Source organism: Dysidea avara, chromosome 8, assembly GCF_963678975.1.
Source record: "Dysidea avara chromosome 8, odDysAvar1.4, whole genome shotgun sequence".
In the NCBI taxonomy this organism is placed as follows: Eukaryota; Metazoa; Porifera; class Demospongiae; order Dictyoceratida; family Dysideidae; genus Dysidea; species Dysidea avara.
Window position 1 is genome coordinate 29,833,679 of NC_089279.1, and position 126,051 is coordinate 29,959,729.

The 126,051-nt window shown below is 37.9% G+C and overlaps 6 protein-coding genes and 3 long non-coding RNA genes across 14 annotated transcripts; 2 read left to right on the top strand and 7 right to left on the bottom strand.

Annotated features, from left to right (window-relative positions):
- Window positions 1–3,557: 3,557 nt before the first annotated feature.
- Window positions 3,558–4,497, bottom strand: LOC136265175 (uncharacterized). The gene is made up of 3 exons (XR_010705418.1): window positions 4,464–4,497; window positions 4,361–4,414; window positions 3,558–3,720 (listed from the first exon to the last, which is right to left on the bottom strand). It is a non-coding gene; the product is annotated as an uncharacterized lncRNA (long non-coding RNA).
- Window positions 4,498–12,021: 7,524 nt separating this feature from the next.
- On the bottom strand, window positions 12,022–28,519 carry LOC136264086 (PDZ domain-containing protein 8-like). Of its 2 annotated transcripts, XM_066058777.1 has the most exons (29): window positions 28,310–28,519; window positions 28,087–28,211; window positions 19,643–19,724; window positions 19,500–19,592; window positions 19,423–19,454; window positions 19,064–19,097; window positions 18,906–19,016; window positions 18,256–18,336; window positions 18,157–18,206; window positions 18,058–18,106; window positions 17,884–17,998; window positions 17,617–17,729; window positions 17,472–17,567; window positions 16,895–16,980; window positions 16,421–16,683; window positions 15,748–16,004; window positions 15,418–15,528; window positions 15,254–15,363; window positions 15,050–15,201; window positions 14,966–14,991; window positions 14,868–14,911; window positions 13,964–14,081; window positions 13,823–13,917; window positions 13,161–13,338; window positions 13,048–13,086; window positions 12,945–12,998; window positions 12,844–12,897; window positions 12,311–12,418; window positions 12,022–12,258 (listed from the first exon to the last, which is right to left on the bottom strand). In XM_066058777.1, exons 1-29 carry the CDS (start codon window positions 28,454–28,456, stop codon window positions 12,154–12,156), a joined length of 2,928 nt encoding a protein of 975 aa, XP_065914849.1. In that variant the 5' UTR covers window positions 28,457–28,519; the 3' UTR covers window positions 12,022–12,153. The 2 variants fall into 2 exon arrangements, 1 of the variants encoding a protein (XP_065914849.1); XR_010704949.1 differs by lacking the exons at window positions 12,022–12,258; window positions 12,311–12,418; window positions 12,844–12,897 and having other exon boundaries at window positions 13,161–13,255.
- A 3,343-nt stretch (window positions 28,520–31,862) lies between these two features.
- LOC136263674 (uncharacterized) lies at window positions 31,863–37,940 on the bottom strand. Of its 2 annotated transcripts, none has more exons than XM_066058310.1 (6): window positions 37,818–37,940; window positions 34,336–35,466; window positions 34,203–34,274; window positions 32,689–32,937; window positions 32,572–32,636; window positions 31,863–32,522 (listed from the first exon to the last, which is right to left on the bottom strand). In XM_066058310.1, exons 2-6 carry the CDS (start codon window positions 34,979–34,981, stop codon window positions 31,929–31,931), a joined length of 1,626 nt encoding a protein of 541 aa, XP_065914382.1. In that variant the 5' UTR covers window positions 34,982–35,466; window positions 37,818–37,940; the 3' UTR covers window positions 31,863–31,928. The 2 variants fall into 2 exon arrangements, with proteins under 2 accessions (XP_065914382.1, XP_065914381.1); XM_066058309.1 differs by having other exon boundaries at window positions 34,336–36,808; window positions 37,818–37,921.
- A 713-nt stretch (window positions 37,941–38,653) lies between these two features.
- Window positions 38,654–41,559, bottom strand: LOC136263673 (uncharacterized). Its single transcript, XM_066058308.1, has 3 exons — window positions 39,609–41,559; window positions 38,988–39,134; window positions 38,654–38,935 (listed from the first exon to the last, which is right to left on the bottom strand). Exons 1-3 carry the CDS (start codon window positions 41,362–41,364, stop codon window positions 38,760–38,762), a joined length of 2,079 nt encoding a protein of 692 aa, XP_065914380.1. The 5' UTR covers window positions 41,365–41,559; the 3' UTR covers window positions 38,654–38,759.
- LOC136263677 (uncharacterized) lies at window positions 41,538–83,229 on the top strand. The gene is made up of 3 exons (XR_010704742.1): window positions 41,538–41,807; window positions 41,868–43,318; window positions 83,199–83,229. It is a non-coding gene; the product is annotated as an uncharacterized lncRNA (long non-coding RNA).
- Window positions 42,741–85,210, bottom strand: LOC136263676 (uncharacterized). 4 transcript variants are annotated; one of them, XR_010704740.1, is made up of 3 exons: window positions 85,192–85,210; window positions 42,923–43,020; window positions 42,741–42,870 (listed from the first exon to the last, which is right to left on the bottom strand). It is a non-coding gene; the product is annotated as an uncharacterized lncRNA (long non-coding RNA). The 4 variants fall into 4 exon arrangements; XR_010704738.1 differs by lacking the exon at window positions 85,192–85,210 and adding an exon at window positions 44,576–44,594; XR_010704737.1 differs by lacking the exon at window positions 85,192–85,210 and adding an exon at window positions 43,500–43,581.
- LOC136263675 (uncharacterized) lies at window positions 51,182–74,316 on the bottom strand. The gene is made up of 4 exons (XM_066058311.1): window positions 74,175–74,316; window positions 64,253–64,480; window positions 55,938–56,096; window positions 51,182–51,418 (listed from the first exon to the last, which is right to left on the bottom strand). The coding sequence occupies exons 1-4, from the start codon at window positions 74,253–74,255 to the stop codon at window positions 51,275–51,277; spliced, it is 612 nt and encodes a 203-aa protein (XP_065914383.1). The 5' UTR covers window positions 74,256–74,316; the 3' UTR covers window positions 51,182–51,274.
- Window positions 85,211–88,571: 3,361 nt separating the features above from the next.
- Window positions 88,572–97,460, top strand: LOC136263775 (uncharacterized). The gene is made up of 13 exons (XM_066058404.1): window positions 88,572–88,619; window positions 88,835–88,881; window positions 88,927–88,991; window positions 89,050–89,086; window positions 89,145–89,178; window positions 89,595–89,664; window positions 90,968–91,037; window positions 91,094–91,156; window positions 91,292–91,416; window positions 92,744–92,805; window positions 93,366–93,394; window positions 94,035–94,093; window positions 97,241–97,460. The coding sequence occupies exons 1-13, from the start codon at window positions 88,614–88,616 to the stop codon at window positions 97,297–97,299; spliced, it is 726 nt and encodes a 241-aa protein (XP_065914476.1). The 5' UTR covers window positions 88,572–88,613; the 3' UTR covers window positions 97,300–97,460.
- Window positions 97,461–116,404: 18,944 nt separating this feature from the next.
- On the bottom strand, window positions 116,405–121,407 carry LOC136263970 (uncharacterized). Its single transcript, XM_066058642.1, has 13 exons — window positions 120,858–121,407; window positions 120,765–120,807; window positions 120,277–120,715; window positions 120,071–120,226; window positions 119,931–120,017; window positions 119,611–119,878; window positions 119,129–119,563; window positions 118,938–119,081; window positions 118,381–118,548; window positions 118,151–118,332; window positions 117,735–118,102; window positions 117,480–117,681; window positions 116,405–117,418 (listed from the first exon to the last, which is right to left on the bottom strand). Exons 1-11 carry the CDS (start codon window positions 121,273–121,275, stop codon window positions 117,854–117,856), a joined length of 2,589 nt encoding a protein of 862 aa, XP_065914714.1. The 5' UTR covers window positions 121,276–121,407; the 3' UTR covers window positions 116,405–117,418; window positions 117,480–117,681; window positions 117,735–117,853.
- Between the last annotated feature and the right edge of the window lie 4,644 nt (window positions 121,408–126,051).

The window sequence follows — 126,051 nt, forward strand, 5'->3', positions numbered from 1 at the left end:
GATCTCAGAAATATATAGTTTGTTGGGTTGGAATTAGCTACTTTGGCATGCACAGTGCTTAAAAATTGAAAAAAGGTAAAAATTTTCTCCAGGGCTCCCCATACATTTTAAAGGGAAAATGGCACAATTGAATCAGGAAGCCATCTAGTAATCTGGACTATCTTGAAACTGCAGTTGCTTCTAGCTACAAGTTTGTACATGTAATGAGAGTAACTTCAGATCTTATTGGATCTCAGCAACCATTGTATGCTTTGTGGTGAGCAATTATGTTTCACCTACTGCACACTTGTCAGTACAATGGTGTATACCCATAGGCAAGTGGCTATCTCAAGTAAGTAAAAACATCAAGTTAACAACTTATAAAAGCAAACAACTAAAGTGGAGGTGCCACAATGATGCAACAATACCTAAGGTGGAGTTGTGGTTTCAATTATGGCATTGTTGTGCCTACTTTGAAGTGGTTTATACTTTTGAGCTGATGACACAGCCACCAGAAAAATGCTCTGGAGCTGAAAATCGCTAACCCGAGCGAAGTAACTACGCACTTTAAAGTAAGCACCAGTGACTACCTTCCACCCGACAGTACGTTTTTAAAAGTTTTAAAGTATTCTACATACATTACAAGGCTTGAAAAGATTACAAAACAACACAAAACTTACTTATATGTAACGCGCACGATAAAACTAAGATTTTCATGATGATCAGCATGTGGACAAACCCCACAGCGATTTTCATACTCATTGGAGCTCGGACGACGGAGCAATTCCAAGTTAAACACGAGTTGTTATTTTGTGCCAGGGTTCTATTGGGGAATATACGGAGAATTTTTTTATTAAAAAATCTCGGATACTGGAATGCCTACTATAGGTAGTGATTACCCCTTGTAGCTAGCTAGCTACCGACTGCGTGAATTTTCACGTCGTTGACTGTAGCTGTAGAATTCATGAAGAAATTTAATGCAGTAGCCTAAGTGAGTTAATTTTTAAAAGGATTAGACAAAGGGGTTTAATTTGCTTAACACACACACAACAAAACATATGAGCCTCGACATGAGCTAGTAAACCAACAAACATCAAAGTTAATCTTTAATTAAACAAAAGAAAAGGAAAGTCTTTGCCTTGCTCAAACAGTGGGCAGAGAAGCAACAAATCCTGTAATGATGAATTGTTGCTATTGCAATTTAATTCTAGAGTCACTAGTCAGCATATCTCACTTGAATTGTGCAGTATGCATGGGGTATGTCTTTAACACAACTGAATATTGATTATAGAATATTCAAAGTTTACAGATTTGTGCAGTCCGTTTCTTAGCTCAACAAACATGACCACGTAACTATAGCTGCTTACTATAATCGATTAAAATGGCTCTTTAAGTTTGAACAATTGGTAAAGTTTTGTAGTACTTACATAAATGTGTAGCTATATAATGTATCATTACTTTTATGTATCCAATTGAGTTTGGTAGCCAATCATTTTATTTCAAAACCACACCCTGCCAATCGTTTTACACAGAAATTTCTTTTGCCTGTGAAATTCATTTAGCTACCTGACAGTATTAAGGAGTAAACTTCATTCGCCAACTTTTATAATGACTCAAGACTTCACTCCATAAATTTTAACTGACATGATTTACTGTGTTTATTTTATTGTTATTTTTGTGTTGTGTCACTCTTGTATGCTGGTGTGTAGTTTTTTTTGCTGTACTGGTGTTGTCCTTTTTATTGCCTTTTGTACTCCAAGGAGGAATGGCTTTGGCTGATCAGTTGTTGTTAGTTTAAAATTAATTATAAATCTATCAATCAGCATTACCACATTGAACATAAATAGCAACCTTTTGAATCAAACATAATTGGGTGGCTCTATTATCTTTGGACTGCTCCATTACATGGGAACTCATCCGCCGCACCAAGGAACATGCACATGATCCCCAAGCATCAATGGACTCGCTATCAGTGCAGCTGTACAAAGACTGTTGCATGCATGGTAGCTATTTCAAGGATATACTGTTGTAATGTATTGATAGTCTTTTTTGTGTTTTGTTTTGTATACATCCTTGGCATGTGGCTTTGACTTTGGTCTGACTGAGGAATTGTATGTATTAATTAACATTTCATCTCATTAAGGGGGGATGGTTTCAAAAAAATGTGTATATGGAATGATGTAATAAGTTTGTAGCTATGTTGCGTTGCCATGATTAAAGAATATGCTATTGCTGGTTACATTACTGACTTTTATCTTGCTGTGCACGACCAAGATTATTAATCTATCCTGGGATACTGTTCCCAAATGTGACAATTAGATACTGGCAACAAAGATGACTGTAGCTATACTATTGGCCTAAGTTTGATTCTGCAAACACTGAAATGGATCACAACAGGCTGTTATATACTGTTTTAGTACATTTTATATGCAACACCTAGTGTATTGCCAATAATATCCATGCTTCTTTTCATATGTATTTGGTGTAGTTTCATTGTATGTACTTCAAAGACCAAATATGACTCATCATGTTGAATCAGATGTTGTAACTATGCTATTGTTCATTTATGTACACAAATCCTAATATAGAAGGTATCAGTTTAAAGGGATATTTCCTGTTATGATATCAGGTGCAAACAGTACATCACTTATTTGGAAATATTCAAACATGATCATTTTGCAGTTTCCACCAACTCATGATCATGTAATACCATATAATTGTGGTACATAGATTATATTATGTGCCATCCTAGAATTGGAGTTTAAATTGTGAGCACTATATAGCCCTATATATAATTATATAGATGCCTATTAGTGTCATAATAACATTATAATGTACTATAAGCCTTGCTACATACAGTATAATATGGCCACCATATAATGCACATAATATTAGCTATCATGCTATAGCTAGCTACCAAATGCACATCAGTTACTGCTTTTTAAAACTACGGATTCTGAATCAACAGTTGTAAGTAACTTCACAGTTCCCATCCAAGACATAAAAGTTGAGGTGATTATCTGTCGTAATCAGTGTACCCATGATATAGGAGGATCTATATAACATTCCTCAGCCTGGAAAGACACTTTCTGCATCATTACAAACTGAACACATTGATAAAATTATTATATGCAACATTTTAAAGTGTCATCGCCCAGCTTATTTAGCTCTTCAATGAGTTGCAGGTCAGTGTGACATTGTGATAACTGTGATTTCAATTCCGACAGTTTAACAGAGAGGTTCTCCTAAAATAATATACAAGGCAGTCATGTCATTCTGTATGCCCTACATCTCACTTGAGTGGCTTTAATGGATTCCTCTTCTTGGTCTGTAGTGACCATATCAAGTAGGTCCCAAGATATAGTTAAGGGACTTCATTTAAGGGGGGAAGGGATGCTTGTCACCCCCTCAACAAACTCCCTAATTTTAGGATGTATACAGTAGCTGAGAAATGTATCCGAGAATGTATAACAGAAACAGTGAGTATAGGTACGTACCTGAGAATAAACCAGAAGGTGCATTCCCCTATATGGAGGTCTAAATATTTCAAGGATAAAATTTTCACTGCTAACCCCCAACACATCGAAATCAGCAAAAATTTAACCCTCAAAATATTTAGGCTATATGGTATACTCTTCATGACCTCAATAATAAGACCACCTCATTATAGTGATCGTGATAATTTACCTCATGTCTCAGTTGTTCCTCGGTCTTGTGAGGCTCATCAAATGAATACACAAGCTAAGATGGTCGGGGTTGGGGTTGTTACTCTAAAAATATAACTAGTTACATACTTTTACGGGATGTATCGTTCTACATTACTTACTGAAAAAAGTAACGAATTACATATTAATCGCTACTCTGAGGGCTGTAACTATAGTAATAATATTACGTATTTAATACATTTGTTCGTTACAAACTATAAAGTAAGTCCATGCAACCTTCTAAATACAAGCTACCAGCCTACAACTCGATACAACTAACTATATACAAGTGACACGAGCAAGACACGTGTTTCTCTGGTGTAGTTTAGCCACAAATACATACTTTGTTGTTGTATCTTGGCCTCAAGGACACTTCCCATACACTATCATTCTTTGTCCATGCCTATAACGCTATCTCCAGCCTTGTCTGGACCAAAAAACAATCAATCACGTGCCTGGATACAATGCGCCTTGCAAGGAAGTAACGCTTTATATTCGTTACAATTTCCGGATGTAATATCCATTACATATTACTCACTACTTTGTCATGTAACGCGTTATATTACTCGTTACTGTAAAAGTAATATTATTACATAATGCATTACATTTGTAACGCGTTACCCTCATCTCTGAATGTGGTATATAAGACCACCTCAATATAGTGACCATGTTACTACCTCATATTTCAGTTGCTTGTCAGCCTCATGGGGCTCATCAAATGAATTCACAGACTACAGAATAAGATGATTATAGTGGACATAATCAGACAATGGTACTCACTTCACTCCTCACTGGTCCATGTGGACACTCATATCATAATTATTCAGACTGCAGTGATATGTTAATAACAAAATGGCTGCCTGCATGTGCGTAGTGTGTGTAATGTGTATAGTGTGTGTAGTGTAGTGGTGTAGCGTGTGTGATTTGTGCATATTTCTTGCATTGTATAGTTGCCACTGATTCAAGGAAGAAGGTTCATGTAAGTGGTTAACCATGTGTATTATGTTTATATGGTGCTTCACAATGGCAACTGCTGATAAATATAATGCATGCACCTTAGTATTGCCTCAGTTACCTGAACTCCAATTGTCTGAGGCAAGGTGAATCGAAGACTAACTGAAGACTAGTAATTTAACAGAGAGCTTCTGATCATTCAAGTACTCTAGATGTACACTATCGATTAAACTACTCTATATATTAAACAGTCTTCTAATGGGTGCAGATAATGAAGGTCAGACAACTGAAAGCCTACTAGTACTTGAGAATACTCATATGATTTTTCAGTACGTATTAACTTGTCATGTCTTGTACTACCACACAGATCAGTACCAAATCATGTTAGTGCTAATGTGACACCTGTACCTGCCACTGGGTGGCGACAAGATTTATTCCATAAACCAGGTTGGGTTGAACAAAATGTAACCTAAAGTTTTAACCCTGATGTATGTGTATTACCTCAAAAGTGTATTAAGAGTTTCTTTATTGTTGTTCACACATTATTGTTGTACTTCTGGTGAAGAAATGTAATTTGTTGAAGAATCCATAAACTTGAAAGACACAAATTTATTTGAACTCCCATACAAGTTTTGATACTTTTTAAAGTTTTGGTGGCATCAGTGTGTATGGTCTACAAGAAGAGCAGTGTTGGGAGTAACGCGTTACATAAGTAACGCGTTACGTAATATTATTACTTTTGTGGTAACTAAGTAACATAACGAAATACGCTATAAAAACGGGTAATATAACTCAAGTTACTTTACTTACAAATGTAACGCGTTACCTAAGTAATATAGTTACTGCAACGAGTCTAATACTACGTAATATTATTACTACAAGTAACGAAGTTACTAATCTCGTTAGTTATCCTCTGAGTAACGCCTAGCCAAAACGAAGTAACGAAGCCTACTGAATGAAGCTTATATTCACCAGCTTCTTACTTATAACCAAGATTTGCACATTGTCCAACAATGCAATCTTGTCACGTAATAAAATGGTAGTTTCACACGTGACAGCTTAAGGCTGTGGACACAAAGTAATATAATATGTAATATTATTATTATAGTTACTTTATTTTATGGGTAATATGTAACTGTAACTAAATAGTTCAGTTTGCAAGTAATATGTAATATGTAACTAGTTACTTTTACAAAGTAACTTGCCCAACACTGAAGAAGAGCAGCTATTTTGTTTACACAGGATATATTATTAACTTGTCATTATATTACTAGGTGCACCAAATAGTGTTCCTCCCAGGATCATCATAATTATTGTCTCGTCAAAAGACAACATGAAAGAAGAGCCCTACTGTTTATAATTGTATGTACATAGCTGGAGACTGCTCTATATATACATGATAATGTATACATTATTGTGATTTGAGGACAAATTAATTTATCAAAAAATGTAAGAGACTCTGAAAGAAGTACTAAGCAAATAATAATGGAGATTAGATGTACAGTGTATATAGACACAGGCTGGTGCCATGGGATGTTATTCTGTAGTTATAAATATTATATAGAGAAAACATTCTTTGTGTCAAAAAGGTATGACCAGCTCATATACGTTACTACTGCAAAATGTGTACACATGTATGTTGTATGCTTGGATGCATATTATCACAACATTGTTAAATTTGTGTAGCAAATTATGTTATCATTTCATAAGATACATATTAATTTTGCATTGAGGATTTTCTATTGGCCCTTGAACAGGTTGCATCATCATCATTAGTATAATGCATGGCAATGCTTATTACAATATAATATAGCAGATATTTGCTATGCTTGAAAGCTATGCATGTAATGCTTCAATTGTTGGGGATATTAGACACACTTTCAGTCGCGCCATTGGACTTGTTTGCTTCTTAGCTTTTGCCCTACTGGTAGCATGGAAGAATGTGTGTACGCACGTGCGTGTGTGTGTGCATGCGTGCGTGTATGTCAACATTATGGGTGAATTTGCATTAAGTTTGAGTGCCTATGTATACACCTTCACCTGTGAGATATGGTACAGTCTCCTGCAGGTTACTAGTCCTGCCCCAGGAGATTTGTATTTGTTGACTCATGGCACCTGAGTAGTGCACAGTGTCCCAGTGCTGGTTCACTGGGTAGGTGTATGTGACTGTATCTGCAAGGTAGCAACTTTGCTAGTGTGATGTGTTAGATCCAAGCTCATAAATTACCTCTTATTGTCATGAGCTTGAAGTGATCATGATAAGCACCTCTAAAAATAATTTTAGGTTTTTGTGACTTCAATTTTATGGTTGTATATATATATACTAGTAACACTGAAGTAATTAGCGGTACGTACTTCTTAGAGATTACATTTTACAAACTAATTCTTGCATGCCACGACTATAAAATCAGTAGCTTACAAATAACAATAGTACAGAACAATAACAACAACTTCATGGTTGGACTTATTGTTAACAATTTATAACTATAACTAATTTAATTTTTGGAACCCTACAATAACTTTAACTAAAGTGAAAATGCCTACAGTAGTTAATGACAAAAATTTTTAAAATGACAATTTTGGTGAATTTGGAGAAGGTAACACAAATTCACCTGAATCGTCATTATTAATTTTTTTGCCATTAATTTACCATCACAGACATTTCTTGGCACCTTTGATTTCACATATGTGACCGAATTTTGGAAAATCACCCATATGGCGTGCGTGAAATAATTAGAATTTTCATGTTTGGTGGGTTGCTATTATGAGCAGAGGAGAGCTATAAAAATATTTCTAAAATTTTCTAGTAATTTAAGGTATTGAGAATGGCTTAAAACCATCAACAAGTACATTTGCACTATAAAGCTTGTTATTTGGTCATTAAATATTTTAAGTGTCAAATGCACCCATATGGGTGATTTTCCAAAATTCGGTCACATATTTTTTTCACCCTGGCTTTTTGGGGGCTGCACCCTTTTTTCACAGCTTGGCTGTTTTGGTATAGATACGTATATGTAGTTGTAACAGGGAATGAGTGATTTGCCTGAAATATATACGCATGAGTACGAGGGGCACGCTCCGAATTCAAGTACATATATTTCAGGCATAATCACAAGTACCAATGTATATTCTACTAATTGGGTGACTCACCTGCAAGTGTGGGAAACTACAAATGCTTCACAAGTATATTTATATGGGACCATGTGAATTTCAATTGTGGATAACATCGTAAGAGTAATGGCAAGGTATTGCATACTGAGAGGCCAAACATAAGTGTATCAACATGAGCATACAGATCACTTCAATTGTGGGTACACAATTAAATGCAATAAGTTAAATGCAAGCTGAGCAGCTCTAAAGTACTTAATGTATAGCTATGCATAAACTAAAGCCGTAAATGTGTTTACAGCACTAATGGCCTAGTCAATGAAGCGTCCTGATCAGTCACTATAAAAAATTATGTGTGATGTACAACTACCATTTTTCATTGCTATTACATATAAATAAGAAACTACTGAACTATATATAGTAATTAAGAATGCAGTTAAACTTTGTTTAAAAGCTATACACTATGAGCATGCACTTTGTTTGGCACAAAAACTGCTTTAATGCATGCAGCAACTGATGAGAAAGCAGCATGAAATCAAATGGAACGTAGATGGATGGACAGACAGCTTTATATATGACAAATTAAACAGTTTCAGCACTTTGATCCTCCTAAAGCATACCATTTAAAATTTAAAACTATACACAAATATTATGTCATAATTAAATTGTGATAGCATCATATCAACAAGTGCTATATATTAAATGACTATATGTGTATGTCTTATATGCATGTGCTTATATATGTATACAGTATAGCTATATATGACTATACAGTTTGTGGATCTTGAGGCCACTTTAATGTGAGTTTACATTTACAGTCCCTTTTGATTGTCAATGTACCGATTTCTACAAAAGGATAAAATCCTTCATTGATCAACTTGTTTTTAACAGTTTCAAATGAACGATGTACCATTATGACTCGCACTCCTTCATCATTTGACAATTGCAAATTTTGATTTTGGGCTAGCATTTTCAACTTTTCATCCAACTTTTGTTCTAACCCTTTCCAGTTATTCAGTAACTGTTGCAAATTATTTTTGGCTAACTCTGCTTTTAAGTATTGTACTCATCTGACTCTTTCAAAACAATAGGCATAGCTTTTAAATTATGGCTTATTCGTTTAGTTTCATTCAAATTCAAAAGTGATTTCAACTGGGATGGTTTATTAAGTAACATTTGCAGATTATTGCCTAACTCTTTATTCAACCTATTCACTAACTCTTTGTGCAAGTCTTCAAGTAAATATTCCTGCAAGTTGTACTTATAACTCCTTAGCTTAGTAGCCTTTTCAAACAGTTCGAAATAATCCATAGCTAGAAGATTATTTTTTAACTTTCTAATAAGTTTTTGCATGGTGACATGTGTGCTGTTTGACATTATTTTATTTAGAAGCTCTTCAAACTTTTGTAAACAGTGATTCACAGCATCCATGCTTTCATTTTGAGGATCATTCAATAGTTTTAATATATTTATCAGTTCATACTGGTCATTTTTAAGTATTTTAGCAAATTTCTGAATAAAATCTTCTAGAATTTGGCAGCATACCTTTTTTAAAAGTGTCTTTCGAGGTATTTTGTCCTCTCCATAATGGGAGTCAGTGAAATACAATGTCCCCTGCTTTTCTTCATCACTGACATCACTGTACTCAAAGACAAATCTGCATCGTGATACCATCTCCCAATATTTTGCATGTTTTTTCATCAATTTGTTCTTTTTAACTTTAAACAATTTTTTAGGCTCCTGGATAACCCTCATTTCATGATATTTTGCATGTTTAGAAAAGCATTTCATGTATCCGCCATCTTCATCATCTCATTTTCAAACTTTTTGATAGAATAAAAGTAGCTCATTTTCTTTAAGTGTGCAACCTTCTGAATCAGATGATGGAAAAAATTTGTCTTTCAATGCATCCAGCGCCTTTAATAAGTCATCATGATCATAAGTATACTCACATGTTTTCTTCCTTTTTTCTTTATTAGTATCTTCACTGGCTTTACATGCACTGCAATGATCTTTGCGGTAGCTGTGCATAGGGTGATACGTTTTCTCTTTCTTGAATAGTTTGACAAAATTGTAATCCTTCCCACACAAACTAAAAATATCAACCCAAGGAAGTTCGTCCTCATTTGTAGGTAGTGCAGTGAGTTGGGTAAGATATGGGAGAACTACAACCCGATGATCAAGTACAAATTGAAGTCCTTTATCAGTGATGATACCTGCACCCCAGTAACTATGATAGTCTTCATCTACATGAAAAAGCACTGATTTTTCCACAGATAAAAGCCAATATTTCTACTGTACTGATTATCTTCATCAAATATAATGGAAATTTCTGGAGAGAACAAGCAGTAGCCAACACAACAAAGCTGATATTTTTTTAAACAAGAGGGATTTTTGTGTACTGATTTCATCATCTCCATAATAAGATTGGTCGCATGTTCCCTCAAATCATAGTACTGATTTTTTCCCCAGTATCCATCCATGTAACAGTGCCACAAAGAATTGCAAATGATTAACTTCTTTCCATTTGTTGTCTTTCAGCAATGCAAGTGTTTCACCAGTCACCTTTAAATCTTGTATTTCATCTACAAGTTTTATTATATCACATAGCTTTCGTCGTTTCAGTTCAACTTTGCATTTTTCATCTATCTTAGCAACCAACTGGTCAATGCAATCAGTAAATTCTGCTTTAATTTCATCAATAAAATTTTTAATGCATGAAGTGTAGCCTTGTCCATTTTTTTCAGCAACAAATTTATGGTACATAGCCAGGTGCCAGCATGATGGTGGAATTTCATTGAATGATAAGCTTATATCTGGGGCTGACTTTTTGACCATATCAAGAAGGATCTGATCAGCTGTTTGCTCTTCACCACAGTTCAAAAGGAATGCCTTATCATATTTATTAGTACATCGACTGTCAATTTCAGCACGTATGAAAGCTTTGTTGATGTTTCTTTTTCTCTTACTCACACTATTTTCTCGCTGTAGATGCACATAATGTTGTATGGCTAGAACAGGTAATGAATTACATAGTTCATCTATATAAACTCTTCTTTGAAAAAAACTAAACACTGTGCCTTGCCACTCTGGAAGCAGAGACAACTTCTTAAGTGGACCATAACGAGGGTTTCCACCACAACAACCCAAAAAGATAAAAAGGGACGGTGGTTTGGGTTGTACAAAGGCTGTAAAAATATCTTGAATACGTAGTGACTCGACGTGAGTAACAGTAGAATGGCCAAGGATAACAACCACATCTGAGTATGGTAGCGGAAGATTCTTTCTATCGGACTCGATATTGAGCTCTACCAGTGTAGTCAAGTATTTGAATGTCAGTAACTGAACTCGAGGAATGATCACATGCATCGAGTACGCGCACGAAGAGTCTGTGATGGGTGTTTGTTCCTCAATCAGACGCCCGATTTCGTACGCTTTTTGTTCCAATTCTTCAGTAAGATAAAACAATCTGACAGTGTGTGGCATTTGACCTTTCCTGAGATATTTCCAAATACGTTCTATTTGTGGCCAAATTGTGGTAAATGCTATAATACTATTTGATAATATAATAGCCACTCTTGCTCTCATTCTATGTATTTGATTACTATATTTGTATGAACATCACATGCATGCACTGCGTAAAATTTGCGTTACTGCATGAACTCACTTATTTAGTCTAGGTCTGTTATACCACCTTAGCCTGTGTCAGAGAACACTAGGACACTTAGCTACCATGCATGATCAGATACAGTTAGCAAACTTAGCATAACATAATTAATCCATTTTGTAGGTACCAAACAACATGTAGTACATAGCTAGACTGTGTAGCTTAACTGGCATTGACACGACATTAATTTTTCCTTAGAACTACATATTATTGACTAGAGAGTGTAGTCCAATGTATAGCCAATTAGCTTTCATTATATCAGTTTACTGATATAGAGGAATGGAATCCATTAAATTTTATTCAAGACATGGGCTGGTACATCTAATGCAGGGATGGATTCACGAGCTGGCAAGGGTAGCCACTATAGCCATTGAAGATCCAAGGAAAAAGTTCTCTAGCTAGTGTTAAATTTACACTCATTGAGATGCTCAAAATTATTACCAAGAGTTGTCAGTGTACACTGGGAATGCAAATCAGGTATATTATCACTGTGTACATTAGAGAAAAATGTACTATTATTTTAAAATGGTATGCATAAAATCCTTTGACCTTTGGGAGATAATAGTGAGGTCTTTATGAGACTTGTGGTGTTAATATTCAGCCTTCAATAGTAGGTGGTTAGTATTCTTCTTTATGCAAGGGACAGACAATCCACCCCTCAATACACACACTAGTACACAAATTATTGAGCACATTGTTAAAAAAAATTACATCATTACAAACTAATAATATACATGATTATTAGGTGTCATCATCCAGCTTATTTAGCTCTTCAATTAGTTGCAGGTCAGTGTGACATTGGGATAATTGTGATTTCAATTCTTCCAGTTTAACAGAGAGATTCTCCTAAAATGATATATAAGGCAAATCATGTCATTCTGTAAGCCCTACACCTCACCTGAGTGGCCTTAATGGATTCCTCTTCTTGTTCTGTAGTAGGACTGGTCCTGCCTATTGCATTGTAGGCCGTGTTGATGGAGTCTATCTCTTGTAGTATAGTTTTCATCTGTGTGATAAGACCACTTTATTATAGTACCATATCAGGTAGGTCCCAAGGTAGTTAAGGGACTTCATTTAAGGGGGGTGGTGGTGGTGGCACCCCCTTGACAAACTCCCTAAGGGTACATACAGTAGCTGAGAAATGTACCCGAGAATTTGTAACAGAAACAGTGAATATAGGTACGTACCTGAGAATAAACCATAACAAGTTTAAAAAACAAATTCCTAGAGAAGCATGCCCCCAGGCCCCTCTAAATGCTAAAAATTTTCCCATATGGAGGTCTAAGTATTTCAAAGATAAAATTTTCACTGCTAACCCCCAACACATCGAAATCAGCAAAAATTTTCCCCTCAAAATATTTATGCTATATGGTATACTCTTCATGACCTCAATAATAAGACCACCTCATTATAGTGATTGTGATAATTTACCTCATGTCTCAGTTGCTCCTCGGTCTTGTGAGGCTCATCAAATGAATACACAAGCTAAGATGGTATATAAGACCACCTCAATATAGTGACCATGTTACTACCTCATATTTCAGTTGCTTGTCAGCCTCATGGGGCTCATCAAATGAATTCACAGACTACACAATAAGATGATTATAGTGGACATAATCAGATAATGGTACTCACTTCACTCCTCACTGGTCCATGTGGATACTCATATTCAGACTGCAGTGATATGTAATAATAAAATGGCTGCCTCTGTGTGTGTGTGTGTGTAGTGTGTGCATGTGCTAACTTACAAGATCCGTTTCACTCCCGTCTGACAGTAAATCTGCTGACGTAATACTTTGTTCGAAATCATGATCATCCATCTTGTCCACCACCACTGCTGCTGCTACATGATCATCAGTCACATGATCATCAGTCACATGATCATCGGTCACATGATCCTTCTCAATACTATACCCACTAGTAACCCTACAGGATTAAATACTGAGTGACCCACACATGTCTAGTTAAAGTTGGACTGGACCTAGTATGCTTTTGAAAAATTTATAGTGCTTTTGGGAAACGCTGCAAATATTTCGGTTATGTCCCAGTGACACACAGTTGAGCTTCCATTTTTACTTGACTGCTCTATTAGAGCATCCAATGCACCCAAGAATGTTCTATTAGGGGTACTCAATATGTGGTGACTGTTCTATTAGAGTGTTTGATATTTTTGCTTGTGGTCAATTTCATTCAATACATGCAAATTTGATACCCTGTGCCTATTGTGCTGGCATCAAGCTTGATGCTTTTGCCTACCTATTATGCCCCCAATCATGCTGGTATAACCTAGTGAAAGTTGCATGGCACTTGCTACAATATCACAAGCAGTATAAATACTTGTAAGAAAAGTTTGCAATAAGCAACTGATAAGGCCCTGCACACACACACAGCACACAAGTTCACTGCATACCTGCGACAAGGCACTTGTCTCAAGCAGTATGCTGAACATCTCTTGTGACACATCAAGTGGCAGTGCAGACACTTCAACACTTTGTGACTCCAGAACTATAACAATGTTTAGAAGATTAGCAGTACGGCTATTACCCCTGACCTTCTTGCTACAGATGACACAATAAGCTGGTCCATGTTTTATCTCAGTTGGTTTAAAATCGTGATCTGTCATCAGCTTTTCAGCTGGTTCATTTTGCAGCAACTTATGTTCTCCATTGCTACATGAAACATGGTTTATGTTGAGTGCATGTATGTGTGTATACCAGACATGGGGCAGGGTGGAAAGATTTTAGGTGCTACTTCAAAATATTACACAATTGTTTGGAATATAATGTGAACCTCAACAGTCTCAATACAAAACCAGCTAATGGTGGGGATCACTTAGGATTGTTAGCTCTTTCAGATGTGCTTCGTGTCAGGATTAAGATGCTGTACATACCTTTGTAGAATCACTAGGCATATTTGGTCAAACAGTATTTTGCATGTAGTGATTCTAGCACTAGCCGAGTATGCTTATTGTAAACAAAACAGTATTACATCATCCCCACACATTAGTTTATCTCGAAGGCCAAGGGTTTGCATAATATATTTTAATGGTGCTTAACTTCCTCTGGGGTTAAGGAAAGTACCAACAGAACCAGGAGCCCATAAAAGGAATACTTTGCTTTTGAGCTAATCTGATGGGTATAACACACCAGAAGGCCAGAGCGTTCCCAGTGTTTCACACTGAGTGCCTTCAGGTACTTGCCATGTGATCATAGTGTGTGAAATAACAAAACAATCCTCTACATGGGACCAGTGGACAGTCTAGACAATACATGTATTTTGATGACATACATGATGACTGAACAATGATATCTTTCTCTCGATTATTTGAATGTTTGAATGTTTTGTTATATTTCACAACATTCACGTGGCAAGTAGGTACCTGAAGGCAAGTATATAACTGTGAATATGCTTAAATGCTCATGTACATGTCCCCATGTTTGCCTTACATCACTTACAAGGCCACTGGCATGTCTTCATTGTCACTACAGTCACTAATAGCCTGAGGGCAGTACATCAGTGGTTACCACAGCAACAGAACAATAACAACACACACCTGATGGTCTGACAGTTGGTCCAACTCTGTAACAGAAACATCAACACCATACATAGCTACCTAGTGTCCACATTAGCAGCTTACCTGGTGTAGTTGTGTTATTAGGTTGTGGGTCAGCCATCTCTGGTGGCTGATGGTGCTCTGTGGTGTGTGTGAGTCGTAGCAACACATCACCACCGTATACGCCCTCATAAACTATGTTACCGCGACTACCACTAACCCTGATAACTGACCGACTAACAGTAACAAACTAATACCCACACTTACACTAAAATAAACAGTATTTACCTAGAGCCAAACTTGACAGGTTCCACTGGTAGCAGGACATAACGCTGGCTGTGTGTACACAATGAGGTAGACAAACATTGCAGTGCTACATCAGTTAGACTAATGGATGCCTAGCAACACAAACACACACATAGCAACAGTAGTTATGACAACACAAAACACACCTGAGATAGAGCTAACTCCTTGCTGTCCTCCATATGGCACCACACCATCACATTAAGGTATTGGTGCTCTGGGGTCACATTGAATGTGAATTTCTCATCCCAACGAGGATTCTATATAATGACACAGTGTATCAATACAGACAATTTATGGGGATCAGTTTGAGCCTCTATACACAAGTACTAGCAGTCTCAACTATCAGGAATAGTGCATAAGTTGGCACTGCTGCAACCTGGTTTGCAGATTTAAGCCAGTAGTACAATTACATACACTGACCCGACTAGTAGGTTTAAACTGGTACCTCACTAGCAAGTTTCAGCTGGTACACTGACCTGACTAGCAGGATTCAAACTGGTAGTACACAGGTCAGGGTTACTACTTGGCTGGTCCATCAAGTCAGTTTGATCCATTCCAGGGGAACTGGCCCTGACTATGTCCAGTTCGGCAGAATCTGGTAATCTAACAGCAGGGAAGAGACTTGCTGAACGGGTTAGCATCACATCGGTCTGCCCACTACTCTTTGGGTCTGTAGTACGATCATTGAGGTCACTAACTGAACAATAGTGTCTCCTCAGATCAAGCTTGGCATCTACAGTGGAGTAGTAATAATTAAAGCAGGACCTCAATTATCTGAACAGCATAAGTGATATTTTATTAGAGTATCCCATCAACAGATGTATGTTCTATTAACAAGTATATATATAATCAACTGGTAAAACAGATATACTTAACACATACACGTCACACGACATGGAATTACACAGCCAATCATGGCACCAGGTGTTAAGCTTTATTTATTAGCTGAGAAAACACTGGGTTGTGCTGTGAAGGTTGGTAATAAGGGTCCTGGGACACATATGGTATGGACAAACATCTCGTACTTTAGAATATTTTTTATCGATCTGAGGTGTCAATACTGAATTAGTTAACATTTGTTTAGATGAATGATGATGAGCAACCACTTCTGTTCTACCAGCATTGTAAAAATAACAATAACCTACTCACCATTCTTTACCCCCTTCCCATCATAATTATCAACATAACACTCTGGTGGCAGGTTGGGATCAAAGTCTCCACTTATCGGCAGGTGACGTAGTTTTTCTTCATGTTTAGAGTGGCTCTTGAATGGCTTCCTTTGCCCATGTGATGCACTCAGTGTAGCGTTGGTGTCACGGTGATGGTGTTTGCGTCGCTTTTTCTGTTCTCTAGCATTACCTAGCAACTCAGACTGTGCATAAGATGGTGGCCTCATCAGAGTAAACAAGAACCTACAACAACAACAACAACAACAATCACAATTGATTGAATGTTTTTAACCGCTCTGAAATTGCTATGAAGCATGTACAGGTTGTACTAGGTGGGAGCTATGGTAGTTAAACAGTCATTCTGTGCAAACTTGAATGTTCAAATGTTACACTATTCAAGAACACATTCACTCATGCCCTACGTTACTCAAGTACTAGGTAACATAGTACTCACTTTTCAGTGCTAATCTTATGAAGTAGTTTAACAACCGACTTTGCTGAGGTCACCTTCATGTGGTTAATAGAGCACAGCACGTCTCCCTATAGTGTATACAGGTAATTGAGGTAGTGTGTGTGTGTGTGTGTGTGTGTATGTGTGTGTGTGTGTGTGTGTGTGTGTGTGTGTGTGTGTGCGTGTGCGTGCGTGTGTGTGTGTCCTGCAGGTTACTAGTTCTGCTCCAGGAGGATTTGCTTGCGCTGACTCCTAGAATGTGAGTAGCACACAGGTGCCCAGTGGTGGTTCACTGGGTAGGCATGACCAGGCTAACATGGCAGCTGAAGATTTTTCCTTGTGTGTGCATGTGTATGTGTGTAGCAGAATTTTAGTGTGACACTAGAAGTTGTGAGAATTTTATCTGTAAAAAATTTGTATAATAATTAACTCTTATGAACTTTTGGTTTATAGTACAGTGTATGTTACTGTCCACTTGAACACAGTACACCTTCTGTCAATTTTGGCACACTTTACAATAATCATGACACCCACACACAATCCCCACTGCTACATACACACTGGACATTACTGGTCCAACCTTGCATATTCCAGCAATGGCAGCTGAGGTATGTGGTGATAGTGTTACAGCTACTACTAGTTCATGTCTCTCATCTTCTCTCTCCTTCCAACTGGTCTGTATTGACAGGGAGTAATGAAGGAGTAGTCTAATTAATGCAACTCACATCAGCAAAGTTCACTCCTATAGCTTCTCCATCCAGGGGGCGTGCCACTTTGCACTCCACTACCGGCCATAACATACGCCACATACCAGGTAATGGTTGAAATGGCTGGCCAGCTGGATCGATACACAAACCATACCAACTGATTAAAAATACTATTTGTGACTAAAACTGCTGTAAAATTGTCTACAAAAAAATTATAGTATCAAGTCAGCTAGGGCACACACACACACGCACGCACACACCACATACACACGCAGAGTTACATACCAAGCTGTAGAGAGCAGAACAACTGACTGGGGTGGTAGACTGGTGGCAGACGACTACAATTGACCACCTCTACTGTCAATTGACCCACTGTGAGGTCACTGTCATGTACAAACAACTACAGTACAAACACAACACCATAGTAACAGATAGCACATTATGTTGCCATGTACACACCTCAACCCTTTGATCCTGGGGGGCTGGTTGTGTGAAGAATGGCTGAAATCTGAGAAGAAATGGCTTGTACATTAATACACAGTACATGGTAGTACACACCGTATCTTGTAATGAGGTAGGGTGTGCTTCTTCTTGACCCATTTGTGTATCTAATAGTAGTCACAGGTGACATACAGACATGTCACTATTAATCCCAACCTGGTTCTCTATAAAACTGGACAATTGGTTGAACTGTTTCCCATCCAAATGACACTCGACTTCTACCTGCAGCTCTGGTGTCTGTGTTGACAAAAATAGCTCATGTGATCTCACATGCAATAGCTCACATGACTTATGTACACTATACAAGCCACAGGAGGTTGCAGGTCATCATACATCTTGAGATGTCAGCCCTGACACCTCAGTATCAACGGTATTCTGTTGTACTGTGTGCATCCCAGAACCCTTACAAATCTTCTTTCAGCTAGCCCAATACAATACTAGCTAAGTAACCAGTGCCATATTATCCTAACTTCCTGACAAATCCATAAAAGTATTTTCAATATCAATACCAGGCACCATGTTTGGTTGCACAATAACATATAGCATTACATCAAAGGCAAAGGCTATTTGATAAGTATTCAACTTTGAGTTAAACCTAGACATCTACTGCTCCACCAGTAGAATACCACTGGACCAATCAATTCAGGTTGAAGTGTATTAGCCACAAAACTAAACTACTGTAGCACTGAGAAAAATGGAGTAGAAGCCACGGGGTGTACACATTCACGTTGCACCAATGGAGTATCACATTGCCTTATCAACTACCTTGATGATATGAGTTGTGGCCAAGCTCCTCAGTTACTCACCTCATAGAAGGAGAAAGACCAACTGGTACAACCATCGCGTGTAAACCGTAGCCTTCCTTGTCCCTTGACATAACACACCTTCACTGACACAAATGCACATCTCCCCAAAACCTGTACATAACTCATGTCACCATGATTACCAGCCACAATAGGCTCACCAGATCAGCATCAATCCTCATTTGTGCTCCGCCCCTATAGTAATGTCATGGTAACTATGACACACCTTCAGGGTCAGCCATGGGGAGCCGGGACAAGTATTTGTGCATGTGTATAAGTGTTTGTTTGTACTTGTGGTTCACCTTAGAAATTTTTACAGTTTACAGTACGTATTTATTTAGAAAAGCAAATTGAGCTTGCTACATTTGAGGACAGAAGTGTTTTGTAAATATTAAAACAACAAAGAAGTTTTGTTCTTTGGTTACTCCCCAGTCAAGTGGTACGGTACCTCTAAAATCCAATGTACTAGTATCTTAGTAAACACTTGGGAATATTTACATGTCAGTTACAAATCACTCACTTGTACTCCACATCAAGGCTGATATCCATAGTCTAAATGAAGATACATCAATAACCAGTGATAATGTTAGTGCTCACCTTAATCACACTGCTTCCTTGGTCATATTTGACATCAGTCAGTTTAACACTATGGAATACTGGTAGTTGTTCCCCCAGGCTGTAGTCTCTCACCTGCAGCCACCACCATATGGTACTGCCCCATTATTCCATCTATCACTCACCAGTAGCTGCTCCACCAGTTTCCCTTGTGTCCTGGTCATCATGAAATCTTCAAACTCTTTCTGAACACGACGCATAACAAACCTACATCAGGATATAGTTTATCATGTGTACTCAACACAGTAATAATACTACCATATTGTATTGGTAAATAGCTGTGGCTCTTATGCAGTATACATGTATACAGTGTAATAGCCACCCCCAGATAGTAGTCACATCGCAACCCTGATGTATTGTCATAACAGCTGTGGTTTGTATCTGAATATGACGATGAGTGCTGACAGGGAACGTTTGATGATGAGGAGTTGTTTTTAAGTCTCCTCAAAATATCACTTTTAAGGAGCCAAGTATTGAAGGATGTTAAATAAGGTCAGCCACTATAAAATGAGTATACACACTGTGGGCTTACTGTCACACAAGTATTATTGAGTAGCTGCTCTCAGATAAAAGGCATCATCACGTGCTTTTGCTAACTGAAAAGTATAGCAGTGACAACTATTGAACAGTAAAATATGGTATATCATCTGGGTACATCACCTCTTAATATTCAGGTAGGTCCAGGTATGTTGTAAAGTTCTATGCCTTCTCATACCAATCCTACAAGATTATCTCATGCCTCCTACAACTGGGACCTCAAAATCCCATAGTTTTGCAGTTCTATAGCTTAGCTATAGGATTATCTTACCTAGGACCCTGCAGAAGGTACAACAGAATGTTATACAAGGTGTAGAACTGTAGCTGAATTAAGCTAATTACAAATCTGGACAATTATGTCACAGAATACGTTGATTATGTGACATAAAATGGACCATTTAATTAGAATAATTTGTTGCCAGTGTATGTTCTATTAGAGTAATCGAACAAACCAAACAAACGTCTTCACACGACTGAATGGGCTCCAACAAATTCAATTCAGTACGTGTCTGCACCTGGGTGTTCGAAGATCCCAGTACAATACAGTGGTTTGTGTGAACCTTGCAAAATATTGTGCCAGTCAAATAGCACATGCACTACCAGCTTTGAATGTCAAAAGTAGCTGCAAGTGATTTAGTAGTACCTGATGGTAATAGTTAAGCACAGGAATCACTTCTTCTCATAGCTGGGTGTCATTTCAGTGTGGTACAAAGTCTACAATTCACTACTGTATGAATACATGTGTCTAATTCGAATAATTTCCTTTCCCCAGTGTCATATTTTGTTGTAGTATGCTTTGTGTTCTTCAATGTAGTTGTAGTTCATTTTGTGTTCTTTGTCATAATTTTGAAATTCTTAAAAGAATACTAGGCAAATTTGAAAGCATAATAGGCTCTGGCCTAAGGTGTCTACTCAGGCCTACCAGAAACCCATCCATCTTTGCCACCAGTATGAGGCACTCTCCCTTACTGTACCTGATGGCTCGCTGTGTATGAGTGAAGTCAAATAGCAGAATTTTGATAATTTTTAGTCACCTGTAGACTCATATAGCATAGCTTCTGTATATCATAATTGCAAAAAAGTCTAATTTTTTTTGCAATGTTCACACAAAGCACTGTACTTTCTGTGAGGGGGGAGGCAGTGCCAGACTAGTGGGCATGCACGTGAAACCTATATGCGCATTATTGTTCTTACATTTACCTCAAGATCTATTGCCATCCACTACTCATATCTACTGGTAGGTATTCAAACAGGATATGGTACAATATTTCATGTACTGTAGACACGGTTTCACGTACCTCGTAATTCAAACTTTTGCAAATGTGCATACAATGCAATTCAAATTCCTAGGCACAAAAGTGGATAAGGCTATGCCTACATGCACTACGTATAATATTCGAACACTATCATTATGTACAGTTGCAGCAGATGACATACATCTAAGAACAACAACACACATGTGCGAATGTTTGACATACGGAATGTACAAGAATTTTGCAAACCCTTGTATCACATATAAAATTAAAAGAGGTATTCTCTATTCAACAGTTAGGCACAACTATATTTGATATAAAGCCATGCCCAAACTGTATGATATTGATATTTTGATTTTGGCACATATAGAAAACAGTATGTATAAAATGCTTTGATCTATGGGAGACTATGAGGTCTCACTAAAATATCTGCTTGCAGGTTCTAAAACCTGGTAACAGAAAATACCTCGGGCAGCAAATCTCACTTTTGATCTTTGATTTGTTATGCTATCCCGAGCATATTACAGGCTAATAGTCTGCAGTAAGTCATCCAAGCCAACACGAGTTTAGCTACTCCATTCCTTTTATAAGCGATTTGGTTATGGAAAGAACTGTTTAATATTGTAGCTACGTCTGTCAGGATTAACAGAGAAGTCCAGTAATATCAGAGAAAGCTCTGTTTAATGTCCATCTGTTTTCTAGAGTGTTTTAAGCATGTTTCATCTTCAACTAAACTGTCTTTTCAGAATGGTTATTTAGCATCATTTGTAATGTGCTGTATGCGAAATTGACCCTGGTGTTGTTGCGCCATAAATATAACAACTTGTGACCACTTATAATCGTAATCACTCAAGCCAACTGTTACAGTAATGCACCTGCTCTTCACACTGCTGTGATGCCATGACACGTGCACTTGGCAGTCCTTGATCAGTTTCCTTGTCAAGATAATTATCCTGAATAGAATACATCTTCATGAAGCAGCGATAGGTGTGAGCTTTGACCTCTCTTTATTTCTCAATGAAACATGTTCAGTCTTCCACACTCATGTTAAGACCGCATGAAAATTTTAAAACGACATCAAACTCAATCTCACAATGACTCCACCTATATGTCTATATAAAATGCTCCCATTTTAAAAGTCAGTTAGAGATCACGCCCTTGGATCTTCGTGTTTTTAAATCTTTGCTTTCATCTTGGTTTTAAAATCCATGATGATCTTTGTGCTAGGTATCTAACATATACAAAATATTGAAATATTACTTCAATATCTATTTTGTAATGCATTCACTTCATAATTCAACTATGTGGGAGGTATATATATACACTGTAGATCGTTGATTGAAAGATCAATTTTTGCATTGGTTATCAGTATATCATGACCTTATTGTGCAATCATGATAAAAGGAAAGTCTACAATGAAGCTAAAATATAAACCTTTATACCTGTTCCCTTACTCTGCTACATATAAATTTTTTTAATGTAAACACGTCAATGTCTTGCATTTTGTATTAACCTTAAAGTTGATCACATTATTGCAATGTTAATATTTTATCAGTATGTTGCACATCATATAGTATGAACTGTACATATTCAGCTGAGATCCGAGAAAAAAAAATTGGATTTTTCTCAAGAGAAATAGCAACCAGATAATTAAGGCCACTCCAATATTTCCCATCCACCATCTGCATATGGTTACTGTTAGCTCTAAATATTCCATTATTTTGCATTCTTCCATTATTTTTCAGTTATTCTTTCATATCGTACAGGTTCAGTAAAAATGATCTTGTAAAGGAGTTAGCTCACGAGCCAACGTGCTATCAAGTCAGCACAAATCCATGCGTTCGTTAATTCTTGCAAATTAAAGGCTTGAGCGTGCTTTTATGCAGCTTTATATGGTTGTGCCAGACAAATAATGGCTTGAAAAACTGCCAATCTTAATGAAAATTATTGCCTGCCCGCATGCAAATGTGCCTGGGTGCAGGACGGGAAACAGACAATTTATTTGGAGTGGCCTAAAGGTGTCAAGAATGGACATGTGTGTCTTACAAGTTTGGGAAAAGGATCATAAAAGACTATGAACGTTTCCATAGAAAATGTATATGGTAAAAAAAAATTGTGATTGGCCATAATCAGTGCTATTCACTTTCACAGAATAACCAATTAATCGATCAAAGATTTCTAAAACTTCAATAATTGGTGATAAATATTAAATAAGCAATAATTGGCTCTCAATTATTTCACTCAAATAAACACTAACATTTGAGTGCTGAACATATCAATCACTGTAATTCAATGACTGGGTCTTGGCATAATGCATATTGTTATGTATCAATAGTTACCCAATAAGAATTTAATGTCAGTCACACAAGTACATGTGCTTCATTAAGAGGTATGTACTGTTATAAAACCATGCCTAAATAGTGGAATTTAATTGTACCAATTAACTGATTATCGACAATTCTTGGTGACCAATAAACCTATAGGTGCACAGCTCTAATAACAATGCCTCAGAAATTTTGAATGATAAGATTTTGAAAATACTTTTAGCAGGTCAAAAGTACTACAAATGATCATTAGTCAAATTTCAAAAACTCCATCCATGAGTTATCGAGGACTCAGCTCAATGTGTACATATGCTATATGTGACCGGATTTGGGGAAAAGGTACCTTTTCCACACATTTTACATACCAGCAAACAAAATGATATAACACTTGACTCCTTATATTGATTAACTTGTTCTTAGTATCAAAATGCAACCTGACACTGTAGCTACACTCAAAGAAAATTTCAGGCAATTAAGTTATGAAAGCTTCAAAGTTCAAAAAATAGGTCAAAATTTGTGTGTAAAAAAGGTACCTTTTGCAAATCTGGTCACACACACACACACACACACACACATACATTGTATAGTTATACAACGGCCACGAGTACTCTGCCTGATATAAACGCACTTGCCTTCGGGCTGTTATAAACGCATGAGCCTGAGGGCCGTTAGGCCTGAAGGCAAGTGCGTTTATACAGGCAGAGCACGAGTGCACATTGTACTAGATGAATTAAAAATTGGAAATTTTAAAATGGGAATAGGGATCGCTGAAAAAAGCCACAAAACAAGAAGGGATCGCTGGGGTGGTAATGTAAACCACAAATCCCTATTTTGACTCTCTGTCATAGAGTTTTCGTATTTACATACTCTGTCATTTTGAAGTGAGAAGTGTGTGGTTTACATTACCACCAACAGAGAGTCAAAATAGGGATTTGTGGTTTACATTACCACCCAGCGATCCCTTCTTGTTTTGTGGCTTTTTTCAGCGATCCCTATTCCCATTTTAAAATTTCCAATTTTTAATTCATCTAGTTTGTGTACTTTTTAATTAATCCAGTAATGGATTATGAGATTTCTTTTATTGATAAGAAAGACTGTTGTAAATAGTGTAATTTTGCATTCTGCATAGTAACACTGTCAACATTTCAGTACACACATGAAACTGATCAAATTACAATGTGCATACAGACTGAGAGTCTCCTAATATGAACTACAATTTACATTACTGGTGCCTTTAATAGCTGTCAAATTCAGTGCAAGGATTGTAGTTATACACTTGACTGCATTATTAGAGTATTTAAGTGACTGCTCTATTAGAGTATTTAATCTGGATAACCTGCCCACGTACAATAATCACTGAGCGAAAAAAAACCACCTTGCAACAAAGTCATCAGCCCAGATTAAGCTTCCTGGCCTATACTGAGTTTAATAAAGACGGATTCTATTAGCCACAAGTAGCACACACCAAAAAACTTAACCCTGAGCGTGGTCTTGTATGGCTTCTCGAGCGTAATGGCGTTTTGGTCAGAAGAAATGGCCCGGTTTGGGCTGTTTCCATCCGAAAACGGAATCAAAAATAGGTCATGGACATGCACAATGATCCATTCAGCAAGCCTTGCTACTTTTTATCCCAGGATTCTCCTTGTAAACTTTGCTATGCCTGTGAAAGAATAATAATAATAATATTATGAATAATAATAATATGAACAGGCAAATTTCAGTGTTGTCTGAAATACACATACTGTTTCCTTTTCACTTGATACTTACTAGTGGGCCTATACTCATTGCAAAGAACCACCAGAGGGTTGTTTTGAGTTGAAGGATGCTTTTCAAGGTGGTTTTTAGGTGTGTGTTCTATTAGGGTTTTTGCAAAAAACATGGGCGATCCCAATTATGAACCCACTATCGTGGTTCATGATAACTGTTATGTACCACTCACCTAATAGGTGGGGAGAGTCTCGCAAGACAGCTGTAACACTTATAAAGGTCAGGTTTCTAACATCGATTGTGGGTAACCAAGCCGGACGTTGCGATGACGTTCCCCCTGCAGTACTGCAGCCACCTGAGATATTGAAAGCTAGTACGCTATGGGTTATATCACTAACCTGCATTCGCTGTTCGACTCTCATCATGTAGTGCTCAGCATGCCAGCGTGTCATATAGACTAAGCACCAGACTAATTGCCATAGTGATTCTCTCGAGCGAAAAAAAAAGCAGCTAAATAGATGGTTTAAGTAAACAAAACCTAACTACTAAACGATACTAGTCTAATTCTTACTATTCACACTGGCTAAACTCGAATCTGGTGGCATGACAAAACTGGTTACCACAATCGAACGTAAAGGTTAGTATTATTTAGAATATATTTGTTTTATTGAGTCATTGTCAAAGTGGACTACAATTTAATCTGGGCTAAGATGGCACCAGATTAGTAAGGTGTATAATTATGTTTATATATATGTAGACTAGAGTTGTGGCCACCCGCTTTGGCTATTTCGATCGCCATTGGCTGCTTGTCAACATTATACGTATTGGTGACATTATGGCCCACAATCGACCTTTACATGTCAGGCTATAAAAGAATTCGAGTGATCTGTGAAGTGTTTTTCCACCTATTAGGTGAGGTGTCATAGTGGTCTTCGCCACCGGCACTTGTGCTCTTCGCCACTGGCACTTGTGCTATGCTGCATAAAACCGCAGCCAGTGCAATATCTGTATATTGCACTGTGGTCGGTGCATTATAACTTATAATGCACTCTTTGTGGTCTACAAAACCACAACCAGTGCGTTATTAGTTATAATGCACTCGCTGTGGTCTGCAGCAGTGCAATATACAAATTATGGCACTGGCGGTGCCTTTGAACTGCCCATGCAGAGTGGTAAATATATGTATATATATAATGTATGGGATATACAGACTCACAATTCAGTTGTTCTCGCTCATATCAAAGCACTTTTTGATAAAAGTTCCAGTGCTTAAAGGGCTGTTTGGGTAGATGTAGCACATGCAACTGAAGTCAATAAGGAACATGGTGTACTACTGTAGGTGAAGGAGAACAGACTATAGTTGTTAGTACAATGGCAGATTAAGGTGTGTGAGTAGTCTCACGTGGCCAGACCACTTGTTTCTCTTTGTCATTGGGTAGGGAGAAAAAAGGGTCCGGTCCAGTTCGAATCCCACACTTGCCTTGACACTAGCTGGATAATTAGGTAATGTTAACCAAAGAAACGTGATGTGTTTTCAAATAGTAGTCACTCACATCTATGAATCACAAGCACATATTTACAAACCAATCAATGTCTAAAGCTGCTTTGGCATCTACCAATGATTGAATCAGTTATAAGTGTTTTATTGATTCACAGGTAAGCAAAGTTTAACTTTTGGTTATTGTTGTAGTTTTATTACAGTGGAGTTTAAGCGTATGGGGTCATAAATAACTGCTACTTGTGACATAACCACCTGGCACATCAAGACGACCGTGGGATTCCAGACCAGACCCGTTTTTCTCCCTACCCAATGATAAAGAGAGAAAGTGTTCTGGCCATGTGAGACTAGTGTGTGATAGGGTTGGGAGGTATTTAGGTATTAGTAGTTAAAAAGGTATTTTTCAGATACCGAAGCAGTTTTCTAAAAATACCGAATACCGAATTTTATGTAGTAATTAATTTTTGGTGGTTTAGTGGTGACCATACGTACATGAAGTCAAGCCTCAAACAACCATAATTACGCTGTGGACAAGCACAGAGCTGTGAGTGCATGTTGAAGTATTCAAAATGGTTTTTACTTTTTGGGATACTTCAAAACTTACTTTGTGGCACAATATTATTGTTTTCATTTTTAAAAAATGTGGGTATAACTAGTATAAGCGCAAATCATAAGTTTAAAAGATATTTAGTGATACCGAGGTATTTTTCCTAATACCGTACCGTTCTTCAAAAATGCAATACTGCCCATCCCTAGTTTGTGAGTATTTCGCCATGCATCTTTGTACTAAATAGTGATTACTAAGCAAGGGTAAACTTCTCAATTATTTCTGGGAATGTGTGGGATGCTAAATGAATACAGTGCAGTATTAACAGATGTTACACAAATACAGATTAAAAGATCGAACTTCGAAATTGATCGACACTGTAGCAACTTGCATAGTCGCTGCATTTTAAAATATGTCAATGGCCATGGTTGACTTTCAACCATGGTCATTCACATTGTGCACTCTGGTATTCATCCATGGTTGAAGTCAAAGGGTAAGTATTGTTTGTAAAGTGTACATCATATTAATACAAATATAAATTTCACTAGAATAAACGAGATTATAGGTGAAGTCAAGCAGCAAGGCTTGTTTTTTGAAACTGTGGGCAGAAATTGAAGTACAGAGTGCCATTATATTACCTGCCATTTAGTAACACTACCAGGTGTTAAGACAATGACAGGATGAATGTTTACAGTGCACTGACCTCTTTACAACGGCTGAGTCCCTCATTTCCTGGAACCAAAAGCTCAAGGCGATGTTGAGAAATTGGCAACTTTCCTCCGGTCCAGACCCCTTCTCTGCAATATGCTGTATCAGTTCTTCAACCACCTGTAATAATAATCGTACGTATTATATTCCGCTGTTTCCCCTTGGGGAAACCAAGAGCACATTAGATGAAAAAATTGATACACGACAATAGCACTAACCTGTGGAGGCTTGGTCTTTACTTCGGGAAGATTCTGATGTTTGATAACTCGTTTCGACGCGAACCAAATATAAAAGATAGCGGCTTCAACAAGCAGAACAAAGAAGGCTCCGAGCCAAAAGGTCATCACAGCTATCGCAACAGCCATCACTGTTTTTTTTAGAAGTTAGTTGGTACGCTTGTAACGAAACTGTTAGAATATGATGTGCGAGATGATGTGCTACAGGTGGGTGGTTGCCCAGCCGGGCCCGCGCTATTGACCGGCTGGTTATAATAGACTAGCTGCACATCTCTCCTTAACATACCATTTTAATATTGTGCCCTTTTCTATGATAAGTGATTACATCATAACTTATTTTCTAAGCAGTGTCTGCTGTATACTTGCAAATTCTGGTAGGGATGGTAGCTAAGAATCCCAGCAATGCCGGCATGTCTTATAGTTATTAGAGCTGTGGACTTTTTTCTATTAAAGAATAGCTAGAAGAAACTGGCCCTATTAAATGCTGGCACACCCATCCACCACACTGTAACTCTAAGGTTTTGCTTGGGTTCTTGAGATTGCATTGGTTTGAAAAAATTGTCATGATACTGTGTGTCTGCAATGACTCATGTGAGCAACACATTTTATATGTGTCATGGTTTCAGACTGTAATCATAAGCACCCGAGGAAGATAGCAGGCTTTGTAAAGTGTATCCACGACCTGGGTAGACACTCGCCAATCAAGTTAGTAAATTTTGAGCATAGCTATAGCTGCCTATGCTGCACCTCATGGTCAGTCGTGCACATGGACCAGTGACTTTTTCAGCCCTTCAAAGTTGTTTCAGTATCCACTGAAGAATGCCATATAGCTAGCATTGCTTGTCATGTCTGCTGGTTAGCTAGTGTAATCTTTAATTCAGCAAACATTAGATTAATATACGAAATTGCATTTAACTCATTCATGATCAGGTTCACCAGGTAGTATGCGTACAGTGCTCTTACCACCAAAAATCAACATTTAAGGAACTCTGTTGATATTCATCTTAGATATAGAATTGTACTTTTTTAAACCTTATAGCTTAAAACAATTAAACACCATAAGCACAGTAATGTGTGTACAGTACATACAACATAAATGTTATTAATAGCAGCAGCATTGGAGACATTTCAACATGGAGTGCCATCCTGTGGCATGGCACTTGGTAAATATAGCTCATGCAGTGGAACACTACATAACAGCATGCTATGGTACTTACGTAGACAAATGATTTGATAACAAGCTAATTACTTTGTCAATTAATGTAAAGGGACTGTATGTCATGATTAATGCATGCAGATACATTCACAAATCATCAGAAAAAAGCTGAGTGGTTTATAATGTAAGTAACCAAGAAAAATGGCAAATTTAAATGTACTAGATGAATAAAAATTGGAAATTTTAAAATAGGAATAGGGATCGCTGAAAAAAGCCACAAAACAAGAAGGGATCGCTGGGGTGGTAATGTAAACCACAAATCCCTATTTTGACTCTCTGTCGGTGGTAATGCAAACCACAAATCCCTATTTTGACTCATCTCAAAATGACAGAACATGTAAGTAAAGATTTATGACAGAGTCAAAATAGGGATTTGTGGTTTACATTACCACCGACAGAGAGTCAAAATAGGGATTTGTGGTTTACATTACCACCCCAGCGATCCCTTCTTGTTTTGTGGCTTTTTTCAGCGATCCCTATTCCCATTTTAAAATTTCCAATTTTTTATTCATCTAGTTTGTGTACTTTTTATTAATTCAGTAATGGATTATGAAGAAGACTGCTGTGAATTGTGTAATTTTGCATTCTGCATAGTAACACCGTCAACATTTCAGTACACACATGAAACTGATCAAATTGCAATGTGCATAGCTACAGACTGAGAGTCTCCTACAATGTACATTACTGGTACTGGTGTCTTTAATAGCTGTCAAATTCACTGCAAGGATTGTTGTTATACACTTGACTGCATTATACATCAGGGTGAACTCCCTTCAGACTAGAATAGGGCATATGTAACACCAGTATACAAGAAAGGCCCGCGTACTAATCCATCGAACTATAGACCTATATCATTGACTAGTATTTGCTGCAAGTTGTTGAAACACATCATCTCCTCAGCAATATCTTCTCACGCTATTGACTACAATATCATGTGTACAAATTAACATGGATTTCTTTGATTGATAATGAAGACTGTGGTGAATAGTGTAATTTTGCATCCTGCATAGTAATGCTGTCAACATTTCAGTGCAAACATGAAACTGATCAAATTGCAATGTGCATACATACTGAGAGTGTCCCAATTGAGCTACAATTTACATTACTGGTACCTTTAATAGCTGTCAAATTCAGTGCAAGGATTGCTGTTATACACTTGACTGCATTATTAGAGTATTTACATGACTGCTCTAATAGAGTATTTAATCTGGATAACCCGCCCACGTACAATAATCACTGAGCGAAAAAACCACCTTGCAACAAAGTCATCAGCCCAGATTAAGCTTCCTGCCCTATACTGAGTTTAATAAAGACAGATTCTATTAGCCACAAGTAGCGCACACCAAAAAACTAAAGGAAGGCGTAAAGTACAGGGTAAACTCCGCAAGCTTCTTATTATTTGGAATGATCACGTGGGTATCGATTAGCGAAATGTGATATCGGGAGCGTAGTTGAAGCATAGAGTTTTGTGACTTCCTTTACAGGTGACAATGTTTATTGTGCTGTTGTATAGACGTTTTAGTCGTATTTAACTGCTACGTGGGTTATAGTCTACGGTTTCCGTGACTTTTTGCCGGTTTGTACACATGCTTTTATGCTTTTACCTTTATGAAAGCCCATGCCAGGCAGTGGAAGGTGATAAAGTTGGGAGAGGGGGTTAGCTCAAAATTATTTGAGAGTTGTAAGGAAGCTGGAGGCTTGTTCATGGTTGCAGTGATTACAGAAGTGGCTGTAAGCATAGCTACTCAGCATGCTCCTTTGTCTTCAGCCTGCATGCCAGACCCTAGGGTGTTATTACAGTATATCTATAATCCCATGCTATTCACTATACATGCAGTTAAGTAGCTACAAGTCTTATTCCCTTTCTCTATAAGGAGGTGATCATGAAGATGTAGTGGTTTTGGGACACTGTATTAGTTGTTTTACTGGAAAATGGGGGAGGGGGGGGGGGGGTACTGAATTGTTGAGGGACATGTAGGTGATATAGAGCCTCAGTTTGTGCAGAGTTGTCAAAGTAAAGATGCTGCTGTTATCCACTGTCAACAGGAACTGTCTCAAAGGAAAAGTAATGTTGCAAAGCTATACAGAAGTGTGTGCTTTGCTAATGCTGCCATGTTCCATTTAAAATGATAAGCAGAAAGTTTGTCATGTACATGCAGCTATCAGCCTATCTGTCCTTACACAGAAATTCCCATCCAGAGTCACCTACATTTTGTACTATAAAATGACTCAGTCGATGAATTTGTGTGTGTGTGTGTGTGCGTGCGTGCCCAGCTGACCCATGCATGCCATGCATTGTAGCTATATACAAACACGGTATTTATCATGACACATCAATCATAACTATATATATTGATACTTTTGATAGCAAGCTACATTGTATACTTATAGTATGTCAACATGTTGGTACACTTTTCCTTGCAGCACAGGTCGTACCGTAGGCACTTCTTTACTTTTTAACTCCATTATCACGTCAAAATGAACAGAAGAGCTATGAGCCAATTGCATATGGGTAAAATTTTTTTCTGAATAATTTTCTTTGGTAGATGTTGCATAACATATCCAGTGATAATCTATCTTGCTGGGTTTTTCTGTCAAAACATACAAATCAGTCCCATAAAAATCAGCAGCAGCTTGTAGTTCAACTTGAGTTGCCCAAGTGCCAGGTTTGGCCATATGTTTCAAGTGGCGAGCCATGGAATTATTGAACAAAAGGGTGCTGTACACATCTTGATTTGCAGTGATATGAGAGCATAATTTTTTTCGTACATTCATATGATAATCTTCATCTCCATGTACATACACTGCTACACTTCTAAAAAAGCAGTTTCCATCTGGCAACACATTTTTTATCATCTTTCCTTCTGTTAGCAATTTTCTGGTAATATTAGATATGTTTGCTGATGACAAATATCTGGGTGGAATCGGATCGTCAGGAAAGTTTCCACATTTTGTGAACATCGAACCAGTATAAACAGCCTATAAATTTAGTAAATCAAAACAATGTTGAAACTTTATAGTAAAACACCTTCATGATCTCATCTTTAGATAGTGAAAACTTCTCCTGCTTTGTTTCCAGGAATGCTTTATTCCCTACAGAAAAATAATTTAAATACAGTATGCACATATAGACCTTACAACTTACGAAGATTTTCTATCTTATTTTCAATAGATGCAAGTGCTTCAATAGCATGTGGTTTACTCTTTTGAATCACGTTCTGTTTTTCATCACTATTGTAAGGGCTTCTGGAGGTAATAAATTTACACCGTCTCTGAACACAACACTTTTTAAGACGTTCTGGTCCCCCAAATTTCCTTTTGTCCAGGCAAAAACGGCACTTTCCACAATCAGCTGCTTTACAATTCTGACATTCACCACACCGTTTTCTCTTTCCTGTGAATTTGTATATTGATACAATTATTATCAAAACAACAATAACAAAATCAATACAGGATAACCTGAGGTATTTTTTGGAAATAAACAGGTGACCTTCATGTAATTCGTGCAAATCGGCTATGCTATAGCAAAAATCTTAACTGTTATATTGATTGAAGTAGGGTACCAGTGAAATCCCTACTTTGGTATTATGAACCAATGGTGGTTGCATGCCAATGTGGGACTGGCACTGAAGGACAAAACAACTGAGGAAGGCCAGCTATTTAAAGTGATGGACAATCTTCACAGTTATTTTTTGTGAATATCAAGCAGTCAACTGGAACATCAAATGTCATTGGTGTGAACAATTTAAGACATGATTGTACGATATACAAAAGGGACCCTGGGGGTTTACACATTATCACAAAATGGCAACAGCCTCACAATACCTTCATAGCACCTCGGTGGTATTGGTGAGGTAAACCTAATAGTGTATATGTAGCTACAGATGCAATATAATTTTTAAAAATTTATGTGTTAAGGCTTTACGGCACAAGTGCTGAAGGTCTGTAGGACACCTGGTCCTACAGCCTGGTTACAGTTGGTACATAAAGTGTGTTTGAAAAGGTAGAGAAAGGAGAAAAAATCCATCACTGGACCTGGGCAGCCTCGAACCTGCAGCCATCTGTAATAATTTGTAAGCAGAAGGGGTGACTACATTATAATTTTAATGTACTGTATATCAGACAACCTCATTGTTTCACTATTTTTATGTCCTGATTGAATTCAAAATTTCCTAATTTTAATTTGCATTTACTTGTTTATTAACTTTTTTGGTATGACTGTGATCCCATGCATTCTACATCAAAGAAAGAATGGCACTATAAACATGCCACAAAATTAATTTTGCATCTGAATGCATGCCCTAATATTCAATTACTGAGAAATGAAGTGGCCTTTATGCTTCTATATTATCCCTAGCATTACAAGTGAAGAACAATACGAGCAGCGCTTCTGCAGTCAATCCAGTTACTACAGAAAATATGGTTGATAAATGTGGAGATAGTGTGCACAGCCTAACGGGAAGCCATAACATGCTACCATAACCTAAGTTAGTTAGTCAGTCAGTAGAATAGTCACTGAAGCCACTACACCTTTTAAACAACTGAGACCATGTACAAGGTTAAAAAATCTATATTAAAAGATAGAAGCTTTAGGGATTCTATCACAAGAGGTGGTAATGGAGGAAAATTTCAATACTAGTATGCCCTATTATAACTAACCAAATTTACTGCTCCCATTTGTTTCCTTCTTGACATTACAGATCATATCCAGATCATTGTCAACATCAGTGCCTATAATACGTACATATGTAGACACGTACATAAAATGTGAAGATGTAACCTACAGGCTTACCTAAACTGTTCTTTATCTTTTTTCCTTTTGGTCTTCCTACTGATCTTCTGCTTGCCTTATTTAATGGGTCTTCTTTTACTTTAAGTTGCTTTAAGGGTAAAGGGCATGTAGAGACATTAGATTTTCTTTTCACACGCATTGTCCTATATTTCTTTGTCAGTTGATTAGCTCGTGAAATTAAGTGAATTCTTTGCTTGTATTCATTGCTTTCATCAGCCATTAGGCACTTCATGACTGGGATTTGTTCTGAACTCAGATTAGTAGATGCAGTTTGCAACAGCTCAGTGTGAATATGGTTTACCTTGTCGTCAATGTCTTTCAATACACTGATATCGTCAATCATGAATACGGCAGCACTACACTTTGCTAAATTGTCTCTGATTTTTTTCTGCATGCTTAGTAGCATTTTTCCAGATGGATGATATGAGGGTATTGTACTATGAACTGCATCAGGATCAGCATGGTTACCATCATAGTCAACTTCTTGGTTAATATTATGATCTCCTGTGTCAGTATGGTCGTCCACTTTACCAGCACAGACAGTTACATCAATTACACTGTTTGGCTCAGACTGGTTGACCTTTAAAAAGGTTTCTTCTAATATCATATGAGGACTTCTGTTAGGGATATTGGTAGATTTTTCCATGACCAGTTCGTGTGCTCAAAAATGCTAAAAATGTGTTTGCACGGGAGGTTTTGTTTAAGAAAATACGGACATGAACAAGTACCATCAGTGATGTTGACATCATACACTGAGCTCCCACTTGAAGATTTAACTTCGTATATGCCGTCTTTTGCATGTATTGCTGATATAGAGTCAGCTGGCACTTTTTTGGATCTCTCCATGTTGGCAATGCATGAAGTCTGTACATTAAAAGGACGATTCTTCAGAAACTCTGGGATATCATTTCTTGGTACTCTGTGCAGGGATGATTGCTTGGCTGTAAGAACAGCATACTCTCTTTCTTGGTCAGGAAAAATGCAATGCAGCAAAATTTTAGTTAGTGAAAAAATTGATTTGTCATGCCGTAAAGTCGAGTAATGGTTTTTAAGAACATTGTTAAATGATTCCACAAAATTATCAGTATTGATATTTGCATGGTACACCTGCCTATAAACATGACTCCACAGCTACAGTATAAAATATAGCAATGATGGCACAAATCAAATAAAACAATTACAGTAGCTATAAACAAAACCCAACCAGTTTACATTTTTCTACTATGAATATACTGGCCTGTTAAAGTTGTAGTAAAAAAAAAAAGGCAAGTAAAGCTGGACATAGCAACCTTAATTGCCAATTGTAAAAAGAAGTGATATTATACAGTACGATAGTACTGACCACAGAAGATTGGGTGTGGCCCATGATAAGACATCACCCAAAAACCAGCCTCGCTTTTCCCTGATGACGATGAAGCAGGTTAGGTTAAAACTTAGCCTTCCAAAAACAAGCCTTTAGATTGACCCAAAACACTTTCAACAGTTGCTATGAAATTGTTTAAACAGAATTTTCTAGTGACTTGCTGACTTATGTAGTAACTGACTGATGCCTTCAGACAAGCGTAACTCGATAGCAGTGCTTGATTTTTTCACTGTTTGACAACGCTTTAGTCGGACACATGCCTTTTGGTATATCGTAATTCGTACTAGTGATGTGCGATATAGGATATCCACGTTTTCAAAGCCATTCTAAGAGCCCTTTGATTCAAAAGTGAGTCTTGCACCAATTCAGATACTTTAGCCTCTATCTGTTGCAAAGGTTTGAGACAAATTTGATCTGCTATAGATGAAACATCATGAGAATGAGCAGAGTTCATTGGTATTTTAATTTCAAGGATTTCAGTTCCATTCGACATTTTTAGTAACCGCAAACAAATGGCTGCTTCACAGCCAAGCCTTCTTGTTCCAATAGCTCGTCTGTTTTTCTTAGACAGTTTCAAAGATTTGAGCCTGCCTTTGCCTCCCCTCAAACACACATATGTATGTGTCCAAACTGACTTATAGGAATGGACTGATTGCTGGAATTTGATGACACCACTTTCTCTGGATGTGTTCTGGTTCTCTTGCACACCAGTACAAATTGTGAACTGACACTCGGTTTGAAGAGTAAACTGTTTCATCCAACTCTTCCATAATTCTTCTGTGTATGGTGCCATGTAGCCAATCACTGAATTGGTAGTTGGTTTCCCTTTATTATCACCTGAGGAGTAATACTCAACCTTAGGACTTAGCAATTCCATGCAACAAGGTGGAATGTCATCTGTTGGAATGCATCGGCAAAGATTTGCAACATTACTTTCTTTGTGAGACAGTTCCTGTCGACAGCGGGTAACAGTAGCACCTTTACTTTGACACTCTGCACAAACTGAGGCTCTATCATCTGTATGTCCCTTAACAATTCTGCAATATTCGGCCCCTCTTTTGCCAGTAAAACAGCTAATACAGCGTCCCAAAATCACTACATTCTCCTCACCTACATATACAGTTACAATATAAGACAATCTTTTGAAAGCTAAGTATATACAACCAATCCATGGAGTTAATGGTGTTCTAAATGAAAGTATAACATCCCACAAAGATCTTGAGATTATATTTGACGATCACCTAAAGTTTGGCAACCATACTAATGCCAAGGCTATTATCACCTTCTGGGAGTTAAGAAATCTTTTGATTACTTGGAGCCTGACATTCTGGTGAAGCTATTCACTACATTAGTATATACCAAACATACCTCCTACACTTGAGTATGGCAACTCTGTTTGGGGACCAGCATTTATTTTGGATCAAAAGAAACGCTGATAAAAGTGCGACATAGAGCCACTCACTGTTTACCAGATAACTCTTATATGATGAAAGATTATGTACATTGCAGTTACCATCATTATACATCAACGACTTAGAGGGGATCTAATTCTATTGTACAAAATGTGAACAATTATTTTTAGCTCAGACTTTGATACTATGCAAACACCAATAAGAGTACATGAATTTATAAACGATATAAACCTTTTTCAAAAATGAAATGTAGGGCTGATTATTTCTTCAACAGAATTCTTAATGACTGGAAGTTTACTTGACTATGTTGTGAATCCAGATTCAGTAAATAGTTTTAAATCTCACTTAAGATTTAATTTCGTATAGCTATGTTTTGTGTTGATCCATATAAAGGTATTACCTTTACAAGTTGTAAAAAAAAAGAAACTGCCTTTACAGGGTGCTAATGAAAAATGAACAAAACATAATTGTAGCTACTTGACTGCATGTATAGTGAATAGCATAAATAACAATACCAGTTGGGATAACTAGGTGTACTGTAATACCCACCCTAGGGTCTGGCATCATTTGTAGCATGGAATGATGGGCAGGGCAGGGCAGTAGACTTAGTACAAAAAGATTGGTTACTCACGGAAACCATATAACCCACGTAGCAGTTAGGATACCACACAAAAAGGTCTATACAACAGAACAATAAACATTGTCACCTGTAAGGGAAGTCATAAAGCTCTATTCTTCAACCATGCTTCCGATATCACATTTCGCGGTGAATTAATCGATACGCAGGTGATCGTCCCAAATAATAAGAAGCTTGCGGAGTTTACCCTGTACTTTACGGCCTCCAAAACGGAACTCTGAGCGCGATCTTGTATGGCTTCTCGAGCGTAAGGTCAGAAGAAACGGCCCGGTTTGGGCTGTTTTCATCCGAAAACGAAATCAAAAATAGGTCATGGACATGAAGAAGGACCGCTCGGTAAGCATGGCTATATAGTTTTTAGCACGAAAAAGTGGATAACTTTTGCTGTACATGAGTGAAATAAAATAATATTATGAATAATAATAAGGCCAGGCCAAATTAATTCACAGTTTATCGTCACCGCCCGCATGGGTTTTTAGGAATAGAGTAAGCTATCTATTCTCGGACAACCTCTATTCTCGGACGCTCGTTCTCTTAAACTACCCACCCAATTTCGATCCCTTTTGTGTTACACACTTATTGGGCCAAGTCCCTACAGACCTTGAAAATTTATCCTTATTTGTTTCATTATCACGGAATGAGAGCCATCTAAAGTGACCATCCGAAATTATCTATCATCGGACGATTTGACCTATTCTCGGACAATCATCCACAATCCTGCTAATGGAATAGCAGACTTCTGCTGTTAGTGCCATGTTATAGTCTTGCCCTCCAGCTAAACTTATATTAAAACCAAAATAATTTTGTAGTAATGTAACGGAAATGACAACGAAGTACACGGAGGGTATATTATCGGACACTTGAAAAGTAACTGCATAAAGCTTGAAAATAGGTTTGATAGGTAGTTATAAGTAATAAAGTGATAATAAAAAGTGTTTTAAAGTAAAAAGTGTCTATAAAACCAAGATAGATAGTTACTGATATACATAAAGCTCAGTAGCTACACAGATAGCTAGTTACAACCAGTACAGATGTATGAAAACTTGAGCTTTTTAGCTAGAGTATGCTTTACTCCAGCACAGATGCAGTGTTTCCACTCTTTGCACCTCTCACATTGTACCCAAGTGGTTGATCGTGGATGATCACACTTTGATAGCTTACAAGATTTTTCAACCTTCTTACTTCCACCTACATGATGTAAAATGTCACAACATTATTAAAATCATACTGGTGCACTAACCTGCTACAACTCCAACTGTGCTTGAACTAAGGAAATGCTTCAACCAAAGGTTGTAGCGTTCATCATGTTGTAGGTCAAAACCATTTTCGTATCTTCTTTTAAACTTCTTAAGTTCTTCACTGGAGAAGGATGGTGATTGACCAGCTTCTGAGAATTAATTAAAGTGCAAAATAACCATCATGTAGCTATGCAAGCAACAACATTGTACAGTATACAGAAAATATGCACAGTACAGTATATATAGCAACTATGTAACTACAGTGAAACCTCAGTTATCTGGACCCCACTTATCCAGATTCTCGGTTAACCGAAGTGTGGAAATGACTGCTCTATTAGAGTAGCGACTGTTCTATTAGGGTAGTTGATAATACTGACATTTTAAAAATGTCCTTTAAGGTTATTTATATACAGTTTCAAAGATATGGACTTTTCAGACTTATGGACCACCCCTGGTCCCAAGGGGTTCGGATATCTGAGGTTCACTGTATGTATATATAATTATAAACTTATATCATTAATTGGGCCGCAAGCACATGCATCACAGCATAATTACACAGGCAAGCTAATTAGTCGTCATGTATGAACTACTGTATAATAACATTAATTATGCATATTTCATACCTAGCAAATTTGGTGTCTTGCTGCTAGCTGTACATGTGTCCATTGCGATGTCTTCATTAGGTGATTTCTTTCCTTTCTGCTTTTGATTCTTTTTCAACTCTTTCTCCTTTTGCTGTTCTTCAATAATCTTTAGATTTTCAGCACTGGTCAGGACTCGGCCATATGCAGCAGCTTTAATTTTAGGCCTTGTTTTTGGTAAAGATGTAGAAGCTGCTTCTGATAACTGCTTTTGTAAAACACTGGTTGAAGCTGGAATGGAGAATGAAACAAGTGAGGGTGCAGTATTGGACTCTATAGGTGGCTTTCTGCTGGTTTGTGGGTGATATAAATCCATCCATCGCTTGTACTCCTCATCTGGCTCACTCTCAGCTTCAAATCTCTTCTCGAATCTTTGCAATTGTTCTTGAGTGAATGCAGGTAGCTTAGTGGAAACCTCTAAACCCTTTGCCTGAGGTAATGGGCTACACAAAGGAATGAAGGGCAAACCAGTTTTTGAAATATCAGTAGCTGCAATAGGCTTTCTAACTTTAACAGCAACAGCATTTCTGTCAAGGGGATATATCCCTGTGGTTCTAAAGCCAGCCTTAATATTCAAGGATGTCATAGCACCTGTCCAGGCTTCATGAAGTAATTGACAAAAGACAAATCGATTTACAACTTTTCCTGGGTTTTTGGCCATATAACCATGACACACTTCTGACCATTTTGCTTTCAATGGTCCAAAACATCCTTTGTCTAGAGGTTGTGTGAGGTGAGTTGTGTTAGGAGGCAATACAAAAAGAACAACTTTGTTTTCAGCTGCTTTACGTATTGTTCCAGGGTGGTAATGGGAAGAATGGCCATCCATGAGTAAGAGAATAGGTCTTGCAGCGGGTGCATAATGCAAAAAATGGTTGTCAAACCATTTGTCAAATAAATCTTGGTCAATCCATCCACTCTGAGAAAATCCATAGATTGTACCAGGAATTTCTCCAGTGGCTAGCTCAATAGGAAATGTTTGTCGATCAAATATTACCATTGGTGGTAGGCTATTCCCTATAGCATTCACACAAGCTAATACAGTGATCTGTGCTTTGTCTCCAGTGCAATATGCAGTCGGATTTTTTATCCCCTTATCAAACACACCCTTTGGTGGTTTTGGATTCAAAGGAAACCCACTTTCATCTAAATTAAAAATTTGTCCTGGTTTTCCCAGCAAATTATACTGTTGGAATGTGGCTTCCAGTAGATCAAAGTAATGATCCATTACTTCTTCATCAGTAGCCCTTGCTCTTGCTTGGGACAAAGGCACTGGAGCTCTGAGTGTAACATCAGGATGCCTCTTAATAAAGGAATTCCACCATCCTTCAGTTACCAAGTGCTGAGTTCCTTTTTGTTCTGCAATTGCTTGAACAAGTGCCAAAAGCTCTTTCCGAGATTTGGAGAAACCAACAGAGGCACAGCGACGTAGAAAAATGACTAACTCCTCTTCTTCTTCATCATTGAGTATACGACTTGGTCCACTAGTGGAACCTGGCAGCACTCTTCCACTAATCCTGTCTCCCAAAGTTGACTTTGGAACTCCATAATGCTCAGCTGCACGTCTTATGCTCATACCTTCATTGAGTACAGCATTGATGGCTTTGTCCATAGACTCAGTACACCACTGTTTAAATTTTAAAGGTCTTTGTAATGTTCCTTGGTGTAGCAACTTGTTTGAACTGTGACCAGAACGAAACACCCGTTGATTAAGAGGAGGGATTGTGCACTGCGACATTATAAATCAATTGGCAACCACCCTAAGTAAGAGACGCATGTTTAACATATCCATATGATAGCGTAAGCGACCGAATGTCGACCGGTATCTTATGTCGACCACAGGTGTTTACAAAGTCGACCACAGAAATGACTTGAAGTTATCCGTAAATTTACTGCTCTTGAATTGGCGCGTATTGAAAAGGCTATGGCGCGTAAGAGGAAGAAGCGAAGAGAAAGACGCCTGAATAATGTACAAAAACCGGCCAGTAAAAGGCCATCGAAGCTACGACAATGGACTGATGATGGTATGGTACGCGCATTGAATGCCGTACAGTCTGGCATTCTTGGCGTTAATGAGGCAGCACGAGATTACAAAAATACCACCGACAACATTGAAAGGCAGGTTGTCTGGGCGAGTTATTCATGGTAACAAGATATATCATCCTGACCATCTCCCTCCTGGTTAGTACAACTTTGCATTCTGTGTGATTATGTATGTACATGTTTACTTTGGTGCTGTAGAGATTTTGGATGCTGATGTTGTGACCGTGGGTACTGCTACTGGCTCTACAAGCACCATGGGTATCGCTACTGGCTCTACAAGCACTGTGGGTACTGCTACTGGCTCTACAAGCACTGTGGGTACTGCTACTGGCTCTACAAGCACCGTGGGTACTGCTACTGGCTCTACAAGCACCGTGGGTATGGCTACTGGCTCTACAAGCACCGTGAGTATGTCTACTGGCTCTACAAGCACCGTGGGTACTGCTACTGGCTCTACAAGCACCGTGGGTACTGCTACTAGCTCTACAACTGCAAGATCTCCTTTTTCAGAGCTCCTCGTATATCCAACTCCTACACAAAGGAAATCGAAACCAAAGAGCTGTGCCCGGGTTTTGACTAGTGCAAAATCTATTGCTATGCTGGAAGAGAAAGCCCGTAAGAAGCAAGAAGAAATAGACTTAAAAGACAAAAAGAAAAAGAGGCAAAGAAAGTTCTTCGAGATGAAGAAAAGAAGCGCAAAGTGCAGGAAAGAGAGCAGAAGAAGGCTGAAAAGCAAAGAAGGTTGGACCAAAGAAACAATTCTGGATCAAAAAGGCAAAACGCATCATCACACAGTCAGAGAGCAGCGAAACGGCAACGAGAAGACAATTGTCCTGAAAGTGGTATTCAGCATCGTGAGATTTCAGAGGATGAATGTGCTGTTTGCTTTGGGCTGCACGAAGAGGACCCAGAACAAGTCGAGTGGCTGAGGTGTACCAATGAAGATTGCAATGTGTGGAGCCACACCGATTGTCTTGAAAATTGTGATGGTGTGTACGTTTGTTATGCCTGTGGAACCCTACTCATGTAGTATTGCTTACCCTACACTCTTGTGTTAGAATACTCCATTGATACATGTTGTACATATTGTTTATAACATTATAATAAAAACACACTGCTTAATTAATGTCAACATGTGCTGCGGTTGTGACAATCTGAATAGAAATGGGATACAGGAAGCTTAACAAGGCCGGGAATCACGCTGTGGGGAGCCTCAAATTAAAGGAAGTGGTTATAGCGACTATTACACTTACTTAATTCATAGTAGCTGCGTTAATCTGGCGATGAAAGATCATCTGAACGAAGGCGAAGGTCTCCTTCGCGTTCACACAACAGCTGACTCCCGAAAACTCTAGAATACAATATTAACACAACACTATTTTTAGTAACACTATATATGGACTTACACCTTACTATTTATAGAACACCATAGTATGAATAATAGTGAAACTCCGTACATGTAATTACTATGGCAAAGGGGAAAACCAGGGTGGTCGACATTGAGATATTGGAAAATGTATAGCGGTCGACTTAATATATCCATGGTCGAAAATGGAAACAAATGGAGAGAAAGGAAATCGCTTGTCACTACTTTTTGTCACGTAGAAACTGTTGTTTAAGTACAGGCAGAGACTATGCTTGTACTAAAGGTATTGTAAAACTAATAAATCGTAGTGCGCCTGGTATAGTACGGGCACCGCCGAAGGTAAGCGGACGCTGGTCGACAATCGATCGCTTACGCTATTATAGATCACATTCAGGCCACCAAAACAGTCTGGTAAGTGTACACACTTGCACGTAACGTATACAAATATCTCGCATAAGGCTCACCTTACGCCTCCTAGTCTGTCAGTAATCACAAAAATAGATAACAAAGAAGATAAATTGTATCTATTGTAACAAATAACTTCCCGCGCTAAAGAATTTAAAAATAACGCATGCGCATCAAGGTGAATTCATGTCCGAGAATACACGGTCACGTATTACGTTGATAACTTTCCGTGCATTGTGCGAAAATAAATCGATTGTGGTATAGTAGTAACCCAAGGATAGATGAACCAAGGGGAAGTAGTAGTAAGTTTATAATGTTAATTGTAAAGGGGTAGTACTCCCCATCCGAGAATATATCGAATTTTCCGAGTATAGATATTTTCGGACAGCCAATCAGTTTTGTTGTAGTTCAGTGATGCTTATATCCAGTATCCTTATATTACAGCATAGATAATAGAGTAAAGGGATAGGAAACGCAATAACGTGACGTCACAAAATACGTACATTTCTATTGGAATTCCATGTAGTACGTCACGAACATACTCGTTACGCTTGCTGCGCTTGTATCAAAGAGAAACAAATTGTTGTAACGACAGAATTTTGTAACCAACGACTGTGAAACTTCGCTACAGTGAACTCAAGTAAGTAATCGAGGGAAATAGGATGGTACCGACCCTCAAGGAAGTTATACGCAAAATTAAAGGAGATTGAAAGTGAAAAAAAAGGCCCAAAAATTACTTTAAACCACTTTACTTTCTTCGTAAATATATTCTATCCTTTTAACTGTGATAAACCTATTCCTTACCATTTAACAGAGGGAACCAGAGGAAATATCGGAGCAAAACAGGAACTGTTGCTTGAAGAAACGACTAAGTATCTTCCATTTTTAACCAAAAGTTTTAACCACCTTGCAGTACAACGCAACGCTAAAAGACTGTGTTGGTGACACGCCTAGCTTACCACAAGATTCGAAAGTGGAACCGGCTATAAAAGAAGCGGTATGGACGAGGCATGTAGGTACGATGAGCGAAAGTGTGACAGCGTGTAACAATCACGGTTAATGCGATAGAACGGAACGGAATGATGGACTAAACCACGGAACGGAACGCTTTCTCAAATTGAAGCTTGCAACTTACCATTGCTGAAACTTCCCTTATAAATTAGCAGTGGCATCTCCAGTGGGTGATTAAACATAAGATAAAAAGAATTAACGGATCGATTGTGGGTTTTTGTTGGTTGTCATTAGTAACGAAGTATTATTGTGGGATGAGCTGTATCAGTGATGTTCATCCATACGGAAGGGAACTTTATGTGAGCTGTTTTTCTTATTTAGACTTTAGAAAACAGTCTGGGCCGGTCTTTCAAGTCATAAGTCAGTGTATAAATAAAGCAAGCAGGAAGATACTGGTAACAGGAAAGAGCCAGCTGAATTAAAACTTGAAGAATTTTGTGCAGTGTGTGAGGAGCAAATATTTTGGCAGACCGCAAGGAGGGTATATTCTGCAAACATCACTGAAGTGTATGCATGGAGTTATTTATATATTAACAGCTGGTGCAATGGACTAATGCCGTATTCAATAGTGAGCTGATTTTATCTGTTGCACAATTCAAGGATGTGTCTGACTGCTAGCTTTGAATCAGGCTAAATGCCAAAACTCGATCAGCTAAATCTCTATTATAAGCCGCATGTGAAACCATGCCCGTAGCCACCAGGCAAACGTGATTTGGACCAGGATGTGTGTGTAATTTCAATGTATCTAGTCAGACCTGAAATGGAACACTCACATTAATTACATGCCACCTAAGAATCCTAGGATTTCTTAAGTGTAACATTTCACATGCTTCACTTCAAACAAAACAGGTTAAATTTGTTCGTCTATTTTCAAGTGATTTCCAGTCCAGCTGGTCCATTTAATTACAATGGGACCACATGTATTTGTTACAGTGCAGGCTGTCCTGTGTTGGATCTACTCTAGAGTTGAGATTTCAAGGTAGACTCACTGCCAATGTACTGACACTAGTACTGTTGTAGCATGTTTAAGTGGAGGACAAATGAAATAGTAATGCTAGATTATTTATGTATACAAATTTTTCATAATGAAATTGATATCCCATTTTGATTTGTACTTCCACTTTGCAACTTATTCAAGAACAAGAAGCTACCACACTTAATCTTCAACCACTGTCATTACCAAGATCTCACTAGTCTGTAATTCACCTTACTGTAGTGATTTTATTGATTCATCTGTATGGTTTCTTCATTTTCCTTTGAAGTTGTACCAAGAGTTCATAATAAGGTGGAGAGTGTCTAACTTGAACGCATTCACCAAACACCCTGCTTAAAGTAACACCTCGGCCTTATTTCAGAACAAAGGCTTTACCTTCTTCAGCAGCACTAATCAACAGTTTTCTATCCCCCAGTAAAGGTGTTGATTTGATGAAAGGTGAACTTTACGCAGGGTGTTTGTACAGGCCATACTGAGAGTTAGACACTCTCCCCCATACAAATCAGTATTACGAGCTCTTGGTTGTACAGTATAGGTAAACAAAGATAAGTTTCTCTCCCATCTTATTCTAGGATTTCTATTGACAAGGAAAATTCAATTATTTGCATACAGGCTCAAAATTGAGAAAATATAAAGAAAGTGAATTAATATTAATATTATACAGTCAGTTTGCTTTTGGATATTTAATGCCTCCAACCACAACAAAAATTTGATGAATCCATGCATCTCATCACTGGTTGTCTGAACATTCTGAAAGTGATACCTCACTCAATCAACCATATAATCTGTTTATTAGACTGAATAAAGTCATGATTACCTAAACAATCACTTAATTAATGTTTTATAATTATCCTATTCCATTTTCCTGGAGGTTCCACTGATAAAATGCAATTTCAGCAATGATAGCAGCTAGCCAAGCTGCAAGTTGATTCAGAAAGCATTTCATTCTGTAAAATAGACCCCATCCAGAATTCAACTCAGTACTCAGGCTGAGATATCTGACAATAGTCCACTACTCTGTTAATGAATCATTGATGTTCACACAATATAGCCTCCTTGAGGTATCTGAATGTTTGCTTCTCACACACTGCACAAAATTCCTTTAGATTCTGCTTAGACTGAGTTGATTCAGCTTGTCACCATACTTGTTTCCTTTGTAGTGTAGCTATACACATACTGATTTATGACGATTAGAAAGGCTGGGCCTCAGACTGTACATTCTAAAGTCAAGTAAGTAAAAATAACTCACATACTAGTAAAAACAAGTCATGCATTAAGTTCCCTACTTGATATATCCGAAGATGAACACACTGAGTCAGCTATTCCCACAATTAGTACTTCGTTACTAATGACAACCAACAAGAACCCACAATCGATCCTTAAATTCGTTTTATCTTTCTTGGGGTACGCTTAATTACCTGCTGGAAGTGCCACTGATAACTTGTACAGCAATGGTAAGCTGCAAGCTTCAATCTGAGAAAGCATTCCGTTCCGCAGTTTAGTTCATCATTCCGTTCCGTTCCGTTCCGTTCCGTTCCGTAGAATAGTCCCCACCTTATTTCTCACGTGATAATCATTGCTTACGCTTCCGAACTCGTTTAAACATGGTGTGTGCAACAAATGTGACGATTATCCCCAGCCTGGACTCGTTAGAACCTTCAATAAATGGATTTCTAAAGAGAGATTGCATAAACGAATAGCTAAGTAGTAACAGTGACGTAATCAAATAAGCTTGCAATCATTGTTAAAGTAGCTAGCAACTGTGTGAAGCTACTTTTTGAATGTTTTTCCGTGTTAAAAAAATTATGAAAAATGACCTCCCACCCGCATGACTTTTTCAAATATCCCGGACGATAAACTGTCAATCAACTTGGCCTGGCCTAATATGAACAAAATGGCAAATTTCAGTTTTGTCTGAAATACACGAAGCTACTGCATGTTTCCTTTTCACCTGATACTTACTAGTGGACCAATACTCATTGCAAATAACCACCAGAGGGTGGTTTTGAGTTGGAGGGTGCTTTCCAAGGTAGTTTTTAAACCAGGCGCACGCCCACAGCCGGCCGAAGGCCGGCTGTGGGCGTGCGCCTGGTTTACTGTAATTGTTTTCGTAAAAGTGTGTGTGTGTACCTATCTATCTACCTATGTACCTATCTACCTATGTTTGTCCGTACGCACCCACGTGAGCAAAATCGTTTAATAACGGTGAAAGCAGCTTTTACGTAAGAAGTAAAAGTGAAATGAAGTCTGTATTGCACAGGTGAACTTTGCTCTGAGGTGGTTTCTTTTCGGCGGACTGAAATATGGGTGTGGTGACTTTCCTCAGACTACCTTCCCCTTGAGGTTTTCAGGCATTTAGCAACTGAAAAACAACGGTGCAGTCCTCGCAGGGGCGGATCCAGAGTTTGGAAAGAGGGGGGGCACTTTGCTGAAAAACAGTTGAAGACCAAAAAAAAAAAAAAGAAAAAAAAAAAAAAAAAAAAAAAAAAAGGTCACAACAATAATAGCTAGTGATCCTTTACCAAATATATCACGTCTGTTATGTAAAATAAAATCCTATTTATAGCTTCATAGGTAAGCTACACTGCCTCATGAACATTGTGACTGCTTGATTAGAGTAACTGACTGCTCTATTAGAGTATCTCGATCTTGTATGCAATTTCTTGAAGGGGGGGGGGGGCATTTGCCCCAAATGCCCCATCCTGGATCCGCCATTGCCTCGTACACTGCCAGGAATAGCCTATCGCTTCGAGTTGAAAGGGGGCGTATCCCTTACGTACGCGAACGAAAATGAAGAGCAGCTTTGAGGCTTTGTCGAGAGAATTTGTGGGAAAAAACACGTTAGTCACACTATAAAACAGTTTAGAAGATAGTTTTGTGCGTAATATGTTGGTAAAAGCGGTTTATTTAACAAACGCTTCCTTAGCAGTGCATAGCAACGTAATTGAATGAATTACGAATATTTCATGAATTACGAGAAATAGCTAATTATATTATTGCACAACCCAAACTACCATATTGTAAAGTAGTAATACATAGTTGGTTAATTCATAGTAGTATATACTGTCTATAGTTATTCCAGATGAGTTAGCTAGCTGCATGGCGCCTGGTTTTTAGAAGTAGCACAACATCAACTTGTTAGGCGTGCGTTCTATTCAGAGTTTTTGCAAAAAACATGCATGGGCGATCCCTATTATGAACCCACTATCGTGGTTCATGATAAGCATGTTACATAGCATTTTGAAATGCATATATCTGGTGTAATATCAATATTTTAATGAATAATCACGATAGCTACATCAAATGTATAAGAAAACCCTGAGTGTCACTGATGTTTCCAGATGATATGTCTCCCAAGAATGTGGGTAACAGTACACTCTTAACACAATTGCTTATTGAACAGTCTCAGCAGCTTCAAAGGGTTTGTAAGTGAAGTTGGAATGGATCCCAATGCTCCTAGAATAATGGGTGTGACAGTTACTGGTTGCTGCCACGTCTTCCTAATTTCAAATTTCAAGTCTGTGTACTTTTGCATCTTCTCCTGAAACTTAGTAGCTGTACATCCGTCATCAGGAACAGCAGCATGTATAAAATAACCATGACTTCTACTGCTGACATAAACAATGTTAGGCTTGTCGTGTGCAACTGCAGCTGGTAGCTATAAACTGTCCAACTTGAATCTAACCTAGTTCTGAGAGTAGAAGAGCTCTGCGAAGTAGCTATTGCAGCAGTTCCAGTTTTTTGAAGAATGTAGGGATTAGGCTTTTGCAGTTGGAGGTCCCTACGAAATCTGCAAAACCTTTTGGATATAGTTCCAAGTATACCAATAACTAATGGTATAACTCCATCCTCTTATTCCACAATCGCTCAATCTCAATCCTTAAGTCCTGGTATTTTTCAATCTTTTCATTCTTATCAGATACTCTCCTGTCAGCTGGAACAACTACATACATCAACAAAGGTTACCAAATTTTCAAGTTTTGTCAATGGTAGTGAACTAGTGATGTTAGGTCTTCTGGCAGGAATAACCTTGTCAGTTTAAATATTGAAGTCCCATTTTATCATGTGATTTTCCTGAACTGAAAGAGGTGAGTGTCTCCATAAAATTGTATCATATTCCATTTCATACTTCCCACATAACAACCAATGCAAATACTTGACTACTTCATCATGTTAGTGCTTGTATTGATGACCAGCCAGATAATTGCAGCCACAAACCAGATGTTCAACAGTCTCAGGATGTTCTGAACATATTGACAAAGTTTCTGTGTGATATATATGACACATAGCTGATAGCTCTGGTAGAAATTGACTGCTCCCGAAGTGAGGCATTGCTGGAAGTCAGTGATGGCACCAATTAATTAGCTGGGTTTCACAGGATCATCATGCACAAAAACCACGTTGACTATCATATAATACTTTATGGTTTTCTAAATGTGATAACACAGAGGAATATATTTGTTCAAGAGTCTTGCAGCAGACATACGCTAGTCAGGGAAATTGGTCTATAGTTTAAGGGGTCTGTTCTTTTACCTTTCTGTGTATGTGGTTACATTAGCTGAGAACTGTTCTACTATAGGGTATATCTTAGCCCTGTGATTTTATTTTACACACATGAAAATTTCTGCACAAAAATAAAACGAATTACATTGTCAGTACTCTATAGGAGTATCATGACCTTTACAGGTGCAGGAGCATAGATATTCTGAAATATGTGAGGTGAAGCCACTTTCCTTCCTTAGCTTTATTTATTTATTTATTTAATACTGTGCAGACCTCCATTAGGGAGTATAAAGCACAGATACATGCAAGAAAACAAAATGTACAACATTTTAGACTATATAGCTGGATTAATACAAAAATAGTCTACAATCCTTTTCTGAAAGTCATCTACATTGGTTGCTTCAATTGCAGTAGCTGGGAGGCTGTTCCATATTTTGATAGTGGCAGGGAAAAAAGAGTGCAAATAAATGTTTAAGTGGGCTGATACCTGTCTGAATCTGTAAGAGTGCCCTCTTGTACATTTGGTTATTGGCATAGCTTTGTTTGGGTATTGATTATAACTTCAACAATCAGCCATGGCCATTACTCACATATAGCTAGCTAGCTTGCTACAAGGAACCAATTATTATGTTCACAGAGAGTATATAAACTTGGCATGCTTGCACAATAATCTACAACCATATAATATAGCAGGCTTTTTGAGGGTTATTGACCCACCACATCTATGAAGTGAAACACAAGATTGGCCTAATTAACTGGTCTTGCAATATAACCAATATTTGTCAAAATTACAATAATATACATCACAATTCCAAGACTCCTGAAGCATAATTATAATTCATTAAACTGAATAATTGACTTTGGAGCAGAAACATAGCATAGACAGCATCACAGTTTTGGATAGCTATGACTGACATGATTTAATATTCAAGCTGACAATGGTGCACCAGTTTGGTAGCTTAGTGCAATTAGCCATCCTTTGATATTGTGTATATTATATCCATGGACTTCTGTCTGATAACATGATTTGGCAGCAGCAGAACTACAAACTGAGAAATGATGTACATGTAGCCAGGCTTAACTTTAAGACAATGAATGGTTTTGGAATTTAAAAAAGTCCATAGCAACACTTCCCTTGTAGATCAGATATTACACATCATTTTAGTAACCACATTTGTCAAATATAATTCTAGCCATAAAACCATTTGTGATCCCAAAGCTGCAGTACATAAATACACTGCATAAAAAATCTTTGCAAACAAAAAATATCCTAGTATATGCAGTAACTTTATAGCAAACAAAAATAGCATGTTCCATTTCTAAGCACTACTGAGTAGTATCATCCTTGTAATCAGATGGATCACTGGCATCTCCACTGGCAGTTCCACTGCCTTTCCTAGTGAGCAGTATCGTATGAATTACAATTCCTGCCAATACTCCAAATGCTATCATAGCAAAGAAGGAGAATGCCTAAAAATACACACCCATGGTATAATATCAGTTGCTATGTTTGTGATGCCACTATATATAGTGTGTATGTGTACGTGTATGTGTATTATGTACATGTATAATATGTACATGCATACATACATACACACATACAGTAGTAATATACATACATCATACAGTATGGTTCTACTCAGGGCCGCCCACAGGGGGGGGGGGGGGGGGAACTGGGGAATTTTTCCCCGGGCCCCAGCCTGAAAGGGGCCCCAGGAGGTCCCACAAAGGGCCCCTTGAATACCTGTTTAAAAGATCGATATACTCTAGTAGAGCAGTCAGATCTAAATACTCTAATAGAGTAGTCACAGTATTCTTCAGAGGAGCAGTGTAGCAAGCTTATAGATAAGGAGATATGGTTGGTGAGGGGTAGCTATTGTCGTTGTCAGCAGGTCATGACATTTTTTTTTTTTTTGTCTTCAACTTACAGCTTGGGTGAAGTTGTGATTCAGAATGGAAACCTCCTTGCCTCTGGGGCCCCACTTTAACTCTTTGCCCTGGGCCCCTTAATTTCTCTGGGCGGCCCTGGTTCTACTGTATATCACAGGTGAGGGCTTTTCTGGTAAAAATATCAAATATCATGAAATGAGCCACTTTAATAAATTCATGTGAAGATTCTAGCTCTACTAGGAGCATCATTTCCAAGCATCATGTCTACAGTGATACCAGGGTTGTATGAACTATGTAGTTGTCACCGATGGCTGTGAAGTTTCAAACATTTACAGTTAAGCCTGACATGGGTAATAACTGAATTGGTGAAAAAAAATCCTTAGCACCTTTCATGTAAAAAGGATTTGCACAGTGACACACTAATTCATCATAATTACTAAGCAACTCTATAGCTGTTGGCCATGTTTCAGTACAATGTTGTGACTATTCTCATCATTTATGATAGTCCATAGTGAAGCAAGATGATACCCATCTCATGATGCAACAGCAAAGAAGTTTGTGAATATTCATCGAAATTTACGGCCATTTATTCACAGAGCCAATGTTGAAGAATTCCATTTCAAACCTAGCCCTGCTTCCCAGTGTCACTATACCCAGTGCTAAGTGAATTAAAGTTACTACCTTTGTCCTGACTCAATGTGCGCCATAGAAGTTCTGTTATCTCAAAACATGGCCACTCTGTCAGCCCATGTTGTCGCACATTGCCATGCACTTGAATATTGGCAGTTGTGTGACACTTATTAGTCATGATGATTTCATAAGAACTATGTGCTATTATGTAGGAATGCACCAATACCATTTTTCCTACCAATCTGATACCAATATGTGTTAAGTGGAAATTGGCTGATACCTGACCGATACCGATACTTTGCCAAAGAGGTATTGTTTTCAAGAAACAGCCAGTATCTCCACTGTTTAATTACTTAAACTGCACTTGCTAACGTCTTTATAGCACTGCTTGAGGGTTTTGTGCCCATCACCAATAATGCATGGCATTAAATCACCATGTATGGCTTCAATAAATCTTGTTTCATGGCTTACTGCATGCACATTCAACTGTACTAACAATCATATTCACTGAGTAATTCATGGCTCTTAATAGTCCCATTACACACGATAGGAGACCCGATACTGTTATTGACAAGACTGTGTGTATAGTGTCTTGATATTTCAATTCCAGCAGATCCAAGAGAGTTGTCATCAAGGAGAATGAAAAGTCATTGACAAGATCTCTGAATTTAACTGGAACATGAGGACATTAATTCCGATTTTGATAGGTTCTCTTGGTTGTGTGCAAAGCAAAGCAATTCCAGCAATTCTGCAGGTCTATCGGTGCGACATCCTTGAACACATAATGTATTGCAGAAGTCAGTGCTGCTTCAACTCTCTGATTCAGGCTGAACATAGGTTGTCAAATCATGTTTACCAGCATTTGTTTTATTTTTTTTGCCGTGTTTTTTTTGCATATAACACTAGTAATAACAGGATGTGGGCACAGGTTACCCAAGACTAATAGATCAGTCATATAAATACTCTGATAACGCAGTCAAGTGTATCTGATAACAAATAGGGACCCACCGATTATGCTCATTATTTTACCTATTTAATATGCTATGCTGCACTGCTCAAAATTTTGCCTATTATGCTTAAATTAATGCTCAATATTTACCTATTATGCTCAAATTATGCTCAATATTTATACCTCAGTTCTCATGTTTTTCTAGTAAATTTGCACTTTATGGGAAAACAGTAAGTTGCTGAAGCATAGACTCTAAATCGCTACTTGTCAAAATCCATGTCACGGAAAAGATCAATATACTCTAATAGAACAGTCAGCTGTCTAATATTTTCTGACTGTTCTATTAGAGTATATCGATCTTTTTCTGTGATATGTATTCTGATAAGCAAGAAGAATTTATGGTAATGCACAAGTGTTCTGCCTATTATGCTAGCATTATGCTCAATGCTTTCAGGTACCTATTATGCTCATTATTATGCCAGCATAATCGGCGGGTCCCTAATAACAAAACTTACACTGAATTTGACAACATGCACGTACACTGGTAAAGTAAATTCTAGTTCATATTAGGAGACTCTGTATCCACATTGTTATTTGATCAGTTTTATGTGTGTATAGAAACAGAGCTCGAACTGTAAAATAACATGAAGGTACGTATACTGTAGAGCATAGAGGAGGGGGGTTGGCTAATTAGCTAGCACTTCAAGGACTATAAATCTCACCATCAGAGTTTAAAGTCAAGCACCAGTTTGATGTCTTGGATGCAAGTTGATATCTTAGTTTGCAACTAGCTATTATTATAGTATTATGCTGTCTCAAGGCTTTGAACAGCATTTGACCACAATTAGTCTTACTTCCATGCTGCAAACACATATATGATAGCTATGGGTCATTTTTACACATGCAGGAGGTTTCCAGACAATCTGTTGAAAACTATGATTAGCGTACACTAGAGCTGGGCAATGTTTCAATATATTGGCAATATCGCGATATTGAACTATATACACAATATATTGTATTGAAGTAAATTATAGAGCCATAATAACATCGTCTAAACAATATAATCATCAATATCGCCTATATCGCCTAATTACATCTGGCTAGTGGTTGTGTTTCCTGCATTTGCTATATACCTACAAGGAAAGGCAATTCGATTATGGGCAAATTCCAGCTGTCGTCTGGCACCATTTCACATTCTATGATATAATATGATACAATAATGTGTTATGTAATGTTACTAGTCTCACTGCTTGACAAATGTAATTATGCTCAATATTTAATCACATTATGAATATAAGCTTGTCAATATATCGAATAGCATTATTTTCAGTATTGCCCAGGACTAGAGTACACTTTATTTGACTGCTCTATTAGAGTAAATCAACCTGAAGGGAGGTCCTGCACTCCTACATATTACACTGGTGGGAGAGTATGAGATAGTTCTCCCTTATTCATTCTGTAGTTATTCAAGGTGATAACAACTACTGAAAACTCTATTTCATGAAGTTTACATTATACTTTATTGCTGTAACTTGGTAAGGCAAGCAACTAACAAGGTATAACTATTTCTAATAAAATTTTAATAGGGTATAAATATACCCTGAATTTGAGCTCGGTACTGAAACATTGACTGTACATATTTAGAATGCTCTATCTACAACAATCTTCATTATCACTGAAACAAATTCATTACTGGATTAATGTGCACAAATAGGTGAATAAAATATTGCAAATTTCAACAGGGGAATGGGGATTGCTGAAAAACCATTAAACAAGAAAAGATTGCTGGGCAGTAATGTAATCCACAAATCCCTATTTTAATGACTGGATCTGGGAAAATCGGCCTCATCAGCAGGTTAGATTTTTCACCATGAACACAAAGCTACATGAATATGCTATCAAATTTCACAATAAAATTAGCCAGCTTTGAGCGGTCTGCTTTTCCCAAGCCAAGCGGCGAGCTGTATGAGCAAACTTAGGCCTTGATGGAGACCTGGGGATGGCTGTATGTGACTATGCAGACCTGTGCTGTAAATTTCCTTTGATTTTTAGCCAGTTTAAATACCTGAATGACCCATAATCGGACCTAATTCATCCTTATACATTCCTGTTTAATTTGTAAACAACCTTTTGCCCTCCCCAAAATTCTTATCGGAGCTCAGAGATACATGAGTTAAGAACTATCTAAAATGGCAGGAAACTTAGTTGTTGGCTACTTGTACAGTGGATGCTCTGGAAGGTAGTGAATTGGTGTATAATGTGTGAAAAATTGGTATACACAGCTTTAACTATTGTTGAGCTACAACACACTAAATACTTAAACAGCATTTCTTGACAAAAAACAAGAAAACTTTCCCACAAATGATGAATGACTAAAATCTATGACAGAGAATCAAAATAGGGATTTGTGGTTTACATTACCACCTTTATTGTTTCATTGCTTTTTCAGCCACCCATATTTCACTTTTAGAATTTTCAATTTTTTATTCATCTGCCAGCTTTTACATCTGCTTAACTTACCGCAGATGCTCCTTCTGAATCTCTCACTCTCCTTGCATCACTACATACGTCAGTGTCACAGTCATCCAGGGCTTCATTGTCATTATCACTGGAATACACTGCACTAGCAACCCCTCCAGAAAAGAAGGATATTGCAAATACAACACTGATACCAGCATCCTGTAAATGCAGCATTTAGTGAATACATAATATACGTGTAGTTTAACATGCAGCATTTATGTATGTGGTGTAAATGTAACAGAAAATACTGCACTATACAGTACACGTAAAATCCATAAATAAATTTGACTCTTCTACTGCTTCCTACATACTTTGCATACAGGGACAGTTAGGGTCAGAATATTTCCTAGTTGTCTTTCAGCTTCTCTTCAATGCAAAAGTTGAATGCACAGTGCAGCCACTGTAAGTGACTGTGCCTCTTCTGATTATAGCAGCATGCTGTGCTGCCAAGAAAGCTGGTGTATCACACTGTGCATAATTGACAAATAGAGAGAAAGTACGGCTTCCACATGCATGCATAGCTCCATGGTCCCTTCTTGAAAGTACACAGATTAATTTTTTTTAGCTGCCCGACACATTCAACACCCCAAAATCATGTAGTATGATAGTACTGTATATTAGAGATCATGAAGGTTTGGGCTTTTCTGGCAAAAAATATAACCCTAAGACACAGCTTCACTCTAAAACCAACTTCACAATACCTTCATAGTGCTATGGCAGTATCAGTTAGGTATAACCAAGCCCAAAAGTACCTTCAGTGTGACTTGAAATACTTTCAATAGGTTGCTTTAAAATTAAAAATAATGATTAGTGGAATTTCCTGCCTGCCTGCCTGAATGATTGACTGATGCCTTCAGACAAGCATAACTTGATTGTTCAAAGTCGCTTCAGCCTGACAGGTGCCTTTTGGCATGTACAATGTACTCTTCGTACACTTACCTCTGTCCTCCTTTGTGTTCCATTTATTTTTACTGACAATGCAAATTTCAATTCATGGTGGTGGTGCATGATGGCTTCCCTATCTTTGTACAGCAGGTTTCTGTTGTAACTGGATTCAGTGGCAGATCTAGAGGGGTTTCTGGAGTTTCAACAGAAACCCCCTTTTAAAATTAATTTACCTCAGTGGCAGTCTAAATACATAAACATTGTTGCACTGACAATTTGTCATAGCAAACAACTATATACCACTATATTTCAGTAGCATGCATGCAGTTGCACTTAACTAACACCATTTATAGCTATTAAACCCTCAGCAACACTTCACGTTTCATCTCTCACTACATTAAAAACGATCGAGATACTCTAATAGAGCAGTCAAGTAACTACTCTAATAGAGCAGTCATGTAACTACTCTAATAGAGCAATCAAAGCTACAGCTTATAGTCACCATCTTTGCCCTATAGTTAGCTATATAACATCTATTTAAAGCATTGGATTTATTGCAATTGGTAACTAAAAAATAGCCTAAAATCTAATCTCAGAACTTCTAAAGTCTCAAAATTTTCCAGAGAAATGTCATCAGATGCCTTATTCAGCTATACCAACTTTCAGAAACCTCCTTTTAAAAATCCTAGATCCGCCACTGGGATTTATTACTTACACAACCTCCCTTGTTTCATTACTTTATTTCTTTGATTCCTAATCAAACTTAAATTCATAATCTTTCCTTGAACTTGTTTACACTAAGTTTAAATAAAATCATCTTGTGCATTCCTAAAATATGAACCCTCAAAGTGAGGCTTGATCTCTTCACTTTTTTCTATTCAAATTTTTTTGCATTTTTTCATACCAAATCTGGTGCAATCTGATAAACAGTAACGAATGAGACCGATTTCTTTTGTCGTGCCTGCAGGGTTTATAAAGCGCTTGTGGGAACAACAATGTGCATAGGTTAGCCATCATAGTTCAAACCTTTTGTGGTTAAAAGAGAAAATCAACTTGATGTGAAATCCCTGATGCAATTTCTGGACAACCTTTTTGACAATTTTTTTGTGCATCTTTTTGCTACTAACTGTTAAAGTATTTTGACCTTTGCAATTGGACCTTCATATCAAACTCTTAAACTGGACTCTGTTGTCAGCTAATTATCTTACTTTATTTCTATTCTGTAAATGAAAATTCTAGCTTAAACCTATGTATTTATAATTTCATACCTGTAGATCTACTAATGATGGAAAATTTAGAACATTCTATGTTCATTCCTTTAGAAATCTTTTTTTAGAAAATGTGCACTCTATTAGAGTATAAATATAGAACAAATTAGTCAATCATCATTGTGGCTGTACATAAGAACTGTATAAAAACAAGCTTCACAACCAGTTTATGGATGGCTTTCAGGTATTCAAAACACAAAATATGAAATTTATGAAAAACAGCTAATTTGTAAATAGGGCATGGCCTTCAAAAGTTTCAGCTGTGAAATAAAAGGTGGCGGCCAAGAAATGATATCATTGATTTTAATGCCAATTAGTTTTTAATAGTGCACAACCATTATCAAACGGTACGGTCGTACCATTAAGTAGGAATCCAGGTGAAATTTCGCGCCCTGCCCAAAATTCCGCTTTTAAAAATCATCCTAGAGATATCTTATGAGACGAAAATCACCTTTACGGAATACTACTAGTCTATGATATAATACGTAAAACAGCATTAAATACAACAAAATGCTTACCGGATACAGAATTTTAAAAAATTGCCAAAACATGGAATTTAGACTGACTGCCTGACTGACCACAGTCGCAAGCCTAGAGGCCAAATGAAGCAGTGCACGGCCACCATTTTATGCTACAATAACAATCTCACCAGTGGGATGTTCCTTTTGGGGTTCCAACGAGTGTGTACCCTCTGTGCCTTGTCTTTTCTTTTATCTTCAATCAGGCTACTTGTCTTCTTCTTCATCCAACAAAACCATATTGAGGTGTTAATTTTCCGTATCAACACTTTCTTTAAGCAGCATAATAGATGCTACAAGGTTATTTAAGGTGCTTAGACTATGCTACTGTACAGAGGAATAGATTATTATTTGTTTTTACTGTGCAGAAATCACAAATGATTATAACGCACAGATATAATTACTTAAGTTGTTACAAAAATTATCCAGGGAAGGGGAATTAACTATATATGGGGGGAGGGGGTTCCAAAGTTTAATCACAGAGGGGAAAAAGGAAAATTTATACAAGTCAATGTTTGTCGTCAGTTGCCTATAGTATCCTTTTCTTAATCGTGAATCATTAGGGGTGAAGTAACCTTTGGGGATATCAATAAGATCATTAATAATTTTATACATCATTATAAGTTTAGCTCTCTCTCTTCTTTGTTGTAAAGGAAGTAAGTTAAGTGTGCTTAGCATGCTAGTAACACTAGTGAGTTGAAAACTCATTTAGGCAAAATCTGGCCGCTCTTCTCTGTACTGCTTCAATTCTATTAATATTATTTAAGGTATGGGGATCCCATACAGATGATGCATATTCAAGCACTGGCCTGACCATACTTCAGCAGTTACAACATTTCACAGTGCTTGGACAGTGACGCAGGTTTCTGTAAATAAAGGCATTGATTTGGTTAGCTTTATTGGTGATTGTTTGGATATGGTCATTGAAGGTAAGCTTGTTGTTGATGGTGACCCCTAGATATTTGGCAGATGGAACTTCCTTAATGGGAGAATTTTCAATATAGAATGTGTGCAAGATAGGAATGTGTTGGTTTGTTACTCTCAGGAACTCACATTTCAGGATATTGAATGTCATCTTCCATTTGTTGGTCCATTGAGTAAGTAGCTAGGTCTAGGTCTAAACTAGGTCTAAGTTTGATCTTATTGTGGATGTAAAAAGGTAGGTCATTAATATAAATCAAAACAATAGAGGGGCAAGAACCATGCCCTGAGGTATACCAGAAAGAACCTGGGTGGTATCACTTTTGTGGTTATCTAGAATAATGCATTGTGATCTGTGACTCAGAAATGATTTTAGCCAAGATAGTAGATTATATTCCTACTGATATAATCTATGATGGAGGGTACTGTATGGGGGTACTGGTACTAGATAGCTTCACAATAGGTCACAAGATCACGCCCATTCTTCATTCTATGCATTATCGATCTATCGATTGAAACCACGATGACACACACCTTTGCACTAGCTATATTTCAGTGACCACACACCTTCAATTTGGAAGGCTGACTCGAGATACTCTAACACAGCAGTCACCCCAATAGAACAGTCACATGTTTATAGCTAGCTGTATGCCTTAACAAAAAACTAAACAAACTAGCACATTAAAAATTATAAATTAAAAGTAGGAATCCAAACAATAAAAAGTAGTGAAACAAGAGTAGAACGATGGTAGCTATTACAGCATAGCTTGGTGGGAAATTCCTACTTTGGCATTGAACTCAAAATAATGGCTGTATCATGCCAAAGTAGGGATTCCCACTGAGCTATGCTGTAATAGCTACCATCGTTCTTCTCTTGTTTCACTACTTTTTATCGCTTGGATTCATACTTTATTTTTAAGTTTATAATTTTTAAAATTGATTGGCATTAACAGCCATTTCTTAGCCACTGCCTTTTATTTCACAACTTTTTAAAGCTTAGATGTTTTGCATGAGTCATAATAAAGTAAAACATTAAAAAATTCAGCTAGTTAATTTGCTGACTGTTTCCCAACTCCAATAAGGGCAGCTGCTTTACCCAAGCTAAGTCATAGTCATTATCAACCCCAGTGGTAGGAGATCCAGACATTGGCAAATTCTATGATAACTACAACACAGCAGCATATAATCTAGCTAGCTAATTGCATATAAATCTATTCATAGAAATTGATAACCCTCAACAATTTTACTGAACTCACAAGAACATTTTTATTAATGTCTGTACTGAGTGCGCATTACCCTGACCACACCAGCTAAACTGTCTGGTCAATAATCATGAAATGAATAAATTTCACAAGTGAATCTGTCCTTTAGAAGCCTTCTGTCCTTTAGAAGCCTAAAAGTTCCAACATTTATAAAAAGTGAAAATTGCTTAAACAACTAAGACAAATAGCAGTGTGGTGTGCAGTGTGGCAGAGTAGCACTACACTGTGGGGATATGCATGAAAAAAGAAAATGTGATTTTCACTCATATTATGTAACCATGCTCCCTTCTTGCATTTGAATCATTTTTGCACTACAAACACATACCAAATTTACACAAGATTGCCTATGCAATAGTGAAACACGAGACATAAAAGTTTGGGTTAATTTCTTGTAATAATTTTTTCTTCATTTAGGGACTTAAATTATTCTTTTTGCACACTTAACAAATAATGAAAATCATAGCTCTATTTTCTTGAAAACTTTGGTGCACTTCAAGAAAGCATCACATACTTTAGTGCAAACATGATTAATAGTCATAGAGTTACGAACAAGCATTTGCATTAATGAAAAGGCTGACATAGGGTAAACTATACACATAGCCCAAGACATCCGAGAAGCCATGGACTCAGTTATCCCCAGACAGTATTTTCCTAATAACACAACAGCCAGTCAACCTCACCAACTCTATGTGTTTGTTGATGCTATTCCTCTAACTTGTGGAGCAGTGGCTTTCCTTTGTAGGGAAAGTGACATATCCTTTGTGATGGCAAAATCCAGAGTTGTATCTCTAAAACAGCTCACATCACCCAGGTTGGAGCTCATGGGTGCTCTCACAGCTGCCAAATTGTATAAGGAATAATGTATTTGTTGCTTATTGTGTTAGACAGATTCTTGCTGTCACTGGAGCACATTCTTGGAGATTTTGCCCAACAGAAGACAACCGAGCCAATTTGTTAACAAGAGCATCACTTCCTCACAGCTCAAGTACAGTCATCTACATTGTGGAACAATGCCATCTCACACCAGTAGGCTTACCTGGAAGTTTTCTCCTACCATTGAACTACAAGCACTGGCCATTGCTGCAATGGCTTCCTAGCCAGTGTCACCAGATTCTACAGGTATACAATGTGTCATCGATATGTCACACTATAGCATACTCTCAAAGCTGTTGTCAGTTACAGTCTGCACATTCCGGTTTAGTATCAATCGTTGGAAACAACGCCAGGACAGACTCACAGGCCCCTTAGCACCAGTAGAATTACTTAGTGCTGAAGTCAAGCAGTATCAGCTTGAAGTCTACAATAGTGAACTCTCCAATTTTACTTCCAAATCACCATCCCAGAAGTAAACAACCCTAATCTGACAGTTGTGTCCTTTTTGTCTGATTGCTCTTCTGAGTTCAGCTACCAAGTTTCCCCTACTACTATACTACCGAAACATATGTTTACTTAACTGGTGATCCTGAAGGCACACATACAATTATTTTATGCTGAGACTAATGCCATATTGACTGTGATACGATAGAAGTTCTGTATTCCAACCAGTAGACAATGTGTGAAGTCACTTCTCTGCATTTCGTAGACATATGGAAAAACCCTATACCATTGCTGATCTTCCACCTTATCTGATACCAGAACACGTGACTGTGAACCATTCTCTGTTACAGGCATTGATATCATGGGAGCAATGTATGTGCATTAGTCCCACACTGAAATAAGATATACATTTGCCTGTTCACGTGTGCCACTACTCAGGCAATCCATCTAGAAATTGTAACAGACCTATATATCAGTGGAGACCTTTCTGCTAGCTTTCAGGCACTTTGTCAACGATAGATCCTTGCCACAAGTACTAGTCTCAGACAATGCTTCAACATAACAAATTTCTGATGAGCTACAACATCTTCTACAGTCTGATCTCCTCACAGAGATGCTATATAGGACAGTGTGGTGTTCAGTAACTTCAGAGACAGTTTATACCCAAGCATGTGCCTTGGTATGGCGAGTGGTGGGAATGTCTCATTGGACTCACGAAGATGGCACTGAAGATGGCATTGAAGATGACACTGAAGATGGTACTGATGAAGGTCCACAGGAAATCTAGAGTAACACTAACAATTTTAAGGACACTAGTGATGGAAGTGGAAGTTTTCCTGATGATAGGCCTCTCAAGACATTGATGATCTGGAAACACTAACTCCAGCATGGCCGTTGTATAATATTACTGCCACTTGAAGCAATCAAGAAACAAGAACTGAATAACCGTAACTTGACTGATGTGACTTGAAAGGCACAGTTACAAGCTTTTCTCCTCAGCCATTTAAATCTGGTTGAAGACATGAATATCTCAGGGAATACAGAACCTCAGGAAACAACATCCAAAAGATCAAGTCGGGTGACGTAGTCTTGTTGCATGACAACACTCCAGGGATCACATGGAAACTGGCAGTCATCAAGGAACTGGTAAAGGAAAAGGATGGTCTAGTGCATGCTGCCAACATCCGCACAGCAATACAAACATCCCATTGCTAGACTAATCCCATTGGGAATGTCTTCAGAAGTAATGTAAATTGATCACAAGATAGCTTTACCAGACCAAAGGAATAGTACCCTGTACAAGGCAGCAGAAGATTCTAAAGGGACAGGCCAACCAAAACATACAGCAGCACAGAAAGCAAGTGTCATGATCACTGAGCTTGGTGTCCCCCAGGAAGATGTTATGTTATGCAATGTAAACTTAGGCCTATTTTATATTTTAGTATTTGATATCATTACAGATATCACCCATTAGAGTATCACGAGTTAAGGAGGGTGTGTGTTATTATTGCATATTTTCATTGTGCTATACACTACATACAGCTAGACCAATAATAAGGGGTGTGTCATCGTGATCAAGTAAATAGATTGTTGATCATTATTAATCAATCAATAGGCGTGGTATTGAACCTACTGTGTATCTACCAAGCAATAACACTTAAATACGTTTGCAGCATCTAAATATGTTGTCAAGAAAAGTGTTGATAGAGACAATTAACAGTTTCATTGCATGAAGAAGAACGAGAGCAACCTAAAAGAAAAGACAAGGTTCAGTAGGCACACACTTGTCAAAATCCCAAAAGGCACATTTCACTGGTGTGTTTGTTATTGTGGTGTAAACTGGTGGCCATGCGCTGCTTCCCTTGGCCTCTAGCCTTGCAACTGTGGTCACGCAGGCAGGCGGGCAGGCTGGCGGGCGGGCGGGCAGGCAGGCAGTAGAAAACTGGTTTTTGGGTGATTTTTTTGGCCTAAAAGACCCAAACCTCTGTGATCCAGTACTACCACACTAGAGACTATGACAGATTTGTGAATATGTTTGTAACATGTGTCATCCTGTATTGTTGCATCATACAACATAGCTATTGCAGCAGTAATACAGTAGTAAGCATTAATTACTACAAACATTACTACATTATAGAACTTACAACACAGCCAGCGATAACAAACAACGTAGATTGATTGAAAATCTCCAAATTAAGGAAACGAAGAGTTGCTACAACTGGCTCATAGATCATTCCCATTACTGACACAAATACTAGCCAGCCAGCAGCAGATTTATATTTGTTGTCGACTTCTGCCCTAGGTGCATCCTCAATATCTGCAATAGCTGACAGTGTAACTGCAGCACATATCATTACTATGAAGCACAACACCTGCAGGAATATCAACATAGTTAAGCTCATGCATACATACATGATATATAATATAAATCTAATCCAAAACAGCCAAGCTGTACACAAAAGAGTGCGTCCCTCAGAAAGGCTATGGTGAAAAAAGATGTGAAATCCAAGGTGGCGGCCAAGAAATGGCTGTGATGGTAGGTTAATAGTAAAAATTTTAATAACTACAATTCAGGTGAATTTGGTGCCACTTGGTCTTGGCACAAAATTCACCTGGATTGTCATTATTAAAATTTTTACCATTAACCTACCATCACAGCCATTTCTTGGCCGCCACCTTGGATTTCACATCTTTTTTCACCATAGCCTTTCTGAGGACCGCACTCTTTTTTTACAACTTGGCTGTTTTGGATTAGATTTCACTTCTTTTTGTATTTGTATACCCCAAAGCTGGCCTATGGCCTGCTTTAGGGCTTTTTAACCTATCATTCTTTTCTTTACTACAGGCCTAGGAAGAAGAAAAGATGAAGCAGGGTGATTTCTTTGTAGCTGAACTCTCTACAAGGTAATCCTTCTAGCTGATCTCTCTACCAGATGACTTGTTTGTAGCTGAACTCTCTACAAGGTAACTTCTTCTAGCTGATCTTTCTACAGGGTGATTTGTTTGTAGTTGAATTCCCTACAGGGAAATTTGTTTGCAGCTGAACTCTCTATATGGTAGTTTCTTTGTAGCTGAACTCTCTACAATGTAATTCTTCTAGCTAAACTCTCTACAGGGTGACTTGTTTCTAGCCGATCTCTCTACAGGGTGACTTCTTTCTAGCTGAACTCTTTACAGGTGATTTGTTTGCAGCTGAATTCTCTTACATGGTGGTTTCTTTGTAGCTGAACTCTCTACAAGGTGACTTCTTCTAGCTGATCTCTCTACAGGATGACTTGTTTCTAACTGAACTCTCTACAGGGTGATCTGTTCATAGTGGAACTTTCTACTGGGGGATTTGTTTGCAGCTGAACTCTCTACACGATGGTTTCTTTGTAACTGAACTCTCTACAAGGTAACTTCTTCTAGCTGATCTCTCTACAGGGCAATTTGTTTGTAGCTGAATTCTCTACAGGATGATTTGTTTGCAGCTGAACTCTCTACATGATGGTTTCTTTGTAGCTGAATTCTCTATCAGGTACCTTCTTCTAGCTGATCTGACTACAGGATGACTTGTTTGTAGCTGAACTCCCTACAAAATAACTTGCAATGTAATATAATTCTATAATGGAGTAAATTATGAACGTAGCTGAATGCTCTATTAGGGTGACTGTTCTATTAGAGTATCTCGATCTCGCATGTGCTACACGTAGTTGGCTTTGGAATCGTAACTCAGTGGTTTGTAATCCGATTCTTTTGTACTTCTGCAAGGACTTTCTATGTTAATTATTCCAGCTACACACCGATTTTCAGCTCACTGCTCTAAGCGGTTTGCCTAGTAGGCGTGAAAACTTATAGTTTTTTATTCATAAAAATCGATTGCATAATTTTGACACAGGTTGGGTTTTGTGTCATATCTCGATGGCCTTTAACTGGATTCCTTTCAAACCACAATAAGGCACTCCTACGATAGTTACTCCATCTACATAGCAATTTTCAGCTCATTCCTTCGAGCGGTTTACCCTGTAGACATGACAGACCTTCGACCTAATTTTACGCAAATAATCGGTCATAACTCCATGAATGTTCATCAGATTCCTACCAATCTTGGTACTGAGATTCACCTTAATGAACCCTTTAAGTGTGCTAAATTTCAGCCCGATTGGAGTACGCATTCGCGTTTTATGGCGGATTTTGCAAAGTGTGCGAAAAGAAGTAGAAGAAAAAAAAACGAAGAAAAAAACCCCAAACTTTGGCTGCTCGTATCTCGGAAATGGCTGGAGCGATTTTCTTCAAATGTGGAATGTGGACTCCCCTACCTAGCCGGCACTTCGGTAGCAACATTGGCTTCAATCGGATAAGGAATCACGGAGCTACAAAGGTGTGAAAATTGCATTTACTTTCTTCCTGTAAATATACTCACGGTGCGGCGCGCCGGCTTCTTGGGCCGCACGACACACTACCATGTGTCTTGATACAGTTTTGCTGGTATGACATTGATAACCCTTTTAAAGTATGGCCTATTCTCAAATCTGGCCTATGTGATAGCGCCAGCTTTGGGGCTTAGAAAGAAAAAGTGTGCTATTGTATTGTCAATGTGTGAACAACTTTCCCAAAAGAAAACTCTTGTTTTGAGTATGAACTATTGAGCACTCATCAGGGGTGGATTAGAATTTCAGAAAGGGGGTGCTAACCGCAGATTGGCTGGCTAAGAAAAGCAACGGCCAGTTGATACAACTAGCTATGCAACATAGTACAGTGTGCAGAGCACACTCAGCATGCAAAGGCTCTATCTAGGGATCTGGGGGCATGCTCCCACAGGAAAAATTTGCAAATTTAGCCTAAATTTGGTAATACTTTTGACTGAAAGATGATGTCATATTGTGAGTCACCTAAGTGTAATAATGATGAAATGACACCAACAGTTGTAATACTAGTTGTCACATAATGGACACAGCCAGTAACTAAAAATCTATCTTAAAGAACAGGAAGGGAAAAGATATGGATATCAGCTACACATGATCAATACTAAACAAAGTTGCTATTAATTTGTGTTTGAAATGCTTTAGCTGACTTAATTTAGCAGTACATGCACTAAATTTTGCAATTTTGGAGTTTTTGCTCAATTTAATACCCGTATGATTAATTGATTACACCAATTCATGAGTTAATAAATTTTGCATGTGATAAATTCATAAATATATAAATTTTTGCTACAATAAATAGGCTGAAGGTATACATGTAGTATGCTTTACAGTCTCGTGTCTTAAACTATAATGTTCAAACAGTTACAATGCATGAAAGAGAGGGCTTGAGAGGGCAAGCATACACTTACCAGTGTGTAGAATACATATGCATAAATGTTTCCAACTAAGGGGGTCTGGGGTCTGGGGTCATGCTCCGTGTGGAAAATGGCTATCACAAGATCGAATCTGGAATATATTTCAATTGTACTGAATGATTGTGGATACAAGATGGATGATTTAGTTGTACACAATTTTCGTTGAAAAAGAGAACTACATACACTTTTAAATCTTTTGAGCTTATAAAGTTGAACTTCAAGGAGTTTGGGAGCGCAAACTCCAGAAGCGGTATGATATTTATAGTTTGCTAGCTTAAATTGATGCTAAAATAGGTCAATGCAGCATGGAACTTTGGTGCTGTTTAACTGATAAAGCATATAAAAATAAAAAGAAACAACTTTCAGATGCTGCAGCATTGTTAACTTTATATATGCTAAGAAATTCACTATAATTACTGTTCTACTTACAAGAGGAAGCAAGTATCAAGTTTGTAGCAACAACTAAAATGCCCATGCACTATATATTAAACTGTTTGACAGAAGTTGTTTTCAGAAAGTGATCAGTATTTATTTTAGGGCTGTACCGATTTCTAGTATCAGTATCGGGTTGATACTGCTGTTTTCGTGAAGTATCGAAATCAGCCATTATATTGTTGCAGATACCAATTCTTATCATGTGCGAGAATAAAATAACGTTAGTTTGTACTTGCTCATTTTAGTAGCATAGTGGACCCTAAAACCATCAAGTATAACACTAATAGCTAACTACCAGCAAAATTACTGATCTATGCTGAAATCTACATGTGAAAACACTTTACTGAGTAAAAGATCAATATACTCTAATAGAACAGTCAATAACTCTAATAGAGCAATCAGGTAGAAATTACTGTTTTAGTATTAGAATATTTAGTGTTTTTGTAAGCACCATTATTATATTATCTACACTTTTCAAGAAGAATACTGGAATATCCACTGGTTTGCATTTCAGTGACTTCCTTCTTTGTGAATCTTGATCGGCTATATAAACACGAACCATACTGAAAATGTGTACAAGAATACCATGAAGTGCACTATATAATAAATGTGTACAATATGAAGTAGCTACTTTAAGGTACTTGGTATTGGTACTTGTACTTGCAGATACTTCCCAGCTGAGTACTTGGTATTTGAAGTATCGGTAAAAAGTGGAATCGGTGCAGCCCTAACCCTAACTATATTTATTTAACACTTTACAGCACAAGTGCTGTAGAACTCCTGGTCCTATAGCCTGCTTAAAGTTGTTACAGTATTATGGCAGGATGTTTGGAGCAATAGTAAGATAGCAGTGCACAGGTCAAGAAGACACACTGATAACTTCTTGAAATTATAGATGTTTTATTAGAGTAGTTGACTGTTCTATTAGAGTATTTCAATTTTTAGCAGCTTTTAGGTTAAATCTTACACCAAAAGTATAATATTGAACCTCTCTTAGTACTTCTAAGAGATTAGCCATTCTCTTTCTCTTTCCATCCTTTTATTTCCCATGCATACATATAAGATATGTGACCAGGTTTTACAGAACCAATCCAAATCACACATCAGGCAAAATCAAACTAACACCACCAGTGGATAGCTACACTATCGTACTACAAGTTTTGACCCTCAGCACTACTCAAACTACACGAGGCTGGTTTTTACACACGTCTTGTCTGGGTGGTGTGGAGTGCTCAAATGGCGGTTTCAGGCCTTGTGAAGGACCTGGCTTGGCAAGAATCAGTGGTTTACTGGTGGACAGCCTTATAATGTTGGCCAGACGTGTTCCCTGTTGATTTTGCTACATATCAGCCACTAAGGAGTCAGCACAGCCCTGTAATCTCGTGTTTGGACTCCAATCATGGTCTGCCTCCATTTTGAGGTCTATCTCTTGCCCTCCCCGCCACCCCCCAGCCTACACCTCTTTGTGAGCACTCGTGATACTACTTCGCTCGTCCAACTGCTCATCTTATTTGGTGGGAAACTGTACAAGCAGCTACAAGTACTGGAAGTGGCTTGAAAGGTAACAGATTGATGCATCTTTTGTGTAATTTCATATACCGTGCTTGCTATCCTTGGAGAGTTATGCTGGCTTCAATTCTTTAAAACCGTTTATCTCGAAACTTCTAATGTGCGATTTGGATCGTTTTTCCAATATCCAGTCACATATATGCAACTGCTTTTGTACTGCAACTTCTAGAAGCTTCCTAGATTGCACATAGTAAACTTTTGGAGGGGGGTGCTCTGAATTGTCAAACATTTTTTTCCAAGGCAGTTGCCTCAATGGTAGCTATGCCACTGAATACTAAACATAGAGTTGTGAGTTATAAGCTGAAATTTGTTTAATGTGGTTTCCAGTGTAAAATGAAGGACTAGTTTCGATTTAAGTAGTTTGTAAGGAATTTCACGTGGTTATAAAATGGTATAGGGTAGCAGAATTCTGTTTGGTGGTTTGTGATGAAGAAAAAGGGAAGCACTTTGAATATAAGTAGCATATGGATTCAATTTACATATTGTGTGGGTATAAGAAACAGTACCAAAATTGCATGTTGTGTATGGCTTCAAATAGCCACGAGCACCCTTAACATGAGTTCATGGGAACAGTGACTGGGACTGGGTCTGGGAAAACCAATCTTATCACCTGTGACAGCAGACTCAATTTTTCACTAAGAACACAGAGCTACATGAATAAGCTATAATTATGAACTATCATCCCTATGCCTTCCTCTTTAATTTTTAAAAACAGCTTCTTACCCTCCTCCCACACCATTTGGAGCTCACCTGGCACAGTCAACATTGAGTTATATAAAAACTATACATAAATTTTAAAATGGTGGTAAACTTAACTACTTGTACAGTGGATGTTCTTGAAGGTAAAGAATTGGTGTAAAACGCACAAAAATTTGGTACACTTAGCTTCAAGCTACAACACACTGAATACTTAAAACTGGTATTTCTTGATACTTTTAAATAGACAATTAGACTGGTTTTCTCAGACTTATTCACTGTAGAGTAACTCACCTAATATCGGACGGGCTCCAAAATCGGACATGATTACTCGAGCTACAACAGGAATTTTTTTGCACAACTTATATATCTTTAGATAGTTCAAGGCTGTGGGACTACTTTGGACACCAAGTATCAGCTTTCTTGGCTTCTTTGTCTGGTAGCAGCAGCCCTAGATCATTTCCGATTAATACATATATTCCAGAAAAGAAGTCGATTCACGGACATCCAGTTTACAAATCACACTTGCATTCAATCAACAGTTTTATATGTTCACCTTGTAGATCAACTCATCTATTTTCTAAATGTCCTCAGTTTATTTAATCAAATCCTTTAAATCATGAATTACAAATCAAATAAAATGAGACATCACTGGAGTAATAATCGAAGAATAAATTTAAGTATACGGAGAAATTTGATTAAGTACAGGTACATATTGTTTGAGGTAAGTTTATGGAAAATATGTACCATATACTTTTACAAACACCGTATACTTCCATACACCATGAATTTTTAAACCAGGCGTGCCTGGTTTACTGAAATTGTTTTTGGGAAAGTGTGTGTGTGTACCTACCTATCTACCTATGCTTGTCCGACCTACGTGAGCAAAATCATGAAATGGTAAACGCAGCTTGCATGTAAGAAGTAAAAGCGAAATGAAGTCTGTATTACACTTCCGCACAGGTAAACTTTGCTCTGGGGTGGTTTCTTCTCAGTGGTCTAAAAAACAGGCATGGCAGCGTCAAGGCTTTCTCTAAATAATTTACGTTAGAAAACACAATAGACACACTATGCAACAGTTGAGAAGATACTTCTGTGAGTAATTTGCTGTTTAAAGCGGTGTTTTATAATTACGCTTCCTTAGCAATGCATAGCAATATAATTACTGAATTATAAAATAATTCATGAATTATGAAATACACTAAATTACAGTATTTACAAATCTAATTATCTAGCTGAATTAATAATAACAATAGCAACTACAATTATATACATGGTTGATTATTTGCTTATTTAGCTAGAATGGGATAGTATTAACTGCATGGGCACCTGGTTTTTAGAAGTAGCATTATATACATCAACTCGTTACTCCAGTGAAATCTCATTTTATTTGATTTGTAATTCGTGATTTAAAGAATTTGATTAAAAAAATGGGGATATTTAGAAAGTATTGAGTTGATCTACAAGGTGAACATATAAAACTATTCATTGAATGTAAGTGTGATTTGTAAACTGTGGGTGTCCGTGAATCAACTTTCCTTCCGGAATATATGTATTAATCAGAAATTACTTTGCAGGGCTGCTGCCACTAGGCTAAGAAGCTGAGAAAGCTGATACTTGGTGTTCAAAGTCCTACAACCTTGAACTACCTGAAGACACACAAGTTGTTCAAAAATTCCTGTTGTAGCTCGAGTAATCGTGTCCGATTTGGAGCCTGTCCGATATTAGGTGAGTTACTCTATATAGATCATTTGAAAATGACAAATAAACCTTTGCAAGGCCGAGCTTCATTTTGCGGCCGGTGGGTGGTTGTTATTTAAACATTACAGCTACATTACAGCTGGTAACCTAGCTGGTAGCAAAAAGTACTAAAACAAACCCATTAGCTAATACAATATTTGCAAACCCATGAGGAGGAATAGCTACCCATAAAAATGTAACAGCTATCCGTATCCATAGCTATTCATGAGCTATCAATATAGATGGATTTAACGAGAAGTTGTGCCACTATATTACATCATTTTTACATAATGCAATCTGAATTTATGTAGGGTAAAAAAATTGGTAAAATCCATGTAGGCAAACATTTCAAAGTATTTCTGCACTCTGTATCAATTAATCACTACCTAAAATATAAACCATGTAGCTGTACTTTATCAATCCTCAGGCTTTGCTGAAAACAAATAATGGGATGATTTTTTCGTACAGGTGACTTATGAAGCCAAAATTTAAACCACTTCCCAAAACTTACTTGAAAAGGTAACCGATCATTCCATGCCCCTACAGGTTTATTGATGGTTTTAGTCCTCAATCTACCAACTTTTATTGCAGTTTGATGGTAGACATTGCATTAATTTTGCCCTACACGCATGTCACACATTTTATGACCACACCTCTTTGTTAAACCATGCGGGTGGAAATTTAGTATATATTGAATGACTATACCAGCAACTATAAATCTCGATTACTTGAGCTCAAAGTTTTGCCTTTAATGTATGTTTTGGACATCTGTGACATGATGTTTTAAATCAAAAGCCTAAAAGCCCCTACCAATGCATTTAATATCACTAAATATGTTAAATTTACTACAGGAAACACACGATTAGGTTCTAGCTATAAACTACAACATGTAAGAAGTACCAATGTTTCCAACTTCTATTTCAGCAGACTCCCTTGTATATGGAATGTTTTATCGATAATAAATTACAATCTTAACCTACCTATCAAGTACAAACTTTCTTTGGAATCATTTTGAACAGAATTTTGATCCTGACAACATACGCACCTTTTCTTTTGTTTGTCCGTGGTAATTGTAACAAGCCCCCCAAATCCCCAACTTCGATCCCCAGTAACCCCTGCTTTACTGAGCTTTATATGACTGAGATAAGTAACAATAACTAATCTCTCACTCCTGGCCGCACTGGCACTGGATGCCAGTCAGTGGCGTAACTAGACTTGCACTGACACCAGGGCTCAGTGCAATGTTGCATTCACAAGTAACCACTCTGCATTATCGAAACGATAATTATTTCTAGAGGCGCTTATGCAGCTAACCTGTCAGTTTGAAGTGATTTCACAATAACAAAGGGTAGTCACTTCAATACCGTCTGTTGAAACACTTACGACCGGGATCAAGATTTAATCAAGCGATCAAGGGGCTTCTGTAAATGAATCAAGCGATCAATACGTCCGCAAAAGTGACGATCAAGACCCTTCAAAGCTAACTTTAGCAACACGATAATTTACTAGTATTTTACGGTAGACTATCAAGAATCAAGGCACTTTTACAAGTGTAATCAAGCGATCAAGGCGAAATTTCGATGATCAAAATTCTTGATCCCGGTCGCAAGTGTATTAGCTAACTGGCGGTATGGAAGTGACTACCCCTTGTGAAAGGTAATATAGCTGTTTCGCTGCCAAAAATGTGCGCTGTTGTCAAGGTCTCGATCGATTATTTGGTGAAGTTGTCTTTTCTACTACTCTATTGCTAATTCCCCCCAGGCCCCGGTTAGTTACGCCACTGATGCCAGTGGACCTTCAGCATACACTAGATATTAACAACTACTAGTAATTATACTTGTTGTATTTATGCTGTAAAACAAATAATAAATAAACAACTTTTTGCCATAGATATCGTAGAGACAAGTACCCGGGGATTGGATTCATCCGGTTTTTCGTGCCGGGTAATTTTTACTGGAAGTATCATAGTTTACGCAGAAGACTAGTTCTACTCTTGCGACTACATTAATACATTGGGCTTCCGTGCTTAAGTTTGTTTTCTCCAATAATGGTGCCTACGATTCAGGCAGTCCTGCGCATCGAGAGAGACACACCCACAAACCAATTAAGCTCTGCGCCTAAATGATCACCCCCTTTCGCGTGGAAGGCTTACCAAAAAAGTAGATGCTCTCGTATATCATGTATTGTGAGCGGAATATGTTACTATCCCGCCTTTCTAGAAGGGGGTAACGGCGAAGTCAATTGGCTCACGTGCCCATTCCGGGCACTTGTCTGTATATCTATGGTTTGACTGTATTTTAACATACCGTGCACCCTACGCGCAATGCTATTTCCACTATTCCATACCAGGTCTTCAGGACAGCGATACTAGGGTTAATAAACGCCATTTTTTTCTCCACTCTATTTCTCACAACTGAGCTCACACACAGCACATGATTAACCGGAAAACGAAACAACGCCCCTTTAGCGCAACCACGGGAACGCCCAATAACCACACCAGCTACTCAGTTACGTAAAAGCAAACTCTGTTGCTATGAAACAATAGGAACCAATAGCTACCATAGATAATATCTATGTTTATACTGACTTTCGCAGCTCTGGCAGAGGTCACGTTGTTCATCAACTCATCTACTTTCTAGTTTTATTCATTAAATCGCATACACATCGAAAATAGAGGAGATAAAAGAGCAAAGGGGTTCACTCCACAACCCAGTAAGACTAACGCATGACTAAATTGTAATTCTAAACTCAAAATTTATATGATTTTAACGCACGTAGTATTTGTAACAAGCCTAAGGAACTACAAGCAATAGTTCATGGATCATCAGTCATAGGCGGTGGAGACGGGGGGGCCATGGCCCCCCACTTTTATAGGACACTGTTTGCAAGAAAAGATCGAGATACTGTCAGGATCTGGATACTCCAATAGAGCAGTCACAGTATTCAGAGAAGCAGTGTAGCAATTACTTAGCTACGTATGTGTAGTTATAAATAAGGAGATATAATAATAATTATTGGTGGAGAGCAGCTATTGTCAGTAGGCTGTGACCTTTTTTTTTTTTTTTTTTTGGTCTTCAACATACAGCTGGCCTGGCCCCCTCACTCTTTGGCCTGTTCCACCGCCCCTGGATCATCTACTGACATTATAGGTATTACAGTCTGATACAGAGACTTGGCTAGCTATCATCTGACTACTGGGATAATGAAATTTTACCAGTGGGCTATACCATCTATCAAAGGGATAGAAATTCTCGTGGAGGTGGTGTTTTGTTAGCTGTTAAGAATGACATATCTAGTAAAATGCTTGATACATTATCTGACATTGAAGGAATAACTGTACAAATAAACCACACGAATCCGATTATTATTAGTGTTATATGCCACTCCTCAATCATCTATATGCTATTTCAACAGCTGCTGCAAACATTTATCCAACTTATCTGACACCTGTCTTCTCACTATTGTTGTGGGTGACTTCAATCTCCCTGACATTAACTGGGAAACACTATCAGGAGGTACCACTATTTCCAGTCAATTTTGTGAGCAAGTTTTGATTTAAACATGAACCAGTTAATTGATTAACCAACACATATACAGGGAAATATACTTGACCTGGTACTAACCAATGCAGAACATTTAGTACATTCTCTTTTCAGTTGACACTTCTAAACCATTAATACATAATGACCATTATGCAATCACATTTGAGGTGTGTACCTCTTCGAAGCCTGGGGAGAATAGAGTAGGCTTACAATACACATACACTTTGCCAAAGGAAACTACATCTAGATGTGTGCTTACTTATTAGATACTAACTTTTCCTACCTTAACTCTCTAGATGTAGAACAGAACTGTCATGGCTCGCAATTAAGAGCACTATTTTAGGTGCCATTGATTATTTGTTCCCAAAACCAAAACAGCTATGCATAACACCCAACCTGTCTGGTTTAATAATACTATAAGACATCAAATAAAATGTCTAAGAACTTTGAGAAGAAAAACTAAGCAGCGGTTCAACCTGGATAAATTGAAGCACTTACAAGAGGCTGAAGACAAGCTCCAGAGTTCCATTATGACGGCTTGAGTTAACTATGAAAATGAGCTGATAAATGATTTTTCAAAGTGGAAAAACTGCTTGATATATCGATACATTTGTAACACCACAAAAAACAAGATCCATACCTGAATTGCTGTATTTCAACATTCAATGTGGGAGTTGTGATTCTTTTATTCAGTCTTTACTCGAAGTTCCATTGATCCAAATAATATTGACAACCTACACTTCTGATGTGTTACACCACTTATAGAACTGGATTTTACCCAGTACGAAGTTTATAGCATCCTTGCCAGTTTAGATGTCACAAAGGCCATGGGGATAGACGGAATAGGGCCACAAATACTCAAGAATTGTGCTTTGTCACTATTTTTTCCTGTCCACCTGTTGTTCTGAAGCAATGTGCAATACCAACTGAATGGGCAACCTACATAATCATCCCAGTATTCAAGTCTGGAGAAAAGAGTATAGTAAACAACTATATAGCTAGGCCCACATCACTTTTATGCACAATGTATCAAAACTACTTGAAAAACTTGTATATGATAAAATTATCAATTTCATATCTTAATCTATTTCTTTAGTACAATTTGGTGCCTTTAAGGGCAGGTCAATTCTCCAGCAATTGCTATTATTTTTAAAATTTGTGCACAACAACCATGACAAGCAAATTGACATTATCTACTTGGATGTAAAGAAAGCTTTTGACAGTATTCCACATGATAAGTTACTTTGTAAGCTACCTGTATACAGTTTTGGCATTCAGGGAAAATTGTGGAAGTGGTTCAGGAGCTACCTGTCTGGTAGAATTCAACATGTTCGTATTAACCAGTCATTATCTGCCCCCTTGCTGGTTCTATCTGGAGTTCCCCAAGAGAGTATTTTGGGACCCTTACTTTTCATTATTTACACGAATGATTTACCATCTTGTGTTACCATCAGTAAAACTTTACTATTCATTGATGACACCAAAATTTATAACACTGTTTGTAGTCCCGGAAATATTTTAGTCTTTCAGAATGATTTAGACTCATCAACTTTGTGGAGTAAGAGATATAATATGTGCTTTAATCCAAAAAAGAGTGTCCATCTTAGTATTAATACAAAAGCCATCACTACTTACAAAATAGCTGACACACAGGTTATAGCAAACAGTTCACATAAAGATCTCGGTATTACAATATTATTAGACCTATCTTGGGATCAACACTACAATAACATGAATCCTAAGGCCTACAGAATGTTGGGACTATTCCATTGCAGCTTCAGCAGGCATCAAACAGTGACAGCCAAGAGAACTTTGTATATTTCTTTAGTGAGATTGCAAGTTACATACTGTTCGGTGATTTGGAGACCTAACCTTATCAAGGACATCACACTTATTGAACAGATCTAGAGGAGAGCAACAAAGTTTATTTTAAACAACTACAACTCTGATTACTTTGATAGACTCAAACATGCAATTCAACCTACTACCTTTAATGTACACCTTTGAACTTAACAAAAGAGTGTTTATGCTAAAGTCACTCAAGTATCCCTCTCCTTCTTTCAATATCACAGACTACATAACTTTTGCTGATGGTAATACCAGGTCCTCCTCAAGTGGCAAAATAATCCATGTTAGAAACAATAATAATGCAGGTAGACATTTTTTCTTCAATAGAATTCCTCAATTGTGGAATGCCCTACCCCCTATTGATTTATCTTTATCTATTAAAACTAACAAGACAAGAATATATTAGTTTCTACGGTTGCATTTTTTATCAACTTTAGACATGACAACCCTTGTACATTTCATCTTTTATGCCCATGTAGTAGATGTTCCAACACATCCCGCCCCCCTTTAATGTAACTCTTTAAGTATAAGTAATGTAATTTTTATAAGCAATTAAGTATATAGTAAATTTTTGGTTTTTAATGGCCGGTAGCCCTGAACTAGTGGACCATCAGTACTGTACCCTAAAGATTTCATTGATTGTACATCTGTTATTCTATACCTACATGCAGTATTGTAAAGTTATAATCAAATTAAAAAAAAAAAAAATCAGACATCACTGGAGTAATAATTGCACCATAAATAAAGTATATGGAAACTTGATTAGGTATACGTTGCTTGTGATAAGTTTATGGAAAATGTGTACCGTATACTTTTACAAACACTGTATACTTCCGTACACTTAAATTCATGGTGCGATTATTACTCCAGTGATGTCTCATTTTATTTGGTTTGTAATTCGTGATTTAAAATATTTGAATCAATAAACTGAGGATATTTAGAAAATAGATGAGTTGATGAACAACGTGAACATACAAAACTGTTGATTGGATCAGTGGCAAGGGGGGGGACTGTTCTAATAAGGCAGTCACAGTACTAGTGTTCATGAGGCAGTGTAGCTTAACACGAATAAGGATGTTATGATAATCAGGGCCGTAGCCAGACTTTTATCTGCATGGGTAGGTTCTTTTAGAAGAAAAGTAGACCTTTTCATATGACATTATTCAGATTATATTTATGGTGTGCGGCATGCTGAAACTAGGGGGTCTGGAAGCATGCCCCCCCCTCCAGGAAATTTTTTGAAAATATATACTAAAAGGTTGAATGTAATAGCATTTCAGTCAATAAAAATAACTTTTTTTAAAGGTAAGCTGAAGACCAGCTGTATGGATGATATCTGATTTAAGATTTAAGATTTTAAGATTAGGTACTGGGCAGTCAGCTCAGCTGGTTTGCCCAGGGGGTGAAAACCCCAAATGGTACAATCAAATACATACATACATCTGGAAAAAGATCTCTACTGCTACTGTAATTATACCATCTGCACATACATGTGTCTACATATAATATATTGGAATGTCACAGTGAATAAGAATGAGAAAGATCGAGCACTCTCCCATGATCAACAGGGGCAGTGGAGCAGAACAAAGGGTGTCTTAAACAATGAAATTTACGTATTACATGAAGTTGAAGCACGGATGCTATTTGTGGGCTCTGCATGGAGGGGCTTGTCCACCAAAGTCTTATATTTTCAGTAATGAAAACTCAGCTTTAATCTACATGTAAATTAAGTAGCGTTTAAAAGAAAATATAATTGTGACTGCTCTATTAGAGTGGTAGACTGCTCTATTAGAGTATATTGATCGTGCATTACATTTGATCATAGATAATATACCCCCCTGGATTGGAAACTAGTAAGCGCCACTGGTTACAGGCTGGTTTCGCGCCCTCTTCAATAACAAGACAAGTTTCTCTGGGTGAAACAAGACTCACCACTGGTAAAGGGTTCTTTCTCAAGAAACAGCGAGTTTCGAGGCAAATTGGCTCTCTATTGTGCGAATGGTAGAAGCGAAACTGAACACGTGAAGTTAGATGGTTTGGACACATTCAAGGAAAGCACCGAAACCCTGTACGCTACGCCCTTCACACCCAGACCATACCATGGAGCATTATTTGATGACTTCGTAGTATAAATTGTGTAGCGGTACTGTCCAGAATCACAGAGAGAATGTGCTTCCAGTTTGGCCAAAAAATACCATCCCAAAAACCTGCCAAAGAAGTTATGGGAAGGCATATTACTTAGCCGAGGCAATTCTTTATAGCATAGTTAACCTTGTGGTACTTTCTTTTTCTACTTACAGCACTTAGTTTAGCCAAAGAATGTGCTTCCAAAAAAGCATGTAGTCCGCCATTGTAAGCCTTCAGACCAAAAGTGAAGCGGAGTGGTCCAACTAACCAAAATAATTATCATAACACCACAAGTCATCCTCGTAACAAAGTAAAGTCGTTAATGCCACCGTTCTGCTGCTTGTACAAAGTCTGTGCGCGCGGCGCAGTTTCCAATCCAGGGGGGTATATTATCTATGATTTAATACAAGCACTGAATGAGTTATTAATTTAGCTTCTTATTAGCTAGTGGTATCTCGTAAACTGTAGCTAATGGACTTTTGCTCCTGAAAATTTGGACTTTTATACTAAAATTGTGGACCTTTTTGGTTAAATTATGGAGCTTTTTGCTAAAATTTTGGACCTTTTTTCCAAGAGGGCGGTTCTTCAGAACCCCCCCGGCTACGGGCCTGATAATATATACATTAGGTAAAGGGAATTAGCCATTATTGCTGTGACCCTTTTTCGTTGTTTTTTTGCTCTTCAACTTTTCAGCAAAGTGCACCCCCCCCCCCTTTCCTAACTCTGGATCCGCCCCTGTGGATGTAGCTAAGTCTGATTTGTAAACTGTGGGTGTCCGTGAATCGCCTTTTTCGGGACTATAATATACGTATTAATCGGAAATTACTTTGCAGGGCTGCTGCCATCAGGCAAAGAAGCCGAGAAAGCTGATACTTGGTGTCGGGCCAAAGTCCCACAGCCTTGAACCTCTAATCGATAAGCGCCGTAACGGAGATAAAGCGGTCTGGCCACGTGAGACTACTTTGAACTATCTGAAGACATATAACCGCATGTTCATACTGCAGATCGCTCTGGATGAGATCGCTTCAGTGCGATCCAGATCGATTTGTGAGCCCCGTTTATACTATGAAGGTGAGCCCGCTCCTATCTGTAAAAAACGTAAACCCACAATCATAATCCAGAACTATTCCCCATTGGAACGATCTATGTATCCCAAATCTATCTACCATTGATCTTGAAACATTTAAACAATCAACTACTCCTACTTTATAACTGTAACTTAGCACTTATTGTATTTATTGTAACTTAGCACTCACTGTAATGTAGTACTCATTGTAATTCTAGCACTTATTGTAACTTACCACTTACTGTAATTTAGCACTAGTTGTAACCTAGCACCTATTGTAACTTAGCACTTATTGTAACTTAGTACTAATCATTATTGTAACCTAAATTATAGGCACTTATGTTATTGTAACTTAAACTAGGCACTTATGTGTACGTACCTTGTACATTAGCGTAAAAACCCTGTTGGGTGTTTGCTAATCAATAAATAAATAAAAAATAAAATAAAAAATTGCGTCGGAGTAAAGTTGTTGATAGAGTTAAAAAGGATTTGTGTTCTCTGAATCGCCTGGTTAGTAGGCATGATTATTATTATTATTAATGGACAAAAATTGCTTGGCAGTACAAGACTGTCAAGCTAGGCCACAGGCCTTTGAGAGTGCCCATATCTTGTTGTTCTCCATAAATCATCAAGATTCTTCTTAAACAATGCCACGGTTGGTGCAGAAATAATATCTGCTGGAAGAGAATTCCACAAATTAACTACTCTTTTGGTGAAAAAATTATGCCTCACTAGCAGCCGAGATCGAAATTTAAAGAGTTTACGGTGATAAAGTCTACTTCGATGTTGGCGACTACTCTCAACTCCGTGTAGTTAGTTAACTATTGATTCGCACGCTTACATGTTTGCTTTGAGCCCTTGTGTTGTTCTTGAAGCTGTGTTTCCTTATCGTCGCCTAAATACTTCGCTGTTGCTTCATTTCATTATTACAGTCGCCATTTTAGCTGTAACTGTCCGTACTTTTATTCCGTTTATTAGAGTTAAATCGAACTACAAGGTCACAACTGTTTACACGCAGATGTGAGTCGAATTGAATCGAACTGGACCACCTCAGGTAGGTAGCCCCATTCGAATTTGCATGGCTTGATTCGACATGTGTTTAATAACCCACTAACTAGAAAAAAAGCAAAGTAAGTCACTCTCTAGTGCAAAACAAGTGCTTTCCTTGGATTGCAAGCCCAAAGAAAGAGAACCACAATTAGATTCTGGACTACTCCACAAGAACACCAATTGTGGTTTGTTGGCTTCAGCCGGTATATGCAAACACTGCAAAACACCGCCCAGGGTTCACCACGAGGAGGCGCCAACAAAAATAGTCTTGATAAAGACTGACCCCCATCACTATAAAATCAATCATATGACACACACACACACACACACACACACACACACACACACACACACACACACACACACACACACTACACACACACTACACACACACGCTGCACAATATTCACACATACACTGCACAATACACACACACACAGTGCACACTACACATACACACACACACACACACACACACACACACACACACATACACACACACACTCACACACACACATACATACACACACACATACTACACACATACACACTATGCCACATTATGCACACTACGTCACATTAAGCACACTACACACACGCACACTACACTACTCACATGTTTGCACTACACTACACTACACACATACCCACTACACTACACTACACACACTACACTACACACATACCCACTACACTACACTACACACACTACACTACATTACACCACACTACACACACATGCACTATAGTACAATACACACACACACACACACACACACAATGAAAACTGCACTATACTACGCACGTACACCAGATTACAATACACACACGTACTACACTACATACACATACACAATCCTTGTTAATATGCTCAGACAAACACGAATTTTGGCCGGAAATGTCAGATGTCCTACAAGCATTGCATACATACTACACACATACACACACACACACACACACACATGCACGCACACACATACACACACTACACGTACACCACACACACACACACACACACACACACACACACACACACACACACACACACACACACACACACACACACACACACACACACACACACACACCTACACAGTGCTGGTTCACTAGGTAGGCTCGAATATCTCAGTAGCTATGTACTAGTACTAGTAACCCGCAGGAGGTTGCACCATGTCACACAGATGAAGGTGTGGGCACCTAAAGAGTCCCACCTGGACTATCACCTGCTGTGGGAGATAAGGACAGACACAGACATACAACTTTACACACTCACACATACACATGCTCATCACACACACGCACGTACGCACTGCATGCACATGCTACACACGCATGCATTACACATGCATGGATCTATTGTATGGAAGTGACTTGCTCTTTAACTACATACACTACAATATGCATTCACTAGTACTAGCATTCACATGCCTGTGTTTTTTCACACCTATAATTAATAATTACTGTACAAGCAAGTAAGAAAATTATAGTGCAGTGTGAATGTTGAAATAAACTTAGAATGCATCACATAAATTATAATCACCGACTAGTATATTTTTAATTGATGGCTTGTGACAAAATTATGTTCACACATCAGTATTTATAGTGCTTATTATGTTAGCAGCATGAGATATTGGTTGAAAATCAAGTGTAGCAACCCGCAGTATCTTTGGTAGATTGTAATTGTAATTCTTTAACAGGGGATCCACTCAGTAACTGAATACTGATTTTCAGTGCAGCCCTGTAAAGATTAAAAGATTACTGTAGCATAGTTGAAAATGTTTGAGAAAGTGAAACGTCATCACAAAGGATTAAAGCATGAAGATAGATTCACCAAAGCTGCACAAAAAATAACAAAAAACAGCGCAAAGTAAAAGTACTAAGCCATAGGCAGGAGGATAGTTCAATCATGGTTCCTACGTTAGGACAGCTTTGGACTTAACAGGCCTGTGTGGGGGGTAGGGGTGAGTGGTAGGGGGCTGAACATTTATTGGTGCAAATTAAAGCATCTAGAAATGCTCCATGCTGGTGGGAAATAATACCAAATAAATACATAAATGGCACAGTGTAGTCCCAGCTTGATACTAGTCAGTGACTGGAGGGACAGAAGGCAGAGTCTGTACTACATTTTAAGAACTTCACTTATAAAAGCAGAAATAAGCACAAAGTAGCTATATAAAACTTAAAACACGTACCTACACAAGCATCACTCAAATCCAACTGGTCCAGGTCAATCGACTCCGAGATGGACTCGCTCGCTGAGTATTCAGCACAGAACGCTGTGGCACGATTGATTGTGGGAAGCCTAAAGCAGCGTAGCTAGTATACTGCTAATCTAGGGTCCGCAATGAAAAGAATCGATAATCACGGAATTACTCCCCTAGCTACTATTTCAACCTGTAGGGCATATCAAAGTATTTTTCTACGTACCAACGGGGGGTCCTTCACATACAAAATCCATCTACGAAATTTCGAAATATGGAAATTTGCCAACCAAATTTCTAATTTCTGGATAAATTTCTACCAAATTTCCAAATTTCCGGCTTGGAAATTCTTGGGTGCTACGAAGTTGTAGCTTGAGTTGTAGTATATTCCGTGCCTTAGGCTACTGTACTATGGTTTCAGTATGGGTTCAAGCCTAGCCGAACGGTTCACTAGCGGTCTGGTAAGCTGTCGTGACTCTATCATGGTTGGGGTGAGGTAGGAATCTGAATAAAACACTTACCAGTAATCCACGGACACACCAAAACGACTTACACTGTGGCCTTTGCACTGTGGGAATCGAATCAGCTCGAAAGTATACAACAAATTTACGAAGCAGATTACGGACAAATGTTAGTACGTATAATCTAGATGGCGCTACACGTCTTCTATTGATAGTGACCCCTCTTCCTTGCATCTGGCTTCGTGTACGTATATACACATATAAATCCATGCAATATAACTTACACTAATGAAATAATCAAAATTCAATGCCAAACATTATAAAAATTTTAATCGTATGGATTTAGAGGAGCTCACCTAATATCGGACGAGCTCCAATATCGGACGCCATTTCTCCTAAACTACAGTGAACATTCAAACATTCTGCACATCTCCAAGTAGGCCAATGCTTCATCAACTTGTGTACCAAGTTTCAGATCTCTCGGGTTCTTGGTCTCGGTACAGCAGTCTCTTGAAGACAAGTCCGAATTGTACGTAAAATCGGAAAAAAATGCTCAATTCAAGGACAGCCATTGTTTGCAGATCACACTTGCATTAAATCAAAAATTGCATACCTTCAGATTGTAGGGCTACTCATTTACTTTCTAAATATGTATGGTTTATTCATTTAAAGTATTGTACTGATGAGTTATAGACCAAAGAAAAGAGGCTGTCACTGGAGCAATAATCGCCCTAACTCAAAATTGTAATCAATGCTTTGAAAATATTTTAAAGTGGATAATTGCATACAATTAATCATTTACAAGTTGTCAAGCAACTTTTCCAATAAACGCACTGTCCTCCAGACTTAAAATATTACAGGAATGCCAAAATCCTCTAATAGAGCAGTCAAATACCCTAATATAACAGTCGCCAATTTTTTGCAAAAAGGTGGGTGGGGACTATTCTACGGAACGGAACGGAACGGAACGGAATGATGGACTAAACTGCGGAACGGAATGCTTTCTCAGATTGAAGCTTGCAGCTTACCATTGCTGTACAAGTTATCAGTGGCACTTCCAGCAGGTAATCAAACGTACCCCAAGAAAGATAAAACGAATTTAAGGATCGATTGTGGGTTCTTGTTGGTTGTCATTAGTAACGAAGTACTAATTGTGGGAATAGCTGACTCAGTGTGTTCATCTTCGGATATATCAAGTAGGGAACTTAATGCATGACTTGTTTTTACTAGTATGTGAGTTATTTTTACTTACTTGACTTTAGAATGTACAGTCTGAGGCCCAGCCTTTCTAATCGGCATAAATCAGTATGTGCATAGCTACACTACAAAGGAAACAAGTATGGTGACAAGCTGAATCAACTCAGTCTAAGCAGAATCTAAAGGAATTTTGTGCAGTGTGTGAGGAGCAAACATTCAGATATATACCTCAAGGAGGCTATATTGTGTGAACATCAATGATTCATTAACAGAGTAGTGGACTATTGTCAGATATCTCAGCCTGAGTACTGAGTTGAATTCTGGATGGGGTCTATTTTACAGAATGGAATGTTTTCTGAATCAACTTGCAGCTTGGCTAGCTGCTATCATTGCTGAAATTGCATTTATCGGTGGAACCTCCAGGAAAATGGAATAGGATAATTATAAAACATTAATTAAGTGATTGTTTAGGTAATCATGACTTTATTCAGTCTAATAAACAGAATATATGGTTGATTGAGTGAGGTATCACTTTCAGAATGTTCAGACGACCAGTGATGAGATGCATGGATTCATCAAATTTTTGTTGTGGTTGGAGGCATTAAATATCCAAAAGCAAACTGACTGTATAATATTAATATTAATTCACTTTCTTTATATTTTCTCAATTTTGAGCCTGTATACAAATAATTGAATTTTTCTTGTCAATAGAAATCCTAGAATAAGATGGGAGAGAAACTTATCTTTGTTTACCTATACTGTACAACCAAGAGTTCGTAATACTGATTTGTATGGGGGAGAGTGTCTAACTCTCAGTATGGCCTGTACAAACACCCTGCGTAAAGTTCACCTTTCATCAAATCAACACCTTTACTGGGGGATAGAAAACTGTTGATTAGTGTTGCTGAAGAAGGTAAAGCCTTTGTTCTGAAATAAGGCCGAGGTGTTACTTTAAGCAGGGTGTTTGGTGAATGCGTTCAAGTTAGACACTCTCCACCTTATTATGAACTCTTGGTACAACTTCAAAGGAAAATGAAGAAAACATACAGATGAATCAATAAAATCACTACAGTAAGGTGAATTACAGACTAGTGAGATCTTGGTTAGTTAATGACAGTGGTTGGAGATTAAGTGTGGTAGCTTCTTGTTCTTGAATACGTTGCAAAGTGGAAGTACAAATCAAAATGGGATATCAATTTCATTATGAAAAATTTGTATACATAAATAATCTAGCATTACTATTTCATTTGTCCTCCACTTAAACATGCTACAACAGTACTAGTGTCAGTACATTGGCAGTGAGTCTACCTTGAAATCTCAACTCTAGAGTATATAGATCCAACACAGGACAGCCCGCACTGTAACAAATACATGTGATCCCATTGTAATTTCATGGACCAGCTGGACTGGGAATCACTTGAAAATAGACGAACAAATTTAACCTGTTTTGTTTGAAGTGAAGCATGTGAAATGTTACACTTAAGAAATCCTAGGATTCTTAGGTGGCATGTAATTAATGTGAGTGTTCCATTTCAGGTCTGACTAGATACATAGAAATTACACACACATCCTGGTCCAAATCACGTTTGCCTGGTGGCTACGGGCATGGTTACACATGCAGCTTATAATAGAGATTTGGCTGATCTTGGAGTTTTGGCATTTAGCCTGATTCAAGGCTAGCAGTCAGACACATCCTTGAATTGTGCAATAGATAAAATCAGCTCACTATTGAATACGGCATTAGTCCATTGCACCAGCTGTTAATATATAAATAACTCCATGCATACACTTCAGTGATGTTTGCAGAATATACCCTCCTTGCGGTCTGCCAAAATATTTGCTCCTCACACACTGCACAAAATTCTTCAAGTTTTAATTCAGCTGGCTCTTTCCTGTTACCAGTATCTTCCTGCTTGCTTTATTTATACACTGACTTATGACTTGAAAGACCGGCCCAGACTGTTTTCTAAAGTCTAAATAAGAAAAACAGCTCACATAAAGTTCCCTTTCGAATGGATGAACATCACTGATACAGCTCATCCCACAATAATACTTCGTTACTAATGACAACCAACAAAAACCCACAATCAATCCGTTAATTCTTTTTATCTTATGTTTAATCACCCACTGGAGATGCCACTGCTAACTTATAAGGGAAGTTTCAGCAATGGTAAGTTGCAAGCTTCAATTTGAGAAAGCGTTCCGTTCCGTGGTTTAGTCCATCATTCCGTTCCGTTCCGTTCCGTTCCGTTCCGTAGAATAGTCCCCACCAAAAAGGTGGTGTAAATCAATTCTACATAATGCTGATATGCTTAAAATGTGGTTCTACGTACTTTTTGTTTTAGAATTTTAGGCTTTCAGCTGAAATGATTGACTTTTTATGTTAGAGTGTTTGACGGCTATATTACAGATTTTGCTATTTCTGCAGTCAAGTCTGCAGTATTTTATGTCTTTATAGTGTTGGATTTGCAGGAACTAGTGTTTAACAACTTTCAGTACACAATCGAAAACAATCATCCACCTTGTATGCATTTTGAAACAATTTTTTTCTGATTTTGAGCAAAAATAGTTAGGGCGATTATTGCTCCAGTGACAGCCTCTTTTCTTTGGTCTATAACTCATCAGTACAATACTTTAAATGAAATAAGCCATACATATTTAGAAAGTACATGAGTAGCCCTACAATCTGAATGTATGCGAATTTTGATTTAATGCAAGTGTGATCTGCAAACAATGACTGTCCTTGAATTGAGCGTTTTTTCTGATTTTACGTATTATTCGGACTGGTCTTCAAAAGGTTGCTGTACCGAGACCAAGAAACCGAGAGATCTGAAACTTGGTACACAAGTTTATGAAGCATTGGCCTACCTGGAGATGTGCAGAATGTTTGAATATTTACTATAGTTTAGGAGAAATAGCGTCCGATATTGGAGCCCGTCTGATATCAGGTAAGCCCCTCTAGTTGTTGTACCTTAACACTTTTGACAGCTGCTTGTAACAGAGAAATTTATTGTTAGTAGAAACAAGCCATCACTCCACCTGTAACAACAATATTTTCAGGTGTTGATGCACAGTACAAGTGCCCATAAAAAATACAAAAAGGATCTAAGTAACTTGGACACCTCCAAAATCCACCACAAAAGGGTCTAATACTAGATATGTATTTTTAAAAATAGCACTGTTGATATTTCACTTATTTTTGATCATGCATAGGAAACAGCAGTTATTACAGGAGGAGAATGTGCAACTGAAAATGATGGTAATTTAACCTCCAGGCATACAACCACCATAATTATATGATTCCCATGCACAAATTATTTTAATATTTATATCTAAAAACTGGAGGGATTTTTTTGCTTAAATGTTTGGTTACAAAATTGAGCAAAAGATTTTTGTCTATGGCCTTTCAAGTTTACCTGGACATGTGTGGAGGAGCTTTTTGTAATTCTGGTCTTTTTCATTATTTACCTCTAGCTCAATAATCGTAGTGGGGGCAGTAGTAGCAGCCAACGTAGTGGAAGGTACTTACTTTATGGTTTGCTGTAAACTTTTAAACTTGTCCTCAGGACCACACCGATTGGCCAAGCTGCTGTTATGGGGAACACACCTTCTCCTAAAGAGATGAGATCATGTGAGCTGTTAATGCAATCATGTGATGTCATTGGTTACCATGGTTATATGCTGTACAGTACGAACTCCATCACCATCTGGTCAACGTATGACAACGTGAGTCGTGTGTGAGCTAAATATAGCAGTTACCATATTTGAACTGTTACTATTGTAGGCCGAGCAGTGGTCAAAAAGGAAAGAAAGAATGGGTAAGCATTGTTAGAGCTTGTTTCTACACTAAGCAAGGATTCATATGTCAGGAGTCCATAAGTTACTCTCTAGAGTTCCTATGGATATATATACTTTGATAAGGAGAAAATGTCCTGACCACCTGGCAGACTCCTGTAAGCGTTCAAGCGTTAATCGGATGACTACAGGTTAGAAGCTGCCCAGGTCCAGTCATGGATTTTTTCTCATTTTTACATCTTTTCAAACACACTTTATGTAACAACTTTAAACAGACCTGAGACCTTCAGCACTTGTGCTGTAAAACCTTAACAAAAATAAATAAAAATAAGTACTGCAAGGTACTTTGTGATGCTCATGAGCTTCAAATTGTAGTATTTGGTAGCTTTTATTATGCTAATATTAATAGCACATCTGTTTAGCTGTTGTTATATTGTAGCAACCATTTCATCCTTCATCTGGACCCAATAGATTGTTAGTGAGACCACCACCTTGTAATGGGAAGATAAGTGAGTGTGTGTATCATCTAATATATCATGTGTGTTGTGGATAAAAGCTTCGCACCCATGAAATGTGATACAGTCTCCCATAGGCACTAGTCCTGAGGGTTGTGTTGTGGGTGTGGTGTGTTTGTTGTACGTATGTGGTGTACGTGTGTGTATGTGTGCAAGTGTGATTGTGTGCGTGCATGTACACATGTGTGTGTGCATCCCACCAGGCTCTACTGCCATTTAGGTGGTGGTACTGTAGAGGCAGTAAAGGAATTTAGGGTCATTGATAGAGGCTATGGTAGGATGATAGGGGAGGTTAATCGCTGAATCGCACAGATTTCCAAAGTTTTTAATGCAATTTTGTGTTTCTGGCTCATGACCTTAGTTTGGAAACTAAGTGGTTGGTCTATCAATCTGTAGTGTTGGGTATCCTTTTGTATGACATGGGCTCCCACTCAGGTAATTATTAAAAGGTTAGAGACTTTTCATCGTCGCTGTATTAGATGTATTATGGGCATTGGAAGAGCTGTGCAGTGGGCACAGCACATCACTACTAGTCAGTTGGTTAAACGTTTTGGTATGTGAGAGGCTGTGTTAAGCTTGGCTAGGCTCAGGTGGTTGGCTCATTTTGCACATATGTCTGATGATCGCACACCAAAAAGGATTTTGTTTGGATGGCTGCCAACCTGCCCATGGTGTAAAGAGATACTCAAATAGGATTTTAAGAACTTTTCCAGTAGTGACTCATGGGTTCAAGACAGATGTACAATTAATTACTGAAAGATTGGAGAATTTGCTGGCTGGACCACAGTCTCAATCTAAACCCTTCCATTGTGACACATGCCAATGGATTTTTTAAGAGAGCAAAAGACTCTAGACATAAGTTTATATCTACCCACCCTCATCAATGATTGGTTGGATTCTTCTGGGCAAGGGCAAGCATCATCCATTTCATGGCAGTCCAAGTCTCTGTTTGTGAGTGTGAGTGAGTGGGTGTGAGTGAGTGAGTGGGTGAGTGAGTGAGTGAGTGGGTGAGTGAGTGAGTGAGTGAGTGAGTGAGTGAGTGAGTGAGTGAGTGAGTGAGTGAGTGAGTGAGTGAGTGAGTGAGTGAGTGAGTGAGTGAGTGAGTGAGTGAGTGAGTGAGTGAGTGAGTGAGTGAGTGAGTGAGTGAGTGAGTGAGTGTGAGTGTGAGTGAGTGAGTGGAGTTAGTGAGTGAGTGAGTGAGTGCGTGTGTGCATGCGTGCGTGTATGTACTTTAAGTATACGTACATGCTATATAGCTTATTGCCTGTTTGTTAATGCCAGTTTTTTTATTCCACAGTCAGCCCCAAAGGATTACACAATACAGCTACACCAGGCTCTACTGCCATGTTACCTGGCCCACATGTAGGGTAAGTCATGCATTGGAGCTCTTTGTCATGTAATCAACACTCTTGCTAATCTGCAGATCCATGGATGGTCATGGTACTTCTCCTATGTCTCTTTCACCAGTTCTAACTCAGCCTCAGAGGTAGGGTGTGTGCAGTGCATGTATATGCATGTGTGCGCACATGTGTGAGTATAAGATTTACAACATGTGACTAGTGTGTGTTGTATTAGAGTATTTTAAGGGAGTTAACGGTATATTCATTCTCATTTCATACAGGCCATTATTGTCCTCCAATGCCTACACTACTCCCATCCCTACTAGAGGTACTGGACCAGGTGCAGTACCACACTCACTGCCAGGAAGAATACAGAAGCAACGACAATCTCCACAGCCAATGACAGGTCAGATGGTAAATCTCCTAAATATCTCAAGTGTTTATATACATGCAACAAACATAATTATACAAGTACACAGAAAAATTTAAAATTTTCAACCAGAGTAGGGACCATACACACATTGATAAAAAGTACTGAAACAAGCTGGAATAGTGCACAACATTAAATCACAGTAATACAGTAAGAAGTGTTATATCCCTACTGTGCTATATCCCCATTATGGTATTTTGAGCACAGTAGGGATATAACAATTCTTGTTTTATTACTGTGATTTAATATCGTGCACTACTCCAGCTTGTTTCGGTACTTTTTATCGATGTGCTATGGTCCTTACTCTAGTTGAAAATTCCAAATTTTTCTGTGTACTTGTTTATTAACTTTTTTGTTGTTGTAAACAATTATGACTGATGAACCCATGCATACCACATCTGAAATGGCGCTGCGCTCCCCAGCTATATCAATTATTGTCTGAAAAGTAAAGTCTTTGTTGTCAGCTATGTTCAACCCGTTACACAGCAAGAACTGTTCGAAAAGCACCTCTGCAATCCATGCATACTGAAAGAAATAGTGCAGCGTGCCCCAGTTATATCAATTATCATCTGAAAAGAAGTATCCATTACGCTTTGTTGTCAGCTATGTTCACCCCGTTACACAGTAGTACGAATCAAGAACTGTTCAAAAAGCACCTCTACAATCAAAATAGCCACTATGAAAAAACGGATGATTTCCGTTACGAAAGGAAGCCATCACGTGCTACCACCAAATCGACACTTTTCGCTGTCAGCAAAGAAGAATGGGACACAAAGGAGGACACTGGAAAGTCCATGAAGAATGCATTGTGCGTACTGCGGTATGCCAAAAGGCACCTGTCGGACCGAAGCAATGTCAAACAGGGAAAAAATCAAGCCCGTAGCCTTAGCCATTATCGAGTTACGCTTGTCTGAAGGCATCAGTCAGGCAGTCAATAGAAAATTCCATTAAATAAATTATTTTTAAAACTCCGTAGCAACTTGTTGAAAGTGTTTCGGGTTGATCTGAAAGCTTCTTTGGGCTTAGTAAAAACCAATACTGCCTCATCGTTGTCAGGGAAAATTGAGACTGTTTTTTGAGTGATGTTATTTCTTGGGCCACGCCTACTCCTTTGTGGTCCCTACTATACAGTACTATCGTACTGTATGATGCAATGTAGCATCTGTTCTGTTGAATATCTTAACTACCTGAGGCTATAGTCCATGTGGTAATTATTGTGCACGTCTTTCAAAAAGTATTCTAATTTAGCAGATAGCAGTGTTGTAACTGAGAGGTATGCAGTAAGTGAAGTTGTTTTCTATAGGTGTGCAACATGGTCCACCAAGTAGCTATATGATACCATCAGCAATGGATCAGCAATCAAATGTATGTATGTGTATTGTGTAGTGTTGTTTTAATTAACTATAACTAAAAGCAAATCCATATTATAACTAAAACTAAATCTATAACCAAAAAAACAACAGAATAACTAAATCTAAAACTAAAAAGAATTGAAAGATATAACTAAAACAACACAGAGAATATAACCATAGCTAAATCTGTAACTAAAAGGAATTTAGAATGATTACTAAAACTAAAATTATTGACAAAACTAACTATGACTATTAAACTCCTTACTAAAACAATACTATAGTATTCTGTGTGTTCTGTTCTCCAACTTGTTTATAACTGGGAAAGCAAAAATCAATTGTCCATGTCTCACATAACAGGTGAAGCTCCACAGGCATGATATAGCTTTCTGCAGTATACCAGTTCTGCCTCAAGGGATTTTCCTGCACTGACTTGTGGCACCTGAGTTGTGCATGGTTACAAACGTTTCCTTTTTTGCTTTGTGTGTGTGTGTGTGTGTGTGTGTGTGTGTGTGTGTGTGTGTGTGTGTGTGTGTGTGTGTGTGTGCTTGTGATTTGTGGATATTTCTTGTGTAGTTGACACAGAGTCAAGGAAGAAGATTCATGTAAGCAATTAACTGAGTGTGACATGTACTTTTCACAATGGAAACTCATGTATATAGCAAACTAGCAGTCTAAATATAGTCTCAAGCTGTATGTAAAAAATTAGAAAAATATTACTAATGCATTTTAGTATTGGTACAGTACAGTAGACCCTCCAAACCCCAATGGTCTCAGATAATGATAAGTGAATAAATTAAGTCCATTAATTTAGTCTAATAAGCATACACCTACACTAAAACTCTAGTCACTTTTAATTTTGGACAAATGAGGGTACCAGTATATGAAGGTAAGAATACTGAAAGTGGTTCAAAATTTTGAAGATAAAACAAAATTTGTTGCCATGGGTACTATGATATAAACATAGACTTTGTTAATCACTATTTCAGAAAATAACTTTAATTCCTACATTGTAAATGCTATCTCAGTATAGACAGTACACTTCAGCACAACATGTCAATTGAATATTAGAAACAAACTATTTGAACAGTCATTGTATTGTTAAATTTATAGAACCTTCAAATGTGTAGCATGCACATTTGTTCCAGCACAACTAGAGAGTGTTTAAATTTTCATTCCTATAATCTAATAACTGTCTTGTCTGTTGTTGTTGTTGTTGTTGTTTTATATTTACTGCCCACACAGACCTATACCTAATCATAGTACTAATGTGACACCTGTCCCTGCTACTGGATGGCGACAAGGTGAGATATGCATTTCATGGTTAAAATGGGTTGGCCGGCATCACTGACTTGGATGACCCAGTCATCCTGGTCAGACTTGATCTGACCTAAATTTAAGCACTACATTTCAGGCACTATAACTGTAAGGCAAGAAAGTTTCGTTTCGTACAAGTTTTCGTGGATTTTGCTGGCATCCTATCTTAAATATTTGTCCATGTACAAGTTGCATGGACTGATCCAGTGATCAATGTCTAAGCCATGAAAATTTGTTCTACAAAAAGCACTACTTTACTAGTGATGGACTAATACCACAATTTTACTACCTATCCCCTATACCAAGATGATACATTATAGGTGAAAAATGGCTGATATCAATCCAGTACTGATACTTTGTATGTACGGATGCATTTAATATACACAAGAACAGCCATAATGGTTAATAAGCCAGCTTACCAACATATATGCTATTCTTGTAAAGTGCAGCTCATTGGTTTTGTGGCCATCAATCACAAGGAATAATTGTCCTTTTTAAATTGTTATCTTCATGGCTAACTACTCTTTTCACTGTACTAATAATGTTGCTTGCTGGCTGGCTGGCTGGCTGGCTTCTTTCACAAAAAATTCTTACCTTGCTCAACTCCATGCTGCCCTCTTGAAAGACAATTAAGTGATGTCATTCAAAATATCAGTTGGTTCGTATCGGACATCTATAACTTTGTCTGATAGCGTTAAAGTAGGCCCAATACCAGTATTGGTAACAGTACATCACAAATTTTATCACATTGCGAAAGTCTAATACACCACTAAAATCTCTTGCCTACAGGTAATTGGTTCTGTGTAGTTTTTTTGCAATAGCAAAAGGTAAATGTGTGTAGATTCATATATGTATTAACTCAGCAGCAAGCTTTGTTTGTTTGTAAGTACTTTGATCTGCACTCACATTAGCATTCCCCCATTGAAAAGTAGTAAGAACTGTGTTTAGGTCATACAGTATGATAGTATTGTATAATGAAAATTTGCTAATATAATGACCAGAAATCTACCTCACCTTCATGGTGCCTTGGCAGTGTAATCAAGCCATAAACCACCTTCAGTGCAACCTGATATCATACAGTATGGTAGTACTGTATATTAGGGATCATGGAGGTTGAGTTTTTCTGGCCAAAAATATCACAAAAAGCCAGCTTCAGAATACCATCCTGGTGCCTTGGCAGTATTGGTTAGGTAAAACCAAGCCTAAAAATGCCTCCAGTACGACCCTAAATGTTTTCCCCAAATTATTCAATGGAATTTTCTACTGACTGATTAACTACCTGCCTGCCTGCCTGCCTGATAACTTCAGACAAGGTGTAACTTGATAGTGTAACACTAGTAATATAGTTATCAAACTTACTTAACACTGCATACATCATTGTAACGCTTGCCACTATGTAACATTAATTAGAAATGCCTTTGTAACATTAATTAGAACTTGATTACGTGACTTTGTACATGTGCTAGTAGTGGCAATACTAATCTGTGCTGTGCTGTGCCTAATGATGCTACAATAGCAGCTAAGGCTACAGGCTTGATTTTTTTTTACTGTTCAATGTTGCTTCGTCCCAAGATGTGCCCTTTGGTATACCACAGTACGTACAATGCACGCATCGTGGACTTACCTTTGTCCTCCATTGTGTCCCATTTCTTTTTTGCTGACATCCGAAGAAGTGTGCTGCACAAACTCAATAGCACTGATGTTTTTGGTTGTATGGAAGTTCCAAACTTGTGCAGCATACTCTAACACTGGACGTATGGAGGACTTGTAAACCAAAGATTTAACTAAAGGGGAACATCCCCAAAGTGAATGACATAATAAATTCAAACATCTCAGGGGCGGATCCAGAGTCTGGAAAAAGGGGGGCACCTTGCTGAAAAAAGTTGAAGAGCAAAAAAAAAAAAAAAAAAAAAAGGTCACAACAATAATAGCTAGTTATCCTTTACCATATATATTATATCACGTATGTTATGTAAAATAAAATCCTATTTATAGCTTCCTAAGTAAGCTACACTTCCCCATGAACACTGTGACTGCTTTATTAGAGTGATTGGTGATTGACTGCTCTATTAGAGTATCTCGATCTTATATACATTTTTTTAAGGGAGGGGGGGCACGTGCCCCCCGTGCCCCCCCCCCCCCCTGGATCCGCCACTGCATCTGGTAGCTTTTTAGCAGCTGTTGTGAATGTGGTCAGTCTAATTTAGCGTGGAGTTGATATAAACTCCTAAATAACTAACAATTGATTTCCAAGAAATTGGAGAACCATTAACACAATATGTATGTGTAAGTGAGTTTCGTTTCTTGGTAATCATTAGGGCATCGCATTTCTGTGAATTTAATCTAAGTTGTCCAGTACAAAGATATATAGATCCGGTTCAAATCATCCTGCAATTTCTCACAATCTTCATAGCATTAACCTCATTATAAATAGCAATATCATCAGTAAACAGCTTGATGGCTGAATGATGCACTACAGAAGGCAGGTCATCAATATATAATAAAAAACAATAGCTTGAGGCACACTGGATGTCACTGTGAGCTGGCTGGAAATTTACCATTTATCGCCACACGCTGATGTCTGCAAGTGTTCAGCCCATTACACAGCATTACTGCCTTTTGACATACTATACCACAATATGTACAATGCTGGACTTACCTTTGTCCTTTGTTTCCCATTTCTTTTTGCTGACAGCACAAGGTGTCAATTTATGGTAGTGCACATTGGCTCACAGTTGTACCTGTTGCTATCACAGTAATCGTCTGTATTTTCTGCACTGAATGGATTGGCCTGTCATATACTTTTCTTTGTTACCAGTTCAGCTGAAGTGATGTCTAGCAGTGAAAAATCAAGCTTGAAGCCTTAGCTTTTTGTTACACTGTCTTAGCTTTTTTTACACTGTCAGAAGGCATTTGTAAGTCAGTTGGTAGAAAATAAAGTTTGTAGCAACCTATTTGGTTGATGCATTTTTGGGCTTGGTTATACCTAACCAATACTGCCAAGGTACCATGAAGGTATTTTGAGGTTGGTTCTGGTCAATATTTTCACATTTTCTTGTAAGAAAGTGCACTGCAAACCATGACTCCTAATATGATAGTGTACTGTCTCATCACTGTGTGTTATATATTACTAGGTGTACCAAGTAGTGTTCCTCCCAGGATTATCACACTGTCTCGTCAAAAGACAACATGAAAGGAACTCTGTTTAGGTGATATATCTATGAACTGTTTATCTACCATTATCGTACAATGGTACATACATATCATATATACGTAGCTGAAGACTGCTACATATAATCAGTGTTTTGTAAGCACATTGTTTTGATTTGAGGACAAATGAATTTATTGAACATATGCAAGAGACTGTGCATGTAAAAGAAGTTGAAACATATAATGTTAAAAGCTTTGAAATTAGGCCACTTCAAGTCATACCTTAGTTTCTGGTCACTCCCTAGCCAACAAAAGGATGCGGGCAGGCAGATGATCAGGACTTCAGGACTATAGACTCTTGCATATACACCTAATGTGTACTGTGATGACACACTGGATATATTATTTGCTCAATTATTAAGCCAATTGTGTACTAATTCTTACAGCATGCATAAGTACCAAGTACAACAATGTATAGTTGAGCACTATAGGAAAGATCTGCTCATGTAGCTACTTTTGCTTTCCAAGTGAAATTTCTTATTAGCTATGGTAGGAAAGTATTACCTATTTATTAGTTTAAGATGTTCAAATGACCCAAAATTAAGTTTAACTACTTGCACATCAGAAACTATTCATTCAAATGTGAAGTCTTTGTTTCCAGGCTTCTATTTCCTGTGAAAAATGACTGTCAAGGTTTTGAGTCACTGAGTGCTCCAGGGTAGTGTTTTTCAGTGATCATGATCATGTGGGAAAGTTGATGTTTTAACTAAGCTAGTATTGCCACTCATCAATCTAGGGTATACAGTTATTTAGTCACCGAAACTGAAGTTTGAGCTCACCGGCTTTCCAGTCAGTGATAAAGAAATCTAAATTTATATAGATCCAGTAGAAGAGTTATGATAGACTAATCATCAGCAGATCACGTTTAAATTGTTAGGAAAAGTAACCTATCTGATGCTATTAGGCTAGTGATTAATACTACATACTGAATTTACTTTAACAGAAGCATTATATATTAAATCAAGGACAAAACTAGTCCAAAACATTTTAGTAGTGCAGCATATAATACCCGACTGTTCTAATATTAGAGTTAAGTGTATAGTATCACTGCTCTCTTAGAGTATCTTGATCTTGTGCAGTTTTTAAAAATCAGTGTCCTTGGTTTTTCTTGGTCACATGCACTTAAGTACACTTAGCCTGTAATATTAATAGTAGTCCTCATAAACTGGGGTTCCAGGTTTTCCATGTGGGCAGGTGACCAGAAACTAAGAGTGTGACCTTATGTGGTATTTTATATGTACTGTATAACTATAGATTATGACTTACTGCTGTGTCACTATTATAAGTAGAATATTTTGCAATGGAAATTTCTCTATTTAGCCTTTAACAGGTTGCATTGTAACGTATATCACATGGCAAATACTATTAAAACAGTCCTCCATTGCTCGCAGAACACACACACAAACGCTTGCTAACTTGTGTATACATTAAACACACTTTTAAAGTCAGGTGTAAGCATCACTGTTACTGGTGATAGCTTCTGTACTTGATTGATTCTTGTCTTGCTCTACATGTACACATGCAAGATAACTACTGTAACTTCACACTATTTATACAACACACCTTTCTTCTTCCATCTTCAAATTCATTTCATAAGCTGCTAACTTTTCTTCTTCATCCTTCCTTCTACGCATATTACCCAATTCTTGCTGCATCCTCATTTCTTCCTCCAATGAAATACATCTCAATATCTCCATTCTCTCCTGTAATTCTTTCCTCCTGTACTCTATCTCACTCCTTTTTTCTGTTGTACTCCTTTCTTTCAGAGCTTCCATTTCTTTCATCAATGCCATCTCTTCCTCTTTTCTGCTTTGTATTTGCACTTCTCTTCTTTTTTGAAACTGGTCCATTACTTTTTTCTCTTCCATCAGCCTCATCTCTCTCTTTCTTGCTTGTTCCATCCTCAATTTTTCCATCGCTGCTTTGTCTTCCTTTCTTCTAAGACTCTATTTTATGGACTACATTAAATATGCTGTCTATAAAGACACATACAATACAATGATGTGTGGTAGTTTGCAAACACCTAATGTAGGGTTAAAATCCCAGGTTCTGTGACCATCCTTTAGCTAACATGTTTTGATGGTGAGAATTGAACTCTGCAGACCTTGCCTCAACTTAATTCCCCAGAGAATGATGGTATTTTTTTTTTGCCAGAGGGAAGAATTCAAAATAGCTACCAGCACATAAAATTTTCAACTATGATAACTAGCTATATATAAGGACACATTATTGGGCATGAGTAAGTTGATTCTGGTTTCATCCTCATTTTGATGTTATTACCCTAAATTTCAAAGTAAGAAGCCACCATCCAGCAGCACTTTAAGGAGATTAGTCTAATGCATATAGAACAATCAACATAATGCATGATTTAACTTCTTAATTAGTCAGAATCAAAGCACTCTGGTTCACAATAAATGACTCATCACTCTCCTCATGTTCATCTTTCTTAATTTTTTCTCGGTGCTAGTAGATGTGTATAGGAAAGTTAGCAGACTTGTAAGCATTTGAGCATAAGTTGGATGGCTGCAGGATCAAGTCTGCCAAGGCTCAATCATGGATATTTTTAGATCTCCTTTCTGCAACTTTTCAAACATACTTAATAGAACATTTTTGAATAGGTTATAGGAAAAAGTTTTGGATACTTGTTACAGATTTTGGTATTTTGGATAATAAAATAGGTGCTCAACAGGACTGCTTGAATACTCATTAAGGTTGTGTAATCTATTGTTTATCAGTGCACATGATGGACTTGTCAATAAGAAGTATAACATGTAGCCTGTGGAGTTGGATTTGTGGAGATGCATTTTTCATGTTAGGAACTTAATATACATGGGTGGACAAGCAGTGCAGCATAATCCAACAGTGTATACTGTGGATGGCTGCAAGACCACTGAGTCCTGCAGAGATATAATAGTACTTGTGTTGTAAACCTTTAATAAATAAGCAGCAGTATTACATACGTAGGAGGCATACCATCACTATGAACTTCATACTTCTTTACACTTCAATCTCATGCTCTCACATCCATTATATTTTGTAATCTATGCCTACACTTTCTTCCTCACTCCCAGGAATTTCTTTCACCGATGCTTCACCCAAAGCTTCCTGCATGATTCGGTGTTTCAAGTTTTGCAGTGTGCACAGGGTTAAATTAATTAACAACTAATAAAGGGATGCTCAACAGTTTTAGTAGTAACATGATCTTTCACTCAGTGGTAATGTGACTGCTCTATTTGAGTATCTGATCTCTTAAGCTACAATTTTATGTTGTAGTTTCCTTTATTATCACAGATGTAATTTGTTGTATTTCAGGAATCACACCAGGAAATAAATTTATTTGGGATAATAGGTGAAGACTTCAAAGAATCGGTAGAAAGAATAATAAGCTGGTTCATGGGCATTTTTCATGGCAAGTAAAATGAAAGACATTACCATGTGGACATAATCTGATCATTTGTGTGAAAAGCCATCTTGCATCTGTTAAACTTCAGGTGATGGAGTGGCCATCAGTCATGGCCACATATCACGTATGTGAACAGTATTTGGTTCTTGCAGAGTAACTATATTGGTAGAAGACAGCTAGAGTTTTGCTCTTTGCGTCTTTCTGTAGGTTGTTGAATGAGGTTACACACTCACTAATGTATATAATTATATTCCAGCAACTCTGGGAGGCTCACAAATAACTTTCCTAATGCTCCATCTCAGCAGTTGAGATCCTCTCTAGGTTCTCTATTATGTGGCTCACTGGAACATTAATGTCAAGGATTTGTTTAAAAGCACATGCTCATAGAGAGAGATGTTATAGGGATGCTTGCCTTCTACTCTTGTGCAGAGTCAAAGTCTTAGTTTATCAGAGGCAGAGTTAGATAAGGATGAGATTATAAATGGGACTATTAAGATCAGTAAGTGGCAAGATCTTGCATACACTATACATCTTATTGTAGTCATTATCAGCCATCTGGAATGTTGGGGGTCATAATAACTTAAACTGATGATAGAATCAGACCCAGTAGTGATTGAGTTGTTCAAAATGTGTCCTTGTTCAGCATTTTACATGTAGCTAACATGGGTTAAAGTTATAGCTTGCTTGAATTCTTTTTCCTGGTACTGATAATATTTTGGGAGGGATCTGACTCACCTGAGGAATACTTTAGTCACCAGAACATGTTTCCATCATCAAAACTTGTAGAGGATGTTCATGGAATTGGGGCTTTGACCCTAATAATATTGTGTGTACGCATATGTATGTAGTGTGTGTGTGTGTGTGTGTGTGTGTGTGTGTGTGTGTGTGTGTGTGTGTGTGTGTGTGTGTGTGTGTGTGTGTGTGTGTACATACACACATAAGCATTGTGAGCCACTTTAACAAAGTGAAATCATTATTTCCTAGCAGTGGTAACTAGCTTTCATATAAAGGGCACAGCATAAATGCTGCTGTATGGTTACAATTGAAGTTCAGGGGGTCTAGGAGTTGGTCCTTTTTCTATAACAAGACACACAGTAGTGTGTCGTGCGGCCCGAAGAAGCCGGCGCGCCACCCGTGAGTACGTTGACAGGAAGAAAGAAAACGCGATTTTTACACCTTTGTAACTCCGTGATCCTTCATCCGATTTGAGCCAGTTTTGCTGCAGTGGTTCCCGCCAGCTAGGCCACCCCACATACCAAATTTGAAGAAAATCCCCTTAGCCATTTCCGAGACATATGAGTGCCCAAAATTTCGTTTTTATTTTTCGTTTTTGCTTTTTTTTCTTCTTATTCTTTGTCTTTTCGCACACTTTGAAAAATTGCTATAAAACACAAACGCGTATTCCGATAGTCTTGCAATTTGGTACACATAAAGGGAGTCCAACGAAAAATCATAGTATCAAGTTTGGTGCAAATTCGGTGAATGGTTCAGGAGTTATGATCGATTATTCACGTAAAACAAGATCGATTTGTTGTCACGCCTACAGGGTAAACCGCTTCATGGAATGAGTTTAAAGTACGTTTGTGGATAGATCAACCATTGTAGGAGTGCCTTTTGGTGGTTTAAAAACAATCGAAATTAAGATCATGGAGATATGACATGAAACTGAAGGTGTGTAACAATTGCGCGATTGAGATTCGTGAATAAAAATACCAATAATGTTCACACCTACCAGGCAAACCGCTTAGAGCAGTGAGCTGAAAATTGGTATGTAGCTGGAATAGTCACCGTAGAAAGTCCTTGCAGTAGTACAGAACAGTCGGCAGTGTTGGGAGTAACGCGTTACATAATATTATTACTTTTGTGGTAACAAAGTAATATAACGAAATACGCTATAAAAACAGGTAATATAATGCAAGTTATTTTACTTACAAATGTAACGTGTTACCTAAGTAATATAGTTACTGTAACGAGTCTAATATTACGTAATATTATTACTACAAGTAACAAAGTTACTAATCTCGTTAGATATCCTCTGAGTAGCGCCTAGCCACAACGAAGTAACGAGGCCTACTGAATGAAGCTTATTCACCAGCTTCTTACTTATAACCAAGATTTGCATATTGTCCAACAACGCAATCATGTCACGTGATAAGGTGGTAGTTTCACACATGACAGCTTAAGGCTGTGGGCAAAAAGTTATATAATATGTAATATTATTACAGTTACTTTATTTTATGGGTAATATGTAACTGCAACTAAATAGTTCAGTTGCAAGTAATATGTAATATGTAACTAGTTACTTTTACAAAGTAACTTGCCCAACACTGACAGTCGGTTTACAAACCGTTGAGTTATGATTCCAAAGCCAATTCCATGTAGCAAATACGAGATCGAGATACTCTAATAGAACAGTCACCCTAATAGAGCATTCAGCTAGTTCATGACTTACTCCATTATAGATTTCTATTACATTGCAAGTTATGCTGTAGGGAGTTCAGCAGCAACCAGTTAATATTGTAGACAGTTCAGCTACAAGCACGTCACCTTGCAGAGAGTTCAGCTATACAAAGAAACCATCCTGTAGAGAGTTCAGCTACAAACAAATCACCCTGTAGAGTGTTCAGCTACAACAAATCACCCTGCAGAGAGTTCGGCTACAAAGAAACCATCATGTAGAGAGTTCAACTGCAAACATATCACCCTGTAGAGAGTTCAGCTACGAAAAGATCACCCTGTAGAGAGTTCAGCTAGATGAAGTCACATTGTAGAGAGTTCAGCTACAAAGAAACCACCATGTAGAGAGTTCAGCTGCAAACAAATCACCCTGTAGAGAATTAAGCTACAAACAAATCGCCCTGTAGAGGGATCAGCTAGAAGAAGTTACTTTGTAGAGAGTTCAGGTACAAAGAAACCATCATGTAGAGAGTTCAGCTACAAAGAAACCACCATATAGAGAGTTTAGCTGTAAACAAATCATCTGTAGAGAGTTCATGCAGCTAGAAACAAATCACCCTGTAGAGTGATCAGCTAGAAGAGGTAACCTTGTACGGAGTTCAGCTACAAAGAAACCATCATGTAGAGAGTTCAGCTGCAAACAAATCACCCTGTAGAGAGTTCAGCTACGAAAAGATCACCCTGTAGAGAGTTCGGCTAGAAGAAGTCACCTTGTAGAGAGTTCAGCTACAAAGAAACCATCATGTAGAGAGTTCAGCTGCAAGCAAATCACTCTGCAGAGAGTTCAGCTAGAAGAAGTCACCTTGTAGAGAGTTCAGCTACAAAGAAACCGCCAGAGAGTTCAGCCTCAAACAAATCACCCTGTAGAGAATTCAGCTACAAACAAATCGCCCTGTAGAGGGATCAGTTAGAAGGATCACCTTGTAGAGAACGAACAAATCACCCTGCAGATAGTTCAGCTACAAACAAGTTACCTGTAGAGAGATCAGCTAGAAGAAGTTACCTTGTAGAGAGTTCAGCTACAAAGAAACCATCATGTAGAGAGTTCAGCTGCAAACAAATTATCCTGTAGAGAGTTCAGCTACAAAGAAACCATCATGTAGAGAGTTAAATTCAACTACAAAAAGATCACCCTGTAGAGAGTTCAACTAGAAGAATTCACCTTGTAGAGAGTTCAGTTACAAAGAAACCGTCATGTAGAGAGTTCAGCTACAAAGAAACCACCATGTAGAGAGTTCAGCTGCAAACAAATCACTTGTAGAGAGTTTAGCTAGAAACAAATCACCATGTAGAAGGATCAGCTAGAAGAAGTCACCTTGTAGAGAGTTCAGCTACAAAGAAATCACCCTGTAGAGAGTTCAGCTACGAAACTTTCACGAGTTCAGCTAGAAGAATTCACCTTGTAGAGAGTTCAGCTACAAAGAAAACATTATGTAAAGGGTTAAGCTGCAAACAAATCACCCTGTAGAGAGATCAGCTAGAAGAAGTTACCTTGTAGATATAGTTCAGCTACAAACAAATCACCCTGTAGAGAGATCAGCTAGAAGTTACCTTGTAGATAGTTCAGCTACAAACAATTCACCCTTTAGAGGGATCAGCTAAAGGAAGTCACCTTGTAGAGTGTTCAGTTACAAAGAAACCACCATGTAGAGAGTTCTGTAATAAATACATGTATTACATATGTGACCAGATTTTACAGAACCGAACCAAATCGCACATCAGGCAAAATCAAACTAACACCACCAGTGGATAGCTACATGCACTATCGTACTACAAGTTTTGACCCTCAGCACTACTCAAACTACACGAGGCTGGTTTAATAGACGTCTTTTCTGGGTGGTGTGGGGTGCCCAAATGGCGGTTTCAGGCCTTGTGAAGGACCTGGCTTGGCAAGAATCAGTGGTTTACTGGTGGACAGCCTTATAATGTTGGCCAGACGTGTTCTCTGTAGATTTTGCTACATATCAGCCACTAAGGAGCCAGCGCAGCCCTGTAATCTCGTGTCTGGACTCCAATCGTGGTCTGCCTCCATTTTGAGGCCTATCTTTTGCCCTCCCCGCCACCCCCAGTCTCCACCCCTTTGTGAGCACTCGTGATACTACTTCGCTCGTCCAACTGCTCAGATTTTCTATCTTATTTGGCGGGAAACTGTACAAGCAGCTACAGGTACTGGAAGTGGCTTGAAAGGTAACAGATTGATGCATCTTTTGTGTAAATTTCATACGCATGCTTGCTATCCTTGGAGAGTTATGCTGGCTTCAATTCTTTAAAACCGTTTATCTCGAAACTTCTAATGTGCGATTTGGATCGTTTTTCCAAAATCCAGACACATATATAATTTGTACATTTACTGATAAAATCAAAAATATTTAAAGTATTTAACATCTGTTTCATCTTTTCTTCTTCCTGTGGTAAAGAAACAAAGATAGGTTATACAAATACAAAAGGAGTGAAATCTAATCCAAAACAGCCAAGCTGTAAAAAAGGAGTGCGGCCCTCAAAAAAGCTATGGTGAAAAAAGATGTGAAATCCAAGGTGGCGGCCAAGAAATGGCTGTGATGGTAGGTTAATGGTAAAAATTTTAATAACGACAATTTGTGTTAGATAGTAAGAACTTTAATGATGGAAGTTCTATAAAAGTGTTGACTGTTCTATTAGAGTATTTTGATTTTAGCAGCTTTTTACCCTTTCTTCTCACTCTTTTATTGCCCTTGTAAACTTTGCACCTGTACTGTAGCTTCTACTATCTTTCTAGTTGGCACATAGCTAGTAACATTTTAGGGGGGTTGGGGGATACTTCAGCCCCCCCCCCCCCCCCCCCCCCATCCCCTCATCCTAAATCACCCTTGGAAGGCATAGGTTGGGTTTAAAGAAATCACGTTCGATGGTAGCTAGTTGAATATCCTTCACCTCGCAGTCCACTAATAGTGACCACCCCCTTAAACCACAAAATGTGCAGCAAGCATGAGTACAGACCCCAGCTTCATTTGCTTCAGAAATAGTGTAAGAGTCTTATGGATAGGAAGCAAACTTGAACACACCACTGATTCAGTAGCTACCATGGCAAGTCCACTGTGCATGCCATACCATCTCTCTCAAAAATGAATCATGTAGGGACCAGTTTAGTTTGACCATACTTTACACCATCCTAAAACAGAATACTTTCTAGCTACCATCAGAATCTGATATTCCAGAGTTTCATTCCCAGGCATCACAATATCAACAGCAAACCAGATCAAGCCACATATTCAGATTATCTTGAAATACACACCTACAAGTACTCATTCTTAAAGTCATCATCAAGATCATGTAGCAACTCTTTGCTAGGCCACATTGTCGAATGCACCACAGCAGAATCTTTCAAATTGTTGTTACGAAGCTATTATTTATCTATCTGTGTCGGATCTTCATTTTTGAAGTTTTTCACAGTCAGTATTGATGACTCAACTGACATGGCGGTAGCTAGCTATAATGCTCAGTACTGGCGACGAGTGTACACAAAATAAACCAACCTCGTACACTGAATAGTGATCCGCTGTTCTCAGGTGATTAGCCCAGCTAGTACTGTATAATAATCACTGATAATGTATCCCAATCGCCGATCACGACCTTGACAACGGGCGTCTGAATAAGCGGATAAGTAGGTGCACCTATAAAAATGTGGCTAGGTATGTGGCATGTGTGGTATGGACTGCATGGAACGTCTTCCGTCACAAAATGGATTTAAAAAATTTAAAAACCTGAACCGTGACTCATGATCAGTGACGCGGCTGTGCATACCTACATGCTTGCGTGCATAAGGGCAATTAGCTACGTATAGCAATTAGGCCACTCCAAGTCATACCTTAGTTTCTGGTCACTCCCTAGCCAACAAAAGGATGCGGGCGGGCGGATGATCAGGACTTCAGGACTATCATAGACTCTTACATATACACCAGTAATACTGTAATGTTATTAATTTTGCTCAATTTACCCATTTCATATTGAGTTTACAACCAAGCTTAACCAACATTCTTATAGCATAAGTATAGTTAATTATGCTTCTGCAAAGTGCACCAGGAAGATTGTTGATGGCTAGCTACACTGCTGAGCACAACAATGTGTAGCTAACACTAAGGAAAGGTCTGCTCATGTAGCTACTTTTGCTTTACAAATGAAATGTTTCATTAGCTATGTCAGGAAATTATTATTTATTAGCTAACTAATAATAATCCAAAACTATATTAACACACCAGAAACTCTTTCAAATGTGAAGTCTTAGTCAACTATATATGCATGTGTTTCCAGCCTTCTATACAGTAAACCTTCAGTAAAGTAGCTGTCAAAGTTTTGAGTTGAGTTGTTGAGTGCTCCAGGCTAGTGTTTTTCAGTGATCATGTGGGAAAGCTAAGTTAATGTTTTAACTAAGAGATGCCATGCACTTGTTAATTTAGGACCATACTTGCAATTATTTAATCATGGAAAAGTTGAAGTTTGAGCTCACCAAATGTTACCAGATTTCTAGTCAGTATATCAGTGATCAGTGATAAGGAAGTCCAAGTTTAGATCCACTAGAAGAGTTACTAGATTAATCATTAGAGGACCACATCTGAATTGTTAGGAAAGTTTAAGCTATAGTATATCTGATCATTAGGCTACACTGTTAAAAATGAAGTGCTATGATAGCACCTAAAAATGCTATGGTAGCACCAAAAGTGCTAAATTTTGACTGCTCCGGTCAAAAAATAGCACCTAGAGGTGCTACCATAGCACTTCATTTTTAACAGTGTAGTGATCAATGCTACATACATATTGTACTGAAGTTACTTACTGGCAACAGAAGCATTACTAATAGCTATATAGCTAATCAAGGAGAAGTCAAAAACGTTATAGTAGTATCTAGTATTAAAGTTAAGGGTAGTGTGACTGCTCTATTAGAGTATCTCGATCTTTTGCAGTGTTTAAAAATCACTGTCCTTGGTCACGTACACTTAAACGCCTGTAATATTAATAATAGTCCTCATAAACTGGGGTTCCAGTTTTCCATGCGGGCGGGTGACCAGAAACTAAGGTTTGACTTGGTGTGGCCTTAAGGGTGGTCACTACCGATAGTTCTGTAGAAACACCTACCACCGGGGTCAAGGTTTTTGATCGACGAAAATATACTTTGATAACTTTATTTCGCCTTAAATACAGCCCTGATTGCTTGATAATTCAAGGGGGTGTCACTCCTATTATACACTGCACTACGATGTGCAACCGTGGTCAAAGCTAAAGGTCAATGAACAAAGCCGATTTTTCACGAAGAGCAACGGTCAAACTGTTTTCCCAGCACGGTCAAAGCTTCGCGAGTAAGTAGTGCACAAAGATATAGCGAAAATAAACGGAACCAGGTCCATGGCCAACACAAAAATTCGGTGAAAGTCAACAGTCAAAATCGAAAATCGATCTTGACCGGCTTTGACCGCGGTCGCAGATCGTAGTACAGTGCTTATTGGAGTTTTTTTATTTTATTTAAAAAAATTTTTTTCCCGGGCTTATTGGAGTGACACCCCTTGTAATTTACCACATATTTTCGTAAATTCTCGTTTTGTTTGCGAGCTAGCTTAATCACCGTTTCTAAGACGTCTTGATCGCTTGATTCAGTGCCAATTCACCTCTTGATCACTTGATTTAATTTTGATCCCGGTCGCAGATGGTTCTGCAGGACCATTGGTAGTGACATAGATACTATAGGTAGTGATTACCCCTTGTAGCTAGCTAGCTACCGACTGCGTGAATTTTCACGTCGTTGACTGTAGCTGTAGAATTCATGAAGAAATTTAATGCAGTAGCCTAAGTGAGTTAATTTTTAAAAGGATTAGACAAAGGGGTTTAATTTGCTTAACACACACAACAAAACATACGAGCCTCGACATGAGCTAGTAAACCAACAAACATCAAAGTTAATCTTTAATTAAACAAAAGAAAAGGAAAGTCTTTGCCTTGCTCAAACAGTGGGCAGAGAAGCAACAAATCCTGTAATGATGAATTGTTGCTATTGCAATTTAATTCTAGAGTCACTAGTCAGCATATCTCACTTGAATTGTGCAGTATGCATGGGGTATGTCTTTAACACAACTGAATATTGATTATAGAATATTCAAAGTTTACAGATTTGTGCAGTCCGTCTCTTAGCTCAACAAACATGACCACGTAACTATAGCTGCTTACTATAATCGATTAAAATGGCTCTTTAAGTTTGAACAATTGGTAAAGTTTGTAGTACTTACATAAATGTGTAGCTATATAATGTATCATTACTTTTATGTATCAAATTGAGTTTGGTAGCCAATCATCTTACTTCAAAACCACACCCTGCCAATCGCTTTACACAGAAATTTCTTTTGCCTGTGAAATTCATTTAGCTACCTGACAGTATTAAGGAGTAAACTTCATTCGCCAACTTTTATAATGACTCAAGACTTCACTCCATAAATTTTAACTGACATGATTTACTGTGTTTATTTTATTGTTATTTTTGTGTTGTGTCACTCTTGTATGCTGGTGTGTAGTTTTTTTTTTTGCTGTACTGGTGTTGTCCTTTTTATTGCCTTTTGTACTCCAAGGAGGAATGGCTTTGGCTGATCAGTTGTTGTTAGTTTAAAATTAATTATAAATCTATCAATCAGCACTACCACATTGAACATAAATAGCAACCTTTTGAATCAAACATAATTGGGTGGCTCTATTATCTTTGGACCACTCCATTACATGGGAACTCATCCGCCACACCAAGGAACATGCACATGATCCCCAAGCATCAATGGACTCGCTATCAGTACAGCTGTACAAAGACTGTTGCATGCATGGTAGCTATTTCAAGGATATACTGTTGTAATGTATTGATAGTCTTTTTTGTGTTTTGTTTTGTATACATCCTTGGCATGTGGCTTTGACTTTGGTCTGACTGAGGAATTGTATGCATTTAATTAACATTTCATCTCATTAAGGGGGGATGGTTTCAAAAAAAATGTGTATATGGAATGATGTAATAAGTTTGTAGCTATGTTGCGTTGCCATGATTAAAGAATTTGCTATCGCTGGTTACATTACTGACTTTTATCTTGCTGTGCACGACCAAGATTATTAATCTATCCTGGGATACTGTTCCCAAATGTGACAATTAGATACTGGCGACAAAGATGACTGTAGCTATACTATTGGCCAGTCAGTTTGATTCTGCAAACACTGAAATGGATCACGGCAGGCTGTTATATACTGTTTTAGTACATTTTACATGCAACACCTAGTGTATTGCCAATAATATCCATGCTTCTTTTCATATCTATTTAGTGTAGTTTCATTGTATGTACTTAAAAGACCAAAATATGACTCATCATGTTGAATCAGATGTTGCACGTCACTATAACTATGCTATTGTTCATTTATGTACACAAGTCCTAATATAGAAGGTAAGGGATATTTCCTGTTATGATATCAGGTGCAAATAGTACATCACTTATTTGGAAATATTCAAACATGATCATTTTGCAGTTTCCACCAACTCATGATCATGTAATGCCATATAATTGTGGTACATAGATTATATTATGTGCCATCCTAGAATTGGAGTTTAAATTGTGTGCACTATATAGCCCTATATATAATTATATAGATGCCTATTAGTGTCGTAATAACATTATAATGTACTATAAGCCTTGCTATGTACAGTATAATATGGCCACCATATAATGCACATAACATTAGCTATTATGCTATAGCTAGCTACCAAATGCACATCAGTTACTGCTTTTTAAAACTACGGATTCTGAATCAACAGTTGTAAGTAACTTCACAGTTCCCATCCAAGACATAAAAGTTGAGGTGATTATCTGTCGTAATCAGTGTATCCATGATATAGGAGGATCTATATAACATTCCTCGGCCTGGAAAGACACTTTCTGCATCATTACAAACTGAACACATTGATAAAATTATTATATGCAACATTTTAAAGTGTCATCGCCCAGCTTATTTAGCTCTTCAATGAGTTGCAGGTCAGTGTGACATTGTGATAACTGTGATTTCAATTCCGACAGTTTAACAGAGAGGTTCTCCTAAAATAATATACAAGGCAGTCATGTCATTCTGTATGCCCTACATCTCACTTGAGTGGCTTTAATGGATTCCTCTTCTTGGTCTGTAGTGACCATATCAAGTAGGTCCCAAGATATAGTTAAGGGACTTCATTTAAGGGGGGAAGGGATGCTTGTCACCCCCTCAACAAACTCCCTAATTTTAGGATGTATACAGTAGCTGAGAAATGTATCCGAGAATGTATAACAGAAACAGTGAGTATAGGTACGTACCTGAGAATAAACCATAAGGTGCATTCCCCTATATGGAGGTCTAAATATTTCAAGGATAAAATTTTCACTGCTAACCCCCAACACATCGAAATCAGCAAAAAATTAACCCTCAAAATATTTAGGCTATATGGTATACTCTTCATGACCTCAATAATAAGACCACCTCATTATAGTGATCGTGATAATTTACCTCATGTCTCAGTTGTTCCTCGGTCTTGTGAGGCTCATCAAATGAATACACAAGCTAAGATGATCGGGGTTGGGGTCGTTACTCTAAAAATATAACTAGTTACATATTACTCGTTACTTTTACGGGATGTATCGTTCTACATTACTTACTGAAAAAAGTAACGAATTACATATTAATCGCTACTCTGAGGGCTGTAACTATAGTAATAATATTACGTATTACATTTGTTCGTTACAAACTATAAAGTAAGTCCATGCAACCTTCTAAATACAAGCTACCAGCCTACAACTCGATACAACTAACTATATACAAGTGACACGAGCAAGACACGTGTTTCTCTGGTGTAGTTCAGCCACAAATACATACTTTGTTGTTGTATCTTGGCCTCAAGGACACTTCCCATACACTATCTTTCTTTGTCCATGCCTATAACGCTATCTAGATCTCCAGCCTTGTCTGGACCAAAAACAATCAATCACGTGCCTGGATACAATGCGCCTTGCAAGGAAGTAACGCTTTATATTCGTTACAATTTCCGGATGTAATATCTATTACATATTACTCACTACTTTGTCATGTAACGCGTTATATTACTCGTTACTGTAAAAGTAATATTATTACATAATGCATTACATTTGTAATGCGTTACCCTCATCTCTGAATGTGGTATATAAGACCACCTCAATATAGTGACCATGTTACTACCTCATATTCAGTTGCTTGTCAGCCTCATGGGGCTCATCAAATGAATTCACAGACTACACAATAAGATGATTATAGTGGACATAATCAGATAATGGTACACTCACTTCACTCCTCACTGGTCCATGTGGATATTCAGACTGCAGAGATATGTTAATAACAAAATGGCTGCCTGCATGTGTGTAGTGTGTGTAATGTGTATAGTGTGTGTAGTGTAGTGTGTGTGATTTGTGCATATATTTCTTGCATTGTATAGTTGCCACTGATTCAAGGAAGAAGGTTCATGTAAGTGGTTAACCATGTGTATTATGTTTATATGGTGCTTCACAATGGCAACTGCTGATAAATATAATGCATGCACCTTAGTATTGCCTCAGTTACCTGAACTCCAATTGTCTGAGGCAAGGTGAATCGAAGACTAACTGAAGACTAGTAATTTAACAGAGAGCTTCTGATCATTCGAGTACTCTAGATGTACACTATCGATTAAACTACTCTATATTAAACAGTCTTCTAATGGGTGCAGATAATGAAGGTCAGACAACTGAAAGCCTACTAGTACTTGAGAATACTCATATGATTTTTCAGTACGTATTAACTTGTCATGTCTTGTACTACCACACAGATCAGTACCAAATCATGTTAGTGCTAATGTGACACCTGTACCTGCCACTGGGTGGCGACAAGATTTATTCCATAAACCAGGTTGGGTTGAACAAAATGTAACCTAAAGTTTTAACCCTGATGTATGTGTATTACCTCAAAAGTGTATTAAGAGTTTCTTTATTGTTGTTCACACATTATTGTTGTACTTCTGGTGAAGAAATGCAATTTGTTGAAGAATCCATAAACTTGAAAGACACAAATTTATTTGAACTCCCATACAAGTTTTGATACTTTTTAAAGTTTTGGTGGCATCAGTGTGTATGGTCTACAAGAAGAGCAGTGTTGGGAGTACCGCGTTACATAAGTAACGCGTTACGTAATATTATTACTTTTGTGGTAACTAAGTAATATAACGAAATACGCTATAAAAACGGGTAATATAACTCAAGTTACTTTACTTACAAATGTAACGCGTTACCTAAGTAATATAGTTACTGTAACGAGTGTAATATTACGTAATATTATTACTACAAGTAACGAAGTTACTAATCTCGTTAGTTATCCTCTGAGTAATGCCTAGCCAAAACGAAGTAACGAAACCTACTGAATGAAGTTTATTCACCAGCTTCTTACTTATAACCAAGATTTGCACACTGTCCAACAATGCAATCTTGTCACGTGATAAAATGGTAGTTTCACACGTGACAGCTTAAGGCTGTGGACACAAAGTAATATAATATGTAATATTATTACTTTATTTTATGGGTAATATGTAACTGTAACTAAATAGTTCAGTTGCAAGTAATATGTAACTATAGTTACTTTTACAAAGTAACTTGCCCAACACTGAGGAAGAGCAGCTATTTTGTTTACACAGGATATATTATTAACTTGTCATTATATTACTAGGTGCACCAAATAGTGTTCCTCCCAGGATCATCATAATTATTGTCTCGTAAAAAGACAACATGAAAGAAGAGCCCTACTGTTTATAATTGTATGTACATAGCTGGAGACTGCTCTATATATACATGATAATGTATACATTGTTGTGATTTGAGGACAAATTAATTTATCAAAAAAATGTAAGAGACTCTGAAAGAAGTACTAAGCAAATAATAATGGAGATTAGATGTACAGTGTATATAGACACAGGCTGGTGCCATGGGATGTTATTCTGTAGTTATAAATATTATATAGAGAAAACATTCTTTGTGTCAAAAAGGTATGACCAGCTCATATACGTTACTACTGCAAAATGTGTACACATGTATGTTGTATGCTTGGATGCATATTATCACAACATTGTTAAATTTGTCTAGCAAATTATGTTATCATTTCATAAGATACATATTAATTTTGCATTGAGGATTTTCTATTTGGCCCTTGAACAGGTTGAATCATCATCATTAGTATAATGCATGCATGGCCGTGCTTATTACAATATATTAATATAGCAGATATTTGCTATGCTTGAAAGCTATGCATGTAATTCTTCAATTGTTGGGGATATTAGACACACTTTCAGTCGCGCCATTGTACTTGCTTGTTTGCTTCTTAGCTTTTGCCCTACTGGTAGCATGGAAGCATGTGTGTACGCACGTGCGTGTGTGTGTGCATGCGTGCGTACGTGTATGTCAACATTATGGGTGAATTTGCATTAAGTTTGAGTGCCTATGTATACACCTTCACCTGTGAGATATGGTACAGTGACTACAGTCTCCTGCAGCAGGGGCGTAGCCAGGATTTTTTGAAGGGGGGTTCCAGCACCAGCATTGAGTTACTAGAAGCAGGGGTCTGGGGGCACAGCCCCCAGCCACTGAGAGACTTCTAATATTTTAATAAATCAAAACTCAGCAAATTGCTATATTTTATGCAAAAAGCACATTAATTATGATGCATTAAGTGCCCCTGGGATGAAGGTAGTACTAGATAAAGTCACCTAGTGGAAACAGAAAGCATAACACATAGAGACACATATAGTAATTTGTAAGTGATGGTTATATCTCACTGTGGTATAGGAGCCATGAATCCACTGATACAAATGACAATCAAAGCAATAATACTATACAAATATGCATAGCATGAATTCATTTTGCATAACACAAGTGATAAATTACTGGAGCTCTATATCTTTAAACACTGGACACCAAAGCTATAGCAGTATAAGGTCATGCTAAGTTTTGCATTTAATGTTGGAATGCCTGAAAAACTTCATATGGACATGGATATTTACATGTATGTTCTATTAGAGTATACCTGACTGTTCTATTAGAGTATATACCTGACTGCTCTATTAGAGTATATCGATCTTTTAAACAAGTTTTGAAGAGGGCTCATGTTGCCTCTGTAAATCCTTCCCTGAGAGATGAATGTAAGTTTTATCAATTGTTGTGCTGTGCCATTATACTATATTGCTCACTCATTTTGTCCTGCCACACTAAATGGTGTGTTAGGATCCTGCTTGCAGAAGTCTACATTTTAAAGGGGGTTCCTGAACCCCCCGGAACCCCCCCTCCCTACGCCCCTGTGCAGGTTACTAGTCCTGCCCCAGGAGATTTGTATTTGTTGACTCATGGCACCTGAGTAGTGCACAGTGTCCCAGTGCTGGTTCACTGGGTAGGTGTATGTGACTGTATCTGCAAGGTAGCAACTTTGCTAGTGTGATGTGTTAGATCCAAGCTCATAAATTACCTCTTATTGTCATGAGCTTGAAGTGATCATGATAAGCACCTCTAAAAATAATTTTAGGTTTTTGTGACTTCAATTTTATGGTTGTATATATACAGAGGAGGAAGGCAACGGTTTAAGCGCCCTTAAAAATAATCCATTATAATTACATATTTTGCATTCCATCATGGCGGAAACTGATGCTGACGTCCACTCAGAAGGCGATGAACAACGCAGGCCTGCCAACTCTCACGGGTTTACCGTGAGTCTCACGGTTTCACTACCCTGCTCAAGGGCAGCAGATCGAATCTCACGGTTTTTGAGAAAAGTCGAGACCTTTTTTTTTTGGTCTCAGCATAGCATCTACCAGTTTTTTTTACTACACACTGCAATACTACAATAAAGGTACAGAAATCTCAAGATTTTTTTACTTTCCAGGTTGGCAGGCCTGACAACGATGCTATGGTGAAGAGTCTGCTGGTAACCTTTGTGAAACTGAAGAAGTGCACTATGAAATTTTAACGATGTTGGCCAGAGGCAATGTCATTAATTATATCGTCCCAAGCTTCCCGATTTTTAACACAGATATCGTCGAAGTGAAGTTGCAATGGGAGGAAATATGCGAGGATGGTAGCAGCAAGCTCCACGTTTTTGATGGGTTTACTAGATATTGTGAGAATTTGGACCACCCTCTTCCAGCCGCAATGTGCATAGAGCAGCGCTACGTCTGTGCATTTATGATTGAAGTGAGTGCAAAAATAAAGTTACACAAAATTTAATTGTTGTATACACACAGGCAACTGAGTTCAGTAGATCTGTTGATATCACCCCATATAAGTTTTATAATGGCCACGAAGTCTTTGTGTTGTGGAAGTGGACTTGGTTGGATGACACTGTCACGTCAGATTCAGATCCATCACTTTCGCCATGCTTGAGCCCCACTGCTGATATTTCATCAAATACAGAGGAAGATGATAGTGTTCCAGAGATAACTCACTGTTGTTTTTAAGTGCATTGGTGTGCACAAAGATATGGAATATCAAGACACACTAGCTCTAGCCAGCAGAAATAAAAATGACGGAAAAACAGTCTCAGTGAAGTTAAAACCAGAGCCAGATAACCCACATGACACCAATGCCGTAGCATTTATGTGCCAAGCAGATGAAGGTGCAGAATGGAAAAGGATCGGCTATGTGGTTCAAGAAGCAGCATCTGAAGTGCTAGGTGTAATAAATGCCAAAAAAATTATCAACGTGAGATTCAGATGGATTAAGTTTTTACCATACTTCAAGAACAGAGGTTGGTATGCTGGAATAATAATCACAAGGAATGGTGAATGGTCCCGGCAAGTTCTTCGAAGTCGTGCAACTGATTATGATTGACTATAATTTATTATTATTCTTTTAATTGATTTTGATCACATTTATTTGTTGCAAGCATAAGAATGTTCATATAAAACTGCATTAGATGTCCCAGGTGGTGGTGGAAGACTTAATGGTGCACTATGAAACTTCGTGCGAAGGGAAGTATTGCCACGCAGTGACATTGTGACTCTACTGGAATTATCTCCAAGCATCTCGAACTGAGGAAGACGTTTTGTTTTCTTGTTAGCAAGTTTATGACTAAAATCTGGCATCAGTCCCTCATAGTATCTGCATTTTGAAGAAGTATGGTAATAGAATGGCAAGTCGGGATCCATTCTTTTGACAAACTCCTCTGTCACTTTTCTCCAACCATAATAAACCTACATTACCAAAAAGATGAGCTATCATATATCTAGATAGAACATTTTCATTTAAGCATACCTCTTTGAGAGTGAAATCCTTTCCCACAGTGTCACGTAGCATGCTAAAAAAGCATTCTACATCATCGGTAGAGCTAGCTCGAGGGTTTTCAGCAGGAATTCTATTTCTGGTATTAAACTGTCTTCTCCACTCCCTTGATTCTATGTTAGCTGCTAGAGCTATCAACGTCTCCCTGGTGAAGCCTCTTATGGTGGTGATGTTTCTGGGTACAATATTTATTTGGATACATAAAACAAATACAGGACTTAAACAAACCGGTTTACTTCCAAACGGCTGAAATCACACTGACCATCTTTATGCCATGGCATGAGATCATCCAATATATAATCCAAAAACTCTTGGTTGAATGTACTGCGTTGGTCATCAGTCAGTCCTCATTCATCGCAAGCACGTCTCCAGTTACGAACAACTCTGAGATACATAGCCTCATTACTGTACCCTTTCTTTTCCATCCACTCTATTAGAGGAAGACCAAATAACCTCTCTACATCTTCCACACTCTGTTTTCGAACACCAGAGAGTGCACAATAAGTGAGCCCAGCTGTTGTGTCATAAAGTGCTTCTTCAAAGCGCTCCAATTGAAGGTTACATGGTCCACCCTGTCTGAGACTGGTGCCGATTCGCTAAAAGAGATATCATGATTATACATCCATATTTTCAAATGCATGTACTTTAAAGATGTGTCCTTCATCCTCTCGCTCACAGAATTCCTCCCCTGTGATAGGATGAACCTCTGGCACGTACAGGTGATCCTTAAAAAGGACCCCTTTAGAATGAAGGAGATTGACAGAGTGTGTATATTCCAATTGTGCCAATATGGAACGCAGCTTTTCAGCTTTAGTTTCATCTTTTCCTACACAACTAAGTATCATATAGTGGCTATTTATCTATAGTAACGTACCTTCTATCCAATTGTGTATCTTGTAACCTGGTGGCACTGTACGCAGTTTTAATCTTTCAATTACATCATCCTCTTCAGCCCCATTTGAATACCACTTCTGAATTTCAGCTATGAGCACTGGAGATACTGCTTCATAAGGTAGCATTGCAGTAAGAGTCCCATTCTTCCCTTAATAAGAAACAAAAGGACATTGTGGGTATGTGGATAAGCAATAAAAACTTTTTGAATATTGCTGTAATACGAGTGACATACACACTTTCAAAGTATTTAATTTAGTGGATTAACAAATTTTACAATTTTGTTTTTGAAGATCGCTCATTTTTCACTCGGGTTACCTGTTGTAAACCAGAGGCAACCATGATAGTGAATAAATTTTCAAGGCTGAAAAAGCAGTCCAGCAAACCATGAAAACAGTATAGTATTTAAAGTTCTATTTGCAATCTCCAGTTACATAAATTTTTTTGTCTTTTGGTACAGGCTATACAAAAATTATTTTAAACCTCCTTTCCTTCCCTGTGTGCACAATAAACACTTGCATACATACACTGCATACATACACTGGGGTGTAATCATTGCAAGCATTCTCTTCAGACCCATCCGACTGAACTTAGACCTTGCTTCAGCACGGATTTGAAAGATAGAAAGGGGTCTTGAATACCCCTTTGCACGTAAGGAGTTCCATTCACCGTCTGTTGTGAATCCTATGTAGTAATAAATAACAAACTTATTATAATTTCACAATGTCTACCTGCAACGTGCATCTTTCGCTTGACCATTTCACAAATTATTCTGTTTGCAAGCTCACGCACAATTCCATCACCTATTCCCTTGTATGGCAGACACTGAATGGGCAGTGCATATGGTTTTTTTCGCCTATCTTCAGTGCTGATCATAAAAACCAGTATGTGAGTAGCAGCAGTGCGTCGATGTCGCGTAACACCTTTAATGAAGTTAACCAGCTTCTGTTTGGACACAGCTAACTGTCTCGGGATGTTCTCCTCTGGAAATGCATCTTGCTTGCAAATCTCAGTGATCAAGACATTGATGGTGCGAAAAAGATTTCTTCCAATCTCATTGAGTTCATTTAACTCCTTGACCTTCCAAGCTAAAGACATCATCTCCTTTTCATTCTGCTTACATAACTGGAGTTTCTCTGTGTACTCGTTATTAGATTTTACTAGTTCTGCGAGTGCCTAATGATAAGTATTTCATTATGCAGCACACACATACCTGTCTGAATAAATTCTAAATCTTCACTTACACTGCTCAACACTGCTCTCAAGCCGTCTGCTGCACTAGCAGATAGTTCGTTCACCTTCTGTAAACGCAACTTGTATGATTGATACTGCTTTTGTAGAGCCCCATCACCCAAGTCTACATCCCCACTCCATTGTAACTTAGTGGTTTCCTTCAGTCCTTTATTAATGTCGCAACCATCAGCTTTCAACCACCACCATGCTCCTGGATTGGACTTGGCTGCTTCATCGAGCACATTTAGCTATGTATACACGATACAATAATAACAAAATAAGATACTGGGCTATCTGTACCTGTATCTGAGCATCCAGAGTGATTTCACTAGATGCAAAATCATACCGCAGGGACCTTTCTGCTACTGCAGGAACATTAACTAAGGCCTACAATAAACGTGCATACATACAACCAAATAAGGAAATCTACGTATGTGTACCTCCATGGTTTTCTGAGTGCGAGAGGCACTGGTACTAGCTTCTTGTGTTGACATGACTGTGCACCACATAGGCCCACGGTGAAGCTTAATCCATTTCTGTCCAAAATGAGCATACATAGTTTGTAGCCACTGACGATAGTCTGTTGGACATGATACCTATAAAATGGCTTATGAATTTACAGTATGTAAACATACATGTGATTTACCTGCTGCAAATTGTCAGCTGCAAAAAACTGTGCAATGTATTCAACAAGTCCTAAAGGCATTCGTTTGATGGGAAGACGTGAGTCATTCTGATCAGGCCGCATTGTGCCAATACCTTTGGCAAGATTGTACAGTACATTTGTGCGACCACCATCTGATAACCTCAACATTTCACTGGCAGCATTGTTCAAAAAGTCATTAGGAACTATAAGAGATAACTGGTCACTCAAATAAGCTGAAAACAACTTGGAAAGTGCCAACAACCGAGATTCTGCTGGTAATTGATTTAGGGCATACTCCACTAAGCAAGATTCCACTGGGCTGGTTTGTGTTGCAGTTGTATTTAGACCATGACAAACTGTTGAGAGGCTTGGAGCATTTGCTGTTACATTTACAGCCTGTCCATTGTACCATGCTTCTGCATCCTTTGGTGTCTTAAATCTATACACGTATATAGAGGAAGTTATATTGAACAACATTAAAGGCGTACCTCTTAGCTAGATGACCTGTAACTCTCCACCGACAAGCCTCAGCTAAAAGTAAACCATGTATTTATATTATATACCTTTGATTAATGCCATACCACTTCTACGGACTACTGTTGACTCCACTCGTTGTTCCACAAATTCACTAGCACTTGTCCAAAAGGCACTCTGCTTATGTGATGGCCACTTATCCCCAGGTGTGTGGAAGAGAACGAACTCAGCCAAAGCTTTGACTTCTTCTTCACTCCATTTCTCCTTTGAATGGCTAGTAGTGATGTTTTCGTTAAGGTTAATCAATCTTCTTGGAGCCAGATTAAACATTGGTTGTGGATCCTCTTGCACTCCCTCCTCGTGATTAACCTCGTGGTTTACCAGCTCTCTTAAAGCTACTCTCTTCTCTTGTCTGTGGGGAGTATACAACGTTGGAGAACCCCTTGGACGTTTGCTAGTTGCAGTCTCGTGGCATAAATCGCTCTCGCGATCCCTCTCTGTTCTCGCGCAATCCTGTTCCGCCATTCAGCGTTGCTCACGTGAACCTATATCTTTTAAACAATTGATAAAACTAGCATAACGCATGGGGTGGATGGGGGTGATTTCATCAATCGTTTCAATATGTTATAATCTTATCGCCTGTAGTATTTTCGGATTTCGTTTACCCTTATTTCAGAAAACAGTGTATTCGTATGGGGCACGTGATAGCGCTGCCGACCTCCTCTGGTATATATATATATACTAGTAACACTGAAGTAATTAGCGGTACGTACTTCTTAGAGATTACATTTTACAAACTAATTCTTGCATGCCATGACTAAAATCAGTAGCTTACAAATAACAATAGTACAGAACAATAACAACAACTTCATGGTTGGACTTATTGTTAACAATTTATAATTAATGACAAAAAAAATTTAAAATGACAATTTTGGTGAATTTGGAGAAGGTAACACAAATTCACCTGAATCGTCATTATTAAATTTTTTGCCATTAATTTACCATCACAGACATTTCTTGGCACCTTTGATTTCACATATGTGACTGAATTTTGGAAAATCACCCATATGGGCGTGCGTGAAATAATTAGAATTTTCATGTTTGGTGGGTTGCTATTATGAGCAGAGGAGAGCTATAAAAATATTTCTAAAATTTTCTAGTAATTTAAGGTATTGAGAATGGCTTAAAACCATCAACAAGTACATTTGCACTATAAAGCTTGTCATTTGGTCATTAAATATTTTAAGTGTCAAATGCGCCCATATGGGTGATTTTCCAAAATTCGGTCACATATTTTTTTCACCCTGGCTTTTTGGGGGTTGCACCCTTTTTTCACAGCTTGGCTGTTTTGGTATAGATACGTATATGTAGTTGTAACAGGGAATGAGTGATTTGCCTGAAATATATACGCATGAGCACGAGGGGCACGCTCCGAATTCAACTACATATATTTCAGGCATAATCACAAGTACCAATGTATATTCTACTTATTGGGTGACTCACCTGCAAGTGTGGGAAACTACAAATGCTTCACAAGTATATTTATATATGGGACCATGTGAATTTCAATGGTGGATAACATCGTAAGAGCAACGGCAAGGTATTGCATATACTGAGAGGCCAAACATAAGTGTATCAACATGAGCATACAGATCACTTCAATTGTGGGTACACAATTAAACGCAAGAAGTTAAATGCAAGCTGAGCAGCTCTAAAGTACTTAATGTATAGTTATGCATAAACTATAGCTGTAAATGTGTTTACAGCACTAATGGCCTAGTCAATGAAGCGTCCTGATCAGTCACTATAAAAAATTATGTGTGATGTACAACTACCATTTTTCATTGCTATTGCATATAAATAAGAAACTACTGAACTATATATAGTAATTAAGAATGCAGTTAAACTTTGTTTAAAAGCTATACACTATGAGCATGCACTTTGTTTGACACAAAAACTGCTTTGATGCATGCAGCAACTGATGAGAAAGCAGCATGAAATCAAATGGAACGTAGATGGATGGACAGACAGCTTTATATATGACAAATTAAACAGTTTCAGCACTTTGATCCTCCTAAAGCATACCATTTAAAACTATACACAAATATTATGTCATAATTAAATTGTGATAGCATCATATCAACAAGTGCTATATATTAAATGACTATGTGTATGTCTTATATGCATGTGCTTATATATGTATACAGTATAGCTATATATGACTATACAGTTTATGGATCTTGAGGCCACTTATTTTAATGTGGGTTTACAGTCCCTTTTGATTGTCAATGTACCGATTTCTACAAAAGGATAAAATCCTTCATCGATCAACCTGTTTTTAACAGTTTCAAATGGACGATATACCATTCTGACTCGTACTTCTTCATCATTTGACAATTGCAATTTTTGATTTTGGGCTAGCATTTTCAACTTTTCATCAAATTTTTGCTCCAATCCTTTCCAGTTATTCAGTAACTGTTGCAAATTTGTTTGGGCTAACTCTGTTTTTAAGTATTGTACTGACTCTTCCAAAACAATAGACACTGCAGCTTTTAAATGACGGTTTATTAGTTTAGTTTCATTCAAAAGTGATTTCAACTGGGATGGTTGATTAAGTAACATTTGCAGATTATTGTCTAACTCTTTATTCAACCTATTCACTAACTCTTTGTGCAAGTCTTCAAGTAAATATTCCTGCAAGTTGTACTTATAATTCCTTAGCTTAGTAGCCTTTTCAAACAGTTCGAAATAATCCATAGCTAGAAGATTCTTTTTTAACTTTCTAATACGTGTTTGCATGGCAACATGTGTACTGTTTGACATTATTTTTTTTAGAAACTCTTCAAACTTTTGGAAATAGTGATTCACAGCATCCATGCTTTCTTTTTGAGGATCATTCAATAGTTGTAATATTTTTATCAGTTCATACTGGTCATTTTTAAGTTTTTTAGCAAATTTTGCGAAAAAATCTTCTGACATTTGGTAGCACGCCTTTTTTAAAAGTGTCTCTTTTGGTATTTTATCCTCTCCATAATGGGAGTCAGTGAAATACAATGTCCCCTGCTTTTCTTCATCACTGACATCACTGTACTTAAAGACAAATCTACATCGTGATACCATCTCCCAATATTTTGCATGTTTATTCATCAATTTGTTCTTTTTAACTTTAACCAATTTTTTAGGCTCCTGGATAACCTTCATTTCATAATATTTTGCACGTATAGAAAAGCATTTCATGTATCTGCCATCTTCATCATCTCATTTTAAAACTTTTTGATAGAATAAAAGTAATGTAACTGCTCATTTTCTTTAAGTGTGCAACCTTCTGAATCAGATGATGGAAAAAATTTGTCTTTCAATGCATCCAGCGCCTCTAATAAGTCGTCATGATCATAAGTATACTCACATGTTTTCTTCCTTCTTCCTTTATCTTCACTGGCTTTGCATGCACTGCAATGATCTCTGCGGTAGCTGTGCATAGGGTGATACGTTTTTTCTTTCTTGAATAGTTTGACAAAATTGTAATCCTTCCCACACAAACTAAAAATATTAACCCAAGGAAGCTCGTCCTCATTTGTAGGTAGTGCAGTGAGTTGGGTAAGATGTGGGAGAACTACAACCCGATGATCAAGTACAAATTGAAGTCCTTTATCAGTGATGATACCTGCACCCCAGTAACTATGATAGTCTTCATCTATATGAAAAGGCACTGATTTTTTCCACAGATAAAAGCCAATATTTCTACTGTACTGATTATCTTCATCAAATATAATGGAAATTTCTGGAGAGAACAAGCAGTAGCCAACACAACAAAGCTGATATTTATGTAAACAAGAGGGGTTTTTGTTTACTGATTTCATCATCTCCATAATAAGATAGGTCGCATGTTCCCTCAAATCATAGTACTGATTTTTTCCCCAGTATCCATGTAACAGTGCCACAAAGAATTGCAAATGATCAACTTTTTTCCATTTGTTGTCTTTCAGCAATGCAAGTGTTTCATCAGTCACCTTTAAATCTTGTATTTCATCTACAAGCTTTATTATATCACATAGCTTTCGTCGTTTCAGTTCAACTTTGCATTTTTCATCTATCTTAGCAACCAACTGGTCAATGCAATCAGTAAATTCTGCTTTAATTTCATCAATAAAATTTTTAATGCATGAAGTGTAGCCTTGTCCATTTTTTTCAGCAACAAATTTATAGTACATAGCCAGGTGCCAGCATGATGGTGGAATTTCATTGAATGATAAGCTTATATCTGGGGCTGACTTTTTGACCATATCAAGAAGGATCTGATCAGCCGTTTGCTCTTCACCACAGTTCAAAAGGAATGCCTTATCATATTTATTAGTACATCGACTGTCAATTTCAGCACGTATAAAAGCTTTGTTGATGTTTCTTTTTCTCTTACTCACACTATTTTCTCGCTGTAGATGCACATAATGTTGTATGGCTAGAACAGGTAATGAATTACATAGTTCATCTATATAAACTCTTCTTTGAAAAAAACTAAACACTGTGCCTTGCCACTCTGGAAGCAGAGACAACTTCTTAAGTGGACCATAACGAGGGTTTCCACCACAACAACCCAAAAAGATAAAAAGGGACGGTGGTTTGGGTTGTACAAAGGCTGTAAAAATATCTTGAATACGTAGTGACTCGACGTGAGTAACAGTAGAATGGCCAAGGATAACAACCACATCTGAGTATGGTAGCGGAAGATTCTTTCTATTGGACTCGATATTGAGCTCTACCAGTATAGTCAAGTATTTGAATGTCAGTAACTGAACTCGAGGAATGATCACATGCATCGAGTACGCGCACGAAGAGTCTGTGATGGGTGTTTGTTCCTCAATCAGACGCCCGATTTCGTACGCTTTTTGTTCCAATTCTTCAGTAAGATAAAACAATCTGACAGTGTGTGGCATGGGTTGTTTCCCTGCGCCGATGACCTGCTTTGCGGTGATGAGCTTGTATGGGCCTGTACTTTTCGCCATATCAATCGATTTGCGTTCCGCCCAATTGTCTCCATTTGATTGACATACCATAATCAAAAGCACTGGTCATTTGACCTTTCCTGAGATATTTCCAAATACGTTCTATTTGTGGCCAAATTGTGGTAAATGCTATAATACTATTTGATAATATAATAGCCACTCTTGCTCTCATTCTATGTATTTGATTACTATATTTGTATGAACATCACATGCATGCACTGCGTAAAATTTGCGTTACTGCATGAACTCACTTATTTAGTCTAGGTCTGTTATACCACCTTAGCCTGTGTCAGAGAACACT

Bases quoted from the DNA above. Each gene is read 5' to 3' on its own strand.
- LOC136263775 (XM_066058404.1), top strand. The intron at 92,806-93,365 runs GTATGTATGTGT...TTTCTTGTGTAG, and splicing joins CAATGGATCAGCAATCAAAT to TTGACACAGAGTCAAGGAAG. The intron at 94,094-97,240 runs GTGAGATATGCA...ATATATTACTAG, and splicing joins TGCTACTGGATGGCGACAAG to GTGTACCAAGTAGTGTTCCT.
- LOC136263970 (XM_066058642.1), bottom strand. From the start codon at position 121,275: ATGGCGGAACAGGATTGCGCGAGAACAGAGAGGGATCGCGAGAGCGAT. The intron at 120,018-120,070 runs GTACACATACGT...CGTTTATTGTAG, and splicing joins GCACTCAGAAAACCATGGAG to GCCTTAGTTAATGTTCCTGC. The intron at 119,564-119,610 runs GTATGTGTGTGC...AGGCACTCGCAG, and splicing joins TTTAGAATTTATTCAGACAG to AACTAGTAAAATCTAATAAC.
- LOC136263675 (XM_066058311.1), bottom strand. From the start codon at position 74,255: ATGGCGTTTATTAACCCTAGTATCGCTGTCCTGAAGACCTGGTATGGA. The intron at 64,481-74,174 runs GTATGTTAAAAT...ATATTCCTGCAG, and splicing joins CATTGCGCGTAGGGTGCACG to GTGTTGTGCTTCATAGTAAT. The intron at 51,419-55,937 runs GTAAGTTAAGCA...GTGTATTTTTAG, and splicing joins ATTCAGAAGGAGCATCTGCG to GCATTCTCCTTCTTTGCTAT.
- LOC136263674 (XM_066058310.1), bottom strand. From the start codon at position 34,981: ATGGAAAAATCTACCAATATCCCTAACAGAAGTCCTCATATGATATTA. The intron at 34,275-34,335 runs GTAAGCCTGTAG...TACGTATTATAG, and splicing joins AAAGATAAAGAACAGTTTAG to GCACTGATGTTGACAATGAT. The intron at 32,938-34,202 runs GTTAGTTATAAT...ACAAATTCACAG, and splicing joins AAATGGGAGCAGTAAATTTG to GAAAGAGAAAACGGTGTGGT.
- LOC136264086 (XM_066058777.1), bottom strand. From the start codon at position 28,456: ATGGCTGTTGCGATAGCTGTGATGACCTTTTGGCTCGGAGCCTTCTTT. The intron at 19,593-19,642 runs GTGAGTGATAGA...TGGTGGCTGCAG, and splicing joins AACTGGTGGAGCAGCTACTG to GTGAGAGACTACAGCCTGGG. The intron at 12,898-12,944 runs GTAGTAACATGG...ATACCATCTTAG, and splicing joins ACAAGCAACTGAAATATGAG to CTTGTGTATTCATTTGATGA.
- LOC136263673 (XM_066058308.1), bottom strand. From the start codon at position 41,364: ATGTCGCAGTGCACAATCCCTCCTCTTAATCAACGGGTGTTTCGTTCT. The intron at 39,135-39,608 runs GTATGAAATATG...ATTAATTCTCAG, and splicing joins CAAGACACCAAATTTGCTAG to AAGCTGGTCAATCACCATCC. The intron at 38,936-38,987 runs GTTAGTGCACCA...TACATCATGTAG, and splicing joins CACAGTTGGAGTTGTAGCAG to GTGGAAGTAAGAAGGTTGAA.